Source organism: Netta rufina, assembly GCF_964035555.1.
Source record: "Netta rufina genome assembly, chromosome: 5".
NCBI lineage: Eukaryota > Metazoa > Chordata > Aves > Anseriformes > Anatidae > Netta > Netta rufina.
Genome location: NC_140128.1, coordinates 21,608,836 through 21,753,014, shown reverse-complemented (window position 1 = coordinate 21,753,014; position 144,179 = coordinate 21,608,836). Strand labels below are relative to the sequence as shown.

General features: G+C 36.4%; 2 protein-coding genes across 2 annotated transcripts; both read left to right on the top strand.

The window, feature by feature from the left end:
* The first annotated feature begins 78,851 nt into the window (after nucleotides 1-78,851).
* Nucleotides 78,852-94,801, top strand: G2E3 (G2/M-phase specific E3 ubiquitin protein ligase). The gene is made up of 17 exons (XM_084288591.1): nucleotides 78,852-78,884; nucleotides 79,390-79,515; nucleotides 80,927-80,982; nucleotides 82,530-82,627; nucleotides 84,303-84,404; nucleotides 84,926-85,050; nucleotides 86,099-86,264; nucleotides 87,412-87,518; nucleotides 87,771-87,887; nucleotides 88,806-88,930; nucleotides 89,036-89,165; nucleotides 89,849-89,974; nucleotides 91,171-91,481; nucleotides 92,026-92,207; nucleotides 92,382-92,554; nucleotides 93,398-93,597; nucleotides 94,318-94,801. Exons 3-17 carry the CDS (start codon nucleotides 80,949-80,951, stop codon nucleotides 94,548-94,550), a joined length of 2,229 nt encoding a protein of 742 aa, XP_084144717.1. The 5' UTR covers nucleotides 78,852-78,884; nucleotides 79,390-79,515; nucleotides 80,927-80,948; the 3' UTR covers nucleotides 94,551-94,801.
* A 3,896-nt stretch (nucleotides 94,802-98,697) lies between these two features.
* SCFD1 (sec1 family domain containing 1) lies at nucleotides 98,698-141,925 on the top strand. Its single transcript, XM_084287290.1, has 25 exons — nucleotides 98,698-98,779; nucleotides 101,306-101,376; nucleotides 102,123-102,211; nucleotides 103,156-103,246; nucleotides 103,868-103,990; nucleotides 105,185-105,272; nucleotides 106,435-106,524; nucleotides 107,679-107,734; nucleotides 108,621-108,706; nucleotides 110,532-110,631; nucleotides 113,930-114,069; nucleotides 114,955-115,045; nucleotides 115,372-115,445; nucleotides 116,036-116,117; nucleotides 122,732-122,828; nucleotides 126,482-126,552; nucleotides 127,534-127,613; nucleotides 128,181-128,243; nucleotides 129,206-129,281; nucleotides 130,173-130,226; nucleotides 134,869-134,921; nucleotides 136,071-136,104; nucleotides 137,358-137,423; nucleotides 140,638-140,706; nucleotides 141,723-141,925. Exons 1-25 carry the CDS (start codon nucleotides 98,749-98,751, stop codon nucleotides 141,744-141,746), a joined length of 1,899 nt encoding a protein of 632 aa, XP_084143416.1. The 5' UTR covers nucleotides 98,698-98,748; the 3' UTR covers nucleotides 141,747-141,925.
* The last annotated feature ends 2,254 nt before the right edge of the window (nucleotides 141,926-144,179 follow it).

Sequence of the window (144,179 nt, the reverse complement as noted above, 5' to 3'; positions counted from 1 at the left end):
GGGAGCTGTAGTTCACCACCCCCATCCTTTCTTGCTGACATGCTTGACAGAGAGCAAAGTATTCTGAAGTTCCATCCAAGTTACCTACCATGCTATTTGTTTGATGACTACTGGGAGTAACATCACCACATGTGCATCATGAGACATCTCAACAGACCTGTAACACCTATGTGCAATTATACTGACTTAACTTGAAATGAAGCTTTCTAGGTAGTTTCAAAAAGCTGAATCTCTAGTATTTTTTTAACTGTCTGTAACCAAACTGCTTTGATTTTATATAAAATATCCCAGGAGGATCTACTGATATTTTCAACTAAATAGTTTTTACAGTCTGTGATCCTTGACATGTCATGAAGTTTAGTTCTCCAAGCATATATGTTTCTATGAGGAAGACAAAACTAATGTTATAGTCCACTTGTTAGAAAATGTAATTCAAAACAATATGAACCAAAATATCATTTTCAAAATAGAAAATATGTGTAATTGATGTATTTAGTTGGTAATGATACTGAATCTGCTTATTCCAACCGTAGTTAATTACTGCATTGTATGAAGGCTGCTGTTACAAGTTTTATAAGTTACAAGTTCGTACTGGGCTTTAGTGGCCACGCTTCATAGCAGGGGGCTACAAGGGTGGCCACTGTGAGCAGAGACTAGCAGCTGCCCCATGTCAAATCAGAGCCAGCTCCAGATGGCTCCAAAAAGGACCCACAGCTGGCGAAAGTGATGCCCGTGAGCCGGTGGCCAGTGAGCAACACTGATTGAGCCTCTGGAGGAACAGATTTAAGAAAGAAAAAAAAAAAAAGTGTTCAAGGACAGTTTGGATGGGTCTTTGGGCAACACCTAGTAGAAGGTGTCCCTGCCCATGGAAGAGGGGTTGGAACTAGATCATCTTTAAGGTCCCTTTCAACCCAAACCATTCTATGATTCTATGGAAATGCATGCTTCCCTATATATACTTAGCAGAAGAAATGAGTTAATATTATTAGATATAATTGAAGTCTAATTAACATTTTGAACTTTTCAAAGGGATTTTGTAGGCCAAATGTATGTATCAGGGTTGCAAAGTAGAATGGAATTTGCCACTGCACGCAGAGATCCTTCATCATCCTTTGTGGTACCACGTACAGTCTTACAGCAATGAGACATTACCTTGGTCTTAAAGTATTTCAAAATCTTTCGTTAAAATTTAAACATATCCTTGAACATGGTCTGTCCTATTACTTTTAAATTCTGGTAAGTTATTTACTTATCATGTGTTTGTATCATTATTCATATTTCTCTATTGCATTCAACTTCATAACACCTGTGTAAATAATTATTTATATGCCTGTATAAATAGTCAGCACCTGCACATGTGAAGAGAGTTCTCATCACATATTACTAACAGCATATTTTCACTCTTGTCATTTTGGATGTAGAGCTGCATTTGTTTCTTAACGCTTTTCTTTTTACATAATAAATATTTTATTGATCCAGTTTCAACTGCAATGTAACAATGCAACACTACAGGCTGGTGGAAGAGTGGCTGGAAAGCTGCGTGGTGGAAAGGGACCAGGTATTTCTGGTCAATAGCTGGCTGAATATGAGCCAGCACTCTGCTTAGGTGGCCAAAAAGGCCAACAGCATCCTGGCTTGTATCAGGAACAGTGTGGCCAGCAGGGCCATGGAAGTGACTGTCCCCCTTTACTCAGCTCTGGTGAGGCCACACCTAGAGTACTGTGTTCAGTTTGGGGCCCTCATTACAAGAAGGACATGGAGGTGCTGGAGCACTTCCAAAGAAGGGCAACAAGGCTGGTGAAGGGTCTAGAAAACAGGTATTATGAGGAGTGGTTGAGGAAACTGGGGTTATTTAGCCTAGAGACAAGAAGGCTCAGGGCAGGCCTTATTGCTCTCTACAGCTGCCTCAGAGGAGGTTGTAGTGGGCTGGGGATCAGTCTCTTCTGCCAGGCAACAAGCAATAGGACAAGAGGAAGTGGCCTCATGTTGTACCAGGGGAGGATATATTTAGTTTGGATATTAGGAAAAAATTCTTCACTGAAAGGGTAGTTAAGCATTGGAACAGGATGCCGAGGGAAGGAGTTGGGTCTCCATTCCTGGAGGTATTCAGAAGACGTATAGATGTGCTGCTTAAGGACATGGTTTAGTGGTGGACTTGGCAGTACTAGGTTAGTGGTTGGACATGATGATCTTAGAGGTCTTTTCCAACCTAAAAATTCTATAATTGTGATTGCAAATGAAGATGACAGGAAGGGGCTTGACTCCTCACATGATGTGGTTTCATCAGTTAATATATTATTTAAGTTTTTAGAAAAGTGCTCATATTCATATTTATTTAATATTGATATAATATTAAATATCAATATTAATACTGAGCTTTAATTGAATTAACTGTTCTTTGCAGTAAATTTATTCTTTAAAGAATATGGCTACCTTTAAAATTACTCATTCTGGCAAGCATTTTATATTTGCATGATTATTTTTATGGCATGGGAGATTAGAAATCCCAGTTGAACACAGGGCCTTTGCCTCAGAACTAAAATTTAGTAGGCTCTGGTCCCAAAAAGCTTTCAGCCTAAACAAGCAAGGTAGCCCACATGTGAGAAATCACCAGAGACATGAAGTTGCTCGGGCTCACACAGAGAAGATCAGTGGCAGAGCCAGGAGTAAAATACAGGCTTCCTGAGACTTATGTTTTCTGCTGGGTAACACCCTCGGGTAACAGTACAATGGGATTTAGTAGTAATCGGTATTGATTTAGTTTGGACTATTCATTGTAGGTCAAGCTGTAGTGCTCAGTATTGCTTTCAGTCAAATTGTGTTCAAGAGATCAGCTGTACTCAGTATGTCACTTTTATTTATTACTACACAACAGAACACATGCTTCTGTATCTCAGCTTCAAGTACCCCAAAATAATCCGTTTAAAGATACTTATTCCACTAATGCAATTATTATTTTGATGTTCAGCTATCAAGGCTTTCAGTGGGATTTATTTTAGATTCATAGACCATCATAAGCCTTTAAGTAGGAATCCCCTTTCCATAACTTAAAGGAAATTCATTTATTTTAATTAAGGCAGTCAAAAATGAAGCAAAAGCAAACATTCCTTCATCAGGGAAAAATAAATGAACAAACAAACAAAAAACTAAGCTGAGTAGCATCTGCTGTAGCCTTTCTCCACTATGCAAGCTTAAAGAGACTACAAGCCAGCACAATACAGTGTTTAGGCTTTAGTTTTCTGGAGGCAATCTGATCCAGAACTTTCTCAGAGCAGAGTCTCTGATATCCACCAGGCTACGTATGAAAATATGGATTTAGGAGGAACTTGCTATTTTAACTGCAAGGAAGCATCTAAATACTAAGCACAGTAGCCTCAAGAACATTATGAAATTTCTGGGAAAACTCTAAAGAAAGTGTTGATAGACTAATGTAGGAAATTACGTCAGAGGAAGTGCTTTGCTGTCTATCCTTCACGAGACAGTGGCTATGAAACCAATGAGAAAAAGCTCTTTTATAAAACTAGTATGTTGTTTAAAGGTAGTGTGATTGGGAAAATCCAATTTGAAACCCTATAAAGGAGCTTTATGTGATGGAAAACAAAGGAATCTATCCCTTTCAACATACGTTTTATCAGCATTTTTATTACACCAGAATGAGTGAAGTTTGGTCACCCCCAAAAGTGCAATAATCTAGTTCAACCAAAATCAAAAACATAACAAAATGAAAATAACACTCCTAATTGGAAAGATTTGATGCAAAAGTCCAAGCTGACTGAAGGCATGGAGTAGGGGATTTTAGTCCAGGTAGGGACTGGTGAGAATTAGAATGCCATACAGACGGTTCTAAGAATATCTAAACTTTTTGTTTGTTTGTTTTGTACACATAATAATGAAAATGGAAGTAATGTTAGTATAGGCCTGAACATGACCCTGAGTCACCCAAATTTATGGAGTTTGAGGAAATTACAACTTTCTCCATACCTATTTGCTTTTTAACATATTTTCAACAAATATAACATTTTTTAATGAAACATTTAAGAAAACTTGTTTTTTGAAGAAAACTTAAAAAAAAAAAAAAAAAGCCTAATCAGTATTCTATGTAACCATCATTTTCTAACAAACTGCATGGAAACCATCTTCACAGTCGTTCAGCAAGAAGTGTCTTTTTTATCTGCTGACATAAGATGGATTTAAACCCAAGACTTGCAGTTGCTAATTCTGGAAGAAGCAATTGATGCCTAGGTTTCCTGGATTTTGCTGCCTTAAGAGTGGTTAGGTACCTTTTGCCTTTGGAATAACTGTGGGAGGGGAGACTGTTCTGCTTTTTGTTTTCTTCTGAAAGCAAATCAAAGAAAGAAACTAGATTACTTGCTATACAGGGAGGCAGTTTTGACCTTTATAGTTTAGACTTGACATTTCTATAATGCTTCAAGTTTTTTACTTAAATAAACTTTTTAGTTTTTAATGTTGTTAGAGCATTAACATTTTGGGAGGGAGTCTATAGCACTCATGCAAATTCAACAGCATTTGCTTCAGCAAGTGTTCTTTGTGGTGCTACCCATGTGTGCACTGTTACAATATGTACACAATGATATGCATTGTGAAAGAACCTTTTTAGACTTCTTCACTTCATACTTTTTAGTTATGCAGAAGGAAACCTGGAATGAAAGAGGAAACACTGAAAGGAAATTGGATTAAACTTAATGACTTTGAGATCTGAAGCTGTGAACATTTTAAACACAGAATGAGTCATCTATATGTATGTTTAGTTTATTTATTTTCTTAATTGAATATCGTGCTGAAATAGGCAACACTTTATGGCATAGCTTAATTTATCATATTTGACTCTGATTATCATACTGATACAGTTGACTGTTAATCTAATTTTTGGTTTATAAAAGTACAGTTACCATAGAGATGTTATTTAGAATGAGATTCACTGTGAGGGATTCACAAATAGTTTTAATTTTCCAGCATATTTGAGGTCACATTAATATTTCATCAATGAACAGTCTGCGCATTAGAGAGTCATGATTTAACTGGTCATCAGTGATGAAGTGATAATATTTTCTTCACAATCTGAAAAAAAAAAAAAGTACTACTTAAAAGATAGCGTCAAATGTTAAAGACAGGGAGCAGAGTTAGAAAGAAAAATGTTTTCTTGTTTGTATTTCCTTCATTCCTTTCAGGAAGAAGAAAGCTTTTGTATCAGTAAAAGTGGATAATTGTTATTCAAGAGTATAATTAAAAACATGGACTTCCTACACACAGCTCAGCCAAAGAATTTCAGTTCAGATTCAGATTATTTAATTAGTGCTCAGTGATAGTGGGGTAAAGTTGTGATGCCCTGTATATAGCCTTGCTATCTTACATATTTTGAATAATGAATGCATAATGATGATATGCAAATTTTGACTTTTTAATAACTACTGTGATTGTGTATCACCTAATTTGGACCACTTCTGTGTACCAATTTCTAGTAATGAAAAACTACTCTCTTGTTCCATGTGTGGTCTTATCAGAATATAAAGTAAAAGGCTAGTAGTACAATAGTCCACTGCAGTTCATAGACCTTATGGCTGAGATTCTTACGCATGACTGCCTGGAAATGAACCATAAATAACCATGGCTTGCTGAGCTAAAAACAGCACTATGCAATATCAAGCAAAATCTTATATCTGAATCTCTTGTCTGATCTCTCATTACTACTATAGACAAAGAACTGGACACACAAAGCAGAGGGAAATACTTATTTTTCTGCATGATAAAGTGAGAATGTGATTAATTTACTTAAGAGATGATTTTGAGATATTAACTCAAATCTTGCTTAGAAAGATAAGGGACAGAGCCCAGCAGACTTGAATATTATGGAAGGAATAAGAACATAGATTACCAAGTAGATTTAGCATTTTGTGCTTAAGACTTTGTTTTATGGATTTACTATCCTAAGTTTGTAGCTATTCATAACGAATATACTTTGAGAGGCTGTAATAAATTATTTGTGTACAATTTAACATTTGTGGTTATACGAATTTATAATGCTGTGTAATGTTTTGAATATTTATTGCCTATCTATTTTATGTTGAGCATACCGCTATACTCTCAGGGACACTTTGCAGAAGACACCTTATTTAAAGTGTTATTTCCTGAAGGAACAAGCAGAAGGATAGTTCTACACTATTACATCATTATGTAATAGTACCCATCTCTGGGCAGGTATAATGTAGCCAACCTTTTTTCCAACTAAAATCAAAGTAGAATCAGGCATGAATGTAGTAACTTAAACTACTAACGTTTTAACTAACGTACTTCATACTGTTTCTTTTGACTCACAGTCACCACTGTACAGCCTTAAAATTGCAGGTACTGAATGTATATTGATCAAATGTGAACCTGGACCCAAAAGAATAGACTTCTGGGTCACATTTGCCTCAGAGAGACTGTAAAATGGTACCGTTTCTATTCATTGAGCTTATCATATACAAAACATTCTTGAAAATGGGGAAATACTTAACCTGCCTCTTGGGCAAACTGGAGTCTATTAACTGTCTATCAGTGAATCTTCATTAAATTTACCAAAATATCCTAAAGGACTCAGCCGTCATGGAATGATTGAACAAAGGAAACCAGAAGTTCCAGAAATCTGCCATTCAAATATATATATATATTTTTTATGCTGCCATCTCTAAGTATCTAAGTGCACAGCAGTATGGAAATTTGTAGTAGCAAGCAACCATGTCCAACAAAAAGATCCATCCAAAACTATTCTAGCAAAACAACACAAAAATTATCCTATCAGCCTTACAAAAATGAGGCACCAACTGTATGTGCCTCCTCTTTTGGGTTGATGAAAAAGTAAATGATATGTAACAGATGTTATTCATGTTGTTTAGGACACTGCTGTGAGCTGTTCAGATGAGATTATAAATACTTTGTGTAAATATATACAGAACAGAATAAAAAATATTTATGAAATGTGTCATAGTACCCAGTAAGATGAACAGTATTGTCACCTCAAGAAAATCAAATGTCTGTTTCAATATTTTATTTCCTTTTGTACATTAGTTTTGTCATTTTTATAATGCCACAGAGCATCACATAGAATACAAAAATTAAGTCTCTAATACAACAGTAGGAATTCTTTTTATTTTTTTAGGGTGTGGGAGTAGCAGCAGTAAGCACTGGGAAAGATTTTTTTGTTTTAAACTATAATTAGGCAGCTTGTTCAGGTCTTCAATAGGTTTGAATACATACCCGCCTTCCACTCTGCTCTCAAAAAAAACCCAAAAAAACAAAAAAAACTTTGCTTTCCTGAGTTCCCTTTTGGTGTGAGGAGTACCTTTCAAGTTATGTGACATCCTTAAATCTCTCATCATGGGTCTTCCACAGGGCCAGACACATTCAGTTCCTTTTGAGGTATCAGATGTCCTTGAACTGAATCCTGTGGGCTCAGTACAGCAAGCTGAAGAGCATTCACTTCTGGTAGCTACCAGTGGCAGTTTCACTTTTTTATCCTACAAGGATAAAATAATGGATAAAGTAATTATTTGATCCAGCCTTTGGCTCTCTTCTAACTCTGTAATTGGCATGCTGCCAAGCACGTGAAAGATCCAGAAAGGCAGCCATGGATGTCATTACTGGTTGTTGGTCACTGAGGCCTGGCACTATATTTAAATGAGGCAGTGAGGTTTTTTTGTTTGTTTGTTTGTTTTTTCCCTCTGGATGAAGACACTAGCCTTAGGCTAAAGATTTCTTTGGTCTTAGTAATAGCTTTTAATATGGTTCCATCCTGCTTGCTGACAAAGATTTCATTTATCCTGATAAAATCAGATATGTGTCACAGTTAAGTGCTCAGGGAAGCTGGTAGAATAGACCTTTCTGATATTTTCTTTGCCACAAAGTGTTTTTTTTAGTACTAATATTGTTTCTTCCTCCCCCTGTATTATCTCATAAATGTCGACATCAGCAGAAATAACTAAATAAACATATTCATTTGCAAAGTTGAAAATGTGTATGTCCTCCTATGAGGAGAGATGAGGTGACTTCCTCCATTTATCACCATGGGTTTGGTCTACCACGTTCCTGTTATCATTCCTGCAATCTTTTCTTCTTTAATTCATCTGTTACCCTCAACTATTTGCAACAAAGCTACTCAAAGTTACTTTTAGGTGCCTAGCTCTTCCTAATTTCAGGGCTGGATATTATTGAAATTATGAGTCTTCCTAAGCATTGGAGGGAAGCATCTTCCTTGAAGAAATGTTAAGTAAAAATAGTTGTTGGACACATATGTAAAAATTTGTGTCCATATTGTATTCTAACAAGCCTATTAATTTTCTCTTTCTTCCCTAAATTGTACCAGTAGTCTCATTAGAGATAGTAACCAGTGGGGAATAGCTGGTAACAATATTGTGTGATACAGCAAGCTAATAAATTTTTGTGTGTCATTTTCCCATGCATTAAAAACACATTAGCAGTTTGATCAGAAAAGTCACTGATTATATCACTTAGATTATAATTTTAGCAGAGTTCACTATGCAAAAGAGTTATTTTTTCTACCCTTTTCACTACCTTTTCTGACTAGATGTGCTTGCATATCAGATGTTTTATGTGAATCGAGTCTGTTCTCAAGGTTGGTACAAGGACCACAGAGAGTCATTAGAGCTACAAACTTGTCTACACAAAAACTATGAAATAGCAAGGAACATTTTCAACTCACATAATGGAATTCTGTGATAAGAAGTTGTCTACTCATCATCTTGACTTGCACAACCTTGCACCAAGACTATTCACATTTATTCATCAATAGGTAATGGCTTGGAGAATGTAAAGGAGGAGAAGGGGTATTTTCCAGTAATGAACTCATCCCAGTCTTCCTTTTGCCTTTACTTAAAACCAGCATTACTTTTTTAAGTATCACTCTTGTCATTTTACATGTGGAGGATGGAATCTGGGATTCCGCATGCAAGGAGCTCCACCATTGTTCAAGTCCTTCTTTTGGCTCAATTACCCATACAATTTGTACTTCACACCCATAGTACAACCATTACAATGGCTGACTTTATGTCAGTTTGGATGACTGTAGAATACACACGGGTCTACAGTGAAGAAAGTGGGAATGATACGATCAGGTTACAATTGTGCAGTCAGTCAAATTCTAGCCCAGTGGTTCTTTAGTTCAGTGATACCTGGCTGGTTATTGGTGTGTTGTTGTTTGTTTTTTGTTTTTGTGTGTGTGTGGTTTGTTTTTTTTTTAATCTTAACACTCTTAGGTATAATTTACTGAAAGAGGAAGCTAATACTGTGGCTTGCATAGGTAGCATTTTACCCTTTTAACCTTAAAAGGTTATATGAGTTTGTAACTGAGTGGGTCTTTCCTAATATTTTTTCTTGTTTGTAAGAGTTTGCGTGCTGTTTTTATAATGTTTTCATTGATGTCAAGACCTTAGTATAAAAACAAAACTAGCACTGCACTAATTTACCCCGTGGTCTCCTGTGTCTTCCTTTGCCTCTCTCCTTGAGCAACTGGCATAGCTGCAGGACTGTTTACTCCACGGCTTATTTCCCCTTTATCTTTGATGTCCCAGGATGTCAAAGGCTGTGAATTTAATATTGATTTTATAAAGTACTTTTACTGTAACATGTCAGTTAGGATTAGGCTCAACCTCGAGGAAGCTCAGGCACTGAGCTGGATTTGCACGCAACGTGGCTCTCCAGCTCTCAGACTCTTTTCCCGAGCGAATGCTTTATTTATAAGAGTGACAGTGTGCTGTGAAAGCAGGGACAGCACACAGCCCCCAGCCATCTCTGTGTCTTGTATACACAGCGTCAGTGCCCTGTGTATACATTAGGCTTGAAAATGTAAGTGGATCAGAGAGACGTATCATTTGCTGGTATGTAAACAGACAGATGAGTTTATAGATCGCATTAAACCCCAGTGGCTGTGACTAGTGGAAGGGTCTTCCTGGAGCCCCATCCCCCATCTCACTCCTCCTTATTCCTCCTTATACCATCAACACCAACACCACAAGCTGGACTCACCTCCTTTAGGGAGTAAATAAAGGCATCCTTCCAAAGGAGGCAGCATACCTGAAGAGTATCCTTGCCTTGATGTTGGTCTCTGAGCCTTTTCTTGCTCCTTTGCAATGGCAGGTGCTGCTGACAAAATGTATTTATCCACAGATTAATCTGCAAACTCTTTTCATAACTCAGTGTTGATCCTTCACTCCATTCCAAAAAAAGTGAAAATTTTGTTTTGATTTCTCCCCTTTTGTTCTATTTTTTCTCCTTATTTTACTTTATACATTTGCAAAAGAAGAAAAATGCAGTTGCCATATTTTGTGTCTAAAACAGTGAGGTAAGGTTTCTCCAAAGGCTGATTAAGCTGACGCTTGGAACTACACACTCAGGGGGGCAGTCACCAGTTTCCTTGTGTGTTGAGCAAATCATGCCAACTGATTACACACTGTTAATGAAAGATTAACTATTTAATGCATTAGCTTTTTGAAAGCGCATAGAACAGCTGTGCACTTGGGCTATGTCTCCCCCATTCATAGCATGGTTAATTTTCTTATAGCTCCCTAGTTGCTCTGAGCTTGCTTTCCTCCTCAGCTGGGACTTGAGCTAGGTTAGGTCTTCTGAGCACATTGAAAATATTTCGTGTTTGGTTCATTAATAATTCCGCAAGCCTTGACTTTGAAGCCTATCTACACTTATGGCAAGACATAAATAATGAAAAAGTTATTATTCTTTATGTGCAGCAGATATTGTTGATTATTAAATGTCACTCATGTACCTGCATTATCTTTCCATTCAATGTGTTATGTTTCCTTGCCTAGATATATATGACAGTTAGAAAATGACTTTAAGCCATTTTCACCAAAGATAAACCATGCCAATGTAAAATCTCCAGGAGTTCATAAGAATTTTGCTGAGCTGTAGTTATTCAAGAAGGAAGAAGGAATGTTAAAATTTATCATATTTTTCTCTGTTTCATATAATGTGACAGATAAACTACAGAGCAACATCTGTGATTTCAGTTGTTGCAAGGAACAAACTGGAATCGTGTGCATACAGATAGGTACACATATGCCCTCAAGTGTTCCTTATTTATACTGGAAATAAAACAGCATTTCTGGTAAATTTTGGCAAGCATGACTTAGGTGATAAAATCAAGGTCACATAATTTTCTCATGAATCTGCACAAACTGGTAACAGACTCAAAATGTGCAAATCTAACTCCAAAATGCTATTTCAAAAATTAGTAATATTTTACTTTGATGTCTGCACTCCCATTTCTTGTCCATGAGAAGGGCATTAAGTGGAAACAACCCCAGACAATCTTTTATATATTTCTCCCCAGGAAAAACACAAGAATATTCCCAATGTTATATGTTAAACGAAGATTTCCACCTCCATATCAGAGGATAGAATTCTGTACATATGTCAACTAAATAATCAAATGGATTCTCTGAAGCATTTTGAGAGTAGCCTGCCACTACTGTCAATGTTACTGTAAACCCATAAATATTTGATATACCTGAGAACATCACCTTTTCTGTTTCCTTTGCATTAGGTACACAATGGTGTCTGGTTTTTGTAGAACTTAGAAATGACTTTATGTCTGTCTACACAATATGATGTGATTATTTTTCAGATAAAATAGCTAGATTATTTTTCAGATAATACAGCTGATAGAAAACTTGCCTGCAGAGATTTCTGACTGTATTTAATAAAGTATGTGTGAATAATCAAGGATAATTTGTCAAGCTGTAGCAAAAGTTTCAGCTGGGGAAATTTTCATTCTTTTTTTCTGAAATTCATGCATACAAACTAGATTGAAATATCAGCAAGGGTTTGTTTTAAAACTTAATGAAAAATCAATTATTTTGCAAACTTTTATTTTTGCATTACTAAAAGTAAAGGACGTGATTAATACATGGTAATACAATTTCAGCAAGCTTCAGTTGCCATCTTCCTAACCAGAAAAAAATAAAAATCCAAATGATAAAACTGCTAAAAACATACACTTATATTTTTTCAGTCTTCACACACACAGCATCATATTAAAGATCTGTTTTCCCTGAGCAGTGTGTTAATTGCAACACATCAGAAATGCTGGGCTTTGGAGAGTGCCTCACTCCAGAAAATTATTCATGCATATGTGCAAATCCATGAGTATCATTCATATATATAGAGAGAATACATTTTATTTCACAGAAGTGCACACTGAAAAGATTTTTACCAGGCCTGGATGGTTGTGGATATCTTCATTTCTTTAGTATGCTAAAAAGACACAAAGAAACCAAAAAATCTTTCATACTTTGCAGCCCAAGCTGTAAACTGAAACTATGAGCTGGGGACTCTTCTGTCACAGACCAGCCAAAGACTGACAAAACTGTTAGAGCAGACTTCTAAGGTTTTATGCACCAAGTTTCTCCCCTATCCCATCCAAAAAATAAAAATAAAAAAATTACAAAATTTTTATAAAGTACAGAGATGTTAGTGCTGCTTCTTCATACAGCAGCAGAAGACAGAAAGATTAATGCTTCCTAATATCACCCAAAGATTCAGTGATACCATCAAGAATTATTGAATAGAGCTCTCCTGATTCCCTGCTCACAACAAGCTGATTTGCTTTCATCCAATAATCCCTGACTGCTAGAAGCTATTGCAAGATAGCCTAAATTAAAGGAACCCTGAGGTAGTGTTAATTTGTGTCGTAAGATCAAAGCATTCCCTATTAACCTGAGGGCTTTGTAAGTACAATAGTGGCAGAGTCACTTTTGCATTTCTTCTTGTTGCTCAGCTGAGCAGCCTAGCCACTCCTAAAAACTGGACAATCACACAGTCAAATTTATTTGCCATTAGAAAGTCTTGAATAACAGTTTATGCTAATAAAGTTCAGGCTAAGGTTGTTCATGAATTCTTTATAATATGTGGTGTGTGAAAGGTCATAGCTTGTTTCTACCTATTATTGAATGATTACAGTACTTGCTTTAAAAAAAAAAAAAAAAAGAAAATAGTCAATAGTTTAGTTAACTTAAAAGGGTTTCTTCTCCGAAAAATAGTACTTCCACAGAGCTGGTAGGAATGTGAGTGCTTGTAAACAGCAAAATAATGAGGTATATAAGGACAGTTAATTTGAATAGCTGCTCAAAATTTGAACATATGCTTTTGCATGGTCTTTCAAAATATTTGACCAGCTCCACCTATATACATTGCAGTAACACACAGAGATGCTTTTCAGTGTATATAACATCAACTTTTATATATTTATGCATTTTTCCCGTTAAATCGTGAATTAGCTTTGTCAGGCGTGCCACACTATTGACTTCAGGTCAGAAAAATTTGAACACGACTTCTACCCCAAAAGTACTATTTCTATATAGTTGAGCTGCTATGCTTTCTTCATCCTTTGGGGCCAAATCTTGAGTGTCAGCTCTGACTTCAGCGTTCTTATCATTTAAAAAGGCACGGAGGATGGATGAAAGGAGAGACTAGGATATGGGAGGAAAAAAAGCTCTCTATTTTTCCCCAAAAGAAACCAGACAAGCATTTTTCCTAGTGTTCCAATAACTTTGGAAATACAAGCATTGTTATGTTTTGTAAGTCTAGTGGACTAACAACAAGCTACAAAAAGCAGCATCTTATATGTATCAGCTACATGTCTGCATGTTGGCTGTCTCTCCAGTTCAAGAGTGACTCCTAAGGTAGCATCCCGCTCTCAGATCTGTTAGGACATTGTTGTCAGCTTGTGGAGGTTCTGTTAGTTGTTGCTGTTCTTGCACTCTGAGCATCTATGGGTGTAACTTTGCCCCTCTGCTTCTCAGAGCCACCCACATAAACAGCCACCTCTCTATTTCTTCACTTCTTTCTGTTTCTGTGGGTTTCCAATCTGTTTAGGCTGCAGTTTTCTCTATCCAGTCCTCATTGGGCCTGATTCTTACTTGAACTAAGATAACACTGCATGGATTTGTGAGTTTAAAGAGGACCTAACAACAAAGACCATAACCCACAACTCTGCAGGAAACAATTACAGGAAAAAATGTGAGTGTAGTCTTACTTTTCAGATAAAAGTCGTCAGGGTGAATAAGCATTCGTTCATTTAGTAATTGGATTATTATTTTATTTTTATATTTTTTATATTTTCTGTTTCTAATTGCATGCTTCCATTTTGCAATTCAATGTGTAGATTTGACCTGGTAGGAGTTTGTCTTGCCTCATAGAAAGATGATACAACAATATTTCAATATATTTTAATTGCAGTTCCATTGAAAGTTTTGCACAAAACCTCTTACCAGAACTGACAGCTTAGGACAGAACAAGCAGGACAAGCATCCGTCTCGTGCCACAGTGGAATAAGAATAAGTAGCTGTGTTCTTCACATAATGATTGTTGGTGGAACACAGTCTGGTACAGATAACTCAAAAGTGGGGTCACCTATTTTAATATAGCAATGAATGTTTTGGTAAATTTTTTGGCTACATTCAAAATTCAGCCATAGAAAGCTGTGTGTCCTGTGACAGGGGAGAGACAGCTGTGCTGAATTGCAATGGCAGGCAACAGATTTCAACTTGCCATAACACAATAACTTCAGAAATTCCCCTTTCAGCACAAAACCAGATATCAAAATACAGGTTATATGCACCTAATATTGTCTGCAATTCTGCATTATCAGAATTAACAGGGAATTTCTTAATACCATTTTTTTATAAAAAGTAGAGGACAGAGGAGGTTTTTTGATTTCTTTACCAATCACTCCCTCTCTTTTTGATCCTTCCACCCATTGCCATCATTACATATTCTTACCTTGCCCCACAGACATACTTCCCATACCTTCCTTCTTTCTATATGCAGTAGCAGTAAGAGGCTTTAAGTGTGTGTGTCTCCATTGGGGTCCACTTCAGAAGGATTCTCAGGATGTCTTACCTTCCTGAGGACAGGAAAGAAATGTCATTTGTTTTGTGGAAGACTAAAGTTCAGACTAACATCTGAATAAGGAGACAAGAATTATATCAAAACACCCCTGAAAATATAGATAGGGCATTATTTTCAGATCCCATTGATTCCCTCACATGTCTTCTAGCCAAGTTTCATTTGGCAACTCCAGTTTTCTTGGCTTTGTACACTATGCTAAAATTAGCTGCATCCTTGAAAGCCTTATTAAATGTCATTGGATATATTCAAGCATTTACATGTTTTGGTGTTTTGCCTTGTTTTGAGCAGTATAACTTAATCAGCAGTCATGAAACAACATCCAAGACAAGTACAATAATAGCCTTGTGTTCTATTTTTCATTAATTGAGATGGATCTTGCACTGCCTTCCATTGCATTTGTATTCATTTCTCTTTTTTCTACAAACAAGCACAGAAATATATTTTTAATTAGCAATGAAATTATGTATGTAATAATATCAAGCTGCTTTCATCAAACCCCACATGATGATGATAAATGTTGGTTTTATACTCAATTTGTAGTCTCTCTTATTTATGTCATGTTATATTTTTCAGGACTTGGAAGGCTAACCCCATGATCTAGCTTAAACAGATGCAAATTAGGATTATAGCCAAAATATATTCTGAACCAGGAAATGTATTACTGAGTGTTATGATAATGGCTTCTTTAATACCTTGAAAAATAAATATGCTACTTTCATTTTCAGAAATCAGTTGCAAAATGTTGTAAACTAACCAGTGTTGAGGCCTTTACTTTTTTCCAAGAAAAGTCACCATTTACTGTTAAGAAATACAATGTTTTTTTTCACATTCCCTGTCCAGGCTTCAGTTGAAAGAGTATTTTCAGTAATAACCCTGGGAGTTAACAAGAAATATTTTTCAGCTTTTTCAGATGCATCCATAATTTCTCAAACTCCCTCTATTGTATTAGTCTCTTTTGCTCTAAAGTAAGGCTGAATTATAAAACCTCATTTTGAAAATACTGACTCATTAGATGTGTGACGTGTTTTAGTTACAGCTGCATTTCTTTAAAGATTCTTGAGGATCACTCCGTATTTTTACTGTTTATTCCAATTCCTACAGTAAGAGCATTCCTTCTTGGTAGGTGTGTTTCTTGAGAGCAGAAAAAAATGCTCCTTTTTTACAACCATTGTACCTCACAAGCTCTCAGCAGCAAATTGTTAAGCAATTTTGACTGGGATTGTAACCAGTGAAAGCCCAATAAGCCTTTATGGCAAACAGGATTGGCAAGAATACTGCAATAAAAGCCTTTACAATGGCTCTCTGCCATCTGACAATATTTGGTGTAGCAGTGTGGCAAGTTATGTCAGCCTTCAGAAGCTGTTTCCTGCAGAGTTGTGTTTTTATCTGTCTGTTTTCACAGAGAAGCAACCTCCTTAGTTTGGGAAAATTATGCTTCTATAGGAAATGTTCTATTAAAGACAACAGCAAATCATTTTCAGTGATTTCATTAGCAGCCAGGCCAAAAAACAAAGCGCTGACAGATAAGTCTGTGATGAAGTTTATGCAAGTACTTACCGTTCAGTGCTTAAAAGTAGCTATATGAAGTTTTTTGCACTACTTTTTAAATATCAGATTAACTATGTTATTGACAAAACATTTCATGTAATGCTTCCAAGAAAATGCATGTAGTTGGTGAAAGAACATTGTCTTTGCAAACTATCTGCTTTTCCTTCTCATTTCTTATAAAGTTCATTAAAGAGGATTCTAAATTTCAGTCAGTGATGTACTGAAGACCATTTTCATGAAAAAAAAAATCCTATATAATAATACTATATGGGCTCTCTGCCTCTTTAGAGTAAAAAAAGTGTAAAACTGTAATGCAAGCTTCTGCCTGGCTGTATTAAAAATGTTTCATCACGTTTGAATCAGATTAGTGTAATTTACAGTGAAATTATTTATGGTTCTAGATAGTCATAGCACCTCAGTGGTAATACGCTACGGTAACATAGTTGTGATACTTATATGGACAGACACAGCAGTACACTGCAACAAAGAATTGAATCTTTTTTATAATAATAATAGTAGCATTACCAATTCTCTGCTGTTAATTAAGCTTGATGTCAATAAGATCATATACAGATGCCCTTTCAAGCAATACATTGTAAATACACCAACCTGCAAGTCTGTTTAGGGATGCCCAATATGCCAAAAGTATTTGGCATCAACAAAGATGTTAGCAAAGAAGAAAAATCTCTGTAGTAGTTCTTAGAAATAATTGGAAGAGGCATGTTTTGCTTTTTATTTTTTCTATACAACAGTAATTCTTAGAGTGCTGAAGAATCATGTTTAGTGATAAGAAAGGTGATAATACTGACATACCAAAAAGTAGCTAGAGGGCTGACAGAAGTTGTGTATGCCTTTGTCAAAGTATCGATTCATTATTCCTTTTCTTCCTGACACAAGTCCTTTCTGATATTCAGCAGAGCAAATAAAAATTCTATGTTGTGCCAATTCACCACTTCAAATCTCTGCTGTTAATCTCACTTTAAATACAAATGGCAAAATATTTTTCAGCATTAAGATAATTTGGAGGTGGCAGTACATACATTTCAAATAACCTAAACAGAAGGCCTAAGGATGAAAAGCAGAGAGCTGACTTGAAGTTCATTCCTCCTGCCTGTTTCAGGAAAACTGACTAGTCTGTTTATTGGCTAAAGGACCATAGTATGAGCAGGAAATATGCACAAAGGATGACTTTGAAAAAACTGATTCATGTAGGGAATTAAAGTAAGCATATAACATATATCGATAACAGGCTCAGAGAAGGATTTACGCTAACTTCATGCATGTTTTAAATTCTGTGTTATTTCTTTTCTCAATATTTACACATATATATATTTACATAAAAATTGGACAATAACAAAAGTCTAATGGCTGAACTTTATACAAATAAACAACAAGATAAAATATGAGTTTGGAAAATGCTAGTGCATACAATATGTGTAAGCTGTAGATGTAAATAAAACATTTATTACAGCACTGGTAATTAGTGCAATTCCATGAGCAGAAAGGATGGAGCTGGCATAGAAATGGAGTAAAACAGAAAATGAGTTTACGTTTCTTAGCTATATGTTTCTTATCTTTCTCAGTACCATAACTGCAGAAAATGAGAACCACCATTTTACTTCTGTACAAAACAAAGGCAGTAGAAGGGTTCATGTTGAGCCATCAGAGTGTATAGAGAAATGAGTGCTAGTAGAAAGACTGGCTAGAACTCAAGTCTAATTTAAATTTGTGAATTTTAAATTTGTGAAGTTGAGTTCTAACTCAACTGATATCTATCTTTATAGAGAGTCTGAAATACTGGATAACAGAGTAGCAGTTCAGATAAATTTCAGGTAAATGTGAGTATGAGTCACAATGTCTGGTTTACCAGGTTTACCAGATGGATAATGCATTAATGCATGTTCAAAAAAAAAAAAAAATAAGAAGTACAGGTTGGCTCAGATGGCAGGTTACTTGCTCTGAAAGGTATTAGAATAGGGTTATAATCAGACTTGTTTTATGGCTAAGAAAACTCTATTCTTCCAACACAGGTATTTGATCAGGGACCAGTCACAAATACATCTAAAGCAGCACAGACAACGGTACAGACAGTTTGGTTGAATACATCAATTATCGTATGATATCTCATTATTTCCAGTAGTCATATACAAAGACAACATATATTAGCATATGGAGATAGATGTAGATGATTTTAAACACTGTTTTAGACTTTCAGCTCCCAATGAAAGTCCAACTCTGTTATTTAAAAGGTGCTATCCAAAGATGACAGTTGAAAGACTTACAGTGTAGGCTGGAAGCTTTAAGTTTCATTATGAGATGAAGTAGAGCAGTAGCCTAGGCCTCAAGTTTCCATAGTGGCATTATATTCACAAATGAAGTGGGGTGGGGATATCATAATTTTGCACATCTTTGTTATTGTATTTGTTATTGTATGTTATTCTTTTGCTTCCCAGGGCAGCTGCCTCAAAAAGGAGCAGCTCCAGAAAGAAATTTTGTATCAGACACACTTCTTTCATAATTACTGTCAGATTTTACTGCGCTCTGAAAGTCCATCATCAAACAGGATCTGCTACAATTAGACCAGACTTCTTTAGGATAACTAGCATGGTATGGTGCTGAAAAGATTTTAAACCATTAAATAGCATCAGCTAACATGATACGTCTTCTACATACTATGTGATGTGGTTGTGAACATGTATGTATGACTTCACGGTCTTTCTCAATGCTTAAAACAGGGCTCCATCCCTTTCATCCAACTCACTTAGGTAACATCTGGGGTCAAAGGGTCCAGAATGGCATGCTTTTTAGATTGTTTTATTTATTTTTAAATGTTCTTCCAAGAGAATGAGCTTACATTTCTTCCCTCACTCATGTACATGTAACTTTCCACAGCTTAGTCAGTAAAAATTCCTTCTTGGTTTATACCGTTCTACCCTGTTACTCCTCTATGTAACACATCAAACACTTCTTCTCGAACTAACTGTTATGGCTACTTCTTGTAAAATCAATTTTTCCATGTTAGTCACCTTCTATTTTTTTAATGTCTGATATAGGCCATATCCTACAAGGTTCCGATACTTTCATTCCTTGTAATCCTTCCAGTTTCTCAGTGGTGTCATAGCACTGAGTTTGCACAACTTGAGAGTGTCAAGGTTCTCTTCACCAAATTAAAAAAGAAAAAACAAAAAAAAAACAAAAAAAAAAAAAAGGAAGGGAAAATACAGGAAACTTTCGTTATGTGAAGATTTTTTCAGACTCACCCATTTCTTAATGTCTGTACCTTTTGCACTCTCGGTACAAGAATGTAGGTTTTGTTATATTTGGCATAAAAAGGGTTATCTATGCTCTAAAAACAGAAGCGCGTTCAGTAGCTTTACAATAAAATCCTTATGTGTTTATTTACAGAGTATGACACTGTGCTAATTGTAAGTCATACATAAACCTTTGTTTCTGAGGGGCATTTCTGAAGTGGTTTTAGGGTCTTTTGCTTTAAACTCCTAAGAAGTACTCAGACAAAAAGTAAAAGAGAAAATCTGTGTCAAAAGGAAATAGTATGCATTACAGCACTAAGTAAAAAGGCAAAATGTAAATTAATATTTCGTTTTTTTCATCTGTTTTATGGAGAATTCCCACCATAGGAAAATAGGAAAAACAGACTTTTACTCTGATACTAGAAACTGCTTTTGGATTGAGATGAGTATACTGAATGGGTTAATCAGGAAAAAGAAAAAGAAAAAAAAAAGGACTGCTTTATAATACCTGCCATCTATGATTATTATAATCTTGCAGACAAATATAATTACAGTGTATGATGTCTGTTTATGTCTGTGAAAGCTCTGATTGTGTAGCCTTGTCTGTATTACACTGCAAAACAGCATAAACAATTACATTGTGTAGTAACTAATCCAGTGCTAATGCCCTGAGCTATGGGTGTCACTTCGAATTACAAGGATTTATGTGATACTTATATCTGCCTTTTTCAGGTGAATTTGACCACAATGCACTTAGTGTTATACTGATTTGTACAACCTAGAAGCTGATTAACAGACTGCAGAGATCAGGGGAATTACTTAAATAAGAGCACATACAATAAAGTAATAATTACTCTGGAGTTTCATTATCTGATACAGAAAGGAAAAGAGAGGCTGCAGTATCTTTGTAATCATTAAAATATTAAGTTAGGATCTATAAAATTTTAAAGACAGGGTCAATTTTACTGAATAGGTTACAGAATCAAAGAATCACAGATATGTCTAGGTTGGAAGGGACCTCAAGATCATCGAGTCCAACCTCTGACCTAACACTAACAAGTCCTCCACTAAACCATGTCACTAAGTTCAACATCTAAACGTATTTTAAAGTCCTCCAGGGATGATGACTCCACCACTTCCCTGGGCAGCCCATTCCAATGCTTCACAACCCTCTCAGTAAAGAAGTTCTTCCTAATATCCAACCTAAAACACCCCTGGCGCAATGTTAGCCCATTCCCCCTCGTCCTATCACCAGGCACATGGGAGAACAGATCAACCCCCACCTCGCTACAGCCTCCTTTAATGTACTTATAAAGAGCAATAAGGTTGCCCCTGAGCCTCCTTTTCTCCAGGCTGAACAAACCCAGCTCCCTCAGCCACTCCTCGTATGACTTGTTCTCCAGACCCCTCACCAGCTTCGTTGCCCTTCTCTGGGCTCTTTCAAGCACCTCCATGTCCTTCTTGTAGCGAGGGGCCCAAAACTGAACACAATACTCGAGGTGCGGCCTCACCAGAGCCAAGTACAGGGGGACAATCACCTCCCTAGACCTGCTGGCCACACTGCTTCTTATGCAAGCCAGGATGCCGTCGGCCTTCTTGGCCACCTGAGCACACTGCTGGCTCATATTCAGCTGACTATCCACCAATACTCCCAGGTCCTTCTCCACCTGGCAGCTTTCCAACCCACTCATCTCCCAGCCTGTAGCTCTGCTTGGGGTTATTGCGCCCCAGGTGCAGGACCCGGCACTTGGCCTTGTTGAACTTCATGCAGTTGACCTCAGCCCATTGGTCCAGCCTATCCAGATCCTCCTGCAGAGCCTTCCTACCCTCGAGCAGATCAACACATGCACCTAACTTGGTGTCATCTGCGAACTTACTGAGGGTGCACTCAATCCCCTCATCCAGATCATCGACAAAGATATTAAAGAGGACCGGCCCCAGTACCGAGCCCTGGGGAACGCCACTAGTGACCGGCCTCCAGCTGAATTTGACTCCATTCACCACAACTCTTTGGGCCCAGCTATACAGCCAGTTTTTAACCCGACAAAGTGTACGCCAGTCCAAGCCACAAGCAGACAGTTTCTTGAGGAGAATGCTGTGGAAAACGGTGTCAAAAGCCTTGCTGAAGTTAAGGTAGACCACATCCACAGCTTTTCCCTCATCCACCAAGCGCGTCACTTTGTCATAGAAGGAGATTAGGGTCGTCAAGCAGGACCTGCCTTTCAGAAACCCATGCTGACTGGGCCTGATCACCTGGTTGCCCTGTAAGTGCCGCATGATGACTCTCAAGATAATCTGCTCCATGAGCTTCCCTGGCACTGAGGTTAAACTGACAGGCCGACAGTTTCCTGGGTCTGCCCTCCAGCCCTTCTTGTAGATGGGCGTCACATTTGCTAGCTGCCAGTCGACTAGGACCTCCCCCGATAGCCAGGACTGTTGATAAATGATGGAAAGCAGCTTGGCCAGCTCCTCTGCCAGTTCTCTCAGTATCCTTGGGTGGATCCCATCTGGCCCCATCGACTTGCGTACATCCAAGTGCCATAGCAGGTCGCCAACCATTTCCTCACAGATAGTGAGGGTCACATCCTGCTCCCCATCCCCTTCCGCCAGCTCAGGGTACTGGGTATCCAGAGAGCAACTGGTTTTGCTGCTAAAGACTGAGGCAAAGAAGGCACAAAGCACCTCCACCTTTTCCTCATCTTTCGTAACTAAGTTCCCCCCCGCATCCAGTGAAGGCTGGAGATTCTCCTTAATCCTCCGTTTTGCATTAATGTATTTGTAAAAACATTTTTTGTTGTCTTTGATGGCAGTCACCAGATTGAGCTCCAGATGAGCTTTGGCCTTTCTAATTTTGTCCCTTCACTGCCTCGCAACATCCTTATAGTCCTCCTGAGTGGTCCACCCTCTTTTCCAAAGATTGTAAACCCTCTTTTTTCTGCTAAGCTCAAGCCGCAATTCTCTGTTCAGCCAGACCGGTCTTCTTCCCCGCCGGTTCATCTTTGGGCACGTGGGGACAGACTGCTCTTGTGCCACGAAGAATTCCTTCTTGAAGAGTGCCCAGCCTTCCTGGACTCCTCTGCCCTTCAGAACTGCTTCCCAAGGGACTCTACCAATCAGTGTCCTGAACAGTTCAAAGTTGGCCCTCCGGAAGTCCAATACAGCGGTTTTACTGTTCCCCTTCCTGGCTTCTCCAGGAACGGAGAACTCTACCATTTCGTGGTCACTCTGCCCAAGACGGTTTCCAACCACCACATCTCCCACCAGTCCTTCTCTGTTTGTGAAGAGAAGGTCTAGCGGGGCACCTCCCCTGGTAGGCTCACTAACCAGCTGCGTCAGGAAACTATTTTCCACGCTCTCTAGAAACCTCCTAGACTGCTTTCTCTGGGCTGTGTTGTGCTTCCAGGATATATCTGGGAACTTGAAGTCCCCCACAAGAACAAGCGCTGACGATTTCACACTTTTGTCAGCTGCCTGTAGAACTCCTCCTCAGTCTCCTCATCCTGGTTCGGCAGCCTATAACAGACCCCCACCAGGATGCTTGCCTTGTTGGCCTTCCCGCTGATCCTAACCCACAGGGACTCAACCTTATCATTCCCAGCCCCAAGTTCCACAACATCAAAACTCTCTCTGAGATAGAGAGCCACACCACCACCCCTTCCATGCTGCCTGTCCCTTCTGAAGAGCCTACAGCCAGACATTGCAGCACTCCAGTCATGAGAGTGGTCCCACCACATTTCCATGATGGTAACCAAGTCGTAGCCTGCCTGCCGCACGATGGCTTCCCTCATCCTGTTTGTTACCCATGCTGCATGCATTAGTGTAGATGCACTTCAGTTGGGCCATTGCCTTCTCTCCCAGCCTTGCCATTGTTCCCCCTGGCACAGCTCTAACAAGCCTTGTTTCAGGCCCGGCCCCCTTCTCACCTAGTTTAAAGCCCTCCCAATGAGCCCCGCCAGCTCCTGGCCCAGGATCTGTTTTCCCCTTAGAGATAGGGACCCATCTGCGGCCATCAGGCCGGGTGCCGAGTAAAGCACCCCATGGTCAGAAAAAACAAAATTTCTGTGTTGGCACCAGCCTCTGAGCCACGTGTTTATCAGGTGGGCTTTCTGTGTCCTCTCTGTACCCCTCCCTGCCATCATAGGGATGGACGAAAACACCACCTGTGCTCCCACTCCATCCACTAACTGTCCCATTCCCCTAAAGCCCCGTTTGATGGTCTTCAGGCTTCTCTCTCCAATGTCATCACTGCCAGCCTGGACTATTAAAAGAGGATAATAGTCAGAGGGGCGAACCAGGCTGGGAAGCTTTCTGGCAATGTCCCTGACCCGGGCCCCAGGGAGGCAGCAGACTTCTGTACGGGTAGGGTCAGGCCGACAGATAGGTCCCTCTTCCCCTGAGAAGGGAGTCGCCCACAACAATCACCCTTCTTTGTGTCTTGGTGGAGGCAGTCCTGAGGCGTGGAGTCGACTTCCTCACCCTAGGCATCCTCCTGGGTAGACTTTCTACCTCTTCCTCAGCTACCGGCCTCTCAAGCTCCAGGGCCTCAAACCTGTTGCATAAGAGCACCTGGGAAGGTGGGGCCGGTAGGGGGGACATCACCTGCGATGTCAAGCAGGGACCTGTTTCCATTCCTCCTCAACTCCTAGGTCCCCTCCCTCTGCCCAACGGCAACAAGGCAGGGGGTCCACCCCCATCTGGGGTGTCTCACCCCGACACCAGTCCTTCAGGCCACACAGGGAGTCGCTCCACAAGTCTGTCTCCTGCTCACACTGATATCCCTCAACCTCTCAACCTCCTCCTTGAGTTCTGCCACGAGGCAGACCAGGTCGTCTACTTGCTTGCACCTCACACACACAGTCTCTCTGCCCCCCACAGGTGGTAACAACAGGCTCAGGCACTCCCTGCACCCAGAGACCTGAACTACCGCAATTTTGAGCCAGGCAGTCAGTCTGGGTGTGTACAGACTTCCTGGAGAGCACTGTGCCTGGTGTACAGCATTGCAGCTGAGCTAGCAGCGGTAGACTGCTGTTAGAGGAGGTGTTCGTATGGGCGGGGGGGAATGCTCTGCCCTTCCTGCCTGCGCGACCTGCCGCACTAACTGCCGCGCCACTCCCTTCTGATGCGCCACGCCCTGATTCCCCGTCAAGGTCACCGCGCTCCTGGTCGCTCGTGCTCCTTAGGGGCAGCATATGAACGGCCGGGGAGGGGGCACTGCTGGCTCCGCCTACGCCTCCTTCTCACCTCGTTCACCTCCCTCGCGAGGGCTGCCGGGTCCTGGCAGCTCCTTCGAGTGGACTCGATGCCGGAAAAATTAGCCCTGCCTGTCCGATTCCCCACTCCACTGCAGAACGCATCTGCCCCAGAGCCAATCACCTCGGCAAGTACATTTAAAAAAGTATGTTATATTCAAATTCACCATAACACGTTATCAATGTGCATGTTCCATTCAAAATAAAAGCTCTTAGAGGTTGCATTGACCACATCTTTACCTTATGCTAGAGTTATGAGCGAGAGTTATGAGTGTCTCTGTCAGTAGGACCCAAATTGTAAGATACCTTCGGTTTCCCCCTTCCCAGTAGTAATCAGGTTATGGAAAAGAACAACCTAGAGAAAGCTGGCATTACAAAAAGCATAACCTTGGGGTTTTGGCTGCCTGGGCTCAGGGCCAGAACCAGTTGCTCATGTGCTTTTCCAAAATAGTGCAAGTTCTACACTTTCCAGGTGAGAACAGCAATAAAGTACATGGTTTGCATGTATTTTACCATTTGTACACCTGAATTCCTTCATAGCAAGCAAGGTGGTGCTACAGCATAATAATTGCAACAAGTACTATCCAAATGTTAAAAATGTCTTCCAGCCAAGGTCATTAAGATTCTACTTTTTGTCTCTGCACGTGTATACGTGCCTTGTGTTTGTGTCCCTTACAGTCATAAGAGAGCCTGAATAGTTTAATACCCAGAGGATCGCAGCTGTTTATTTTTGAGTACTGCAGCAGAGATTTAGCCTATAGCTGGAAGGGTGTGCTTTCATGTAGAACCAAGAAACTCAGTCCAGTAGTATGAAATACGAGTCCTCACTTTGCTAAAAAAAGTTTTATTTCAACATATCTGCTAGAGAAATGTTGGTCAAGTCTGTTCTGGTCAGGTCTAAGGTCTAGCTAGTAGTGGACTTCAACAGAAGCACCATTTAAACAATCACAAGCCATGTTGCATTTTCAATGACGTGCAATAGTGTGAGCTTTTGACAATGAAAGGACATTCATGATGCTACTTGAGTGTAAAAATATGTAGCAAATATGGTTATGCTTTTCTCCACAACTGGAATGATCTATTCTTTTCCACTGTTACCTCATGATACTTATGTAAAGATACATATCAACGTTAAGATTGCAGGCACAGGTGTTTTACCATAAAAGCATGCAACACTTCATGTTCTACAAATTTTAAAAAGGACTTGCCTTAGTTTGAATGTGTAAGCTGAAACATTATCTTTTAATTGAAAGAGGAATTAATTTCCTTTGTTATTATATTAGAGTATATAGCAGAACAAGGAATAAAGTTTGAGCATAGATCAATAAGCAAAATTAAAGCTTTGTTCATCATAAAGAAAAAAAACACATTTCAAATAAATGTTCTATCTTTTTACTATGAAGCTGACCTAGCACAATTTATTCCTGAGTCATACACAGAAATGTTGCTGTGCAGTGAACCATAGTAGCATGAAAGTCTGACCATTTTGCAGATTTATGGAATCCCAGCAGGTTTTTCTTTCTAAATTTAAACTATATGTTATACTCACAAGCAGAATCTTAAAACAGCATTAATGCTGTGATATTAGCGTTACCAGAAAAGCATTGATACTTTGAACCATTGCTGTTGCCTGGTGAGTCTGTCATTTCAAAACTTGAATGAAATCTAGGAAGTCTCTCAACATAAGTGTGTATCAAACTTTTAAAATCACCCACTAAAAATGTGGTAAATAAATAAATCATTTTTAAGATATTGGCATGTTATCTGAAAAGATCTGACTCCTTAACAAGCCCTTTTAATCACTTTAATTACCCCCACTCTAAGAATGATTGAATCTGCAGCATGTATAAAGGGGAAAGGTATTTGTTTGGAGACAGCATTGAATGTAAAGGTGATACTGTAATTGGCTACAGTTTTAGCTTTTCCATCATCACCCTCACACATGAAGGTCTTTGGTGTCTGACAAAGTAACAGCCACTATACTGACAGTTCACTGGATCTTCAGTGTGCTGAAACTTTGCAGAAACAGTTGTGAAGAAAAAAAAATATTCTCTGAATTATGAGGCAACTACAGACTATATATAGGAAAAATTTCCACACAGTTTTGCCTATATATAATAAAACATATTCTGTATGTTTTAACATGATTATGATATTTTATTTATGTAAAGCCCCTTTTAAAACTTCCAGATGAGTGTTAACCAGCTAGTACAGTGTTTCACAAGATCTTCCTGGTACAGGAAGAAATGTTTCTTTGCTGCTAGATAAAGCAGTTAATATATATATATATATATATATATATATTATTCCTTAGTGATAGTGTTATGTTCCAAAGGAGCAGCTACCCCAAATATTGCTGATAAATCACAGTCTTGGGGTAAGTTGTATGGTACTATTGAGGTATTTGTAATTCATCACATCCCTTTTATGTTTACTAACTTTGATGTTAATCCATGAGTAGGATGGCCTTTGGTGAATGAAATGTATTTTTACAGCTGTTTTAAAATTGATTAGATTGCAGGCACGCCTACTGAAATCACTCAACCAATTGAAGAAACAGAATGAGATTTGGATTATAGGGTTTCAGATAATACCAAGTCCCTTGTGAAAGGTATGTTATTTCTTCTCTTTGTTCTGCTTTTGGAAAAGTATAGCTGTGGGATGGTTTTTTTTCAACTGTATAGGTCACAGGAATTATAAAGATTTCCAAAGCAAAATCACAGTCTGTGTTCTGAATAAAGCTAATCCAGAGCAGAGTGGTTTGCAGAGGTGTTTAGTGTATTATATATGATCATCATTAGTGTCCTTTCAAGGACATAGAAAAAGCTCCTTTAACTATCTGTTCAAAATAATTCAAATATTTCAGCTTTGGTTATAATATAACTATAGCATTAGATAAATAAAATTCTTACAGTGAATCACACTATATGGCATATTATGCAACCGTTAAGGGTAAAACCCATTTTTTGCAAAGTGACAGAGTTGTTTCTTTACGGTAGAGGTTTAAAGGCTAGTGCTCTGTTAATCACATTCCTTAAGGCCAGTTAGTGCTAGTAAGAGCAACCGAGCCAAAGCGTTTCAGCATGCATGTCTTCATCAGCTCAAGGTATAAAAAATAGTGATGCCATAGAGAAAACAAGATGACTGCAGCTGAAGAGTCTACTGTTGAGCTTGGCATTTTTCTTTCACAAACCTTTAGGCCTACTGCTTTGGTTATCTATGGATGGTTAAGGCACAGAAGTTTATTTCAAGTCAGATTCTTTTTTGTGTTAACATCACAAGGTTTTAACCCTGTCCTCCATTACATTCTCAGAAGCAAGTTAAGATCCAGTGACAAAGTCACTATCAAATAAATTGAAAGCCCTCCCACTAACTAGAATGATATATCATTACAGCTTCCAGAAGGATCTGTCCTGTTTGTTTCAGTATTTATGTTATGGATTTGGATTATAGAATAGAAAACAGTTACCACATTTGAAGGTGACACAACTTGGGAGGAATTGCAAGCATAATGGAAAACATAATTGAATTCAGTCAGTTTTTAATGAACTGAAAAGGTGGTACTGCAAAGAGATTGCTGCTCAACAAGAACAAATGCCAAAGTTTTACATATAGGCAACAACCATCAGCTATACAGAGCATGGGAAGTATCAGGTGAGGGAGGAGTTCTGCAGAATATGATCTGAAACAGCATATCTCATGCAGTATTTAAGGCATGTTGAATTATCCTTTTGGTCTGCTGGAAAACTCCATCCAGTCATGACGAATGATATATCAAGATAGTTATGTGCATCCGAACAGAATACAGAAAAGAAGAACTAGAAGAGAGATCTGGAAAACACAATATATGATGAGAGGTTGGAAGAAGGTAGCTAAAGCAAAGAGAGAATGCAGCAAGGAGGGAATATTTTATTAACCCAGCCTATGTTAGATACAATGAGAAAGAATAGCCTAAAATTTCAGGAAAGAAAATTTAATCTAGACGTTGAAAACCAACATGTAAATGGAAAGTGTAATAACATATGGGTTGAGAACTGGCTGACTGGCCAAGCTCAGAGGGTGGTGATCGGCGGAGCAGAGTCTGGCTGGAGGTCTGTGACTAGCGGTGTTGCCCAGGAGTCGGTGCTGGGTCTGGTCTTGTTCAACATCTTCATCGATGACCTTGATGAGGGAATAGTGTCTGCCCTCAGCAAGTACGCCGATGACACGAAGCTGGAAGGAGTGGCTGACACGCCAGAAGGTTGTGCTGCCATTCAGCGAGACCTGGACCGGCTGGAGAGATGGGCAGGAAGAAACCAAATTGAGATTTAGTAAGAGCAAGTGTAGAGTCCTGCACCTGGGAAGGAACAACCAAAAGTATCAGTACAGGCTGGGGGACGACCTGCTGGAGAGGAGCTCTGAGGAGAAGGACCTGGGGGTCCTGGTGGACAACAGGTTGACCATGAGCCAGCACTGTGCCCTTGTGACCAAGAGGGCTAATGGGATCCTGGCGTGCATTAAAAGGAACGTGGCCAGCAGGTCAAGGGAGGTGATTCTCCCCCTCTACTCTGCCCTGGTCAGGCCTCACCTGGAGTACTGTGTCCAGTTCTGGGCTCGCTGGTACAAGAAAAACAGGGATCTCCTGGAAAGAATCCAGCAGAGGGCCACAAAGATGATACGGGGCCTGGAGCATCTTCCCTGTGAAGAAAGGCTGAGAGACCTGGGTCTGTTCAGCCTGGAGAAGAGAAGACTGAGAGGGGATCTCCTCAGTGTATATAAATAGCTGAGGGGTGGGGGACAGAAGAAGGTAGCCAACCTCTTCTCAGTGGTTTGTGGGGATAGGACAATGGGCAATGGCTGCAAGTCAGAGCACAGGAAGTTGTGCACTGACGTGAAATAACTTCTTCACGGTGAGGGTGATGGAGCATTGGAACAGGCTGCCTGGGGAGGTTGTGGAGTCTCCTTCTCTGGAGATATTCAAGGCCTGTCTGGATGCCTAGCCGGGCAGCCTACTCTGAGGAACCTGCTTTGGCAGGGGGGTTGGACCCAATAATCTTTCGAGGTCCCTTCCAACCCCTACAGTTCTGTGATTCTGTGATATGGATGAAGATAGTTTCAGCAGACTATAGAATCTTCTGTAGAATCATTAGTTTCAATAACTGTAAAGGCAGGATTGGTTGCTTTGTTCATCCCAAGCTCAATATCACCCCAGAGTCAGTTATTTTTACGTGGTTTTAATCAAAGATCAATGAATTGACACGGTGAATTGACAATGAATTGACACAATGAATTTTGATTTTAATCAAAAGCAAGTATTAATCCCATTTGCAGAAGTCTGATTGTCAATTTACACGTTTATATGTAACATAAAGTTCAATTTATCTTCATAAATATGAAGGTGCCAATGACTGAGCATTGCTAGCAGGTGGAAAAGAGCGTTTTCCTTCTTGATTTGGTAGTAATTCACCTCTGAGTATTTGAGCAGGTTATAATGGCATCTAACCATGCCCAGAAGACCCTGGCATTTTCAAAGCTGGGAAAGGAAGGCAATGGAGTGATGAAAGAAAACTTTTCACCGCTGTGTTAAAATTAAGAAAACCAGAAAGAATGGGAGGGAGGGGGATTTTGAACATGAATAGCTCTCAAAGATAATCTGCTGTAAAAATAAGTATGACGGCTCTCTGACAGATTCCTTCTCATTAATACAACGTGAAGATACAGGGCTGCACATCAGCTAGAAGCCCTGAAGTATGTTTTAGCTTGACAGGGTGAGAAAAAATTTGGAACCTACTAAGTACTAGGTACAGGTATAAACATCTTTTCTGTACCTATTGTCTTAATACCTGTGTTATTTTTTGTTTGTTTGTAAATGCATACATTTATTTCACCATTGTCTCAAGCCCAGTGAATTTCACTGTTATTCTACAACGCAAGATTTATTCCATTTCCACTATGTACTGGAACCTGTACACAGGGATAACCAAGCATTCCAGTATTTTCCAGCACATTGTTAGAGGTTTACATTGTCTCTGCTTTAACTGGAGAGTGGATAATGTAGAAGTCTGCAATGGAAAAGTTTTCATCTGTTAACAAAACAAATTGTTTGGAATGTGTCAGACCATCTTTAAATCCTTTGGTGAAGCGTTTTTGGATTGAATTTGATAAAATACAGCAGGAGTAATTCAGATACAGTTCATTCTGTTTTGCAAAAGAAGGGTAGATTGATTTTTCTATGGTCCATTCCTGTTTTCCTAAGGACTATGGGTATGCCTACTGTGCAATCAAAGAAGGTGCTGCAGCATAGATAGTGACACAGATTACCTTTAATCTGGTTAACATGGACACTAAGTGCAGTGATGACAAACTTTACAGAGTTACGTAGGGTTTCTGACATCCCGGATGCATGGTCACAGGCTCCATTATTCTAATATGGCATGCTTCCCTGCTGTTTTTACCTCTGCCATCTTCTCTTTCTCTACACTCAGTGATATTTAATATATGAACCCTACTGTAGACCCAGAGATCATTTTCCATCAAGTATATTGGAAACTCCTTAATACATACCTAATTTAAATGGGACACATCTTGTCCAAAGTGGGTGTCACTTTGTGTATATCAAGCATACAGACCATATCCAACTGAATTATCGCAGATCAGTAAATTTCCATGATTAGCTGTATTGTGATTGCTGTCTCTGTGAATCTTTCCTGTCTGCAGGAAGTGAAAGGAAATATGGCATAGGTTAAACTGAAATGAGAAACTGACTAATTGACTATAATATCAAGATTTACCTAGTTACTTGTAAAGGAGAACAGTTCCTTAAGGATACCCTCCTACCCCAACTAAAAAGTTACAATAAATTTGAAGAAAAATAGATCGTTTGCTAGGCCTGAGCAAATCATAAGTACTGCAGCTTATAATCATTCTTTGAATGTTTTGGTCTATGTTTTTATTTTCTGAACTATTTTAGAAATATAATTGAGAAACTAATTGATATACTTGTAAAAAATTAAAAGTCTGTCCATGTAAGAATATGGGCATTGAAAGAAATTTAAGCAGTCTTTTTATTAATAGCATACTCAATTACCATGGCTCAGCTGACATACACTTACTTCCACTGTGGTCTCTTTATTTTTAGTCCAAGGCTTTAGTTTCTTAAGCCAGACCTTTCAGCACTGAAGGAAACAACTCAATAAAACCAATTTGGATACAATACTCAGAACTGGTACTTACTGCAATATCCAGTGTTGGTGACAGGCTGTCTGGAGCCCTGCCAGTGCTGATTTAGCAGTATATGCCAGCTCAGTGAGTCAGAAACAGTTTTTACATGTGCCAGCTCAATTGTGCAAGGTTGCTCAGAAATCCCTTTCAATTTCCAGGCAGAATAATTGCTGTATTTCCAATCTACTCTCCTTCAGCGAAGGGAACAAAGGAAAGGAGAAGCATCAATAGAATGGCTTTTACTATCAAATTTGTAGCCTGCTCTGGAAGGTCACTGCTTTGAAAATATTTCTCTGTAAGTGAATATTTAGGTCATGTGATAGAGGGTGCAGCTTTCTGTCATTCAAGTATGCAAGAGAAAAAAAAACAGTAATGGAAGAGAATAAGTGCTAGGAAACAATAGCAATAAAGGCTAAAGAGTCACTTGCTTAGGAAAAAAAATAGCAAAAATTTAGGAATGTACATGTGTAGTTCTATGTAAATTTAACCCACGCTTCATATCTCAGAGAAAAGGTGAAAGATGGAAAACTAGTGTGATTTTTTTAACATTTGAAATGAAATGAACTAGTAACAGTGTAGTTGTTGGGATACTGCTTTCTTGTGAGTACAGAATGACTTTGTAGAAAATGCCAGCTTCAGTCCAATTCCCTTACAGTTCTTCTGTTCAGCTCACTATGAAATATGAAAACACCATTTTTATGAAACAAGCCAAAACAGCTATTCATCATTTGCCCAGGACACCATCATTACTGACTGGTTTCATAAAAAGCAAATTGTAATTTAGTTTTTATGGAAACCAGAACCCACCTGGAATAGGTTTATGTTGCTTGACTTAAAAACAGTAATAAAACTGGATATAAGGATAAAATCTACATTATAATAGTCACTGAAATCAGCAGCCGTCTCTTACTGAGTGCCTATGACAAGATTGGTCCAACAAAGAAAAGTTGCCTTCTACTCAAATTTCCACATAAGGAAATTACAACCTCAGTAAGAGGAACAATGTAGTTTGAATGCTCAAACCCATGCTCCCTACCCCGAAACCTAGTTACCATAGCTGGCATAGCTGATGGGAAAAGGAAATTCTTCATTCCTAGGCTTTGAATGAATAACCTACATGCTTAATAACACTTATTTTTTTCCTAGGAGATGAAGCATTTATTGCGCTCCTATATGACTCCTAATTCCAATGGGTTTCAAGAGTCAGATAACTTCCTGCTATCTTTAACCTTTAAAAATCCCTCTCAGCATTTTTGTTTCAATCTTTTTTTGTGGGCTTCCACCACTAGCTCACCTTTACATGATATTACATGATACTTGCTTTTGTTATTACCCTGATCTTTCATTTACACAACGGTTCCTTTCCATGTTGTCTTGGTCTAGTCAAAGCAAATAGTTTTCTTAAAGATGTTACATTTAAAGAGAAAAAAAAAAAAAAGAATTCAGATAAAAGTGACAAGATAAATCAAGAAGGTAACTCTGATAAACTTTCCGTCATCAGCTTCTAACTACCTTTGGTCCAGTTTTGTCATTTGCTGATTATCTGTGCTATGACAGCAGAGGCATCTATTTTAGCTTCCAGGATCTAGTTTGCGTATGGAATTGGGATGACCATATTCACACAGATGTGCACTGTATGGAGATCCAGCTTTCAGAACTCTGCAGTTCTAAAAGAACTGCACTGGGCGTGTCTTTTGTCTTTTTTTCCCCCTTACTATAACTTCAGTCAATGTTTTTGCAGCCTAAATCCCGTAGATTACATTTGCTTGTGATATAACTTAACTCATTCTACTATATTTCACATTAACCTAGCTAGTCTACCCCATCAGTAGTTTAATCTGGTGAGGGATGTCAAAGACAACACAAAGGCCTTCTATAAGTATCCAAGTGACAAAAAGAAGACTGGGAAAATGTGAGCCTGCTGCTGAATATGGTAGGAGCATCCAAATTTCTAAAGACTTAACACCATAACTTGCCATAACTTACAATTACCATAAGGTACTTGTAATCCATATAGTCTATAATCCCTTTAGAAATTCCAGGTCATGATTGTCTGAGTTGTCTTTAGAGCACAGGAGGAAACAGCTACTGTTGTTTATCATCGTGTTTTGAAACTCTATTTGTATCTGCTCATGTTAGCATGCTTAACAATTTTTCCACTGTTTTGCCCTTTAAGTAGATTCATCTGACTACTTTATTAAAAGTAAACCGTCTTCCATACCTTTAGTTCTCAGAAACATCACTTTCTCCCCCATACACACATGTACCAGTACATAGTAAAGAAAAATTAAATGTATGTACCACAATTGAAAAACAAAAAAACAAAAAACAAACAAAAAAAATTTTGCATGAACACCAATTTATTAGTACAGAAACTTTCTTGGGTGGATTGTATATTTACATTCCACCTTCAGCTTTTGTTTTGTGTTTCCTTTTATTATTATTACTCTTGTTTTTTTAAATTTCCTCAATGGTTAGAAAACAAAGGAAATATCGTATTGTTCTGAATATCATGCACTGTAAAGTAGAAGCAACTGTATGTACTTAAACAGTATATGAGTATACTTCTTTATGATGAAAATAAATACAAATACAAGTTAAGAATATGATTGATAAAATAGCAAAGTATGTGACCCCTGGTGGTAATCAGATAATCTTGCAGCTCTTCTTGTCTAGTTTCTGTGGCTCTCAGGCATCTGACTGCAAAATCTGTATAACAGGCTTAGTAAAACAAAATATATCACTGTCTTAAATTCAACGATCAATGAAATTTGCTTTATAAATCCATTCAGAGGGAAAGCTCTTTTACACTGCTTCTCCCAAACTTTTCTAATTCATTGGTATACTATCAATATTCACCTGTGTCCCTCAATCTCATTCCCTTAGTACAGCACAAATACAGTCTAATATTTTCTCCCATTCCTAAGAAAGGCAAATCCATTGATATCCTAGGTAACTTCGCCGCCCTTGAATTTGAGTCATTGAACCAAACACTCAAAAGTTTTGGCAATGTACTTTTGTAAATTAATCTATAATGCTTAACATTGAATTATATCATTTCTGTAGTGTCATTTTATGATATGTACTTTAAAATATGGGTAAATAAAAATAATAATAATACCAAGGATGAATCAGTTTTAGTAAAGAAAACCTGTTAGAACTCAGTAACAGCATAAAAATACACATAGTTCCTAAAACCTTATCCTCGTTATCTGTCTTTATCCAGAAATCATCGGTTGTGGGTGTTCTGATAAGCTAATTATGAGCACTACATAAAATGTATAAAGTCATTTGTTGTATTCCCAATATGAATCCTATATCCAATATCAAGCAGGCTTCTGTAGCTAGGGACTAGCTTATGCTATTCTAATCACTTGAAACACCGAAAAACAGTTTCTTCTATTTGCTTCTAGACATTATTTACCTTCTACAGTCCTCCAAAAGGAAATACTCAAGAGTTCTTAACACCTGATGAGGTGCTTATAATAATCACTTATATGATAAAATTAAAGAGATTTTTTAAATACTGACCCCACTTCCTCCTAAATATGATTCACAATAAAAACTCAAATAAAGAAATTACATTATCTTTGCTAATGGAAACAAGCCATTTTAACGTAATCATCAAGGACTATATAGGTTCGTTTTAAATTTTGGTATATTTTAAAATGTGACAAAGTCAGTGAAAGTAGGAATTGTTAAACCAACACTGGATGGGGGTTTTAACCTGTTCAGTTTGCCCTTTGTATTAAAAAACAACTGCCTGGTAAGATGCTTACAAAAACTGTAAGTCCAAAAAATGTTAGAAAATATAATATCACCTGTACCTTTAAGTAGAAAAACTGGGTAAAAGCTGAATTTGCAGTGTCCATGTAATCTGTTTTCTACAGGTTTGGTTGTTCATATAGTCACATTCTCACATTCCAAAATTTAGTTCATAACAGTAGGCACCTGAGAAAACTAGTAGGTGTCACTGCAAAATACTGCATCATGTAATGATATTGCAAGGAGAATGTCATAGTGACATATTATGCCAGACAAATTTTGATCTTGTTTGTGGTCAGGCAATCTGTACAGATCATCTACTTTGCTATGCAAATACGTAATGGGGACAGTTAGAAGAATGGAAACAAACTCCTCTTGGCAAGGCAAAAATTTTGCACAAAAGAGATCAACAATTTAGACTTCATTTGTAAATAATACATATCTTCACCCAGGCATATTTGCATACTCAAAGGCTATGGGAAGGGAACACCGAACTTGAGCTTTAACAGACATAACCTGAAAGTCAAAGTAACCAGTGTGGTCTTCACCAAAAAGACTGTTAATCAGAGTCTGTCATCTTTTCAGCTACTGAACTAAATCTTATTACTGATGAAATGTCACAACACATTTATGAGTAGGTGCTAAGGAAAGCGAATGTGTTGGTCAAATGACTTTTGACATAAAATATCTATCTTTCTGCAATAGCAGCTTTGAAGTGACTGACATAATAGGGAAGGTTTGAGCAGCCCCAGATAATATGCTGGTTGGCAAATGCCATACCAGGCACAGTGTGTCTATTATGTGGTCTATGTGGGTAGCAGTTCCTTATAATATTTGTCTATGTGTGTGTAATTTTAACAAATTTTAAAAATAAATAAAGAAATAAATAAATAAGTGAGAATGTAGAATTGGTTCTGTGGTTTGATAGTGATGGATCGCTAAATTTCCAAGACAGAATGTATCTGTTTATCTCAAGATCTTGCATTTTACCTGTATATAATGTACAGCTCCTTTTGGTATTTGAAATGGTATATTTCATTAATCTAAAATAATTACTGTAAGTAAGAAGTAACTTAAAGGAAGATCAGGTCCTTCTTCTAGAATTGTTTTGACAGCTGATACAACTCATGCTGAGTTGCTTAGAAATCTAATGCTCAACTCCTGATACTTATTAAAGGTCTTTCATACTAAAGTTAAGAATTTTATTATGCATTTTGCTTTTAGGGCATGTTTACTACTTCGTTCTCTTCATTCTTTGGCAAAAACAACAAAAATTTAATTGTGGCTACTTCTCTATGTCCTTGGAAAGAAAAGTTTCCCTTGCTTATTGCAGAAATCAGAATAGAGAAATTTGATTGACTTAATAATCCTGCTTCATGGAGTAGTAGGTTTTGTTTTTGAAGATTCTTTCATTTTAATAGAAAATATATCATAACACTTAATGAACCTTAAAATATTATTTGGCAGTTAAAACACATCAGTGTATATTTATACTTTTCATCAGACTACTACTTTGTAAATGCTCATCGGTTACATGTCAATAAGGACAGAGAAATGCATTATAATTAATAAAAGACTGATAAACTGTTCACTATATTTAAAGATTTCTTTCATTTATCATTTTCCCTGATCAGATCAAATGGAATGATTAAATCTTTTACTGCACTTGGGAGTAGACAGCATCATGAAACCTACACTGAACAGAAGATCACAGATCTTATCCTATCTTACCCAGATCCTATTCTGGCTTGCAACCGGTTTGATCTATTCTTTTCACATAATCACTCTCTTAATTTGTCTTCTTTATTAATTTCTCTGCTGGGAAGATGCATATTTATGGAAGCTCAGATATTAGTGAATCCTACCATCCCAACCTAAACATGAGATAATCATATAGCTGGAAGAAGTGGCTCAAACAGAATCTTATTAGACCTTCAGTATTCATCTTATTTGAGATTTATCTATTCTTTCTGATCACCCAACACCCCCACAGATCTTTTTGCCTTCAGTTGCTGCCTGGAGTGCCATGCCTAAATCCCTTCTTGAAGTAAAATTAACTGAAGAGTGGAATAAATCCAGTAACTGAACTTGGAGGATACAAAAACATAGTCCAATGAACTTAGTATTATTCCCAAAACTAGGGAGTATGACACAAGGTGGCCTTTGTCCTGTAGAAAGAATAGATACGCAGAGTAGAGATGGGGACAAATAAAAATGAGTTCCAGAGTATGCTTGAGAGAGAGCACTGTGTTTGGAAAGCTTTGGCAATTTCTTTGTCATCTGATATCTTCTTTGAAAGATATGTTTAAAAGACATAACTATGTTATGTCACTCTTCAGAGATAAGAGCACTGAGTTTGTGTAAGTGATTCTTGTATTGTCGCTTTGGGGCAACTCTCAGTAAATCATAGAATCATTCAGGTGGTAAACTATCTCCAAGATCATCTAGTCCAACTTCTATATTTTGGGGTGTATAAATTCAGGTATAGCTTTTTTTCTCATCATTATTTGTTATACTTACATGATGCTCTAGATATCTATATAAACACTCTTTAACTGAAAGCTACTAGAAAAATAAAAAAAGTGTAAATAGCCTTACATAGAATTGCTAGGGTTTGGATATGGAAATGTTCCCAGAAAAGTGAGTTGCTATAAAGTGTCAAACACAATGTTCTTTCCAGATTTTCCAGCAGTAGCAGTTTGGTTCTGTCCTTTCTAATGCATCTGTTTTAAGATGTTGGAGCGTATTCTCTCCCTTTTCCCCTGCTACTCAGAAAGCAAGATCCTGTTCCTACTGATTACACTAACATAGAATATTCCTACAGATCAAAAGGAAAAGAGAATCTGCTTAAAAGATTTTGCAGTCAACAAAAGATCATGAGGCTTTTAGCTATTTGTAGGCTTGCTTTGTCAGTTTGAGTAAGTGAAAGTTCAGCACTGAATATCATCATTCAGATCTCATAGCCATAAATTGGGCAAATTGCTTAGAATTTGTAAATAGACATCCCTCAGATGTTTCTCAGATTTTCTGTAGAGAAACTTCATGCTTCCATTTCAGCACTCCATCCTTTACCATCCAATACTAACGTCACGAAGGTTCATGAAAACAGTTCTCCTGCATCATTCCACAGTATTTTGTGTGTAGTCCACAAGATACCTTTTAATTCAGTCTGCAGTAAATCCAGAGGAAGAGGCCAGATTCTCATCTACAAATCAATAAATCACAGGACTATATGACAGGAGAAGAAAACACGTGTAACCTACTGTTTTCAGGTTGTTTAGATGTTGTGAGACTGGTGCACCAGCACCTCCCTGTTGCTGATTAGATTTTGGTGAAGTAATTTGAGTAAGGTAAAGTAATTATGTCTGTAAGTCCTTGGCTAGGTAAATATGTGATAGATTGTCTGTATGAATGGTAAAATAATGCTGGTATATGACAGTAGAAAATGAGCACTCATTTATCAGTTTACAGTAGACCTAGCTACAGATATGAAAGCAATAGAATAATGTTCCTGACACAGCTGAAATTCAAGGTTTAATTTTCATGATGAAATTTGAAGCTGGTGTAAAGAATATGTTTGAAAAAATATATATTAGAATGAAGAGAATGAACACACAAGGAATTTTCAAGAAAGATGCCACCTTTATTACTCGAAAGGATATATTGCATTACATCATAATTAATGTTTTATCTGTTCAACTGAAATGTGTGAACCTTCAGGGGAAAAAATGTATAAATTTTATATTAAACTTGTATGAAATCTTTCCATATTTACCCTTAATATATTTTTTTCTTTTACAGACATATATCTGTCAAGCTCATGATTACTAAATGTGATTCTGTCACGTTTAAAAAAATGTATATGTGACAAAGATGAGATGACTGTGAACGAGGCCAATGACACTGAGCTACAGCAGGACAGAATAAAGCAGAAGGTTTGATAATGAGAGATTACACTTTCCAGCTATTCTTGAAGACCAGAGGGAGGGAATTATTTGGTTTATGCTGGCAGCAATTTCCCTAAGCCATGTGAGATGGCATACCTCAAGCTGTTGCAAATGTAGGCAGAACAACCACAGGCCATGGCTCTTGGTTGGATCTAGATTCCCTGGGGCATAGAATATATTGAAAAGGCTCCTAAATAGGGGCTGATCACTTAATTTGACTGTTTGAATGGAAGTCCCACATATTCTTCAATCACTAACACTTGTTCACAGCTCCCTTGAAGCTTAATAATCACTTCTGATTTTTTTTAAATTAGATTAGCTGCTCATGGTTACAGTTTTACAACTGTAACATATCAAATGTGTTAAGCAGTACTTACGCACTGTCCCCTTTTCTGGGTTCTGTAAAGCTGCAATGAACAAAGATTATTGAGTTCCTGCTGCGTTTAAGTTTCCTACAGGTCAGTTTTAGTAAACTGTTTGTTTGTTCAGAAATGCACAGTAGCCACATTAATCCTCAACCCTTGAAAACTTAAAAGTTAAACCAAGCTTTCCCCCCAAAAAAAACATTTGAAAACAGAAATATATTAGTATTCATTTGTAGATATTTAAATAGCCCACAATTTATCCCTTTTCTGTAAGGAAATTGTGATTAATTGCAATGGTTAAAGATTGTGTTGCACATTTTTCTGAAGCGACAGTACTTATAGCCTTTTGTCCTTTATAATGTCACTGCAAGAAAAAATCATTCAAGATTTTCAGTCTTAGTGAACAAGAAACACCTTCGTCTTTATCAAAATACAAAAAAACATGTATTCTTATGTAAATTCTATGTCAGACATATAAATGACCCTTTTTGTCATTCCTCTACAGGAGTTGATTGATTCATGCTACTCTAAAATGTACATACAAATCACAGTGCTAAGAAAATTTTCTTTTCATGATGTCAAATAATGTAAACTTTATTATAAAATACTTCACAATTACTTACATTGTATTTCAATTTAAATCCAGCCAGGTATTCTGTAAGGATAATATGCCTTAGACAGAAGAAAGGCACTTATATGGAAAAATGTACTGACTTTATCCAACTAATTATGTTTAGATAGGTAAGAATGTTAATATGTGTATGTGTGTCTGCTTGTGTGTGTATTGTACAAACCATTTGTAATTACCATAAAGATTAGTTACCTAATTAGTTGCTACTGTATATTATTTTTAAAAGATCCAGATAGAAGATACATTGGCAAACATTCAGACCATCTTTATGCTATTACATCTAATTGTAAACATCAACACATTTAATTATCATGTAAGCATGAACAATTATGTCATTACTTTGTAAACATACATGAAAGGTTATGCATCACTGCCATATATTATAAAATATTATTAATATAATGAAAGACAACCATACTAAACTTCTTCCCCAGTCTTTTGTTAACTCATTTCAGAAAGCCACAGTAATGAGGATACTGTGTTTCTGCTTTAGAATATGGAATATCAATTCCATATGAAAAATTGATAGGTTTCTCAATTTTTCCTTTAATATTTTGTTGAAGTTACTTATAAAAGATTGTAAACCCTTGACAATGTGAAGTCACGTACATTCCACACACACACAAAAAAGCACAAACAAACAAACAAAAACCTCACACTTCTTTAAAGGGGAGAAAATAATCTAGGATCATAGAAGCTTCTTTGTGCTCCTACACAGAAAATACACTGATTTTAGAAAATGCTGATTAATGCATTAATATTTTAATATTCAATTTTGATTTGCACTTAAATTTGCTGAATTCTTAAACTCTGGACTGACATTCTCATGTCAGATGTTGGATGATAAATATTGTTTAAAGATTTTCTAGTATTTTAAAACTCTCACAGCATTTCACATGAAATTCTTAGACCATGAATGCTTTGGAGCAGAAACCTGAATTTTGTCCACTGAGTTTTGTCCAGCCAAATACAACCAGGTTATGAACTTGTAGATACTACGGTTCATCTCATGTTAGTGGATATCACGTTCTAGTTCTTAGTAAGAACCCTTTAGAACTGGGCAATATAATTTCCTGAACACGAGGCATGTTTCAACTTAATACTGCACAACACTGAACATTAGGCATGCTTCAATTCTACCTAGCAGCTGGTAGGCCCATACGGTCTGATGAACTCCTGTTTACAAAGACTAAGTCAAATGTAAAAATTGTTAGGCATGTTAGTGTCGAACTGCATCTATTCTAATAAGCCTGCTAAGACCACAGGCTCATTAGCTACAGGGTAGCAATCTACTGACATAACTATACTATTTCCTTCTTAATTACTCCAGAATTTTTCTGTTGTGAAAAAATACCTATGAAACATGCTGTGAAAATGGCTGTAACATCAGCTGAAGGAAATAGTCAACTACTTACCAGCCAACTATTTTTCCATATATATCACCTAAGTTCTGTGCTGGTAGTTACACACAAGACACAACATGGTTACAATGCAGATAATTTTTGCTATATGTCTTCTGAAAAACAAACAAACAAAATAAAACCAAAAAAAAAAAATGTACCAACTGCAAAGCAAGAATGTTAATTTTGTAAGTTAGAAACTCAGAGTTCAGGAAACACAAGAACTGAGGTTAATTCAGTAAAGTCAGTTCAGTACTCATGCATAACTTTTAAGGCATAGTCCTTATTTACCTGTTCTTTGTAGAATTTTTTCACATTTGCCTAATTGAATACATTACACTATGTTCTAGGAGCATATCGAGGATAAACTGTGAAAAAGAATAAATTACCAAAAGAAAACTGATTCATCCATCATATAACTAGGACCAAAAGAAAATTGATTTATCTATCATGTAACTAGGAAAGTCTGTAGGAACAGAATATGTCTGCAAATTGTAGGTGAAGAATGAGGAATTTGAATTGTGACAGTGAGAACTGAATCTACCACAAAGTTGTAATGTGGTGGTAATCGAGACACTTAAACCAAATTTCACATATGGCTCCTAATGGCTGCTAAAAATGGCCACATTTTCTGGGTACCTATTTGAGTCATCCTTGGCAGATACATAGAAGTGCCAAATGATCACAGCTGTGACTGAAATGAGTTGGATCTGTGCTTGTTATTTAAAGCGTTCTGAAAAATGAGGCCCAAACTCTTTCAAATTAGTGAACACATTAGTGTTCACTAACTATTCATGAACACACGATCATTTTAATTTCTTTCAAAACTTTAATTTCTTATATAGACTTCCTTAGTACTGACAAAATTATTTTGCAACTTCTTGTCTTTTTAATCACCTTCGTAGCTTTAGAATGGATTTTTTCATTGTTTTGTTACAGCTTTCATAGGTATAGTTCAAGGCCCAGACTCATGACTTCTGTCCTACCAAAGCATGCCTAGTGTCAAATTCAGAAATGGCATTAATGCTTGCAGTGCCATTTTCAGTTGCAATAAACCAATTTAGCCTCTGAATGAATTTAGCATTGTAATGTTAGACTGACTGTAAACCTTATGTTGTTAAATGAAGTTTCAGATGGGCATAGGAGACACTACTTCCATTGCATCATCTGGGAAGTTCACTTCCTTGACTGTTTCTGCTGTTCCTACACCCACTGGAAATGCAGAGTGTCTTCACCATTTTCAGAAACTTATAAACAGCACCATGCAAGGACATATGTTGAAGATTGAGCATACATCAAAGATTTCAATTTCTGACCTCTGGGCTACTTCCAAGCTAGCTTTCATCTGAGCTGTTTTTTTTTTTATTTTATTTTATTTTTTATTAATTAAATTAACTGACAGTTTATTTCCTGTGGTAACAAGATCATATTTATAGACAGGATATATTGAGATCTATTTCTTTTATGCTTTTGGTTTCTACTTTGCAACAACAGTGTTTTAGTAGGAAAACTTGGCTATTTCTAGCTAGTAGAAGAAATTAGCCTGGGAGGATCACAAAATCACAGAATGGCTGAGGTGGGAAGGGACTTCCTGAAATCATCTAGTCCCACTCCTTCCTCAAGCTGGGTGAGCTAGAGCAGGTTTCCCAGGACTGTATCCAGCCTTGTGTTGATTATGTCCACAAACTGAGACTCCACAACTCTACCATACTTACATGCCTATATTCAAATTAGTTTATATTTATTTCTACATTTTGTTTCCTTCTTGAATTTCCTAAAAATTCTCCCTGCTAAATAATTATACCATTAGAACATAGCTGGGATAAATATTCATCAGCATTCATCAACCTCTAACCTACTTCTAGGACAACTGCTTTCTTAAATTGAATGCAAATTAAATACAGTACCTTCCATATATGATAAACCTAAACTAATATCAAATAATAGAAGGAGCAGATTAAAAATATGTAGGGTGAAAGTCACAATGAATTTGACTGTGAATTCAGTCCTTGTTTTTACAGCTCTTTGTCCACTATGCAGATTTAAACTATAAAGTCTGCATTTTATACTCTGAGGTGTTGATCATGCATAAAGTTAATAGATTTTATCTCTGCTGAATTCAGAAGCATTCAAGTTTTCCATTGTTAATCAGGGAATAGGTTGTTCCACCATTGCAGAAGAGATGGTGTTTATGCTCTGAGAATCAATGTTTTCTGCAATTTTGTTGAATATCATCTGTTCTTCCTGAAAATCTAACTTTTGACCACTTACAATGTGTGACCACTTATAAATTGATAATATTCTTGTTAGCATGATGGGCTTCCAGTTACTATATATTTTCAAGTCTAATATATTTTCCGAGTTGTAACTGGGGAACCTATTTGACCTCTTCTGTTATTGTTCTAGTCAGCTTTCCTGGAGGTTAACTCTTTTGTTACTGTTTACTATCTTTTCCTCCAGAACACATTAAATTTTAGTAATAAAGTATGTGTAATAAAGTATGAGATTAACTCCCTGTAAATCTCAGAATTATGGATTCTACTGAAATATTCTGAAACATATTGCAACAGTTTAGTAGAGAGATGGAGAGAAAGAAAAGATAATAAAGTCTGTAACTCACACAGGTAACCTCCATGCATACAAAATTCATCATTGCCTTTATAACCATATGTTCAAACTTTTCGGTCAGCAAGAGGACAGGGAGTGTGCATGTGTAAAGTGTAGGAGTATGCTGAGGTATGGACTTAATAATAAAGGAAGGTAAGTTTACAAACCAAAGGAAAATCTTTGATCTTGGAAGGGATTGTAGGAAAGGAGAGAGAGAAGAATAGTACCCTGAGTGTCAAGTGATGTTTCAGTGTTGAAATGTTGGTCCTGAGTGCTAAATGATCAAAAAGGAGGAAAAGGAAATCATAGCATGAAAAGAGAGAGTATTTCTGAAGGGAAAGCTTAAGTTCTGTTCTCTCAGCTAGAGGTCTTAAGCTAATGAGCAGAAAATTATGGGAGATTCTGAGTTAAGGATGTTTGAGTTGTGTTGTCAAAACTGAGCACAGAAAAAGCAAAATCATGCACAGAATTGGTGGCATGCATGTTGACATGCACATGTTGAGGACAAGACTTGAGCTAGATTTGAATGAATGAGATTGAGAGTGGAGACAGGGAAGAGGTGACACAGTGATAAAAATTTATCCCAACCTGTCCTTACTACACAGTGTCCCAGTTTTCTATTTTAGCAGTGAAAGTGAGATGAAGACTGCCCTTTTTTTTTTTTTTTTTTTTTCCTTTTTTTCTTCAAATTCCTGGCCAGCTTCCTTTTCCCTGTGCCAGAATGTTTGCCTGAGAACCCCGAACACAACACCCCAGTTTTTCACTTTAAAAATATGATCAGTCTGCCAAGAGATGGAAAGAGTCTGCAGATTGCTACTGACTTACCAGTTATTTTGGCATCATTTTCCACATGACCTATCTTGGGAGATATTTTAACTCACATTATGAGTGATGCTTCCAAATGGAAACCTCTGTTTTTAATGGTTAGTTTTGCAGCACCAAGCACTCTATTGATTTTGATCTGATTTGTAGAACTAACATTTGCTCTAATGCTTTCCATATTTGTTATCTTTGCTTTCAGCTATATCAGTGTAAATATACTAGTATTCAGTTAAGTGCCTGAAGTACAATTTATTCTGAAATTTGATTGACCATATTGTAAGGAACAATAGAGGTTCGAAACATACACCTCCTTTCTAGAAAGTGGTTAGCCTTTCAATAAGCTGAATGAATGTTTAGTGTACCTATCTGAGAAATAATTCCCGAGTTTTGGGCAAAATGATTCCAAATATCTGTCATCACAGCTAGAAATCTAGAATCTCACCAAATGTTTCTGGTTATAAATGTAGATTTTATGTTTTAAGGGTAGAAGAAGTTCATCAGAAAGGGAAATACAACCACTGATCTTTGATAGAAAAGATAAATTAGATTCTGACTTCCCAATCCCTACTTATCTGGGAGTGACTTGGGAATCCATTATATCAGCATAAGTCTAGTGGGGAGGAAACAACACAATCTGCATTCTCTTGGATTCCCAGACCTTTGCCATTCTATTGGGATGGCAGTGATTCTCTCCTTTTTTGCCAACAGAGGAAAAGGAAAAGAACTTTTCCTCATTCGTGTCAGAGAATATGTTCCACTACCATTTAAAATACAGTTTTCCCCCATAATGAGTAAGCCATAGTATTTAGCTTCAGAAAACAGCCTCTGGATGGAATGTGCAATGTGTTCCAATACAGTTTGCTTTCACATGTGCAATTTGTTTGTGACTCATGAATCCCCATCAATATGCCTTCTGTAGAAGACGTTATAAATGCCATCAATCCTTTATTTGTATTTGAATCACATGTAGAAGGCACTGAGATACCAAGCAGATTTTGAGAGGTCAGCAGTTTTCATCTCTAGAACAACAAAAAAAAAATCATTTATGTGCAAGATTTTAGTGAAAAGTCAATGTGAAAGAGCAACAGAAATTCCTGACAAAGCCTCTCCCCCTCCAATCCCTCCCACTGCCTATCCTTTGCATCCTTCCTAAGTATCACCTCTCCTTTCCATCAGGACTGGCACTCAAAGATACCAGATGGCAGCCTCAAGATTGTAGCACCCTTTAATGTCTGCCCTTTACTGTCTGGCAAAAGTGTTGACATTTCTGCCTTGAATGAGAACTGAAAACATTTAAAAATATATTCAACATGAACAGTCAGTGTCTAAGATGTTGTTTACACACTGCTAATGGGCTTTGACTTTAATAGAATGATCTTAGGTCTGCAGAACGCACAGTCAGGTGTGAACTGGATATATTTTCTTCTGTTATTTCTATTACATTAGAGGAATAGCCATCCTTTTTACCCGTAAACTTAAGACCTGTGGATACTATTTCTGTCAGCAAATAAGAAGGCACTGTTGTGAGCTTTCTTGCACGCATCAGCTAAACTATGAGAATACAATTTCTTAGACTAACCCCCAGGAAGCTCTTGCCTCCACCTTTGGGGAGGAGTTGTTGCATTGGTACAATCAAGGAGAGGTCAGCTTCTTAAGTTGAAGGTGCAAAAATAGCAAGTTCATGTTCTATTATACACTTGACTCTTGACCCATTGATGGGTTATATCGCTTACTGTCACAGGTCTTTGTCTTTAGTTGTGCATTGATGTTCAGGAGGTAAATTGTATAAATGTCTCTTCATCACTGAAAGAAAATAATTTATTTGTTTGGCTAAACTGAGCACAGAAATAATGGAATGAAATGTTCATTTCTAAGAGTAAGTTTCAGGAAATCTCTGGAATTTGTTTTTCTGAAGGACTCCATATAGAGACCTGAATCCATAAGAAGATAGGTATTTTCTGTAAAAAGCTAAACGGTCTCAAGTTATAGTAGAGCATAGTTACAAGAAACTCTTGAGTATGTCACAGCTTTTGGGATGAGTGGACTGGCATGTGTAAAGAAAGCACTATACATCTCCTGCATCTAGTTCATAGCACAGTGTTATTTCTGATACCTACTGAAGCAAACTATTTACCTCCTCTTCATCTTAAGTAATTAGGTTGCTGCAAGGGAGTGATGAACATCAACTGATTTTAAGCCAATGTGTATATGTGGAGATTAGGTTTGGATTTATCATTGGTGGAAACCTGGGTGGGGATAGGAGGGAAAAGAGGAAAAAATATGTAGAACACCTATTTATTTCATGGCTGTAGTTCCATGAATCTGAAATCATATGCTAATATAAATACAATGTTACTCTGATACCAGCCTAATATAACACAAGATGATGTGAGCTTTCTTTTAATGTATTTTAAATTTAATATTCAATTTTACTATGCATGATTTTCATCAGATTTAAGATTTTGCCTCAGTATATTGACATTGTGACACTGAACTGTGAGCAGGATGTGTAATACTGATAAATAACATCACAAAGGGTGCATTTCTGTAACCTATTTTTTTAATCTTGATGACATTATCAGTACTCTGAGGAGAAGAAAAAAAAACTTATGGAACGTCAGTGTGCCATTACATAGCCATGTAATAATTTACATTACTAAAATTTTCATGTTATGTTAATGTTATAACTCTTTCTGTAAAGTTTTTGAGACAGCATGTCACATTTCACATCTTTGCAAAGTTTTATTTTTTGTTGTTGTTCATTTGTCCTTAAATTATTCCCAATTGTTAAAAGGCACAAATTTTCCATTAATGATATAGGTGGCCATTTAATTCTCAAATATGTGGAATAGTTCATGATATATGGGTGACAAAATATAGGACATAATTTACCACCTAATCCCTAGGATGAATATATACTGCTTCAAGATTTAGTGCAGAAGGACTATATGTGGCTGCAAAATAAATACTACTTTCTGCTTGTACACCCTGTATTTTGACAGGCCATATTGTCTTGAGATAGAACATCAGAGAAAGAATGAATAATTTAATCAGAAATAGATGAGACAAATAGTTTAAGGGACAGTACATGGATTTCCTGCTTGAAAGCTGAAGTCTGCCTGTGCTTCACATGACCAGCCAACCATTCCACTCTAAAAGCTAAGCTGGTTGCATACAGGTTTCCACACATTCATTTCTAAAGCAAGCAGATAAAACATTCAGATTGCTAGTGGATGGAATGGGTTTTCTGTGGATTTAAGGGACACATACTTTATACTGCCCTTATGAAAAGCCTGTATGGTAATTTTAAAATTAAGATTACCTCATTGATATGAAATTTTAAAAATCTATTTTCTATTCAGCAAAAACCTGAAGACTGTAAGGTTCATTTGCATATATATAAATTGCTATGGATTATCCTTTTGCACCCAAGCTTCTATATGAAATAATATCCCTTATGATTTATATAGAAAAATAAAATAAAGTAATAGTACCATTGTACTTCAGTAGGGATCTCCATTCTCTTCCTTAGCATCATTAAGAACTGTTGGACAGAGTTATTTTTGGATGGAACGAGCAGAATGAGAAAATCTATGTCTTAAATTAGAAAAAATCACATATATTAAGAACTAAATATGAATGGTCTCTTTTGATCACAAGAGGTGGAATAAACATGTGGGATGCAAATGGCTTATGTCAAGACATGCTGTTCCTGCATTTCTGTGCTGTTCTTTCATATTTAAAATGCTGTTTTAATTCATCTTTGCATTTGTACATGCTGAGTGATAGGGTTAAGAGAGCTAGAGTTGTTTGTACATCTAAACCCTTTTTATTGGTATTTTGGTGACATCTAGTGGTGACAAAGCTTTTAGCCAGTTTTATGTTGTATGCTGATGTAGCAGGAACATCGCTTTATGGAGAACGCTTGTAACTAGGGATGCAAAACTGGGATTTTGTAAACTGCGGAAGAAAAGGATCAGCAACAGTTCTCGCTTCTTCTTTTGCTGCCTAATCACAGGGAACAGCAAAGTTCTGGTTCTTTCAAATACAGACAATCTGATATCATGCCAATTATTTTAAGGTTTCAAAGACAGGTTCCACTGATATTGTCAAGAGCAAAACAGAAGACTGGAAGCAGGATTAGGTGATGCCATAGTGAAACCTTGCTATCTGTTCTTCAGTCTCTGCCTGCTGCTGACAAGACTAAAACATTGTGTACCAACTGTAAATGCTTGCATACCATAAAGTAATACCTGGTGCTGACAGAAAGCCACAGAAAATAGCTGTAGATGGTCTTTTAGATGAGTCTAAATGAAAGAGAACTATTCTCAGCTGCCCTGGTTGTGAATACCAAGCCAGTTTTACCTATGTGATGTGGTTGCCTTTGTTAGAATTCACATCCATACCTGTGAAATCAGTCTCCGGCCCAGTGTGTACAATAAAGTAAAAAAAGAACTCATGCTGTGAGAGTTCTCTTTTCTGTCCCCCAAAGAATTAGTGCTGAATGGAGATACTTTGGTTGAACAGCACTATTTTCTACAACACAAACATTATATTTTTGATAAATATTTATGGGGAGTTGGCAAGGGAGGAAGAGGTTATATTTTGTTGATTAGAAAAAAACAGTGATTCAATAAATGACATTAAGCTACTGGCTTTTCTGCTTTTGTTTCAATAATATGAATATGGAGAGAGAGAGAGTGTGTGAGTGTGTTTTTGAAAGAGAGAGAGAAAGAGTGTGTGAGACAGGTGGCAGTGGGGTTGCTATAGCAATTACTTGTCACTAATGATAGGAGGGTAATTACTGCAGCAAATTCCCACGTAGCTATTCAGCACACAAGTTAGACTATTTCCTATCCTAAAATATTCTTTCTGTATTTGTAGGATTACCTTTTTCATCTGATGGCTACAGGCTACATTTCTAAAATTGACAATAGTGTAAATCTAGATTAAGTTAATTATTTATTTATTCTGTCACTGCAATCAGGATTTAGTCACCCCACTGACTTTCAAAGAGCTGGTGAAGTTCTGCCTTTTGGGGTCTACTTTTCTCAATACAAAATTTTGATTTTTCAGAATGCTTTTGGAAGGTTCAATGTCAAAAAACATATTCAGGTCACCTTCAATTTTGCATTAGAGTAATCGAGACTAGTATGTGATTGAGTCTGACTCATCACTTAATTGCACAAGATGTAAATCAGGATTTTCTGCAGTGAACTAATAAAATTAAACTATTAATAACTGTGCAAATAACTACAAATCAGCCTATGTTTGAAGGCATTGAGAGAGTCATTGAGAGAGTTTCATTGCAATGTGTTCATTAGTATATTTTTCATTTCTTCTCTTTCCACTATTTGTAGCTTAACAGTGGCTTATCACCTCATGCAAATGAGAAAAAAAATCTACATTGCATTTCATCTTTAGGCTAGCTTAGTCTGCAGTGCTTAAAACATTTCTAAAGAAATAAATATAGCTGCAACTTCTTTGCTGATATATATCATGAAGATCTATATTTTGTGTAGAGTGGTCATCACTAATAAAATGGTCACAAAAAGTACCACAAATACATGGTGTTACCTTGGCTACAGTATTTCTTGTATTTCTTAATGATTCTCTTTTCCTTAATGATTCTCTTTATCCTTTTACCTGCCTTTTACTAATGAAAACGTGTATTATGGACATTACCTTTTAATTAACTGGTGGCAAATATGCGGAATTACAAACTGCTTTAGAAAATTTATTTTTTCCCCCCAGCTGGCTGGACTGTGATGATTTGAGGGTACACACTATAATTTCTGTCTTTTCAAGAAGTTGAAATAATAGATTTCATAACTACGAGCTGGAAAGATAGCACCTATGCTCCTTAGAAGGATGTACCTGTTGTACCATAATTAACAAACGTTTGATGCACTCCAACTTAAATGTATTTCTTTCTGTCTCTCATTATAAAATTTGAAACTGTGCATCTCTGTGGTTACCGGTATTTAAGTACCTAGGCTTATTTCACTTTCCATCCTTAAGACAACTTACTGAGAAATTCATTTTTCCCTCTTTTTTTTCTCCAACATTCCAGTTTATTAATGTATGATCAAGATAAGCATTATTTGCTGTATTAATATGCCTAAAAGAAATGCTTATAAAATGTAGTTGTTTGGAGTTCTTTTTTAGTACAATTGAGTTATTTCAATTCATAGATAAAACAGGTTAATATGCTGAAAGTTAAAATCCATTTGCCAGCTGGCGACTTTGTACAGCAATTAAAATAATACTTGCTATAACAACATGAATAATTGTATGTTCAAATAAGGATTTTCAAAATTTTCTTTCCTTTGTTTATGCCTCAGGTGAACATTTTATACATAGGAAGGTTGATTTTTAATTTTCTTCTGATGTGTGAATCAGTAAATCTTATGAATCAGTTTCTCATAGAAAGCACTTGAATTCCCAAGGATTTCATAAGAAGCACTTCCCATTTTTCTCACTAAAAATATATAGCTTGATGCCAATTAAAATTCAGTGCACAGTGTACCCAGTAACCCTGATAATCAGTAAAAACATGTCAGAGAGCAAGATGGTTTCTCCAGCTGAATGGAAATCTCAACAAGCAGTTAACCTACAATAGGAAGAAACTCATTACTGGGATAGCTTGCTGCCTTACAGCACTTGAAAAGCTGATTAAAGAAATAATGACGTGAAACTATATATAATCCTGGCAAAAGCGGATGACATATTTCAGCTTGCACCAATGCTTATGTTGGCTCAGAGCAAAAAATATATATTTATTGATTGGTTCCTTACGTTACATTAATGTACAAGATTACAGGAATGTCCATTATTCCTGAAAACCGACATCATTTTTGTTTGTTTCAGCTCTTTGAATCCTGATGACTTGAGTTCAAGTCCCAAACGGACTTCTGATCAGCAGGGTAGCTGATTTCTGAATAAAGAGAGAGAAAAAATGTGTAAACTTGGTGAAGTGCTCCACAAGCTCCAGCTTGCAAACCTCGCAGAGAGTGCAGCCCATCCAGCTCACAGACTCTCACCTAATACAACATGCTGTAAGTTGTGAAGAAATGTGTTTAAGTATAAATAGTCTCTACTGGCTTCAGGAAGTAAAACTGTTCCCTTAGTTTAGTCAACACATTGCTTGCTGGGGAAGCTGAGAGGCCAATGTCCTAGGCTCACCAGTGATTTCTCCCTGTAAAATGAAAGTTAGCAATAATTGTGTGTATAATATTGTCTATTAGGTGGTGCATAAAGGCTTGCATTGTATGTACATACTGTAGTTGTATAGAAAACATTACAGAGTGAGCCTGCTTTTAGCTTGATGCCTCATACAGTGGTAATTAAGGAGAACAGCCTTTTGATTTGCTACTATTTGCAGTTCTGCAGGAAAAACTGAGTTTAGGCTATCTTGTGCTGTGCATTGTTGCCATGTTTAATCTTCTGATTCGCTAGGAACAATTACATGCGACACCTATGGAGAATTTAATTGCTTAGCTCCTGCCTCTACGGCAATTGTAATTATGGTGCAGTACTATTTGAAAAAAAAAAAAAAAAAAGAAAAAAGAAAAAAGTGGTGTTTTTTAGAACATAGCACTGAATAATACCAAGGTTAGATTTATACAACAGCATAGTTCCAAGAATTAGCTTCCAGAATTAACCCTGTGTTTCTTTTGATGAGAGGCCAGGCAAAATAAAGGTTATTGTAAATATCCTCAGTAAAGCTTTCCGTTCAAGTCTATCCAATGCATTTATCCTCCCAATATATGTGGGAGTTAGCACAGCATCTTTTTTTCCCCTCCTTTTCCAGCTGAGGAAACTAAGGGACAGAAATGTGTTGCCTGATTTGTCTTTATGAAAAATCCAAAGGAGAACAAATTAGTATGTGAAAAAATTTGAATTTATAGCATTCCCAAGCTACTTTTACTTTTCACGGGTGTAGCTTTGAAAGAAACATAATAGGCAAAAGGCCTTTTTAAGCTCTAAAACCCAAAAATTTCTGTAAAATGAAACATAATAAATAAATGAATAAATGTTGCTGTGTACTATTCTGCTGATAATTCCTGTTGAGCAGAACCAAAGATGTCATTGTCTGAATCACTGTGCACAATCCCAACCAAAGGAGGTGGTAGGCAGGATTATCCTATTGCATTCTGAAGGAAATTTTAAAGAGCATCCAGAGGGAATTACTGTATTAGAATTTCATTTCCTCCTTATAGAAAAAAAAAAAAATAGAATAATCATTGCTTCATTTGCAGTAAGGCATTTTTATTTCTTTCATCACCTAGATGATTTTCAGAACTGACCTTGATGGCAATTCATTTAAAAATTAAACTCTTGTTGGGAAGTCCTCTGGAAGCTTCACAAATTTAGTGAAGCTAGCAGTCTCTTAGAAGTGGGCACAGATCAAAGTCAGTACCAGTACTCCACAGAATATAGCCTATCCTGGCTGAAATGTTTATGACACTTAATAGTAATGCTGAGCTTTATTTCTCTCAAGTAAAAACTAATTGTATAGCAGTGAAATTCACTCACAATTTTCCACAGGTTACTTGTTCACCTTCAACAGCTGCTATGGTCTCCTTTAAATGATATACAACGTGGCCAAACATGTGACCTATACATAGCAAAAAGGCAACCCACTCCTTTAGTAATTATACTGTACAAGAAATATATGTTTAAGATAACTACTAAGTTTTTCTCCTTGCAACCTATCAAACATAGATTTAGTCATGCCAGAGAAGGTATAATGCTGTAATTGCCTGTAAGAATCTTGCTAGCATTTAGACAGTGTGCTGCAAAAGTAAAGGTGCACAGATCTGCTTCTGTGATTAACCTGAGAAATTTTGTATGAGAAAAAAAAGTTACTAAGAGAAATGTGTTTTCTTCAGATAATTATTAACTTCTTTTGATACTGACATCAACAGAGCTGACAAGATCTCTTTGAAAGTCAAGATTACCTTTCTGGAAGTTTTGCATCTTTTGTCATTAAAAGAAAAAATACCTACGTTGACATTTTAAGTTTTTCTCAGGTTTCATATTAAAAAAGCAAAAGATTTGATGGAAGATCCTTTGAAGGTCACAGGGAACACATGTCATACAAGAGCCACTGTATTTTGTTCCACGCTGTATATCCTTTTTTTTTTTTCTTTTCAGTCAGTAACTCTCTAAATGCATTTAGTTATGACATTAGGCAGTCATTTAACTGAATTAGCAGTTCAACATATGAACTATCCATACATATTCTCTCCACCTTTTATTGTGTTGCAAAAAACTTCATCTGGATTGGGACATCACTGCTCAGATTTTCCACTCAACATGATCTGTGTGTTCAAAGCCAACATGATGATCTCACTTAGAATCTTCTAATATCTTCTGATATCATAAAATAGTATAGGAATTGTTTTCTAAAGACCTGTAGTTTACCACCATCTGACCAAAAAGCAATGGACAAGTTCAAGTCACTTGAAGTCTTTGTTCTTTGAATTTCTCACTTCTTAATTAAAGATATTATTAAACTATATTTGCAAATTGCTTTTTGAATTCAGTTTTAGGTTTAAAGTCACTCTTATCTTTACTGTACCTTGAAACTGTTTTCTGACTTTGTTTTCCTCCAAATTTACATATCTATCCCTCAACCAACTTCAAACTGCATCCCTTGTTTTATAATGTGAACAGTGCAAGCATAGTACAGAAGAGAAGAGACTCCAAACAGTAAATCTGAATGCACTTTTAAACATGCTTTTCCATTGCAGATATTTGCAAATGAAACTGTGATGCAGCATTTAATTCCCACGAGAAGTGCTATTCTCATTATATCTTCTGTCTGTATACAAGCTTCTGCTGTGTTACTTGTATTGCAATTTTCAGCAGGGACTCAGAAGAGAGAAAGGATAGAAACTCAGACAGAATTACTAAACTGTAACACAAAGATAATGAACTCTAATGCAACAGGACAGCAAATTAAAAGACTGGGAAGTTGTTAGCCCATGTAAAAATAGGAAGAAAAAGAGCTTTATTCCATACTTTTGAAGCATTCTTCAAAGCTCAGAGAGCCTACTAAACGAAGCAGTCCAGTTAATCTGCCCACAGCTCCTCAGTTCAGCTCTCTTTACAAAAGAAATCCAACCAGACATTTTTAAGAGCAATTATTTTTTTATGAAAAGGAAATAACTAAGACCTAGAAAGGCACATTAGGGGCTAGAAGACACACCAATCAGGAAATGGTTTAAGATCCCCATTCAGCTCAATTTGTTTTAAAGTATTTCAAACCCCCTGAATACAGCAAATTCTACAAATAGCCAAGTGGCTGGGAGACATAGTGCATATTGCCAAACAGATTTAAATGCAAAACCAAGAGTCTTGTTTCCCAAAGCTGTGGAGGGTGATTATAACACTGTCCAGTCTTAAGGCAAAGCAAGCCCCTGTTGCTTTTATGCATTTCCCTACCAGAGTCCTAATGTTCTCCTTCTGTGCAAATATACCTACAGAAGAACCATGCAGAATCCTGGTGGTTCCAAAAGTGGCATGGATTTGGCAAAACTGATCCCTGCTTTACAGCATTATCAACCACAAGCATTCAAGCATCATACAACATTCCCTGTCCTTGGCCTTTGGATTAAAATTCTAATAATTCTAAATATTTATTTAATAACACATTTTATAGTTGTATTTAATTTTCATTTTAAAAAACTCTTGTGAAAATCTAAATATGTTATTTTTTTTCTAGAAACGTGAAACTTAGGAATTTATATTTCTATTAAAACAAATCCTCAGCCTCTCATCTATGCACATAATACTAATAGCTGAAAGACATAGAAATGCACCTTGTTTCACAGGGCTGTGATAAAATCTGAAAGTTGATCCTGTTGGATTCATAGGCTGCAATTTAGTTTCATTGTTCCAGAAGTTTATTGGAAGTGTCAGGTAAAAGGGTACAAACCAGTTGTAACCACGGCTTTTTAAGTTAACTGGCATTCTGCAGATGTTCCAACACTTCTAATTTATGGGACTGGGGGAATTTTCTTTTTTCTGCCAAATACAAGCCATCTGAATCTCTTAGTCTGGATGGGAGCCTGGCAGAGAATTGAAAGAAATGAAGGCAATATTTCCAGATTTTTGTTGAAAAAAAGCACTACCACTCAGGAAATCAGATACTCAGCTGTGTCTGCAGGGTGTAGGAAGCTACAACATAATCCTTCAGCAGCATCAAAGAGACTTGCACAGTCCTTTGCAATACTTTCAAGACAGAATAATTCAGAATATTTCTATCAAAACTATTGATTGCAAAGCACATTTTCTTTCCACTTAACCATATTTCTGATTTTTAAGGCTTGCACAAAAATGGTGAAGTACATGGAGCTGAATAGCCAGTAAAAGTTACATACAGAATGCCTGATCAAAAACAAGTTATCTGAGACATCTCATAAGTAACTGCAACTCTTTGAAGGGTAAATTAAAACCATTTACTGAGAAATAGTATATGAAATAATATGTGTTAAATAAAAATAATAAAGGAGCATTAAAACAGAATGGGATTATAGTCAAATGGCAAAGATCAGATTGGTTTCCAAGACACAGGGAAACAACTACAATACAGTGAGGAGGTTTTCAGCATAGAAGCACTGTGTCAGATATGCAGTGAAAGCAGTCATTTCCAAGTTTCAGGACAAGTTGCACCATGTATTGCAAAATAAACCGAAGATATATTAATAAGCATGTAGCTTGACAACAAAGCTGTCATGATGACCGTGATCACGCAGAGAAAAAGCTTTCCCTTGGATCTCATAAAAATGGAATAGACAAAAGTTGTTTGCAGATTATATGTTTGTGATATTGAAAACAAATTAGCATTAAAAAAAGACTAATAATAATGATGGCCTGGTTGAAGAAAGTATGAACTATGCCTCTTTTATGTATAGGTGCATGTTGCAAATTCACAGTGGCATATTTATAGAATACTAGCTATCCCTTAGATTGTGAGACAAAAGTGCCCAAAAGCAGAACCTAAAAGTGGCTTTTCATTATCTGAAGAAAAAGGTTGGGAAAAAAAAAAAATGTAGCTAACTCAGTGATCTCAAAACATTACAACACGTCGTATGTATAACACTGAAAACCTTGTGAAACAGTGGGATTACATGTAAGATTTCATAACCATTGAGACTAAGTCAAAGCTGACCATGACTGAATTCTCTACCATGTGAGTGTAATATCCATGTTTACCACAATAAAGCAAAAATATCTAAGTACAGTTATAGAATAAAAGCTTTAAGTAGGTGAATATAATTCATCTCAAAATAAGTGCTACCATTAAAGATAAGAGAATAAACCCTCGACCCCAATAGATATAGCACATTTGCAAGACATGAATGGAAACACTGAACTGTGGCAGAAATTACAGTTGCATGTAGATGAAATGTTGTATTTAATACAAAATATATATATATATTTCAACCTTTGAAAGTAGTGGTTAGATGATTCATTCAAAGGCCATGATACCTATTCTTGCAGATCTGTGTGGTCACACTCATTGCAAGTCCTGCAAGTAGCACTGAAGTTTAACAAAACTAAGGTTAATACAGTTTTTCAGTTCCTTTGGGGTACTCAAAATACTACTGCCTATGTTCTTTCACTGACAAATTCTTACCTAATCAGCAAACAAACACTATGACAGAACGGAATGAATTGTTTAGATAATAAAGCCCTGGGATTCAGTATTTAAACCCTATGAACAAATGCCCAGTGATACACACAATCACTTAGCTGAAATTTTGTCTGCCTCACAGGCTGTGCTGCTAAGTGATTTTATTGGGTAGTTATTGTTATTTTTATTTCCCATTATATTTTGCTTTCATTTGCATTAAATGGTAAGCAAAATGAAGTCTCAACTTCAATATTCAATTAGGTTTATTTAGGCATTAAAATAATTGACTGTTTTATGGAATCTGGCTTCATTTGAGCTACATTCTGTATCCTTTTGTCATTATCTTTTCCTATCCTTCAAAGAATGTTTCAAGAAAAATGTTTATAAAAACCTCTTTTTGTTCTGCTAACCCTGCAAACTAAACATGTTCCATTTATTTTTAAATTAAGTGAAAATTAGCCAGGTGTGATAGATAAGCTTTCTATACACAGGTCTAAATATTGACAAAAGGAGACGTGTCACTGGAAAAATCATCAGTCTAGCAATTATCACGTTAGCATGTTAAGTGGAAAAAGATGTGAAACTTCCAAATGTGTCAATACAGATTATTTCGTTTCCACCAGCTATCAGCTATACTGTGAACATCAGTGCCTTAATGTATACTCAGCAGCAGGTCGGCATTTGCAAGCAAATACTTTAACGTAGCATGCAGAATTGCCAGATCCGTGGAAAAATTGTGTATAACCCCTTCAGAAATGAGCTGCTGAGCAAATTTCTACAGAAATTCCACACATTTCTATAGAGAAACCCAGACAATGCAGGGACAGAGATAGAAGACAGGGTTGGGAACAAAAAGTCAGCAAGGAGTGTCTTTCTCACAGAAATAGCAGGGACTTTCGGGTCCAGATCTGAGTGGACCCAAAAAAAAGAGGAGACGGAGCTGTTCACCATATCCCTGGAGAGGAAGCAGAGGCAAAGAAGAAAATGTGCTAAAAAGCTTTTTGTTAGTAGGTCCAGAAACCAGCTGTGATTTTAACAGCTGGTTCTGCCAGACTAAATCCAGCCTCCTTCTGTGCAGTTCTGGCCCTTTTACAATTTTTGGCCCAAAACTTAAACAGGATTTGTAACAGAAGAAGAAAGACTTTTCCTCACTTTCTTCCAACATCTGCTACTCATTTCTGATCCCTACATATTAAGAATTTCTCAGATAAGGAATGTATTTGTCATTTTCAAAACCCGTAGCGCATTATTTGCAGGTCAGTTTAACCTTTTACATTGCTTCTGTCCATCAAAGAATTTTGCAAGAAGTTAAATTAAGGTGCTTTCATCAATGAGTAGTGGGCAAAGAAGGGAGAAAGACAGAAAGATGTAGTTGAACAGGGTGTATTTAAAAATACGTGTTAGATTTACAATGTAAAAAAATCTAACCCACTCCAAGAGCACTGAATGAACTAGTATCTACACTAGGTTTGAAGTTTAAATTCTTTCTCTGGTGAATAAACAGACTGACAATTTTGTGGCATCTTGTGAGAGAGAAAATCACAATATAGTAGCTCTCAAGATACAGTATTTTGGAGGAGGAACTTACAGAAAGTACTCAACACTCTGTGACCTAATGTCATGAAATAAATCCCCTTGAGACCAATTGAAACTTTATTTCAAGGATCTAATATAATCTAAGTTGTGTTTTGTTTGTTTGTTTGTTTGCTTCTATATAAGTCTTTAAAAAACACATTTATTTTTAAAAAGATGGTGTTACATGATGTGTGCTCAAAACATGAGCCATTTTTGGTAATGATTAATCTGATGTTTGTCAATAAAAGGTCAACAACATGAGCGGTGCCTGAAGCAAAGCCTGATGAAGTCTACAGACAGAATCCATCCAATTTCAGAGAATTTTGGTTAAACCCATTACTGAATGACTCCAGGCCACATTATAGGGATAGTTTTTTTAAGAGTTAGAATACATGACAATTGCATTCTGACTAAATTGCGTTCTACCTTTGCAGACTCCTCTAGGAAACATGGTAAAAGATATGTGGGATAAGGTAAACCTGATGATGCAGCTTGGTCACAGAAACCCAGTTACCATGGTGCTGCATTTATTTGTAACAGCATTCACTGTACCATGGCCTAATAGACCTTAAAGGAAGATAAAATCTTTTCAGTTTTATTTGTATTAGTTTTTTCAGTAGAAACATCCTTATTGCATATTTTGAGCCTCTTTTCCCTCAGAAGTGCATTATGCAGACTGCTGGTGGGATAGTACAAGCATAATTCAAAACTTGAAACTACTTTTTCCAAAGAAACAAAACTGTATATGACAGTTTCTAGTAATCTGGCAGATTATTTAGATGCATTATCTTCCTATCTATTTCCTTCAATAATCTTATTGTCCTTTGACTTTTAGACAAGAACTTCCAAGCACATAAACCAGTGGCAAAATGACAACATCCAGATAAATATCACAGTTTATATACAAAATGCCTTAATGAACAGTTTTTCCTATTTTTCACTGTAAATAGTTTGCACTGTATTAAATTTAATTGCAATCAGCCTCTGGTCAGAAAAAGCCAAGACACCGTACCCATTTATTCTTTTTTCAACATTCTCAGGAGTCCAGGCTGGGAATATTCTGAAAGAAAAAAACAAGAATAAGTATTTTGAGGTAAAATTCCAAAAGTGAACGAGAAAGATATTTTAAGGTTTGCTTTATGTCTTTTTTACTTTTCCTTGGTGCTCAGCATCACACAAAATTTGGCCCCAAGTCATAGAGATTTTAGGCAATAGTTTCCCCATGTTAAATTTTAAAAGTAGTTGCCATAGCAACTGCCAGACAGAGCATATGGTGTGTCTGTTACCTCCAAGATAACAGAGCAATTTCTAAAGAATTTTCTTTACAATATGTTACGAACCTTTGTACTTTTTACAATTTTTTAGAGTGCAGTATAAGGTACTGTTGTTCCCTGACATTCTCTTCAAGTTGAATGCTCATTTTGCAACTCTCTCTTTCATATTAGGCAAATATTTTCCTCTCTTCCTTGTCTTTTTATTCTCCAATATTCAGCAAAACATGGGAAGAGGAGATGTCTATTAAGTTTTATCTGAAGATTTTATCTCATTTTGCTAGAATGTTACCTTTCTTTTTTACAGTGACAATCCAAAAGAAAAAATTATGGAAGAAGACAAAATACAGAAGACAACAGAAATCTTAGTAAAACTTCTTTAATCAATAGGTATTGGGCAGTCAGACATTTTGCAGAGCTATCCACAGTCTTCAATCTGTTGACTCCTGTATTTGCCCAACTAATCATCTCCAATGAAAAATTATTATCTGTTCAAAGTGGCCTCAAACAAGAGGAACTGAAAAATACAACCTGAAACCTGTTGTTTGCTAGTTAGTGCATTCTCCTTGAATAGCAAAGACCTATATCTTCCAAAATGACTTGGTCTTAACATGTGTTGCTCCTGAAAAGAAAAGGACAGTTTGCAAGTGGGATTGCAATACTTGCCTTGCTACACTCAGGTGAGAAGACCCCACTCAGCAGAGCTCTCAACATTTAAGCATTGCAATGCTTACTTTGCTTTGCAGAATTAAAAGCAGCTTCATGAAATAAAGAAAATTCCTTCTTATGCCGTTTTGTAGTTGTATAGGCTGAAACAGGATTAAAAGAATAGTTACTAGGATACGTAATAATGTTCTGCTCTGTAATTCTCTGTCTCTTGAGTCCCTCATTCTGACAACTTTCTGCAGTTAAGGCACATTCTGAATAAATCTTCTAAAAAAATTAAAAAATAAAACTCCACCAAAACAGGATATATGACTCTACATTTAATTCTTCCCCTGAGGAGAAACTAAGAAAGAGAGTGAACCACTCATCATAGCTTAATGCACAACTACAAGGTGCTGACACTACCCTGATGAAGACAGAAGATAGTGCAAGTACAGAATCAAACATTTTAAAGGGCACTTGGCATGTATTTGTTGCCGTTGTTTCTTGGTTTACTTTTTATTTACTGTGGTTATTTCTAAGATAAGGAGAAATCATTCTGTAATTGGAATGACAGTACCCTCAATAAATATTTGGCCAAATGTTTTGCAAAAAAAAAAAAAAAGCTTATATTTAATTAAAAGGTTGCATGGTTCATTGCAGTGATTTACAGTAGAGATACATTTTCTAAAATCCCCATTTGCTGCTGGTGCCAGGGGAGAAAGATACCAAAGAGCATAGCTGAAGGTGCTATTTCTCAGCAAGCATAGCTTGCAGTAAGGGCTGAAATGACTGTGCTGTGGGAAAAAATAGAAAAGTTCTTTGCAGTTAAGAGGAGAAACATCATTTTTATTCCCAATAATAACATTTAAAGTTAACTAATAACCACAGTTACAGGAAAAGCAATTATAGTAGCTTCAGCTTTTAGGTCCTAAATGGCATTTAACAGAAAAAGGAGGGTCATGTGTGAGTTTCAGCTCATTTTAGTCATACATTATCAATTTATTAGTCTAGGGCATTTAGGAGATGAAAATAACTCAGTGTCCTGATTGACTGGAGGATGGTAACAACAAATTACATAAATATTAAATTAATAAAAAATGCATTATTGTATTTAATGTAAAAGTCATAATAAACTGAAAATCCTGTAACATAGGAAGATATAGTTTTCATACACCATTCCTCGTTTATGCTGTAAATTATCCTCTTACACAGATCATAAATTTAGATCAATTTGGTACTCATAAATGTAAAGTTTTTTCTTAAATTGTTGTTTCGTAGGTTCTTATGGCTTAGTTTTCCTTTTAGCCCATATAAAGATAATGATTGTTTTTCTATAAAATAAATAGATCTTCTAGGAAGCACCGTATAAAATGCTCCTAACTCCCGAAAGCGTCAGCATCATAAGACCGTATAGACCGTTTGCAAACACTGCCTATCTCAGCATGTGTATTAACATACTATGGCAAACAGGACACAAAGTATGGTTTGGAGATTAAGTATCATGCAAGCAGTAGACAATCTTACACTGGATTGTTTGTAACACAGTAAATCACAAATGGAACAGCTGTGAACAAATTGTCTGGCTGCATAAAAGGCAATCATCATGTTAGGATGCATAAACAGATGTATAAGCTGTAAGACACATTGAATATTTCTTCCATTCTCCTAAACTTTAGAAATATCTCACCTGGAATGATGTCTGCAATTTTAAGGAGCCTATAAAAAGCCATAGAGAATTTGGGTTTTATCTATAGGAAGTCAGAGAGTCTTAGAACATCAGTCAAGACTAAAAGAACTGAAGTTGTCTAGTTTAAAAAAAATAAAAAAGAAAAATGATCAAAGTCTTGCAATATCAGAAAGTGTGCCCCAGAAGATCTGTGACTATCCTGACCTCATGACTGAAAGGACAGGAAGTAACATGCTTCAGTTGCAGGAAGAAAGACTGAATAAAGATACTGCAGTGTTTGTATATGATGTTCATAAGGTCATCTTATCAATCTTCATTGTTTGCAGTCAGTTTTAGTTGGATGTTGGAAAACATCTGCCAAAATGACAACAATTTATAAAGGCCTTTTCCAGCTCTATTTTTTCTACAGATGCCTGATTTTATTGCCTTACTTTCATTCTAGAGTTCTGCAAAAGTTCTCCAAGAGATGTCATGGTTGCACCTTTCCAGATCAGTTTGTTATTTAAAACACAACAGGATTCTCTACGGGACCGACAACACAATGTCTGGCGCTGAGATCTGTCTGCATAATTGGGTATATGCACACTAACTGGCAGCTCCACTTACCATTTCTCTCAACTGGGAGAGCAGGAAAAGAGGGAGAAGGCATCACATCACCTAGCATTGCACTGGCTTTCTAAGGTTCTGTCTTATTTTCCATAACAGGACAAGGGAGCCTGTTTCTTGTCAGGGGCAAGACGGCAGAACAAATGCTGTTCCGGAAACTCCATGGTGGAGACAAAATTGTTACCATTTCAGGTTGTCAACATTGACCTAGGACATCTCCTCAGCTGCCTCTTTCACTCATTTTCCCAGGGTTGACAGCAGCTTTTGGTTTAGACGTATGGTGTATACTAAAAGGAAGAATAATGGCAAATATATTACTTTCAGATATAGAGTGATCATCAAAGATCTACCCAAGGCTATGATGCATTAGCATCAGATTCCATCTTCAGGAAGTCCATCTGGGTGGAGGAGAGAGTTGTCATTACCTTCTGGCTTTACTACCCCACCTGCTTTTACAGTCCAGCAAGCAACTAGTTTGGGGTCAACAAGGCCACTGTGGGTATGGTTATAGTGGAGAGCTGGCTCTTTATCCACTCCTCAACAGTACAGAAGTTACTGAAAAGATTCCCATCCCATAGAGTAGTATTCTGCACAAGATTCTATTGAGAAATGATCTGCAAGGGCTAACATCCAGCAAAACCTGCCAGCTCATGGATGGCAATATGTACTTGATACTAGGGTCTCTGCAAATCCCAAAGGAACTGATCTCTCTCCTGCTTAGTCACTTCCTTCTTCTGAAACAACCTCTTTCCATTAATCCTGAGTTTTTCCAGTTCTGTTCTTAGCAATCAACCACAATCTCCATGGACACTGGCTGGCTGTACCAGCCAGCACCAGGCCACATGATGTACAACAAGAGGCTTAAAGAAATAGGTTGATTCAGTCTTAAGAAGAATAAGCAAAGGGGAGATCTTGTTGCTGTCTTCAGCTACCTACAAAAATAGGGTAAGAGGTGGTGGGCACAAATTGCAATATGGTAAATTCCAATTAGGTGTTAGGAAAAATATCTGTATCATAGTCAAACAGTGGGACAGGTTTCCCAGAGAAGTTGTAGCACCACCACCACCCAAAACTCAATCAGATAAGGTTCTAAGTAACCTATTTAAGTCAGTGTTACTTTGAGTGGGGCTAGATGATCTCAGGAGGTCTCTTCCAACCTGAATTATTTGGTGATTCTGTGATTTTATTCAACTCCAATAGAGGAAAGTGTCAGCAGGCAGTGTTTACCATTGAAGAAACTAATTGAAAATCTGAGTGAGCCTGAGAGAAAAGGTGAAAGGGTGGGATTTATCAAAAATCAGTTTGTGCCACAGAGAAGTTGGTATTGTTCCCTTTGGGATATATTTTTTCTATGTTGGCATAGAGCACATTGAATTTACTAGAGTTATTCCTCATGAAAACATAAATAACACAGAATCAACTCCTAAACATGAACATACCACAAATAAAATAGCTGTTAAGTTTCTTTTCAGTATGGTTTATTCTATTTCAGAAAACATAGAACCCAATAAGTTATTTTCAAAGCACCTCTATAATTAAGTGTAAGTGAAGTATATCACTACAGCATATTAGTGACTCCATGTAAACATATTTTCCTCCTGAATGGTTATAAACAGGCAAGCCATAACCTCGTTTTTAGCTTTTTTCTACATTATAAATTCATTTTTCTCTTTGCAAAATGTCACTTTCTTTCCAGCAGGTTAATCCCAGGAGGTCTGGTAACTACAATTACTCCATTTAAATATTCCACATATCTGTCAAGACTCAGAAGAATTCTGTAGTGTCAGTTTAAATATAAATATATATAATTCTAGTTAATAATCATCACTTCAAGTCTGTTATGAAAACTGTATTACTCATTCAGAGTATGTGTGATGTTGTGTACGTATGCAGCATTTGTTGCAGCATTTTCATTGATTTATTGGTTAGAAAAACAACCATACTAACTGCAAAACATCAATGACCTCATACAGAAAACAATGCTCTTCAAAGGTAAACTTGTCAATAAGTTTTTATTCTCGTTATTTAAGGAAAAAAAGCATCAGAAATTACCTAGCTTTTTGTATACAGAAAGCTGAAAATTTATATAATAATTTAAAAGCAACTCCTAGCAAAACATCTTTGATGTTTTTCATTTCTGTATTATTTTCAACTAAATCAAACCTTTTCATTTACCAGTGATCAGAACTTTCTTTTTTTCTTGGTAGGAGGTCAGAAAGTTGACAATTTTCTGTCATCTTACAAATAGCCTGAAACACTACACAGTAAAAAATAAACATCTTAATGGTTTGGAAAGTAAAATTGTAATGTTAGTCTCAAACATATCACAAAGTTTGTTTCCCTTAAGTTAGATGTCTTTATTATGTCCCTGCTTACTTAGCCTGCTAGAATAGCCTTTGTAATAAAGATAAAAGTATAACTGTTTTTACAATGAAAGTTTCAAAGTTGTAGAACATATATCCTTATGCCCAGCAAACACAACTAGTACCCATGAATTGCATTTCAAAGCTTTTAATCTCCATGACAACCCACCTCAGATTCTTCAATAAAATGCCACTTTACATGCACACAAACATACTCATTTATGCACACCTACCATGTGTTCATAAATATCACCAGTGCTGTGGATCTTAAAATCATATATAATACCACTGATTTCTTTCTCTTTGAGAACTAGTCAGTCAGCACTCCAGCTAAAAACTTAATTTGTATCATTCTCTTTATATTAACTGTTGAATAAATAAAAGGCAAAGAGATAATATACAAAATGTGTTTCAAACAGATAAGGCCATACCTTGAGTTTTGGGGCAAGCATTAGGAGAAATACCTGACAAATAAATAAATATGAATTATTTCAAAAACCTGTATATCAATCACAAGTTGCATGGCAGAATTACTCACGGTACTTTTTCTATCTCGGAAAGGAAATGGTTGACTTATGTATTATAAGCAGAGCGCTCTATAAGTTGTGTGAGGAAGAATCTAATTATTGATATGAGTCACGTATTGATGTAAATGTGGCTCACACCTAATACTAGAAAAATCACAACAAATGTTTAAAAAACTGTCCCAAGACTAAAGTTCAATTTAAGCCACTCCAGGAAATAGAGATCTGCCTACACAAAGGAAACAGATATTTGCTGCCAGTTGCCCAGTTTGTAATACTGCATTCACAAAATTCACTAATAACGGTCAGTTATCTTGCCTGATCTGTGTTTTCAGGACTAATGCCCTGGACTATCCATGCTTCCAGAGCTGTAAAACACCTGCTAGAGAGAATGTGCCAGTGCAGAATGTTGTATTTTCACTAATGGAAGAAACATCTATGCTCAGAACTAAAAGTGGGTCTGTCAAGCCTTGCCGTTGGATGACCTGAACTGGTTAGCACAGCTGCAACTCATATCCTCCTCCAGCCCATGGCTTCAAAAGGCAGCATGCCCCTCTTACCCATAACTCTTTGAAGCATTTGCTTCAATAAATCTAGCCAACATTTCCAAATAACCTGTTTTAATAATCTCTCACATCTAAATCTACAAGACTCTACCCAATTCAAGAGATTTTATTAGGGTTACATGCACGTGTTTCAAGTACAATTTAAACCTGTTAAGCTACTCTGCAAGGTAATGGCTGATGAACTGAACAGATCTCTTTTTCCCTTCCTTCTCCCATGATATGTCAAAGGGTAGCTTAACCATCAGCATCAAATTTGGGAGAAGCACCTTTCTCCCTACATATAAAAGAAGAAAAATTCTGAAGAAGCTTTCAGTCATGGTAACAGCCTTCCCTGTGGCATCCCAGGTCACCTTCCAATTTCTTGCAAGTCTGCTCATCACAACATATTTTATCCTAATTTGTTATGTCAGTGCAGATCACAGAATCATAGAACACCTCAGGTAGAAAGGGATCTCTAAAGACCATCAGGTCCAACTTTCCTGGGAAAAGTGAGCCTAGATGGGGTTATCTGGCACCCTGTCCAGATCATGTAAGACATGTATGTAGCTGCCTTATTGTCAGTCTGGACGTAGAGGTGAAAAACACAGCAGAGAAAACAGTGGAACACCTCCAAGTATCTATTGTGCTAGGTATCAACAGAAATTCTCATCATTGTCTTTGTTGTCCATTCATTTCTACCATCCCTGCACTGACCTTCTCCAGAGGTCACTCCACTGTACATGTTAGAGGAATGAAGGCCTCTTCAGTGTATCACTTTTTGCGTGCTATGTCAGAGGAGCTTAAGCATTTAGAAGGACTTAAGGGCATGTTGAAAAAGATTGAGTTAGAAGACCTTCTCTGCATACATGAATGACTTGGCCTTTAAAGGAATCTCAAAAGACATTATGGATTCAAGGTGGTTGGCTCACATACTGTCTGCCCCAAAAGCCTCACCCTCTTTCTATGGCTTTATCAATATTGAAGATCTATCGTGCATTCTAAAATGGCATTGCATTATATTCTAAAATAAAAATAACTTGCATAAACTTCACAGATTAATACCAAATTAAGTTGTGTACAAACTTCAGTATATAAAGTCTGCAGTCCATTCCATGCAATTCATAGTAAGAATAAGTATCTTCTTCATACTGAAATAGTTTAAGTGTCAAACAAATGTTTCACTTAAAAAATAAAAAAATAAAAATAATACATCCATTTTATAACTACTACATCATGCAGTTAATTCTCAAGTCAAAAATACCATTTCTCTAGGATCCTAATGACATTTATAGGGTCTATAATTAAATAAACAAAAGATACTTTACCGTGTCTCAGTGTCTTGTTCCTGTAAAAATAACATGCTGTACTTCTGCAGAAATATATCTTTTTTTTTTTTCTGTTTAGTTTATTACCTACGGAGAAAAAGTTTTAGGTATCTTTTTATGTCTTGTAGCTGTAGTCCCTAAACTATATGTAATTACTTTCAATGAAAAAAGAAAACTATAATGGGAATAGCTTTATTGTCATATTTTTACTAGTGGGTGTGAGAAGTGATTTAACTTACAGGTACTGATTATTTAATTGTATTGATATAGAGCATACAGCCTACCATGACTAGTGAATCATTCAGACTGACAAGAGGAGGTGTAAAAACTCTTCTTGCTTCTATTCTGCCACATCCTTCCATTTTACAAAGGAAAAAGCTTTATTCATAGGTGGGGGTTAGTAAGCCATTAAAGTTCTTGGTAACAGCTATGAATGCATAAAGCAAACACATCAAATCCATATGGTAAAGTTCTGAAATTAATTGGATAGTGAAACAAACTATTCTGAGAGATGACTATATCATCAGATACACAATATAGCTAACTCTGAGCCTACTTATGGTTTAAAAATAATCTTTGTAAACTTTAAAAAATTAAGCTTATATACAAATTGCTTATTCCATTTCATTTGTTAGTGTATGACCTTTACTCAACACAATTGTTGCGTAAACCCATTTACTTGTTTAGATGTGAAAAGACACCACAAACTATTAAAGTCTTAGCTACATCATTATGTATGAAAGTAATTGTACTGTGTATTTTTTCAACCTATGGACCTGCAGCAGTAGTTGATTAAAAGAGCATGAATTTAGCCTGCAAAATAATTGTGCTTTGGACAATACTTGACCAAAAGTAATTAGCAGAATTTAGAAAAATTCTCAGTATGGCTTTCAGCAACCTGAATAGAGAAGTTATCTATAGGTAAGCTTGAATATGACTGCTTGAGTTCTACAGTCATATTATACAGGAATAATAGAGTTCAGATATTGGATTCACAACAAAGCACAGACTTTGGGCTCAAAAAAAAATAATCTGTTTCTCTTTTCTTCTTCATCAGGTTTGGTTATATTTTTCACTAAACACAAGATGAAGAAAAGTAAGAGACTAATGGATTCATAAAAATCTCTTCAGTTACTTTCATTATCTCTTCTTCCTGGGGATAATTAAAAATAAAATGCATGTCATCTGGTGTCTAAATAGTTATCATTTTATATAGTTCCAGACAACAACAGATTTTAGAGCTATGCTTTTCTCATCCTTTTTCCTATAATCAAATTATGTGCATCTTTCTGTGTTTTTTTTTTTTTTATTTTTTCACTATGTAGTATGCATATCTGAAATTATCTTGTATTTTCAGCATCATTAATAATTCCTTTATTAGTATCAATTAATATTCTAAGTAGCTGGGCAAAAGTAATAACCTGAAAGCATTAACTAATGTGCCTAGTAACAGAAACATTAAGCTTAAGATTAGATTTTTCTTTCTTGTATCTTTGTTTCTTGAAGAAACAAAAAACAAAACAGCTGACTTAGAAAAGATCTAGTATTGGAAGAGCTGTGAACTAGTGATTATATTCACTAAATAGTGAAAGAGTTCCTCTTTTAAGTACTGTCACATGTTTGTTTTGCCAAAAATAAAGTGGATTTCTTCAACAAATCACTAAAAATCTGTCTGGTATTTGTAGTTCACGAACAGCAATGTCATTGAAGGGAAATATTGTCTCTCTTTTTTGTTTGTTACAAAGGACTATCGTAATGTGTCTGACTGCAAGGCAAAAATCTCAGAAAACGGAGAAGTTGAGAATGGTTGTACATCCTGCACAACTTCGGAAGTGACATGTTAGTAATGGTCTATGGCAAAAAAAAAAAAAAAGCTGCCACATCTAGACAATTCTTTGGTAAGAACAAATTTTATTTAATGGTATAATGGTATAAAAATGGATGGCTAGGAAGAGAATGAGACAGACTATTCTAAGTAATGTATCGTGAAAAAAAAAATAGAATTTAACTTATAATGACACTAGAAATGAAAATAGTCCAAAGATGAAATTTGCAGATACTGAGGCAAGAATCTTTGTGCTTGTATATTTCTCGTAGTTTACTTATAACAACTGGAATTTCATCATTGTTGTTGATTTTCAAGTTGTTTTTCAGAACAATGCATAACACTATTTTTACTTAAATGTGAAATAAATGTAAAAAATATGATAATTCAACTTGTTTATCAATTTATAATTACTAAAAAGGATGAAACCACTAGAATTGAACTCACTCTTTGAAATGACAAAATTGAAGAGAATCATAAAAACAACTTAGAGACCTGAATAGGGAATTTGAGCATTGATACAGGATGTTTCAAGTCTGATAAAGAAATCTATTAAAATATTGTAATTCTGAATCAAATTATAAAAATATTTTTAGATGAAGTGAAAAAAATCAGAGAATTGTAAAGCCTAAAGAAGAACAGATAATGCAATTATAAGAAGATACAGGTGAGCTACTTAAATTATCATATTCCACTTAACAACTCAGTGATCATAATCATTTTACAACTCTATTATATCTAAAGCTGGAAGAATAATTTAGAAAATCATTAACTCCATCTAGTGGTGATTTTCCATAATTTTCACTTACAGCTATGCTTCCATAGGGAACTATATTCCAAGCTTTGATTCTAATTTGTTACACTTCAAGAAACAACAACAGGTAACAACAGCAATCCACTTGATTGGTTTATGAAAATCTTTTAGACTTTTTATAGTATTGAAGCAAATCAGGTTCAAAACCTATGCTGAAGAGTTTAAATTATATTCTAAAGGAACTCAATTAGTAGCAATGCCAACATCTCTTCCAAGAATGGTGCTCAAAATATCTTGAAAAGAAAATCAACAGCATTTTTCATACAGTATAGTTTGGGAAACTGAGGCAAGGGAAAATTTGGCTAGTATTTGGCCACAGCAAGAATGTGGAAAAGAGCATTAGTCTCCGCAGCTGCTCTGGTCAGCCTTCAAACCACAGAGAACCATGATGAGAGAGGCCATCTTTCTCCTTGGATATCTTTGCTCAACCCAAGAACAAACTGATAGTGACTGGCACACCATAAAGCCATATGAAATGAAATGTTACTGGTACTCTCTTTCCCAAGCCATTCCATATGTTCAATTATTTCTTCCCGAAAGAAGAAATTCTTCCCGAAAGAAGATATTCTGCATGCTGTCTTTATCAATACCTGTGGAATGACAGCATTTAAAAATAACTTGGTAGAGAACTGGGAGGGACTTGGTAGCTAAACAGTTAAAAAATGCTGGAATTTCATAGGGTACTTATCAGGCATGATCACCCAAAGAAATCATGGAAGTCCTCTTCCAAATTTTAAAGTAATGGAGATACAGAATTACTTCAGATCTTCATACATGAGCCAACTGCAAAATAGCAAGAGATCAGTCAATTGGGAAATCCTCTCTTGAATAATCATTTGGTAAAAGTAGTTTGATAGTAGTTTGTGTTTTGTTATGAGTTCCAGCTGCACTTCTTTTCTGACTCGTCATAAATAAGATGTAGATCAACACAGTAAATGCAGAATTTCAAAAAAATACTATACTTTTTGTAGCAAGTGATGCAGCAAAGAAATCTGTAAGAAACACAGCTTTATTTAATGTATGAAAAAGACCAGTACTGAACTTTTATATTTTGCTTTCTAAATTACAACCCAGACATAGTCCCCTGTGCACAGTTCTAATACATTGTGCTTACAGCTATACATCAGAACTTTCTTCTCCTATTACAATCCTACCTTAGAAAAAGGAAAAAAGCCCAACAGAAGAACAGACAGAATAGGAATAATTGTCCAAGTTTAAATTTTAAAACTATCAATTTTATAATATTTTTTTATTTGTAAATATTTGCTTATTTGAAAAGAATAACGGCAGTACTCTCTTGATAGAGATACAAGAAAAGAATGGATTCAAGAAAATAAATACTGTCCTGTTATTTTTAATTTTTTGTCAAGCCAATGTTAAGGCCTTAGGCAATTTGCAAAATGTGAAAAGTCTGGACAACCAAGGATTGTGTTAGTGAGTGTCAGCTCTAAATTTCTACAACAAGATAACACTTATAACATCTCAACCAAACTTATTTGTGTTCTTCGAAGAAGGTCTTCCTCTACAGAGTAGGACGACAGCAAATTAAACACAGAATGCTTATCTCAGGGTAGCACAGCTGAACTCAGATATTATAATAATTAAAACAATCAAGAATTCAGGTAATCTAGGCATTTGAGGGCTGAGAATGCAACCTCATCTTAGTGCTTGAGCAGAAATAGTAAAGAGGTTACAGGTCAAATTTACTTTCTCTGTAAATATCAAAGGAATCATCAGTAACAAATATGAAAATCAAGAATCATATTCACATGCCACTAGTGAATAATCATTCCTTGACTAGTATTAGTTCATCTGGTATTTTCCTTACATTCATCCACAACCTTCATGATAGCATTGCATAGGCCTTTCCCTCCCTAATTTTGACAAACCAAAAGAGAGGGGGGGGGGGGGGGGGGGAATCATAATTCCCTGATATCTTCCTGCCTTTTACTTAAGTGAAATACTTAAGAGAGTTCACTGGGGCCATCACCATCTTTCTTTCACTTTTGTCAGACTCCAGAACTAAACTTGCATGCTGAAATTCCTATATTAGCATCTAAATCATTTGAAAAAAGAAAAAGTGTTTCAAAACAACAAAATTGTAACAGCATCTGGATCCTGGAACTGGGATCTTCATTCATATGTAATTCAAAGGCCTTTGTGCAGCACCAGAACAATTATGTACTCCTCCCTAAGGGTACAACACCACTTACATATGGGAATGGAACATTCACCCTGTTTCCATTTTTTCTTGTCTGGGTCTTATGAAAACAAAGGACTTCCAGAGAGCACTGAAGGATGATCTACCATTGTCTGAGAAGCCAAAATTAGCATCTTTATTGTCACAATTAAACCCTAAAGACTTAAAAAAAATGTATTTTTTAAAAAATGACACCAGCTTCCTTTTTGGTGTGTGAAGCTTTGACTCTGTATCTGTAAAAATTTTGAGAGTCTTAGCTGTCTTAGTTCTGAATGATGTTCAGAGCATCAGTATCAAAGAAAAGAAAATATGATAGACTGGTTATTAGGTGAAAGGGATTTAGAGTGAACTGTAAATGATAGTCGATTGTCAATGACAATTCATGGCTGTGTTCCCATTTTTTTTCCAAAATCTGAAGCTCTTTGCCTCATTAAAGATTAGCAAAAGAATAACAAATCCTCTGCTTTTTTTCTTCTTATTATTATTATTACTTTTTAATTAACTTCTCCATGAACTTTTAGCAGAATTAACATGCTACTCAAGTAATATGAGGGGACAGAATGTTTCTTCAAATAAAGCAAACCATCATGTAATGTACTCTTTTTGTTGACTTTAAGGTGCTTGAGAATTTTTTTCCATTGCATCCACTGACTGCTCCCTCATCTGAGTCTTCCTGGATGGCTGATGCAAACCTGATTCATGCTGTACTGAAATGGACAAGGGCACTCCTACAATCAGTTTTCTGACTTGCTTAGTTTTTACTTTATAATCATCTGACTACAGTCTACCTGAGTAAAGCACTTCCATTTTTTTTAATAGATTCAGTTGCTTGCTTACTTCTGTTTAATTATAAAATCTTTAAGATTTTCATAATAAACCAAACAGAAAATATCATTTCTTAAAGGAACACCCCCTGCCCACCTTTAAAATAAGTATTCTATTTCAGAAGTATTTCTCTTTAGAAAAACTATTATATGTGCTTGGATCCTGAATAAGGCACGTAAGATCACTTCTCTGTAAGGCCTGACACTGTTTTGCCCTTTAAAAAACAAGATTCATCTTACTGCTGAAAAGATATTGTGACTGGTTGTTTGCATCTTAATCAAATACTTCACAAAGTGTCATCCAGCATCACCCACAACCTGCAATTAAGGGCTCTACAAAATATTTTCTGCAAGGCAGGTATTACTGACATTTAAATATAACTTTCAAACATAAAACAAAACATAATCTATTCAAGCAAAACAGAGCATTTATAACTACTGGCTAGTGTTTGTTCAGGTGGATTGGGAGATGATAAGTGCATTTGGGAAGGCGCAACCCTGGTTATACATGCAGTCTGGGGGATGAAATGCTGACAATCAGCCCCACAGAAAGGGATCTGGGGGCTCTGGTCGACAGCAAGCAGAACATCAGAGTGCCCTAGCAGCCAGGAGGGCCAAGCGTGCCTGGAGTGCATTGGGCACAGCATTTCCAGCTGGTCAAAGGAGGCGATCATCCTGCTCTGCTATGTGTTGGTGCAGCCTCACCTCAAGTACTGTATGTAGTTTTGGGTGATACAGTATAAGGACATAAAACTGTTAAGAGAGTGTCCAAAGGAGGGCTACAAAGATAGTGAAGGGTCTAGAGGGGCAGGTATATGAGGAGCAGATGAGGTCCCCTGGTTTGTTCAGCCCAGAGCAGAGCAGGCTGAGGGGAGGCCTCATGGTGGCCTGCAGCTCCCTCAAAGGGGGAGCAGAGGGGCAGGCACTGAGCTCTGCTCTCTGGGGGCAGTGACAGAGTGACAGGACCCGAGGGAATGGCTTAGAGCTGGGACAGGGGCAGTTCAGGCCGTATAACAGGAAAATGTTCTTCATCGAGAGAGTGGTTGGGCACAGGAACAAGCTCCCCAGGGCAGTGGTCATGGCACCAAGCCTGGTGGAGTTCAAGAAGCATTTGGACAATGCTTTCAGACACATGGTCTGATTTTTGGGTGGTCCTTTGGGCAACCTAAGAGTTGGACTTGATGATCCCTGTAGGTCCCTTCCAGCTCAGAATATTCTATGATTCTATAAGTAGAAGTTTCCCTGCCTTTTATTTACAAGAAGAAAAAGGAGAATCTTCCTAAGTTTCTTTAATTTGCCACAACATTTCAATGAACAAGCAAGTTAAAAATACTTAGATACATAATCTACAACTTTTTGGTCATCTCATGTATATGTAGCACATCACAAATGCTTTTGCAACTTCAGAAAGGGTAATAGATACAATGCATACAATCACTTTCACTTCAATATTGCAGTTATTCCCCCAGTCCCCCAGGGTTTGCCTCCCAAATGCATTTATCTTGCAGAGTGCTAGTCATGGTTCACAGTGTTCAGATATGTCAAAAGAGAAGTGCCATTTAAACTTTTAGCTCAGGGAGGAAAAATTATAAGCAATTCAGCTTATGTCCTGTTTGAAAGGTCAAGGAATGGAACAGAGTGGTATTGCATTTATATAGACACATTAAACTCCTGACCCAGAATGAACACAGCAATGCAGGCAGTATCTGAGCTCTTCTGGGTGAAACCACATGGTCTCACAGCAGGAGAAATATCACTCCTAACCACTGCAGCTTACATACCTGCTTATTATCTGAGCAACCCAGTACCAGGAGACCTGAAATTGCTGTTTTGTGAGGAAATTCCTGCTGCCAAGAGGTGGTATGTTTGAGTTTAAAAGACACTGAGAACAGTCAGAAGTGATTTTAGATCAAAACATTCAAACAAGAACCAGAAAAGATAATAGAAATAGGAAAAATAAAAAGGGGGGGAGAGAAAAAAAAAAAAACACACACTTGTGTTTGGTAGTAAATAGTGAGCTAATACTAATGGTAATGTGAAAACAAAGGAACTAAGAGAGTCCATGATAAAAAATAAAAATAAAAATAAAACAAAAAAGGTAAGCTGGCCACGTTTCTGTTAACACCAATTTAAAAGAAAAAAAAAATAGTTTACTTTTATTAATATATGATCATACAAATGGAATATAAAATGCTGCCATCATGGTTAGGCCCTAAAAGCTTGAAAAGCTATGCCATGACTGAGCATCTCCACATGTGAGCTGGAGCTCTGGAATATGGAGCCTACCATACTTCAGATGGTTAGAGAAGGATGCTATTATTTGTCAGAGGTTTACATAAATAAAGAAAAATGTTTGAAGCTCCATCTAAAAACAAAACAAGACAAACAAAGCAACATTAAAATGTTGATTCTTTCTTTAGAGTTTTTTCTCCCTTTTGGGTAGGGCTACCTCAATGACTGATAAAGAGTGAAAGATTTTTTTTCTGACCACAATTGAAAAAATAAAAATAAACAGAACAAGTCAGCTGACTCAAAATGGAATATAGTGTATTTGGAAATTATCAGCATACAGAAAAGGAAATGAAGGCATATATTACAAAAGACGGGGGTTGTACAACAATACCACCCCCTCTGTATTCAATAAATCATTAGCTGGAACATTTATCCTGAGTGTGGGAGACTGGGGTTTAACCCCTGACTCTCAAAAGACAACATAAAAGCTCACTTCCATTGGCAGTATGCCACTTGCTTTTATATGTTAGAATAGTCAGTAAGCCAAGGAAAGGACGGGAACAACAATAAAAATTATTGAAAATGTAGATTCAAATCCACATAGGAGGATGAATTTACCCTGGACTTTTCAGGTATAAGGTGGGTGCTAGGTTATTGGACAATATGGGACTATGGGACACCCACCATACTGAGGCGCATTTAGGAAAACCAATGTAATTTGTTATTTTATTTTATTTTTTTAACAAAGTCTCTAGTTTTTGCCCTGTTTCACATCAAGAGATGCCCTTCTTCTTTTTCAGAATTACCCACTGTAAGGACATGTGCAATACTGTTATTCTGAAGATATCTGGTTAAAAGCTATTTAACGTACAAGCTTTGGACAACTAACAGAAGTGTGCTAACCCCCAGGTATGCAAACACTACATACAGAAGAGAAGATAATAGGGATAATACCAAAGACCAGAAATCTTGGGCCACTGAAGAAACCACTCAAAGCCTTGAAGAGTTCCCACTGGAACTTTCTAACTGGTGAGGGAGAAAGAGGATTATCACAAGCCTTGGGAAAGAACAGACTTTTATAGGATATTAGGGTGCTTGTGTGATTCTGCAAAATACATTATAGTATTTAGGGAAAAGGCCAAAACTGGGGGAAGGGTGCAATGGAGGTACATTGAGGAAGACAGCTTCGAGGACGTGGGACAACAGGTAGGGGCCAGCTGTGTGTAAACAGTCATCTTGCCAAGACCTCTACCTGATCACGTCAGCCTTTTCTTATTAAATTCTGCTGGACTGTCCTGAGTAAGCTCTCTCCTCTGCATGTGCAGCTAGCAAACTTCAAACCAGGCAGCTTGCAAACACGGTAAAAGATCTGGTGCCCAGCTACTGGGCGAGCTGATATCTGGGGGCCAGATACTGCAGACTGCAGGTTTGGCAGACGAGTTACCAGGGGCAGTATAGGTCTGCACTAGGTATGGGAGAGACCACTTTGGGTGGCAGGCTAAGGTGGGCGATCTGCTAGCATGCTTTAAGTCTAATTAGCCAACAGTTAAGAACAGAGACAGGACATTTCTATTCACATTTGTGTGGCTGCAGCATGTGTGTATGTCGTGCCTGTAAAGTCCCTGTTTCTTTTGCTGTTTGTTCTACTTGTTGATTTGCTGTGGTCAACAGCGCGCACGCGTCCCATTACAGCAGCGTTCAAACGCCACAAGCGTTTGTGTAAACACCACACACAGAGCTCGAGCTGAGGAACTCCATTTTACTACAGCAAACATTGTTACCACGACTGTGACCTTGACCAGAGGCAAAACTGTTGCCATGCAAGCGAGATAGCTTTAAAAAATAATAATAATAATAAAATAATAATAAAAAAGCTGTTGTAGGGTCCCCACAAGCACCCCAGTTCCTGATGCCCCCAGCCCGGGAGCTCTCCTCAGCCGCGCCCCTCCCGGCCCCAGGGGCGGCGGGCGCGGCGCTGGGCGGAGCAGGGGAAGGCGGTGGCTTCCGCGACGCCGGCGGATGTTGGGGTTTGAATTGCCTGTCAGTTAGCGCGGGCGGCTCCGGCTCGCGGCGGCGGGTGAGTGGCGGCGGCGGCGGGCCCGGGCTCGGCCCCGCCGCCTGCGGAGGGGCGGCCTGAGGGGGGCGGCGGGGCCGTGAGGCCGCCCCGCTGCGGGCGCTTGGCCGCGGGACTGAGGGAGAGGGAGAGGGCTGGGCGAACCGCGGGGAAGCCGGCCCAGCCCGGCCCGGGGGGTGAGGGGAGGCGACCCCCGGCCTGCAAGCGGCACGGGCCGTGGGGCCACAGCCGGCGGGGCCGGGCAGCCCCGGGTTGTGCCCTGGGGAGAAGGGGTACCCGAAATTCTGCCTGTTACCCCGTCCTCCTGATTAAAACAAAAGTTAAAAACACCTGAGGGCCCGGGGCAGTGAATTGCTCTAGAGCGCAACAGAGCTGCTATCGCTGCGAGGACGCTTTAGCCCGTTTAGGCAAAGAAATACATTGTTTACGCCCTGGTTTTACAAGCACCGGGTGATTACGTGTGCCTGTCTTGCAAATAGGCTAACACGGGATCGCTTTGTCCCTACAGAACAGGTGGGTAGGTCCTGTGCATGGAGCCCCAGCGCCTGCCTTGCCGTATCCTTTGACTTGCAAATCTGGGCTCTCGTGAGCGCTTCCCCGAGGGACTGCGAGGAAGCAGGAGCAACCCGCGGGCGTGAGTAGCCAGTTTGTTTCTTTTGCTGGAGCCGGGGGAAGGGAAGGGAGGGGATTCTTTTCTTGTTTTCAGCCAAACCAGTGTTTTCTCCTCTTATGGCTCTTTGCAACATAATAACGTGAAAAACTGGTCTTGGGTGGCTTTATGTGGAATTTCTTTGTTGCACTAGGTTGTGGTAGATCCAGGATTGTGAAACTGGCAGTGGCCGTTCCTGGGAAACCCTAAGAGAAAGGAAAAAGTATATGCTGTGGTTTTTGTCTTTTCTCCCCCTGTCCCTAATTCAGCATCTTTATTTTTTATAGTTTAGAAAGGAGGAAGTTTGTTTTTGGGAAAACTGCACCCGTAATTTCACCTGACTGTTGTGTACACTGCCACAGCTTAGACTGGTTGCAGCTTTGCTTATTTTCATTTTAGATTGCTTTCTGGCAAATGTCTCATGTCACAGTATTCCATTTGCCTGTAACAAAGTACAGTACTATAGAACAGTTGTTTCATACTCAAGAGTTCCTTCGGTTCCCTTTTCATCTTTCTCACTCTGTTACAACCCTACTCCTAAAACTCCAACCGAATAGAGGCTGCAAGACTCTATTCACAAGTGCTCGCTGCAGCCTGAGGATTGTTCTTGGAGCTGTATCTGACGGTCCTCTAAACTGAACCGTAGATAGCAAAGCTCCAATAGCTCAGTCTATCAGGCTTCCCCTTTTTGGAGGTGCAATTGGCTGCCTCCCAGCACACTTGGGCAGGTATCAAGGGAATTGTTCACCTACCTGTGAGGTCAAGCATGGACTTGCAGGCAATGATCCCAGGATGCTTGTCTTCCTGATCTTATGTAAGGTGTCCTTCAGCTCCTGAGAGGAGGCAAATGAAAGATCTACAGGTTTGTACCTAAAAGGGTTGTTGTTCTTTGCACTAGAGAAAAAATAATCATCTTAGGACTGCCTTGATGAAGTGTGTGTTACCTTTTTTTACTTTTTTTTTTTCCTCAAAGTTGTCAAGGAAGTACGGTGCACAGTGAAGGCTAGCTCCCTCCATATCTTATGAGTTTTTTTGATGTTGAAAATAACTACAAATGCTTTATGGATAGGCCCACACATAGAAGTCCGATGTAGCAGCTAATTTTCCAAAGAGAAAATAAAGCATATTGTTACTATTTTGAGGAAATAAATAACCAGCACTTAGTACATTCCATTAGTGCGGGTGTATTTGAATATTTGCATGCTGCTTTTTGAACTCCTATCTCTTCTGATAACAGTTGAATTCTAATATTAGTTCTTTTGTTCTTGTTCCTATTTTAAAAACTTTACTGAGTTAGAGGATTTTTCTGAATTTAAAATGAACAGTAAAAACAGTATGTAGTGGACATTCTTAATGCACTAGATGTATTTAACTCTTCACCTCCTTTTCATGATAGGCTGCTAGAAGAACTCACTAGAATGAGTGAAAGCAATTTTGACATTCAAAGTCCACGTAAGTAAGGTTTTTTTTTTTTAAATCAAAGTAAGTAAGGTTATTTTATCAAATAGCTATGTAAGTCCTAAATCTGCAAATCTAATACCAATTATAAAATGCTTTAATTGGTCTGAAAGAGCAGGTGGATTTTCAGTAATCAAGTTGTGTTGGAACCGCTTGTCTCAGAATGAAAAAGAAATAACTTGTAAACTTCCTTGGGTTTGTGTTTGCTGTAAGCAGAATACTTACGATCTTTTCTGCGGATGTTTTAGGAATGTAACCTTGAAAGTTCAGCTGTCACACCTCATCCAGCTGTTCGAGATGTTCAAGAAACTTTTTTAGGCTGAAGCAGTACCTCTTTCTTCTCTCTACTATGACTGTTCTTGGTGTTATAGTATCAAAAATACGTTTTTGTATATCTATTAAGAATTGAAGGGAAGAAACTCCATGTCTGTGTATGTCCAAGTGTGTTGGTGGGTTAGGAACCCCAGAAATGGGGAAATCCCCCAAGGTTTTAGCTGACAATAATATTAGTCTCAAGTCCTTGAATGTTTTGAAACTAGTATATATTTTTAAAGGTACTGTTAGCATGTGACTTGATAGTCATGATACCAGTAATGTTCTTCATAAATATTATCACATAGGTATACAAATAAACAGTTAAGCTGCTTCATGGATTTCAGGTGGTGACATCTTTGTATATTATACTAAAAAAAATTTAATGTCATATATTTCGCATATTTAGACATTCTTGACTGTTTAATAATTATCTGCAGATATGTTGGGAAGAACTTTTTAGTTGGGAGCAAAATCAGCTTGTGAGTTTGCTTGGGTGATAGCCCTCTTCTGAATCAGAAGGCAGGTGGAACCTGTGAAGTGTTTTCGTGCTAGGGAACTAGAAAATAAACAGTACCCACTCTTACTTCTTTACTTACTGTGGAATTCAACATTTCTCAGAGTTGGGTTATTTTTATTGGATCCCTTGAATTAAAAGTATTTGTGCTTAAAGATATTTAAAAAAAAAAAAAAAAAAAAAAAGAACAATGCATTGGACAAGTCCTAACGCTGTAATCAGTTCTACAAGGAGTCTGCAAAGATGTCACTATATACACTTGTCCCAGCATCAATCATGTGAGCTTCAGTACCAGGTAATTTAGCTGGGTGTTAAGTTCATCTTCCAGCATCAATCCTGCTGCCCTAAGGTGGCCCCTTAGCATTTGCATTCCTGGATTGCCACAAGACAATGCTGTGGATATTCCTTATCTCATCACCAAGGAAAACTTCACTCCCTTACAGGGAGTCATTCTGTCCGACTTTACTGCTCTCAGCCAGTTTAACCCTTTTTGCAGTCAGGTCTTCTTCCCTTCCATGCCAGATCATTCTTTGGGTCATGAATTACCTTTCCTGAAAAGCGACGATTTGAATTTCCCCTTCAGTATCTACAGTCCTTTATGATGTAATCTACTTCAGGATGCATGCAGTTAAAAGAGATAAGAGTTACTGCTTTACAGCTGATCCACAGTAATTCCAGTATGCTCACCGCTCCTAACCATGATGTTTTTTAGCCTGTGTTCTCTGTGGATGGACAGACAACTGTCCTGAAAAGTATGGAGAAAAAAAGACCTATGTGGAACAGAATCTCACTGTTCATTATTACTGTTTGGTAAGTACGTGATACTGATCTTGAAGTTCGTTTGGTTTTACCTGCAAAACAATAAATGCAACCAGTATTAAATAGCTGTAAGTCATCCGAAATATTTTATTGTAAAGTTTGAACTGTCAGCGTAAACTTGTAGCCTTGAAGGCTTGTATACATGTTGGGTGCAGCAGATTAAATAAATCCCAACAAACCTTTAAGGTTTAAGATGAGGGGAAATGGCCACAAGTTGCACCAGTGTGATATTTATCACACTTGTAACTTTCCAAAATGCATGTTCTACTTATACTACCTTCCAAACTCTAAAGCTCAGATTTTTGCAGATGACTTAATAGGTTGGATATTAAATCCTTAAAAGATAAAGCAGAGTGGTGGAGGTTTTCTGGGGCTATGTAAAGATATTTCTTTCTTATATTAGTTTTTAGCAGCTGAAAGGAATTTTAGGTCTGTTTGTGATAATATTGTTAGTCACATGTAAGGCCAAATGAAAAGGTAGAAAACAGCTTTTCTTGATGGAGCAGAACAACTAGGAAAGTGAATGCTTGTAACACTTGAGTATTATGAAGATATTAAATTACTGATTTATAAAATATTTTGAGGTTTTGTTCTAAGAAACTTCCTATGGTTGTCTTTTAGGCTTTGGTTCCTACCTCCTTAAAAACAAATGAACATGATTTTATTAAAACATTGCAAGTAATATATAACAAAAGAATTCTGGAGAAAAACTAGCTGTGCATCTTAATTCATTGCCAAATATCCCACACTTTAAAAAAAAAAAAAAAAAAAAAAATATATCCTTAATCGGTTCTGGTATAAACCAGAATATCATGTGTATTAGACTAAAAGTATTGACAAAATTATGTGGTTAGAAAATGGTACTATATTGCAATTTTGCTTCTGAGAGAACTATAAAATGAGATTGGAGGGAATATAAAAGGTATCAAGTTCTTTAGTTATTTAAATTCTGTGATATAACTGCTTTACTAGGCAATTGTTTACTCTGAGTTATTATCAAGCTCTTGTGACTTGCCAAGTTACTGGAATCTGTTTTTATCCAATTCTCCTCCGAAGTGAATTACTTTTGCTCTTAGGTTGCACTTCAGTACGGATACTTCCTACTGTGCTTCATTATCTCCCCAGCACAATTGTCATTCACATTAACTAAACTAATTTAATTGTATTTCCTCTGAAGCTTTATTTGATGAAAGTAATTGTTTGACAATTACCCAAGTAGTCCCGATATTTTGAAAAGGAAGATAAGATACTCCATCTTGAGCTTTACAGTATTATGTAAAACTTTGATGTTAGGAAACTATTTTCATATTACTGATTACTGTTCCCTGTTGTCCCATATCTGATGAATATCATTTAAGTGCGTAGATGCCTTGGATCATTTTCTAATCATTATGTGCATCTATAAACAGGGTTAGATTACCTGGCCATTTGCCATATCATCAGTCTAGAATACCATCAAGTGCTTGGAAATGTAAATTACTCATGGCAGATTTCAGTGATTTTAATGTCAATGTATTTGGGGCCAGAAAGAGGCAACTCTGCTCTACTTAAAATGTTTATACGAGCTTTTTTAGACTAAATGTCCGTCTTCTATTTAAAAAAATACAGTGTAGGTAATTTTAAATCTTTAGGTAGACGAATCTTTTAATACTTCTTGTTTTCATAGTTGATGTCAAGTGGTATTTGGCAGAGGGGAGAAGAAGACGAAGGTGTGGACGGATTTTTGATCACAGATATTAGAAAAGAAGTTAACAGAGCTGCAAAACTGGTAAGAATGAAGTACTTGGCCTTTGCAAGGAAAAAAGAGTAACTCTTCATTAAGCGCACACAGTGTCATCTGTGGGGTTTGTTTTATTTTCTTGTCCAATTGGCAGTGTGTTAAGCCTATTCAAGCATCTGAATCATTCCATATCAGTATCGAGTACAGTGGGTTCCTGGAAGCCCAAAGCCATAATAAAACTTGTTGAATTTTTCTGTTGTTATTATTTCCTCTGTGTGTTGCAGATTAATTAATGAGAGCAAATCATACATGCATATTGCCTCGTGGTATTATGCAGAGCCTCTAGCTGATGTGCTGTAATTTTAAAGATGCAACTGAACTATAAATACTGATAAAGTAACTTGTATTTCAGCTTACAGGTAACTGTCAACATGCGTATAAAAACAATACATAGTCAAATTCTATAAAATAAATATATATGTCTTTGAAATGTGCATAAAACACAATTAAATAGTCATTTGTACTTTAGATGTTACTATTCTTTTATTTTAAAAACATATTCTTCCCAGAAATGTAACATCTGTAAGAAAAAGGGCGCTTCAATTGGATGCGTAGCTCCCAAATGCAAGCGAAGTTACCATTTTCCTTGTGGGCTACGAAAGGAATGTATTTTCCAGTTCATGGAAGACTTCAGGTAAGTTTGGTGATTTTATTGTGTGTTTTCTCATTTCAGTTCTATTTGTACAGCAGATAGTTGCTTGTTTTTTTTATTGTGGCCACTGGAGAGGCTGTTAGATCAATGACATCTGGATTATCTGAAGGGAAAAAAAAGTGATTTGTGGAAAACATGAAGACAAAATTTACATTGCTGAAAATTCACTTTATATGTACTAGTTATGTACTTTTAAAGAAGGAGAATGGTTGGCATTTGGCTTTATTTTCTTTGTTTGTCTACCTCCTATGTGTTTGTGAAAATGGCAAGTAAAAATCCTTGCCTTCCTTCCCTTGGTTTGTCTTGCTTGTCTGCCAGTAGTCAAAATACACTATGTTATTCCATTGTGTTTCAAAACATAAGACTTCTAGATCTGCTTATTAGAGGTGGACTGCAGGAGAAATGGATTTAGTATCAAATACCTAATAATGGTTTTATGCTCTTTTACAAGAGCATGTTTTGACAGTGTTTTCATTCTGCCTACTGTGAGTTGAGTTTGCAGGGTGGGTGCGTTTAACTTTTAAATTAAAAACTCATGGTTTAACATGAAGTCAAGCACATGTAAAAATAATGCATTTTCAGAAAGATTTGTTCTACAGCTGCACATCCTGTCTTACTTTGAAAATGGGGTAAATTTTAGAATTCACCATGCTACCTGGACTTTGTAGAACCATTGTGCAAACTCAAAATTGATCCATTAATGTCATGGTAACATTGAAATACAGGAAGAAACTGAGGTTCTGATGACAGGAAATGTAATTTGGACCAAAATAAATATTGACAGAAATGGGGATATTATCCCCATAATTTACCAAGTATCAGTTGGCAATGTGCTTTTTCCTTACTGTTGTTTTATTGAACTACCCTGTTAGATACATGATTTGTTTACTTCTGCCTCTTTTAGCTTGTTTCAAAGTGTTTAGTCAAAGGTATCATAGGAAATTCATTTTGCTATCTTCATTTTTTTTTTTTGTGAGGAAGGTTCCTAAAACATTGTTTTCATAAGGGAACCTTGTGTTGTTATTTGTAGATCTTACTGTTGGGAACATAAACCAGTTCAGATCTTTCCAGATAAAGAATCTAGAGGGCCTTCACAGTGTACGATATGCCTGGATTTGGTTGAACATCTTCCACTGTACAGTGTATTGAAAAGTCCTTGTTGTAAAAATGCTTGGTTTCATCGAGAATGCTTGCAGGTAAGACAAGTTCTCCATTTCTTTTTTTTCCATGGAGATCACATTTCCATCTTAAAAAACATGGGACAATTGCTTAAAATTATGTAGAATTACTTAAGGATAATATGACACGGAAATACATTAGATTTCAAGAAAGATATCGAGGCTCTGGAGCATAGAGAAGGGCTGCGAAGCTGGTGAAGGGCCTGGAACACAAGTCCAGTGAGGAGTGGCTGAGGGAACTGGGGTTGTTTAGTCTGGAGAAGTGGAGTCTCAAGTGAGGATCAGGGGAGACCTTATTGCTCTCTACATGAGCGGTGGGGAGCTGGAGATCAGCCTCTTCTTGCACATAACCAGCAATAGGACTAGAGGGAATGGCTTCAAGTTGTGCCAGGGGAGGTTCAGGTTCTTTCTTCTCAGAAGGAGCAGTCAGGCATTGGAATGGGTTGCCCAAAGAGGTGGTGGAGTCATTGTCCCTGGGAGTGTTTATGGAAAGGTTGGGCCTGATGCTTAGAGACATGGTTCAGTGGGTGATAGAGGTGGCTTTGGGGATGGTTGGACTTTTCCAACATTAATGATTCTATGATTTGAAGGACAATATTAAAATTGTGTTTAGGACACTAGTGTGTTACAAGAAGGGTTTTTTAAATGTTATTAATCTTTTTCCCTGCTGTTTCTGCATGTCTGACGCGCTTCCAGGCTTTGGTTCTTTTTAAGAAACGAAGCTCCACCTAGGTAGCTGCCTTCTTGTGTGCTGCCATTGTGTGCAGAATCTGAATGCTAAAAATGTCATTTGTCAATAATCAATTCCCTTTGCCTAAGTCCATAGTTGGAAAAGTTATGAGGTTCTTTTTGTAAAATCATCCTAAAGCTGGAGAATCTGACTAAAAAGAAACATTATTCTGTCACTTATGATCCTGATTCTTGCATTTGAACTGTTCAGAGTGTTAGAGACACTTGTCCCCTAAAGGAAGAAAAAATATCATTTGCATTAAGGTCAAGTGGCATCGTTATTGTCATCAGACTTAACATCCATGCCAGGATGGTGTCCATGAATTTTATGGCTATAGATGTTAAGACCTATATTGTATTCTAAGGATGCTAATAATTCAATAATTGTTTTGGTTTTCTGTTTTTTCTTTTCTCCCCTTTTTTTCCCTTGACGCAGTATCAAGCTTTGAGTGCTGGGATATTTTTCTTTAGGTGCACAGTATGTAATAACAAGGACAAATTTCAGGAAGAAATGTTGAGAATGGGCATACACATTCCAGAAAAGTAAGTAACTTTGTAAATAATCAGTTTTATACAAACCTACTTTGATACCCAGTGTAATACGAATCAAGAGAAACCCTTATGGATTTGCTTAATACCACTTTTGTAGATAGTTATGTTTAATTTCTGTGTTGCAAGATCATTACTTCACCCTAGGTTGTTTTTTTCTTTACCTCCTGGGGATGTTTAGTTGTTGCTAGAATGTTACATGATCAGAAATACAGTTATAGTAACAGACCAGCTGCCTTTTTATAGGGATGCGTCTTGGGAACTTGAAGAGAATGCATATCAAGACCTGCTGCAATGCTATCAACACTGTGACATTAGAAGATGTCTCTGCAAAGAAGGAAGAGACTATAATGAACCTGACAGGTATGACATTTTTTCCAGGAAGATCACTTGGGGATGGAAGGGGTAGTTCTAACCACTTACTGAGGCAAGGCTGTGAGCCATCCCTTTGCATGTGAATGGCAGCTAGAATATTGCTGATAGCTTGGAGAGGCTTGAGCGATCTTATAAAATGCTTTATTCTGCTCTACCATTTGCTTAATTTCTGATCAAGCTCATTTTCTGTATTGCTTTTTATTGCTTTATTTGTGAGTTTCTGAACTGTATGTTTTATTGAAATGAGTACTCAAAGTTGTCAGGCAGAACTTCTACTTTGAAGATCTGTTCGTGTGGTAGGTTTTTCCCTGTAGGTGTTAACTAGGCGTTGTGCAGGCCTAGCATTGCTTGGTTCATTCTTGGTGTATGTACTAATTGACTTATCCTTTAACGGTTATATCTTTTGGCTCGCAGTGTTTTAACTCCTATCAGTCATGTTCTGTTATAGTATATTTAAGCAAATCTGAATAAATATATACAAAATTCTAGCAGATATTTAAACACTATCATTAATGAAGAGAATTATTTAGAATGTGTAAAAACAATCAGATATGCTACTTTCAAAAACTCAACATTTTGGAAAGCTCAACAGTGGTTTCCGCTAAAAAAAAAAAAAAAAATTTGCTGGCTAGCAACATGAGGACAAAATACTTGCTTTAAGCTATTGACGGCAAGGCAAGGGAGCCATACTCACTCATACTCGTTTAATACAAGGTGCTAGAACATGGGTAGTTGTTTTTCTTTGTTATATTGTGAGTACACCTTGTCTGAAGAAAGTTTCCCTTACATAGTCTTAACAAGATCAACAAATTATGCTCTGTTATTTTAGTGTCTGGATTAAATTTACTGTTGTGTTTTAATTAGTTTCATTCTTCTGTGTAATTCTAAATAAGTTTTTAATTTTAGTAAGTGGGAAATAAAGCGTTGTCAATCTTGTGGTTCCCGTGGAACTCACTTGGCCTGTTCGTCTATGAAGTCATGGGAGCAAAACTGGGAGTGCGTGGAATGCAGAAGTATCTTTGCAAAATCAGGTAATGTTAAAAATGTGATGGTGACTTCTTCAGATGGTAAACCTTAAAAAAATATATATTTTACAGATAGCAAATTCATTAAGTTGATATCATTTCACAATGCAGGGAAATACAGCAAACAGAAAAAGCGGTCTTTGGCTACCTCTGAAAAGACAGATGGGACAACTTGTTTGCTGGAAGAGCCATCTCCAAAGTACCCTCGGCAGTCACCTGGATCTCAACACAGCTTTCTCCAGTGTGTAATTTTGTAGAAGAAAACAGATTATAATATAGAATAGTATTTAATTATGAGGAGGTGATGGATTATTGTGTAGGAGAGCCTTTTTGTAGTAAATTGCAAACTGAGTAAAGTTTGACCAAAAAGTTTAGTGACTGCAGTTATCCAAGTAAGATATGAACACTGTAAATTTGCTATAGTTGTTCATATTGAGTGGCATGCAAGCCAGTTTTTAGACTGACAAAATAAGATTCTTGTAAAGGGAATATTTACCATTTAGATGTAATGTTAAGTGTACAAATGGCAAACCTTAAAGCTAAGGTTCCTTATCTGTATTTGTGCATGTTAAGTATGCTCGAAATCTAGTTTACCAACACTTTCATATAAATTGTTTTTTTTTGTGCAGTAATAAAAACTTACCAAGTCTGTAGAAATTAGTATTTTTAATTTAAATATTGTACTATTCAGGACTTCCATCTCATAGATAGGATGCAACAGAAAAAAAAAAGATCCTAAAACCACTTCATAATAAAACACTGACTTTTTTCTGAAATTGTAATTCACACACTGTTGGGCTTAATTTGAATAAATATACAAATGAGTTTTGGTACTGAAACAGTGGGGAAAAGTATATTGCTACCTTCAAAAAAAAAAAAAAAAAAAAAAATTAAGCTGCTCTTAAAATATCTTTTTGCTTATAGATCACCAAAGATAATATGCCAGAACAACTTATCACCCTGCTCACGCCTAGAACTTCCACCATCCAACAGAATGACAATGTCCTTATCTCCACTGATGTCAAACAGGAACTGGTCCATAAGAAAAAAGTATTTTCTTTTTTTTTTTTTTTTTTTTTTTTACATTGAAGAGTGATCTTAGCACATGACTTTGTACCTATTTCCTGCAGAACGTGGTGTGTGTCTGTATGTAGGTGTAGTGGCTGTGTGTGTGTGTGTTTATATATAGTCACTAAGATACTGGAATGAGTACACTGAAGTCATAACATGTCTTCTGATGTTTCTAAATGCTAGGGGGGCATGTTAGGAGAATACAATGATGCCTACTGAGAATTTTTAGGGTGGATGGCAAGGGGATCAAAACCCAGAAACATATATTTGTCCTGGAAGAAGCGTAGCTAGACATTCTTTACAAACAAGATTTTTTTTATTCCCGTAATTCCTTTTTTCAAATTAAACATGTCCTGAATTTTCATTACATTTGCACTATAGAAATAGTTTGTGATTTTGCTAAAATCAGATATAGTACGTTTTAATGTATAATATTCACTCTAAGGATACAAAATTCTTTGTCTTTTAAGTACTTAATTTGTGAATTCTACCTGTGTAATATGTGCTTAAAAACCCTAATGAGGGAATTAATTACCTACAGTGTACAGGGTATTTTAAAATAGTGTTGGTGGCAAAGTTTAAAGAAAAAAAATGAAGAAGGGGCCTTATTTAGGCCAGTGCTGTAATTTTTTAATGGGAATTGAAATATTTTTCCTTTTCAAATATATATTGTTATTATAATGACAAAGATTTTATATATATATATATATATATACATATTAGTGAGTAGTTGTAAGAGTAACTTGGTTACAAAACGTCTCTTCAAATGCAAAAAAAAATTCTGTGCTCTTCAATTTCTCACTTGTCTCACATTGTTCAGACATAGAATGATGTTGTGAGAATTGTTTGGCACCTCGTTGGTGTAACCAGATTGGCAAAAAAAAAAAAAAAAAAAAACAACAACAAAAAAAACCTATTTGCTTTATGCTAAGGTAATTATTTCTACTCTCTTTTTTCCTAGCTATTAGACGTATTTTAACTCTGTAGTAGCAATTTATTTTAAAATTTGAAGAATCTACTCCAAATATTTTCCTGGTATAATTTAGGCAGTACTTCAATATGCTAAAGTGTTTAAGAGTTTTTGTTTCTCTTAAAAGATTTTCGGTTACTGTCTGTATAACTATTGCTCATTAAATCATAGGTTTCATCTGGAAATTCATGCAATTTTCTTTTAGGCAATTAAGAACACAAAGAAGGGAAGTTTCCAGTATACTTAAGGAGTTAAAGCAACAAATTAATACAAAAACTACAAGGCTTAACATCAATACAGAAAATATCTGGAATACTGCTTTAAAAGGATTTAGGCAGCGTAACTTCAGACCTACAAACACCATTGAAGTAAAGTTCACAAACTGCAAAAATAGATTAAAGACAGATACTTCTACTGAATCAAAACACCTTTTCTTCCAACTACTAATGGGACATCTTCAGAATTCATCATTGTTTGAGGGCTCTTCTGCAAAGAACCTGTCCCTAGATTTGCAAGGTACTTAAATACTTTGTTCAAAAATAAAGAACTATGTAACTTTAAAGGTTTTTGTCTTCAGCCAGATTGTCATTTTAAGATCAAAGCCATGAAGGTCACAAATTGTTTTTGTGGATTTTCTTGCATTCCTTTTCTAAACGTGTAACACTAAACATTTAAATTCACTGCTGTTTACTTTTTAGAATAAAGCAATACTTGGTGTAGTTGGAAATCTTTTTAACTAACGAGAAAAATACAGCATGTAATTAGACTTGGGACTCTTATTTTTGTTCCCTGCAAGTGAACAAAATTTCCTTATATTTATAGAACATTTATCTGTGAAAACACGCTCTCTAAAGACCCAAAGCTAACTTCTTTGAGTTCTTGTGCTTCAAAATTAAATGTCTTACTGGTCTTACTATTTCAAGCAACAGGAGATGACAAACCTCACTTGTTGCATCCTCTAAAGTAAGAGTGAATTACATTGAGATTTTTTATAAAAACTAAGAGGATCACAAGATGATTTTTAGGGGTATATAGTAAATACATTTTGCTTCATTTTCAGCTCTAAAAGAGAATCTGTATTTTGAAGCTGGGAAAATGATTGCAGTTTCTCTAGTTCACGGTGGTCCATCTCCTGGTTTCTTTTCCAAAATATTGTTCAATTGTCTTGTCTACGGTCCAGAGAATGTGAAGCCAAACTTGGATGATGTTGCTGATATTGATGTAGCACAAACAATAAAAAAGGTAAATAAAGCTAAACTTATTGGGAAATTCTTCTTCAAGTCTGTATTTAGATATAAGGGCTTATTAAATGTAACCTTAGTTCAAATTAAAATTCTCTCTCTCAACCCCCCGCCCCCCCATGAAACATATGTATGTATGTAGTAAACAAATTCCTAACTTCAATCTTTGTTACAGATAAAATATTCAAGCAGTCTGTCTAGCCTACAGTCAACTATACACGAGTGCTATGATTTCCTTGCTGCTGCTGGATGTTTAAGACCTATAACAGATTTGTGTGATAAGAATATGCTGGTGAATGACTTATTGACCTATCATGTAATCAAGAGAATTATTTCACCCTTGGAAAGGTTTGTTTGGGTTTGTGAATTTTCAACATTCCTCTTTTTTTCCATACTAAAATACAAACAATACAATATGTTGCTGAAACTTAATTTCACATGTTCATGATTATTCTCCATTTAATTGAATGAAACAATCTGTAACTTTTGGTGGATCAAGTAGTGGTTGTTGACTAGTTTGTTAGTTTAACTGGAAGAATGAAATGATTATGTATCTATTTAACTTCAGTATTTGTTGTCTAGTCTGTTCTACTACTTGGTTGTGTTCTTTTTTTTCTTACTGTGAAGAGGGGAGTTTGTCATTCTATAGTTTATAACAGTCAAAGACCTTAGCAGTAGAAAATTTCTATTGTTTTAGTTTTAATTCAGTAAAAAAAAATCAAATTTGAGCCTTAAGTTATCAACACTTCTAAAATTTAAAATGTTTTTTAAAGCTCTAATTAGGGAGTGTGTAGCATTATGATGGTGATGATGCACACAAGTATAAATTGACCTTCTTAAAATGTAAACACTGCATCAGTGTTCCTATGTAGTAGTGACTTCATCTAGGGAAAAGATTTGCAACTGTTGACTATATTTTGATTTGTCTCTGAACTTGTAATCTAAATTCATTTGCTCACTAAAAAGGTATTGGATGGTAGGTTTTTTTAATAGATACGTTTGGATTTATACTGAACATCTATTGTGTTACCTGTGACAAATTTTAATAGACCAAATCTCTGAGACATATGAAACACTAATTTAGAGTATGAGGATTTTTTTTTTTAATTAAAGTAACTGGAGTTCATTTAGTTACCTACTGTGTTTCTGATGCATACTTGGTCCTTTTTTCTTTTTCTTTTCTCCTCCTAGTTTTAGGCAAGGATTGAAAACTCTCGGTGTGCTAGAGAAAATGGAAATGCATCCAGTTGCATTCTCTAGCATATTTTGCCACAAACCTGAAAGACTTTCAGCAGAAACCCTCTGTGACCTATTTACAATCCATTGCTCATCGGGCGTAAAGGAAGTTGGAGGTGCTGATTTTTGGATGGGTTATTTGCAAGATGTGGAAAGTAAGTAATTCCCTCCCCCATTCCCTGTTTAAGGCATTTGAACTAAGGGGAGATTTAGGTTAGATATTAGGAGTTTTTCATTCTGAGGTTTTCACTTAGAGGCACTGGAACAGGTTGCACAGAATGCCCCATCCCTGGAGGCATTCAAGACCAGGCTGGATGCAGCCTGCTCTAGTGGTTGGTAAACCTTCCCAGAGCAGGGAGGTTGAAAATAGATAGATGATCTTTAAGGTCCTTTTCAACCCAGACCATTCAATGATTCTATGATTTAATTGCTGGTATACCTATAGGGTTTGGTTTTCAGAATTCACTGTGATAAATAAAAAATTTTGAGTTAACTGTCAATTCCTAATTGTCCCCATTCCCCACCTCTTTCTTAACTTCTGAAACTGCTCAATAAAACTGCTTAATAAAAACTTGAGAGCAATAATAAAAACTGAAGTGATGTAGAAAAAATATTGTAACCCCTTCTCTTTGGCTATGCTGTGAACATATTAGATTTTAAAAAAAAAAAAAAAAAAAGGAAGATGTGGTATGTGTGGTGTCTCTTCCTGCAGAAGTATGGTCGATTTTTCTTGCTGCAGTCTTTATTCTTTGGTCATGTAACTGCACGTTCATCTATCAGGAGTTCCCTGATTTTACTATTTCCCCTATAACATGCAGTATATGTTTTATGGGTGATAAACAATGAATAATATAAGCTAATTCTTTTTTTTTTAGGTGGTGAGTCTGTAGTGACGTTGGAGGATATTCTGTACTTTGTAACAGGTTCTTTTTCTATACCGCCTATTGGTTTTGATCCTGAACCTACTATTAAATTTCTGCGTATAGGTTATCCCATTGGAAACAGACTCCTGAATTGCTTAGAGCTTCCAATAACAAAGACATATGAGAGTTTTAAAAATAAAATGGAGCTCACTATCAGAAACACGCTCAGAGTCGAAAGAGAATGAATAGTTTTGCTACTAAACTGATTGTTGGAAACTTCAGTTTTCTCGGGGAGTATCTGCTGGCAAGGTGCTATTGGATTTTTGGATTGCGTGTTCTCTGCCTTTTCCCACTTGTCCTCCAAAGGCATGCTGAAAGTAGTAATCTTCTAAAATGAAAAACTGTTTTCAAATTATAATCTCTTTTTTTTCTTGTTGAATCACTTGCGGTTTGAAGTTGGTTTTATGAGCCAGCAATCTCTTGCAGAAGTAATTAAAATAGTGTTTGTTTTTTTTTTCCTGTAGGCTTAAATGAAATGTTACCAAATTGTAACATTCTAGCAGTCTCCTAGAAGTATGTTGACTGTGTTACTTACATACTTCAGCAACTTATTTCTCAAAGTCAAATCAGGTGCTTTTTTTAAGATAGCTGCTATAGAGCTTTGTCTTAAATCACTGTGATGCAGTTCTTCAGTTTGATGTTGTTATTTTCAGTAATTGTGTTTATATTGATGATTCATTTACATTTTGGTTCTTAGGAACCTACGAAATTTAGGAAGCTTGAAGTCTTTAGGTTATTATGTTTAGAGCGTTAAAATGCAATTGAAACTTGGAGAAAACCTAGGCAAAATAATCAGGTGCAAACAAAATCTGGTTCAACTTGAGTTTCTTTTGTTTAAAAAAAAAATCATCTTTGGCATTTGCACACATTTCTGCATTCTACTGCTATATAGTAGTTTTTTACTATTTTGGCTATATGTAAAATTAAAAGCTTGGCGTAAGTCTTAAATATGCAACTATAAGTGATCTTTCAAAGTTAAATATAAAAGAGTAAGACAATGTTATTGTATTGGAAATTGTATATATATATAAAAAAAAAAAAGGAAGTTTCTTTCCTGCATAGAAGTCAGTATTTTCATATGAATAGTCACTAAAACTATGTTAAATTTCAGTCTACCATCAAGCCTCTTGTCAGTGTCTGACAGTTGTCTAGATTTTATTCTAACTACAACTGTTCAATTTTAGGTGCATTTTGAGTAAATCCCAACTGTGTAAAATATTTTAATTCTGCAGTATTTGTATAAATAACGTTAAGCCATAAAAGATCAGTAGTGAAATTCCTACATAGTAACACTATGTACTAGCACTAAAGCTATGATATTGAAAGAAAATTTAAGTACAATTAAGTACAATTTAATTTTAATGTATACAGGTCTCTTTTCTGAATAACTTTTTTCCCCTTAATATCAGCTTGGTCACTTATACTGTGTCCCAAACACAGGTTATTCTGGATATGTATATAGATACATACATGTATATATCTATATTTTTTTTTTTTACATTTTTCAAAATACTGAAAAGTAAACATACACTTCTTTTTTTTAATCAATAAAGCATGTTTTTAATTGAAAATACAGGCAGGATTGCTTTTCTTTCAAATGTCTTGGCAAGAAAGTATAGTTAGTGTCCTGTATAAATGTGGTGGTTTAAAAATAAATCAAAATGAATCCAGGTTCTGGTTTATGGTTCATCACGTTTTCCTTTCATTAACAAATTGTATTACTAGATGCTAATTATGTAGCAGCATACTGCAATGAAGACCTGTGGAAGTGGCAGTCACTATTTGGGACTGTGCTATCAGGTTAAAGACAAAGAAGCTGATGTGTATTTAAGTTACACAGGTCATTTAACAACATGTAGGTATTTTGAAATCTTCCTTAAATTGCTACAGCATCTCTTCATTTCTTCTTGTTATACAGAACTCTATCATTGGATAATAAATGTGCACGCCCACTTGTTTTTGCATTTCAAAGTATTAAGTTAATTATTCAAAAGTTTTGTTCAATTACATCTTTTTATTGGCTACTTTGAAATAATCTCATCATAAATCCTTTGATTTGAGTTTTAAGAGTATTTTAAATTAAGGTAGGAGTAGTGGTGCTCCTCTGATTTTGAGCCAGAATTGTGGTAAAGTCCCTTTCAAAATGAACTTTAAGCTGCTAATGACCTCTTGCACAACATCATTTAGCTTTTTTATATACTAAATATTTTCTCATTCTCTTATGATCTCTTTCTCCAATAGCATGTCATAGTTTTTGAATGCCATATAGCCAATAAAGTTTTTTAGATTCTCAATTGCATTCAGAATAATGTTACCCTTTACAAAGAAGGCAGTCTGTTGTTAATTGATTTGCGTAACAAGGACTCATGTTCATTTTTTTAAAATACAATTAATCTCCTACAGATAGAATATTATGCTTTGAAAATGAGTGGTGTACCCAGTGCACTATTTTTTTTTCATCTCTGATTAGAGGTTAATGTCATCTGTGATAAAATCCATTTGAAAACTTGAAGCAATTTCTTCAGCTGTACTGACTGACCATCAGGTTTTTAATTGATATGATAGGTCACTGAAGTGGAATACTGTTGGGTAATTTCCTTATTTTATATAAATGATAACTAGAGGCACACTGAAAATTAGGCAAGTTGCTTACTTTAAGTATTTCTGCAACGCAAGAACAGTAACTGTGTGTATGCATTAGCTGTTGTATTTTCCTCTATTTTTATAGAAGTTGCATCCTTCATAAGATTTGACAAGACCATATGAGAACTATTACAGTCCTCTTTGTGTTTGACTGGCCAAAGAACTTTCACGTAGTAGTTTCTGCATCAACTCCCCAAGCTTCCCTCAACAACTTATACATAATATAAGCTATTTCCTCAGGTGATCATTTTCTAGTAAGCAATATTAGGTTACTCTTAGTGTTTTTGGCATGGTCTCTTAATATACATATAATTTTCAAAAACATACTCTATTTTATATATATGAAAGCCAAGAGATGGGAACTTTCTAACTTAATTTCATCCATGCTAACTAGAACCAGCTGTTAGCATTTTTGATGAAATATACTCATTTTTTCCTTGTGAGTATGTTTGTACTGGAAGTCTAAAGCATCATGTGCTCAGCCCTGACATTTTTCATTGACATGTTCAGTCTTGGAATTAGAAGACTTGAAAAATTTTGGAGGTATAACCGAGCAGAGCGTTAAAGTCATTAATTCACAATTGCATTCTGCATATGCATTTAAAAATTGTATTAAAAAATAATTCAAGTAGAAGGAAATGAAACTGGAGGATACAAAATATGCTTTAAAGTTCATCTTGATTTGTGGGAATGCATTTTAAAGATCAGATTTTACTGTTTTTACTGTGTTTTTTTGTTTGTTTGTTTGTTTGTTTGTTTTTTGTTTTGTTTTTGTTTTTTTACCTAAGGGACCTGTTAGTTGGATAAAATAAAATTGAGATGTAATAACTTCTGGTATGTCAATCTTAGTGTATACAGCAAATTAATAATTGTCAAAATATTAACGTTTGTAAAAACAACACAACCCTCTAATTTTGTATTGCAATAATTTTTAAAATTTATGGTAATTCGAGTATTAAACAATTATGTATAACTTTGTAAATACTTTCAGCTCTAACTCAGTCGACTGTGCCATTAGTGCCTGTAATACTGCAGCTTCAAGCAATATTATGTGAGAAGTGTAGCATCAGTGTTGAAATACTAAATTGTGGGAGATAACTGTCATGTATATGTTCAAAGTGCAATAAGGGGTTAAATTACTATTGTGTTAAATGTGATGTTCTTTACTATTTCACTTTTGTTTAATGGGTTTTAGCTTTGGAAGTGTTATTACTGTTTTCTCTACTTTTGTTAGCTTCTGTTATACACGTTTTGTATGCATCTATTGCATGTTTACCTCGCTATCTTTGTCAAAGGCTGAGGGGGGCTGTTCCTACTGCGTGTCCAGCCTGTATAGTGTGTCCTATGCCCTGTAAGGCACAGATGTTTGTACTTAAATCCTCTACCTTTTTTTTCACCTCAATAAATTACTGAAAGCTGATGCCTCTATTTGAAACACCTGCCCTTTCCACGTAGTTAATTGATTGCCTCTGTGTCACTTTGTTTCTCCGGCAGTCTTTTAGCTGCTCCTCGTACACGCCCGGTGTGAGTAAAGTCACAGCACCTGCACCCCTTGCCCTTCCAGCGGGGGCTGCAGGCGAGCTGAGGGGGGCAGGCCCCGGGGCCGCGAGGCACCGCCGCCCGCCCGCCCTCGGCACGGGCCCGCTGAGGCCCGGCCCCGCCTGACGGCCCCGCCACGTCGCCCGGCTGCTGCGTGCGCGGCCCTGGGCGGGGCGCGGCGCCCGGCTGGCGGGGAGGAAAATGGCGGCCGGTATCCGGGAGAAGCAGACAGGTGAGCGGCTCCCTGCGGCTCCGGAGCTCGGCGCCGGCCTGCCCGTGGCGGGGAGGGGAGCGGGGGCGGCCTCACGCCGCAGCTGGGGCTCCTCCGGCGGCGTCTTCCTTTCCCTGGCGGGTCCCCGGGGTGGGATGGAGGCTTCTCGGCTCCGCCGCCCCGGCTCTCCCGTGGGCCTCCTTCCCTCCTCGCCCCCCGGAGGAGCGGGGCGCCGGGCGCCCGGCCGGAGGCAGCGGCAGGCCGGCGGGGAGCGCGGGGCCCCGGGACGTGGCTGCAAGCCGCAGGTGTCGGCGCCGTGTGGTGGTGCCCGGGGGGTCTCGCTGGGCGCGGGGGGAGCTGTGGCCGGGAGCCGGGTCGTGCCACCCGTGTGGCGGCTGCCCGACTGGATGGGACAGAGATCCACGGGAAACGGCGCCTAAAGCCGCAAAAATAAATCTTCAGCTGCCGTGGTCCTGCGCGTACGGGGGCCTTGGAGCGCGTGTTGACCCCCAGCAAGTTGGGAATACGAGGCTAACAGCTCCAGCTAGCTGCACAGGTTTGCTGTGTGTGGGTAAAAGGGTTGGTTACTCCGTCTGTCCTCGCACGTTACGGTGAGTTTATAATTGGCTCTTTCATCTCTCTCGATGCTGCGTTGTGGAGCTCTGAGCCATCTGTTTGAATGTATTTCTAAAACATGAAACACGGCGCCTCTGTGTTCATGTTTATTTCCCGTGCTTGCAGAAGTTTCTGTCAGTAGTTTGAGCTGTGGTCTTGTTATCTTGATAACTGACCTGTCCTGGTGGCATAGAGGATGCTGGGTGCATTTATTTAACATGGCATATCTGAAATCAAATGCCTAAAAATTCCAACCTGTGTCTCCGACCTTAAGTTTATACTATTATCTTTCCATCTGTTCTGTACTGTAACTATACTTTTTCTAATCTTCATTCCTGTGACCACTTACTATTGATGGTGCTGTCTGATGTTCCTTTACAATCCTTTCCTTCTTTTATATATCTTTCTCATAAATCCCAATGTCTTTTACCCTTTATCGTATGCAGTTGTACTCTTTTCTTTCATGTCTCACCTTGTTACGTGATTATTTTATTCAGTGTTTATACCTGTGTTGTCTTGCATTGGGGAGGTTACATGAGAGGAGGTAGATCAAACAACTAAAAGGTGTTCACCCAGATGAAAAGATTTCCATCATTTGGTACTTGTGCTACCTTGTGAGTGCACCGTCTGTTGTGCTTTGGTCCTGATCTGTAACCTGTTGGAGTGTGTCATAGTACATCATGGTAAAAACCTGATCCTTGCCCCATAGAGCAGTCGGCCTAAACATAAAGGAAATGCCAAATATGGAAAAGAAACCTAGAGACTTGCTGGATGTTTGTTATGATTGTCACAGCACATCAGTAGTCTGATCGTTGTCTTTTGTAGAGAGCTGATGCCAAGTTTTAATTTAAATGGCAAACTCTACAGGGAAGTTGCTTCAAATCCAGTTGTGCCCAAACGCCTAACTAACTTTATACAGAATTTCTCATACAGCTTAGATGTGGGAGATGTCACTGGCAGTGAGGGAGTGAAGGTTTCAGGAACAGTCTGTAAGCAGTTCCTGGGATTGCTCAATGGTTTAAAAAAGCAAGTATTAAGCAACGTGGAAGGGTTGATTCCAGGGGGACCTCATCTGAATACTGTGCCTAATCTGTTTGTTGCTCACTGGTACAGGAGAGGTGTTCAGCAAAGACTTACCAATGTGGGCAGGCACTGGCGCGTTTACCTCATGAGGAGAGGCTGTGGGATGGGAGCTTGTTCTGCCTGAAGGCAGCTTCTGCAGGGAGCCAAGGGCAGCCTCCTAGCGCCTGATGAGGGTGCTGAGAAGATGGAGCCAGGCTCCTTGCAGCAGGGCATGGCAGGAGGGTGAGGGACAGCAGGCATGAATTGAAATGAGAGGTGTTCAAACTGGGTATAAGGAAAACTTTCCTACCATGAGTCAAACACTGCAAAAGATTGCACAGAGTGGCTATGGCACCTCCATTCTTGGAGGTTTCAAGATCTGACTGGATGATACCCTAAGCAGCCTGGGGTGGCCTCACACAGAACCTACTAGAGGGAGAGGTTGAACATCTGGGGTCCCTTCCAGCTTGAGCTGTCCTGTGATACTGTAAACCTCGTGAAACTGCCCTGCGTACTCTCACAAGCTTCATTTTGCTTAGGAGTTAGAATTTAATCAGAAAGATACTGAAACTATTTTTAAAGCAAAATGTGATAGAATATAGCCCATATAATTAAAGATAGAGATTCTTTCTTCATGCTTTGGGACTTGCTTCTTTTCTTTTTGCAGTGTCTACTGGAGCCCATAAATTCTAGTTAACATGTTATGTGTCTGTAAAAAGGTGCATAAAAACAATGTAAATATGACTTGCTGCACTAATATTTTATGTTTTCCCTCTCAAATGTTATAAAAGTCTGCTGATGTGTTTAATGGAAATGAAATGTATCTTGAAATGTAAAGAGAGCTAAGCAGTATTCTACTTTATTTTCCAGTGGCTTTGAAACGTATGCTGAACTTCAATGTTCCTCCTGTTAAAAACAGCACAGGAGAGCCAGTATGGAAGGTAAGGACTATTTGAACTGGAATGGGAGAATTTTATATACAGAATATACTGAAGTATATTCTCTCTGTCTTTAATTTATAAGGAATATTTTTCCTGTGTGTTATGAGTACAGAATTAAATATCAGAGTTGTTGAGAAAAATACATATTTCATATATTGGCTAATTAAATGCCTGATGACTCATTCATTCTTTAGGCAATATATATATAGGAGGATGTTTTTGAAATATACTTAAGTCTCACATGTTGGCAGAAACATACGTGATACTTTACTCACAAAGTCAGAAGTCCATGAAAAAGGAAGAACTACTGGTAGCATTACATTTAGGACAAGCTGAGCTCAAGTTATTCTCATTACCTTTAAAAAGTAAAGTTGTCTCGTGAAAAATTTTTGCTACTGGAAAGCATGTATTCTGTTTCTTCATCTATTCTATTGTCTTTTTAATTATTTTTTTCCCTGTGTTTCTCCCATTTTTTCCACTCATATATAGTCAGAGAAATTCTGGTTCACAGTAACAAATTTCTGACAGCAGATCGTTGTTTGACTGACATTTTTCAGAAGGAATTGATGAATTTTTGCCAGGTTATCATTGAGTTTTTTGTTTGTTTGTTTTATCTTTGTAAGCACAAATGGAAGTCCATGATAAATTAATGATTATAACTTTTAAAGTTAGGACAGTAGTTCCTTAAGCCTGAATTCCTGTATCCATTGTTTACATCTTCATAAAAAGTTACATATCTGTTTCAGGTTCTCATCTACGACAGATTTGGCCAAGATATAATCTCACCTTTGCTGTCAGTGAAAGAGTTGAGAGATATGGGGATCACTTTGCATCTGTAAGTATTTATTTTATTTTATTTTATTTTTTAGTAATTTTATGAAATATTCCGCTGAAATCATGAACAACACACTGAAAATCATTCAATGAATAACTATTAGAATAAATATTATTCACTGTTAGCAGGATTTCCTACTACATAGATGAGGACCCTGTTCAAAAAAAATCCAGTAAGGGTTTTTGAGGATGTTTATACAGATCCCTCTCTTGTATATTTTTAATTTTTTTTTTTTTTTTTTTTTGGTACAGACTGCTACATGTGACTGTACATGATCTCTGTTTGTCTTTTTACACGTAGACTTCGTCTCATCTAGGCTAAGAAATTTAAAGTATTATTTTAAGAGATTTCCCATTTTTCTCCATATTACATGTAGTTATTTCATCAGTGTTCTTTAGCTGTGGTAAAAGTCATGGAGGAAATTTGGAAGATGAGTTTATTTTTTTCAAAAGTTTATTAACTTTGCTAAGTGAAGGCTAGAAATCAAAACACAGTTGAAGGTGTTGACTTAGCAGCAGAAATGTTAGAGAAACATATAAGCACTTTGCCTTTCTCTGTTTTAGTTAGCAGGAAAGGCAAGTGTAATAGTATGAGTTACACAGGTGTTATGTTAAGTAATAATTGGCATACGAATGTTGTGATGCAGTTGTTTGTTTTTTTTTTTTTACCTTCCCCTGAATGGAATAATATATTGTGAAGCCTTTTCTCAAACATTGAATAAATTTCAGAGACTTCTATTAACTTTTTGAGCTACCAAAAATTATAAAAGTGTGATTTTTGTATTTTTTCGTGTTCTTTCTAAAATCTAAGTTCTAAGACTTAAATTCTGACTAAATTCTGAGAAATTAGAATAAGTCTTTATATAAAAATAACTTCTTTAAAATGTATAGCTTTATATAAATCAGAAGAGGAATGCACTAGAAATGTATTTTTCTTCTTTTCAGGCTTTTGCATTCAGATCGGGATCCTATTCCAGATGTTCCAGCTATTTATTTTGTTATGCCGACAGAGGAAAATATCGATAGAATGTGCCAGGTAACTTGCATGCTAAATGTTTAAAACAGGTGGATACAACAGGCTCCCTGTGGAAAAAAAAAAAAAAGTGTACCGATGGTAGTGTGACTGCTCTGTATCTAGTTTTTGTGTGTGTCTCAACGCTTCTGTTTATATTTCATGGATATTAGCACATCATTGTCATAAAGATACTGCCCAAATTTTTTACATGCGAAACTTCTGTTTCCCAGAAAGTAGAAGTGTAAATACGTCTTCAGAGTTTGGGGAGTGAAAAGGCCTGAGGCAGCGGGCAGAGATTGAGATACAGACAGTTCCATTTAATTGTTTAAAAAAACAAAAACTTCTGTAACAAGGATGGTCAAACACCAGAACAGATTGCCCAGAGGGTTTGTGAAGTCTCCATCATTAGAAATATTCAAAATGACTGGACCCAATCCTGAACCACCTCATCTCTTTGACTACTTTGAGTAGGAGGACTGGACTATACAATCTGTATGAACAGATAGCCAAGTACTTCAAAAAATTTCATTTGACTATAGATAATTGGATCATCACATAGTAAATGTTTGCGTATTCTTTAATAATTAAGGCTTGTAGTAGTACTTAATCAGGAAAAGAGGTTGTGGCTTTGCTTTCTTTTAGGATCTTCGAAACCAGCTTTATGAATCTTATTATTTAAACTTTATTTCTGCCATTTCAAGAAGTAAACTGGAAGATATTGCCAATGCTGCCATAGGTGCTAATGCTGTAACTCAAGTGGCTAAGGTAAGAGAATCCTCCAGTCTCTAATGTTATAGGTGCGACCATTACAGGCATTACTGCAGTCTTATATGACCACATCTGTGCCACACACAGTTTTTCTGACTGAACTGTGAACAAAATAAATGTTCAGCTAGATTCAGTGATTGGCATGGATTTACTGGGGGGGAAAAAGGGTATCTGCAGTCATCTCATTAATCCAGCTTGGTATTATACTTCATCTTAGTCAAAAGTCCAAGTGCTGCAAGTCCTTTGTACTGAATGATAAGAGTGGAAGTACAGTGGTTTCAGAGTATTCCTGATCGCATTAACTCATTGAGCGCATGCAGTGGGAATTTTAGCTACTAGCTAAACAAGAAATGCAGAATGAGTACAGTTTTTATTTTAAATATACAGAGCATTACAGAGGTAGACGTTCCATACATGCACGCTGTTATTCAGTACATTGCTATACCTTTATAATTTAAAGGCTGGTGTCTGGCATGTGTTCTCGTCTTAAGTGCCTGTACCAAAATCTGCATGTTATAAGCTAATGATTTTCATATATACTTAACTACATTCACTTGTTCTCACTCCTCTTACGGAGTACTGCTGGCATGAAAGAAACTGTTGTGAAATGAAATGAAAGCTGCTAGTATTGTTTAAGCTTTAGGTCTTCAGCAGGGGTGAATTGTTGTAGCACTGTGCACTGACTTTTGTAAACCTGTTTTCCCACTGTTCTCAGTTTATGCTATAGAAAGGTCTATTTTTTTTTTCTAAATGTACAAGTATTTTAAAGAAAAAATAGCATTCGTGAGCTATTATCTCCTAATGTGTAGCTATTGCCCTCTTTCATCTCTCCTGTGTGAGAGCTCAGTGCTGTTTATATTGTAGTTCTTCATAAAGAAAATAACCTGTAATATTATAACATCATCCAACATTTTATTTTTTTTCTAGTGATGGTTTGCTGCTAACAATTTGTCCAAAAAAAACCTGGAAGTTGGACTGCTTTCTTTTAGCACTCCTCAGGCGCTCTCATATCCTGTGTTATCACTGGGTCCTTACACAGGCTTTTATAACTCATACATTGTATCTGACATTTGTTTCTTTTCATATGTAGTTCTGTAACATTCACATTTGAAAACATGTGGCAATAAATCACAAATAGGTATTTTTATACCTTACTCTGAACTGTCCTGACCATTGTTCCTTGATTTCTAGGTGTTTGATCAGTATCTCAATTTCATTACTTTAGAAGATGATATGTTTGTATTGTGTAACCAAAACAAAGAGCTCGTTTCATATCGTGGTAAGTAAAAGTTGTTCGTGTAAAAAATTCTAATGAGATGCGTAAAGTTGAAGCTTAATTTTGAAGTTCATTAACATCTGTTAATGATTTTATTTTCCTTTGATCTGCTCAGAGTTCAGGATGATCTGTTAGACATATCATTTAAAGTCATGAAGGAATCATTTCTTAGACTTCTTGGTTATAGCTGCTGATTAAAAACTGCTAATAGAGCCCATCTTTCTCAAGTTCTCAGAGGACAAAAACTAGGGGGGAAAAAGCACCTTTAATGTTAGAGAATGATTATAACTGGCCACATAAATGACCATGATGGGAGGCTTAGTAATGTTCAGAGCATTGGAGTTCCTGTTTGAAGAAAGAGTATTAGGCAAGTAATTATTTAAAATATTTCCTAAATTCAACTAAAACAAAGGAGAGGGCATTTATGGGATGAGTCCTGAGGTAGTGCTTGACTTGAGACCTGTGATAACATTAGGTTTGATGTTTCTTTTTCGCTACTGTGTTCTTGTCAGTATTAATTATTTGATAGAAACATTGCTAAGCATTTCTTGGTTTTACTTAAATATGGGAGGGAAATCTTTTTGTTTATAGTGTGAAATGTTTTGGAAATTGGGCATTATCCTTAATCTGGAGATGTAAGGTAAATTTATCTATTAAGAAAAAAAGGGGGGGGAGTCCATTACAGGAGGTTCTGTAAGGTTTAGAATCTTTAAATATAGATAAGAGAATTATGGTATGCAGTTAAAATTAAACAGGTAATTCTTGATGATTTTACATTTAAGAAGTGGTTTCCAAGTGGATGGCCATTCCTGTTCCATAATGTATGTTTTTCTAGAAGAGATTTTTAGTAATACAATAATTATGAAATCCAGAAGTTAGAGTATGCGTTGTTAGAGATAAAGGGGAAAATCTGTGTAAAGTTTGACCTTATAGTGAGCAATAGTTAATATTTCTCAATTTTTTTTTTTTTTTTAAAGTAAAAGGAAAAAAGGGGAGGAAAAAGTAATGGAAGTGCTAGGGAGGGGCATTTAATAATTTGCTATCTTCAGCAACAAAAGCTGTTGGCAGTTAGCAGCCATTAGGTAAGAAGAGAATCGCTTTCTCAGTATTAATGTCGCATGAACTTCTTTAACCCTGATTTTAACTGTTTTCCACACCATTTTAGCCATTAACAGACCAGATATAACAGACACTGAAATGGAAACGATAATGGACACTATTGTTGACAGTCTCTTCTGTTTTTTTGTTACGCTTGGTAAGTTTTCAAATATTTTCAATCTGTGTTCCTTTTAGAAGAGACCCATATTCAGTATGGTAGCTAGAAGTTTACTGATTTCATATAGCTGAGTTAAGGCAGAAGTAGACATGTGACAGAAATCTTAATAATTTGCTGAGAGCTTTAATGGTCTTGCTAAAATTACTGCTCTGCATCAGTGCAAAAGAAAATAAAGGTTGTCCAACATGGGAGGTGATACGTTTAGTCTTCAATGTCAATGGGTGAGGAATACTGAAATGCAAAGTTCTGGTTTTATTGTAGTTTGCACTGTGGGTCAGTAGTGCTAGGAATTTGGATTTGCAGCTCAAACAAAAAAAGGGAGGGGAAAAAAACATCACACAAACCCTGCAAGGATCTAACTAAAATAACTCACAGAGTAGGCAGATATATTAAAGTTACATGTTGTGAATTTTATTGTTGCTTAGTTCATATGTTTTTCATAGTGGCAACATCTAATCTAAGTTCTCACTGAGATCAGTGAATCTGAGATAATAATCCTTCAAGAGAGTTTGGGGTCTCAGTGGGGCAGTCTGTTCAAGACAGGTTCCCTTGAACCAACTGAGTTCTTCCAAGTATTAACATGATACAAATTAAGGCCCTTCTACACAGACACTTAAACTCATGGTATTTGAATTTTCATATTTGTATAGGTTAGTGGGATACAGCAGCTAAAGATTGTGAAACCTGATCCAGTGTAAAGTGTGCTTTTGAAATTAACATTCCCCTGCAGTGAGATGTAACTGATACATAATTTTTTGTTTTTTGTGGTATTACTTATTATTGTTTTCAAGTGACTTCTAATCTTCTGAAACAAAGTTTTAATGCTCCCATATGAGAGTTCATTTGACCAATTCTCAGTATGTTAGCTGTTGTTCTAGAGTACACTATGCATTTCATAAATTCATGCATGAGGTATTCACTTACTTTTGTACAACTTCATGTACAATATTTCTATGTAGTGTTCTTGGTTTCACAGGTAAAGACTGAAAAAGAAAAAAACTAATATAGAATTGGTATTGTCCACTTGAAAATTTTTATTTCAAAATGTTACTAAAAATTTGTTTTATGAAAAGTACGCTAACTTAAAATCTTAAAATTATAATGCAAGTGGAAGTCAATATATCTTTTATTAGGAGCTATTCCTATAATCAGATGCTCAAGAGGAACTGCAGCTGAAATGGTGGCAGTGGTAAGAAATGATTTTCTGAGAAAATATTGTTATAAAACTTTGCTTTTCTCAATACCACATAGAGATCTAGTAGCATTGTATCTTTTTCGTTCTGAAGGAAATAAAACTGGAAATAGATATACCGTTTTTTCTTTCTGATTTTAGTACCATGGAACTCATCTGTAGAAATTGTAAAATTATGCAATCAGCTGTTAAGAAACTTAAATCAGAATGATTTTTTTCTGTATGTCTAAGAAATTTTTCTCTATGTTACTGAGAAACACATTTTTACTGTATCAAAGTAAATTTGATCATCAAATAGGAAGGAAATTGTCAAACTAAATCACAATTAAAAATCACTACAGCGCTGTCTTCGCTAGGGATCATCACTGTGCTTCATTTCTTCCATCTTCCTCACATCTTTCTTCATTAGTGAAGCCTTAATGTTGATAAAATGTAAGCATTTTGTCTGCATGCATTCATACTGGGGGTAGTCACAGTTTTTGAGATGCTTACTGTGGTAGTGACTGACAGTCCAATTTTCTGCTTCTACCTTGGTACCTCTTTGGTGCCTCCTGAAGGTATTTTTTTTGTTCATGTGTTTAGGGAAAGAGTGGTAATTGACTGAGAGGGATATTAGTGGACATAAAGTATTACCTTCTGTGCAGTCCTGAATCTAGATAAAAATGCAGGAGGGAGAAAAAAGAAGGAAGAGATTTCTTGGGAGTCAGGTCTACTGTGCAGTTGATCTAGACTTAATGCAGCTTATAAACTACACTTACAACACTTATAAACTACAAAATCAGCACAATCATAACATGTTGATCAGGTAAAGAAGTTTAGAAGCCATTGGTTTGTTAAAAGCTGTTTTGTGTTTTTTTGTTGTTTTTTTTTTTTTTCCCCACAGAAATTAGATAAGAAGCTCAGAGAGAATCTAAGAGATGCCAGAAACAGTCTTTTTACAGGTGATACACTTGGAGCTGGCCAGTTCAGGTATGGTGTTAGTAATAACTATGTATTTTTATTTTTCATATTTGAGTTGTCAGAAGGATCTCATTAGGATAAGTCACCGCTGTGTGGTGAGTGAAAACTATTTACAGGGATTAGATTCAAATTCTATATTAACAGAATTAGCTGTACTTCTAAGTAAGATTACCTATCTCCTTAGTATAACTGGGTTGGAAACTTGTGACGAAAAAATGTACAGTCCTAAGACAGTGAATCAAAAATCATTTAATGAAACAGACAATTTTGTTCACACTCTAAACCTAGCCCCTGCTATTATACTCAGTTTGCAGTACCAGGATGTGCAGCTGCATGTTTGAACATACCTGTTATCAATCTTTAGTCCATTAAAAAGGAGGAAATACCCATTTTCTCACTTATGAGCAGTTATAAGTTGTAGTTATGTCAAAAGCAAATGTTTTTCAGCTTATCTCTTTACCTACCTTAGGAGGACTACGTAAGGACTCACAGTTGGATAATTAGACAATTAAGAATGGTTGTCAGTATTTGAATTGTATGAGGGAAAAAACAGGGTTGGGAAAAGACTTTGCAGGTGTTTGTATGCATCTGGAATGTGTTCTCTGTCACCTGCCCTACATCTCTTTGCTGACAGATAGTTGAATACTTGACAGGCTGCCTAAGGAAAGTGTGTTATGGTAGTTCACACTGTACATGAAAAGTAAGGAGACCTACTGGGAAGACTAGCTTAAGGCAATGGTTATGATCTCCTAACTGGATCTAAAACAGTCATTATGTATTTTTATCTTATTCAAAGCAGAATTTTGGTAAAAGACACACAAAGTTTGGCAAAATGAAATGAGATTGAAAACCATTAGGAGAGAGAATAGCTGTGAAATACTAGTTCCCTCATTTCCATGGGAACTGAATTGTAAGCACTGTTCTTCCTTCAGAAGGATGGCTTGTTTTTTTGATAGGATAGCATTATTACCATCAGAAAATCAAGATACAAAGCAAAGGAAGAACCTTTACATTTAAATGTCTTCAGATCTCGAGTTTGCTTTTCAGAATGATACAGGCAGGTGACTAAAGCTCTTGAGATTAAATATCTACATAAAAATACTTTATTGCAAGGAAATCCAGAGCACGGAATTAACATGCTTTTACTCTGTTCAAATACACTGCAATTTAGCTGTCACATTTATTGTAGGATTAATGTGCTTTAGGGAAATGGATACACCAATAGCCTGTAAATTCACAGCCTTCTATCTTCACTATAATTTTTTCATGTAGCTATAAGCCCAGATATTTAGGCATGTCTGGATTTTTTCTACATAAAGTTGAGTATTGATGCAGTTACCATAATGCATCTCATGAGTTCGTAATCTTTTCTTTATGGACTTTAATACAAGCAAAGAGGAAAAATGATATGGAAAACCATTGAGAGAGGGATTTTGTATTTGAGGTATGTAATGAGGATTAAGGTCAAATATGACCCGCTCAAGCAGGTTTAACACTTGTTTAGAACTCATATGTGTATCCACTCAAAAAGGTATTAGTTAATACCTAAGGCTAGTTACTGGTTGATGTTTTGACTTCTGCTTAAAATTACGCATAGTAATCTCACTTAGTACAAAATTAAATAAGCTTTTTATCATTAATAAGACAGTGGTTAATGGAATTTCTGGTACTGAACAACTCCAGATGCTTTGGGAGAAGGATGGAGGAACTCTGCAGTAGGGAATTTGGCTTTTAACTTAAAATACAATGTAGAAGGTGGCTGATCACACTCAGGATGTTATTGGAATGTTCTGAACATGTTAAAAGAAGTACTAATGCAGTGTCATCTTTTCAGCTTCCAAAGGCCCCTATTAGTCCTTGTTGACAGAAACATAGATTTAGCAACTCCTCTACATCATACTTGGACATACCAAGCTTTAGTGCATGATGTTCTGGTAAGAATAAATCTGATTTTGTTACCAAAATTTTTTCACGCAGCATGTTGTTAAACGTAGTACCAAATTTTCTCTAATTTCAAGAACTGTTTTTTGTGTTTTATTTGAAAGTTGTTTAGTTAAAAACAACTTTGAAGGTTTTTTTGAGAAGGTCTATGTAGGAATAACTTCTAAAATTGCTATAAAGTTGAAAGTTTGATATAATCAAAAGATGGGTAATTCAGCAATCCTAGATTATTCTCAAATAGTTCATGATCTTTTATGTTAACACAAAATTCCATAAATTCAATTTCTTTTTTGAAAAATGCTTATAAAGAATTTTAAAAATTATTTTAGTATTATTTTGTATTTCAAAAATATCTGTTTGATTTTCTCCACAAGATGGTGTAGATGTTCAGCATAGAAGTGCCAAGTGATATGACCATACTGTGAGGAATCTAAAATAGATTTATTTTTTCAAATGAAGATAGCCTTAAAACCCTTCCATTTCCTTGTGTTTATGTTACAAAACCACTAGCAGAAATTTACTTGAATGAAAGCCAATACTATTTACCTATTTGCTATTTGTGCATTTCATACCTGGTTACAGTGTAATTAATACAAGATACGAGTAAGAATAATTACTTTCTGGATGTTTTTTTTTATACCCTGGAGTTAGTCATGCAAATCATTTCAAAGCATAACTTTGAGAAATATTTTGGTTTTATTGTCGAGGTTGTTAGAGGAAGATGTCAGATACCAAATGCACCTGTGTTGATATGATTATGTGTTTGTAGTTGGTTGTGAACTAGTCATGTGTACAGTGTTATACATATGTAAATAAAACTTGTATTGTTGCAATGAAGATTTTTTTTTTTAGCAGAAATTGGACTGTTTATGACACTTTAAAATCCTATTTTATGTAATTCATTTGTTGTGAACAGTCCTTTCCTCCTCACCTAAAAGACATTTTTTACAAATAAACATCTTTTGGCCCGTTTTCTTTAGGAAAGGCCTATATGAGAAAAGTATGGTTTGCACTGTTTTTTCCAATAACTGTTGAGCTGTCTGGAGACTGGCAAATGGATATACTACATTTTTTTCTGAAAATCAGTGAAAAAGTAGAGAATGGAGACCCAAATTAGAATTTTACACCTGCAGATGCTATTGCATAAAGTCAACTTTTACTGTCAACACTTGTTTGTTGCCTGTGAGCCATTTAATAAGCAAATGGTTGCTGACTAGCTAGTAAATACATGCCATGCTCTGCCTATGTGCCTCTTCCTCAGCTGCTACATAGATAAAGTACCATTGGGTAGCCTCAGGCATGTGTTGGGTATAGGACTTTGGTACATCAAGATACAAAGGGATCAAAGATGTAGTGGAAACTAAGGATAACTACTGCTGCAAATATGGAGAGGTATTGGAAGAACACTAGGAGAATGATTTGAGGGTTGCTGGAAACTTACCTGTACTGCATCAAGCTTTAGTAGTCTCCCTGGAACAACTTGTTAAATGTTGCTTGTTGCTTCTTGTTTTTGACTGAGTTGATAGGATTATGAATTTGTATAATAAAATTGTAACCAAATGGCCTGTGATTCCATTAAAAGGGCAAAAGTTTAATTTAAAAAAGTCAAGTTACTCACCTTAAAGGCAAGTGTGCCAAGTTCTTTGCAGACTGAGCATAATATTCATGAAGTCAACACAGCAACCTTTGAAAAGGCCATAAATTGTAATTGAAAATGGCAATAATTACATAAAATGTACAGCCAGATAAATTGTTTTACATTTAAGCTCTCAGTTAAGATAACCGTGGAATTCTGGGGAGTGTTAAACTAAATACTAACCAAGCCACAAAATGGTGTGCTGTGTCATTTGAAATGGTGATGATGGCATCTACACATACACAGACTTGTATGCAGAGATCCCCATTTCCAACTAAAATACCCCTTGGGAGTGGTTGCAGAAAGTGGGAGGCACAGATAGAAGGCCTTTAACGGACAAAATGTGGAGGTCGAAGGAGGGGAACTGGAATCAATCATTTTGGTAAAACCTGTCACTGCCAGAACTAACTGGGAAACTCAGGTCACTGTTGAGCTAAATTGAGCCAAAACATAAATCTCACTGTAGTGAAACAAATATACATTAAAAATACCCTATTTTTTTACTGAAACTTTAAGCATGCTGTGTGTAAGATGAGGTTTCTACCCATTGACTGCATGTGCTTCTTTTCAGTAGCTACTTGGTTTTGCTTATATATAGGCATGAATGATTTAGAACGAAATACTAAAAGTGTGAACTTTGCCAAGTGATAACAAGAAACATTTAAAAATTGTTTTTATTTGAAAATTTCACTTAATATGATCTACTGTAATGAACATAATAAAATGGAATTTTATTTCTGGAAAAAAATACATAATATAAGATTCTTGACGGTGTCTGTAAAGTCAACAATATAACTTCTTTTATCGTTATTTGCCAAGCAAAGATCACCTCTGAAATTTTAAACGTTCCTCAAAAGGGTTAGAGTAAATTCAGCAGTAGGATACTTGCTAACCTGTGTTGAAAACCTGAGGGGTTATACTGTCCCTGGCTAAAGTAATGGGGGAAAGGAACAAAAGGCATACAGGAAGCAATGTGGTGACTTGGTATGTGAGCATAACTGTGTCATTTAGCTAAAAGACATAATTTATAGGTTTGTATATCTGTGGAAGAAGAAAAGCTATATGGAGAAATAGCAGATTTGTTGCAATCTGTTGTTTTGTCACACACTATTTCACTAGTGTTTAAAAAAATAAGGAAAGATCTGTGAGGGTTTATCTAAGTAATCCTCATGGCAAACATTCCCAATGCTGATGTCTTGACCTTCTTTGCAAGTTTGATACATTTGCTGTAGTTTTGTAAGTGAAATTCAGCCTTAGAAACTTCTTTTTGTATGCAACACAGAAACTTTCACTTCTGTAATGTTTTGCTATGTGCATTTAGAGTGTTCAGCTATTGCTAAATAATTTATTTTCCATACGGAAAACAGTATGCCTCTTGGTTCAGTTTAAGAAGGTTGCTTACAAGACAAATCAGATGTCTTTGCTTGACATTTGTTGCTTTCTTTGATGGCTTTTCAGTAAGTGCAAGTAATATTTTAGTTCATACATTGCTATTATCTAGTTAAAAACTTGTTTACCATCCTCTTATAAAATGTTCATAAATAGTTGTTGCTATTTTTTCTAGAAAATATTCTGGAAGATAATTGAGTATAAAAGATGGATTAAATGATTAAAAACTACCAAATAGTTAGATAAGATTCTTTCTTTTATTTTAGGATTTCCATTTGAATAGAGTTAACTTGGAAGAATCAACAGGAACAGAAAGTATTCCAGCAGGTGCTAGACCTAAGAAAAAAAATAAGAAATCCTATGATTTAACTGCATCTGATAAATTTTGGCAGAAGCATAAGGGCAGGTAAGCTTTATAGGTACAAAGGTTATATTGATTTAGACAGTTTGTGTGGTAGAACTTCCTTGGGTTGGTTTGGCTGCAAGGGCATATTGATTATATCATAGCACTGCAGATTAGGCTCAGGAATCCGAGTATGTGCCTGGAGAAGTTTTCTGTGGTCTTATGATGTTAGTATGGTGGGTTTTGTTTGTTTTTAATAGGCTCAACTATTTAAATCTAATTTGAAGTGTACAAATTAATAGGTTTGTTAGAACATTTTTGGAGCACAAAGGGCTCTGGGTTAGGAAGTGCAAAAAGAAACAGAAAAGTGTGCTGTGATGAACAAATGAACAAAACTACTCAGATGAACAAATATCTATACAAAGTTCCGTCTGCCTATAAGGCTATTGTACTTAAGGAAAGAAACATTGTGATTTACATGGCCTGTACTATGTGTTTCACTAAGTATTAAATTTTAGGGGGAGAATTTGCTACACGTAAATTCCTGTAGAAAATTTTAAGAAAAATAAAAATAGTGAGGAGGGTATAAATTCAAAGTATCCTTCATATTATGGTAATTCTATTTTAAGCTTTTTTGTAAAGATTTTTGATGATTTATTTTTTTTATGGAATGAGCATCATCCATATTCATTGTATCTGCTTTCGGCTACAGAGCATGAAAATGTTTTTATCAAAATTACATAAAAATGTTGAAAGCAGTGAGTATGTATCTTAGAAAGTTTAAGTAAACATATAGTAAGATGTCACTGCTCATGGACTTGATAATGCAGCATGATGCATGTATTGATATTTCTGTCATTTTCAAGATCATCTTGATCATATAACTTGTCTGGTTCTAGTGTTTCAGTTTGTTGATTTAATTGAGCCTAATGCAAAGTGTTGCATTAGTCCTTTTCCAGAGGTAGCTGAGTCTGTTCAACAGGAACTGGAATCCTACAGAGCCCAAGAAGATGAAGTCAAAAGACTTAAAAGTATCATGGTAAGGTTTATATTTGAGTTTTATCTAAAGCCTAATAGATGCTCAGCATACTACACCAGTTGCAAAAAATAAAAAACATCAGTGCATGCTGAGTCTTAGGCATAATGTAAACACGTAGAGGACTGTAAGTACCATAATTCATGAGAGTTCAATTTCTTGCATGTATTGACATTACGTTCATATAACTTCCATAATAACAGTAAAATACAATCCAGACTTTACTATCACTATGAGAAAACAGGTTCTGAGTGCCCTGACTGTATTTCGATGTAGTATTTTCTTGCTTACAATTATTTTCATTCCTTTTTCCAATTCGTCAAAACCAGGGTATTGAAGGGGAGGATGAAGGAGCAATAAGCATGCTTTCTGACAATACAGCTAAGCTAACATCAGCTGTTAGGTAAGTTAAAGAATAAATAAAATAATACATTATTTTTTAATTAATCGGGAACAATTTATAATTCCTTCTGTCATTTCACTTTCAATACCCTTTGAAATAAATAGTTTTAAAAATAGGCTATTCAGCTCAGTAATAAAAATTAAATGGTGGTAAAGTTAAAGACAGCACCCTTCACAAGTAGTTGTGCATGCAGCTTCCACAGCATGTGCATGTTTGGCCTCTAAACATGGCTTTGGAATGCTTCCTCAGCAATGCTGAATGATCTAAGTACAGCATAGATTTGCTTACAGACTCTGCATGGGAATCGTATTCTCCTGCTTCTGTATTCATAACTGCTTTGAATGACACTAGAAGACTGAGGGTTAGACTAGTTACCCATTGTAAACCTAAATTGTAAATTGTTTTTCATTCCACTACCGCCTTGGAGAAGGGAGGTGTTCAGTTTTCTGCCTTTCACTGAGGCCCAAATCAGAAGGTGAAAGGAAAGATATCTATTCTGATAGTAGATGAGGTGATATGTCCAATGTCCTGTAAGATCCAGCATGTGTCTGCTGCAACTCAGCAGGTTAGTTTGTATTTAATCTTTTCAGCTCTCTTCCAGAACTTCTGGAAAAGAAGAGGCTCATTGATCTTCATACAAATGTTGCAACAGCTGTTTTGGAGCACATAAAGGTAGGATTGCTCTCTGACTTGATTTTCTGTAAGATGCTTCTTGCCTGGAGCAATATATTTGACCAAATGAAGCAAGATAGGAAAGTGAGCCTTCTCAACTGTGCTACCTTTTACAGAAACCGCTGTATAACATTACTTAGTGTTGAAGGGTGAGAGGGAATGAGTTTTGAATGTCTATGCATGAAAAGTAAATACAATTTCTTTGTATTGGAATTTACTACTACACTCTTGTCTTTTTTATGATGGCCACAACCTTTACTGTGAGTTAAATTCTTTCTAAAATAAGTTTACAATGGAAGTGTTTGGTTTATTTTAGACGTGTCGTGGCAAATTATGATTTGAGTCTAAGCATTCATTTTCTCTTCTGTGTCTGCGCTTATCACAAGAGTACTGTTTACTGTTCACCTAATAAAAATGATATCCAGAGGTGTGGCAATGATGCAAGTTACTAAACTGGTCTTTCCAGCAGGGTCTGTGTTAGATGTGCTTTGTGCATAATCTAAACTCTTAAGAAGGATGTTTGTCCTCTTTCCTGCTTAAGTCTGCTGCTCTTGTAATGACAGGAGGGATGGGCCTACACCAGCATTACTTTATATACAATTTGTCAGGCAGAAGACAGGTTTCAGAGTGGGATGTGGAATGGAAATAACATTGTTTTTGAACAACAGTGTTCTCTTGGCAACAGTCAGATGCACTTGTTCCTTCTAGATTAGGTGGTAGCAACACACTTTTCCATTACCTAGAGGTAGAACGAGTTACTTAATGTGTCCCTCTGCTGTAGCCCTTCTGTACTAGCCTTTAGGCTCCCTCCTCTGATAGGAGCCTGCTACTACAGAGCTCCCAGGGAGTGATGATCTATTTCTCCATAGATGATTCTCAATTCTTATCCTGCAAAATGTTCAGGCTCCTTACCTTCTATAGCTGTCAAAAGCTGTCAAAGAAGTTTATGAGACAAATGGGAATGCAGTTCCTTCAGTATGTTGATGATGCATTGTCTTTTATCAGTTTCTTTTGATTTAGAAAGAATCACTTCCTTCTCCAAATACTTAGGAACTATCTAAACTCAGGTTAATGCAGAAACACATCTTTTTTTTCCATTGGAATTTACCAATGGAAAAGCCTTTTCACTAATGATTGTAGAATTTCTTCCATTTCCTTTGTCCTGTCTGTTTTCTCCTCTCTTTTTACTCTTCAGTGTTACAAAAAGAATTTTTCTAATTCAAGCTGTGGAATTTTAAAATGCAGGATGAGATGTTACCTCATGTACTCCTCAGAAATATTTTCACAAAAAAACAGTTTCTCAGCCAGTACTTCGTAAAGAAATTGTGATGGCACCTTGAGGCTGTGGTAAAATATGTTTTATATCTGTTTAAATACAGAAACCAGATTAGGATAAGGTAATTTTTTTGACATGTGCCCAGGTCTCGAGGAGCTAGTGAGGCACCATGATTTTCTACAGGTTATTTTATTTTCACTTTTAAAATGATCTTGAAGTACCTTCAGACTTCAAAATAGATTCTTTGCATTGTCCATTATGTTTTACCTTTTTTATTACAGTAAATATTTGAGCATTTTTTCTTCTTACATGTATGAGAGTCAGTGTAAAGAATGCTATGAGACCCGCTCTAATTAGACTGAGTTTAATTTTTCTTCAGTGCTCAGTTAACACCTGCTTTCCATGCGGTCTTGGATCATTTTCTAAGACACAGCAAGAGGAAACCAGAAATTAATCACATAATCAAAGGTCCTGGCAGTTTTTTGGAAAATCTGCGTTTAGTGAAATGACGGAAAGAATGCATCACTTTCTGCACTAAATGAATCATCAACTACTTATTGTCAACGCTTAGAACAAAGGCGTCCTTGTTTTGCATTGTTTTTTCTCTGAAGAAGCTGGTGGCTGAAGGACTGTACCCAACTGTTAACAATTTTAAGACTAGAACTATGGGCATCTCTCTACCTACTTTAGAGTTTCAAGTAATACATATCTTGGCATGTCTCCTATGAATGCTTAGATTACTGAAGTATGTCAAGGTATGGCATGTACACTTATGCTTTTCTAAAACAATTAAATGCAGAGAGGGGTAGGTTATCATTGCTGGAATTCTATACCTATGAATTTAAGTTGTGGATTTTAAATTATTATGTCTTAGATTACTAACTCTTGTTCAGCTTAGGATTTTGTTGAATACCTACATAACTTTCTTACCATGTTTCTCCAGTTTTATTACTTGATCTCAAGGCCTGATACTTTGAATAACTCAATTATCAGGATGGCCTTCCCAATTATCCATTACATACCTTGTAAAAGAATTCCACTATTTTAACGGTTCTGTTTTGTCTTGCCATGTGAACAGAAAAAGTGTATGTAGTAAAATGTATACGTCACAGTGGTCCAGGCCAGTTCTCTGTAATTCAGAACTGGTAATTAAGTAAATTCCCAGGAAATTAGAGGTTTTTCTGAATTCAGCTGCAGTCACCTTTCCTTCATTGTTCTGTGGGTAGCTCGGTACAGTTCAGTCAAAGGAAAGTGGCTCCGTCTGCCACCTCCAGCCTTCTCCTAGAGCTTGTCTTTGTCCTGATAGAAGCAGGCTATAATTGCCTGACTAGCCACACTATTACTGTTGATTTCTGTGGGCTGTTACTTTTGGCTGTTTTCTGTCAGTATCTTTGAGAAATTCTTTCCAGTAATTAAAAATACGTGTATCTTGTTGTCTTCTGCATGTTCTCACTCTCTTAAAGGAAGTACCTTTGTACGGTAAAGAGGATTGAAGTCTCCTACAAAGCCTTACAAAAATGACCCTATAAGAGATTTCAGTGGATCCTGCTTCCACTTTTCTGCTTAAAAGTGAAGGAATTTTATGCCTCTCTTGGAGTCCAGCACTCAGGTGGAGATTCCCGTGTGTCTCAATATCTTACCCTAAAATAAACTTTGGCTTATTAACAACTTATTTCTAGGGATGCTAAGTTGAAAGTTTTCACCAAAAAAGGGGGGGGGGGGGGGAGCAAAAAAAAGCTAAGCTGTGGAGCTTTAACTACAATAAAGATCTTGTCCCTGAATTGAAACCAGAAAGGTCTACTGAATGGTGTTAGCGTGGAACAAGATGTCACATTAGGAAATGAAAAGCAGGAGGCAGGAAAGGAATAACTGGAAACGTACACACATCTTGATTTTATTAGTAGTTTTTATTATTTTTCTTCACCTTGCTATCTGGCATGGCACCCGTAAGAACCTCTTCCTTGCTGTCTTGTCCTATTGGAATTGATGGTCCTAGAGCTCTTTGCCAACCTAAGTGATTCTGTGATTGGATCTCCAGGATTGTTTAGCTCATTCTCTTAGCTTTTTCTCTTGGCATCTCTGGGAGTCTGTCACTAGGTGAGCAAAATGTCACTTACTTAAATGGAACATCTGGTTCTTACCAGCACTTCTTAGAACAGTGGGCTCTTTGGAAAGTAACTTTCTCCTTGATGTGGCATGTCTGGGAAATACCTCAAAAGCTAACTAGCAGAGTTCAAGGCTATTCAGTACTCCATGTGAAATCTTATTTGTAGTCCACCTAATTCCTAGCATACATGTGTAAGAAAAATACTGCCTTAAGTAGCACCTTTGCTAGCACCCTTGGTGTTAGTTACCTACCGATGAAGGAGCTGAGTAGACTCACCGTATTGATCCATCTCACTAGTTCATGCTTCTGTCATATCAGCCAAAACATTGAAAATTTTATGTTGGTGCTTATCTCTGGTGTCCCTACTTTCAGCTTATAAAAGATAACTATCTCTGACAGTTATATATCTAACAGTTAATGCTGTGAAGTGTGCTCAAGAACTGACCACTCGCTATTTTGAGGGCAGAAGGATGTCTTTTGTTTGTCATAGTGGCTACGATTACATAGAAGGTGAATGAGGTGACAAAAAAGGAGGTGGAGCTTGACAGACATAAATGAACTGAGTTTTTTAGGATTTCCAGTCTGTTTCTTTTTCCCAAACAGTGTTAAGTTCACACCCCAAAAGTATTTGTCCAAAATTTTTAAGATGTACCATTTAAGATGTACAGGTACCATTAATGTTTCTGTTTAGGCTCTAAGCGTAGTGAATATATGCAACCAGTGAGGCTTTTTTGGCTGCAGGCAGTCTGTTTTGTTTGGTAGTCTTAGCCAAACAATCACGAAGTGGCACATAGCTGAGAAGAATTTTAAGCATTTTGTGCTCAAAATAAGTTAACAGCTGTAAATCTGCTCTTAAAGTATCTAATGTTTAAATTATATAATTTTATTTAAAAGTTGATCTGTAAACAAATATATTGAATTAATATATTTTATGTTGTCTAGTTTTAGATGCCATCTGTTTAAGACATATTTGTTCAGAACACCAGCTAAGATAATATAGGCACTGCCAAATTCAACAATATATTTATCTTCCTAAGATGAAGTTTCCAGATTTCATGACAATCCTTTGTTTGTTGGATGCCTTTTGTCTGGGAAAAATATTTTAAGCTTAAAAGCATTGACTTTAACTCTTTATAAGGAGCTACAAATGTATTTAAATCACAGAAAGCAAGGAATGGAAAGACTAGAAAAATTGTGGTGGCTTCTTTGCAATTGTTTCTCTCCAGAAACAGTTAAGGAAACTATAACACAAACAAGAACTGTAGAGTTGTACAGTGCCGTGGAGAGGAGTCACAGAACTCGTCTGACATGCCAGATACCAAATTGCACATGAAGTAGGGACCTGAAAGGAGGCTAGTAGTTCACTTCTATTCACTTTAAACTAGTGCACTGTGACCACTGGTAATCACTTTACCTTTCAGCTAAGTTATTATTAATGGCAGTCTTTACACAGTGTAACTACCAAAATATGGCTGTGACTGCTCTTCTAATAGAGTTCAAGGCAAATACAGATTGAAAGAACCTCCATCTCCTTTTTTGTCACCTCATACACCTTCTATGTAATCGTAGCCACTATGACACACAAAAGACATCCTTCTGCCCCTCAAAGTAGCGAGTGGTCAGTTTTTCAGCACGGTTCATGGTAACTGTTATCCTCAGAGAGAGTTATCTTTTATAAGCTGCAAGTACAATCGCTACAAAGGTTTTAAATTAAGTTGCTCTTCTACAAGTAACTGCTTTTCTTGGTGTGTTCAGTACGTAGTGAATGAGAAATGGAATTGTTATGTATATAATACTGGGAAGCAAGGGGCTGCCTCCAAAAACTTCTGGCAATCAGCTTATGATATTAAAATATTCTTGTGACTTATTTTGTGTTGTCATCTGTAAGTCTTTTTTGCCAAACTGAAAGTACTCAGAATGAGTTTCCTTCTTTTTTTGTGTGTTATTTCCTTCTTTGTTATCTCAGGAAAAGAAAAATGAGTAGGAATCAAAAACAAATGAAAACCAGACTTCTAAAGTTTTTCTGTTGCTGTCATTACACCAACCACTGCACCAGGTTAGAAGGTGCCATAGTAATTTTTCATGCCTCGGCGCTATCAGGCAAAATTTCCTGAATCTGTTAACCTGAGAAAAACCCCAGTGACTCATGCTTCAATGTGGCAATACCATTTCAGTCTCCCAGTGGGTATGATCTGGAGCTGAAATACTTCCAAGGCAATGAGATGGAGATCCACTCTTGCAGTCTCTCTCTTTCGGAGCCAATGCATAGCTGACGGTGTCCAAACACCAGAATTTAGTCAGTTGCCAGACGTTAAGGTTTTGTAAGCTGAGCACTTGTAACATCTGTTGTGATACTACATGGTAATTTTCAAACCTCAATAATCTGTGATGGAACATAAATTTTTTAATACACTTTAAAATGCATTTTTGTATATTCAGATTGAAAGTTCAAGATCAGACGTGCAAAGCTTGGCTGTTTGTGCAGATGTGCTGTAATGCAGTCATTAGTTGAGTAGTCACGTGAGGTCTTCCATAAGCCTTTTCCCCGTTAACTTCATGCAGTACCTGTGACATCCTTCTTAAATAAAAGGGGGTGGTAGGTTCACGTCCTGGTCTGCATGTGATTGATGTGATTGCAAGTGAAAAGTATGTCATAGTGTAATGAGCGGCTTCTTTTCCAGTGTTAGCCAGATAGCCTAAAGATGGAAACTTCATAATTAGTGTGAATGAGATATTTTGTACCAACCCTTTAGATTTGAATGGAAAGCTACCAACTTTTCTCTGGACTGATGCCTTACCATATTCAGGAGTTTCTTGTGTTTAGCTGCATTGAGTTAATTGTCTTGTTGATGGAGAGACTTGATGTTCAGCATAAGTTTGATATAGCATTCACTTATCTTACTACAGCATAATACTATTTATGATGGCATGTAGCTTTCAGCTACAGCAAAAGCATAGTTGAAAACAAAGCTCCTATTCCAGTTGAATATTTGCATGTCAGACCTCTTAACAAGTTGCTTAACTTGCATTTTTGCTTCTGATATGAGAATTACATAAGCATCAAGTTTCTGGAATTGACGAAGGCTAGCATTAGTTATTTTTTCTGGCAATTTACTTAAAAAGAATTTTCTAAAAACAGTCTTGATAACTAAAACTATGTACCTTTTTAAAGAGGAAAGAAATATTCTTCCCAGTGTGAAGATGATAATCCTAACACTTATTCTTAAACAGGCGAGAAAGCTGGACGTGTATTTTGAATATGAGGAGAAAATAATGAGCAAATCCACTTTGGATAAATCTCTCCTGGACATGATTTCTGACCCAGATGGTGAGTACTTTAAATCTGAACTTTGTGTCAACATTGTTAAGAGATGCAATAAGCCTATACACACCATAAAGAACGTATATGCAAGCTGTGCAAGATCTGTGAAGGAAAGAGCTTTTTACTGGTTTTAGTAGCAGTCTAGAGAATTAATTATTAGGTTGAGTAATTTCCAAAATACTGGCAACTTTTGCAGCTCCATTAAAATCCATTCCTAACCCCTTGTTTCTGAAGATCAAAAAATTTTAACTTCTGTGCTTCTCCAGTATTTACTAATATAGCATGGAATTGTGCGCTCTGAACAGTCCTGGTTCTTTAGAATCCCACTGCATGTTTTGGAATGCATCTATTGTAAAACCAGAACGGAACGGGGCATTTCATAGGATTTGGTTAGGTCAGGGAGTAGTGGTGTCGGTAGCTTTTGCTTGTGTGAGGGGGCGAGGGGGGGAAAAGGTGGGTGTGAGAAGGTGTAGAGAAGGGAACCAAGACATAAATTGGCCACTTAGCTGGAAGACTCAGCTGAGGTTTTATATACCTTGACCCACCTGTGGCAGCATGTCCGTTTTCAATGTCTAGGAGCAGAGCGTTACAGCTGCTTCGTATATGGCTCATACATAACAAAGCTTTACAGACTGGGTGATGCTCTGGTTCTCTACCATCAAGAGTCACTAGGGGCCTTTCTGTAAAGAGCTGAGATAGAACGGGTTCTTGGCTTTTTGTGGTATCATGGCATAGAGGCAGTGGCCTCACGTAACCGTCATTGCAGCCTTTTACAACCTGAAGTATGTTACAACACACTGATGGATTCCAGTGGGATCTGATAGCAGTCAGCAGGAACAAAATAACCTGAAGAAGATTGTAAAACCTAGGTTATGAACACAGACCTGTGCGCAATAGGGAATATTGGCAAGTGTATTGGCAAACCTTAAGGTTTTAGAGACCCCAAGTCTCTGCTCTTTTCCCAGTGTGCTCTTTAAGAAAATGTTTTGTTATTGCATGCTTGTATGTATAGTCTTGTAGCTGCATACTGAACATAATATATGCTTGGAGTTTCTGTAATGATTCCGCTGGGAAGGAAGAATACATATAAAACCTGTTGATTTTTAAAAATCTTTTATTAGTGTCTGCGTTATAGAGTCAGAAGGCAGTAGAAGTCATAGATGGTTGGTGGAAGTCTGAGCTAAAGTTTTACAGATCTCATTGGATCAAGACTAGAAACTAACTTTCAGAAAATCTATAATGTCAGATATCAATCTGTAATTCAGTAGAAATCTGTTGTTACCAGGAAGTTAATTAGAATATAGACAATCTTCACTTCTATTAATCAACAATACAAAGTAGTCCTTTTCCATGTTCAGAATTAGCTGTTGGTATAATATTTTGATTTCAACTCCTAATGTTTGCATGAACAGTTGATGATTATATATTAAAACAGAAATCATTATGCTTGCCAGCATATCCTACTGGATCAATTACTTTTTACATGAACTGACATTTCCTATGCATATTCAGATTGCAGTCTGTATCTAATTGTTTTCCAAGCTTGATGTATCATATCAACATTTCTTTTAACAAAGATCTTGGGTTTACAGAAGAGAAAGATTGGACATCCAAGCTACAGTTTCCCTTCATAAGTTAAATATTGAGATGTTCACAGTAACTCCTTAGAATTTCATATGCTTTGCCTAGATTTAAGACATTTATATAACAAAAGGATATAAATGTAGGTAGTGTGATTATTTCAGAGTATGCTATCTTGTAAAACTGACCAGCTTCCAATTGTGTGATTTGCTGTGAGATACCAGCAGCGAACATTTGTTTTGAAGAACTAATGCCTCAAGTCTGCCAACACTTGCAGTGGTGATTTACTTGTTTGTATTATCTGTGGGATACCTGCCTTGTGGACAGTATCTGCAAAGCCCTTCACAATAGCACTTAGAGTTGACCACTTAACAGCTTCAGTCTCCCATTTTTACTGTCGTATAGTAATTTACTACTTGTGACAATTAGCTGCCTTGCAGTGGTGGTAAAACTGAAGTTACTGGTTTTGCTTTGCTCTAATAGTCGAGCAGTAGCCCTAAAGGCTTCCAGCTAATTTTTGAATTTAAGATGAAGTTGTTCTATGTTAGGTTTGTCAAGTTTTCTTCAGCATATTTACCGCTCCCACCTTCCATGCAGTCACAGACCCTGCTGCAGGGAAAGTTAACATTCCAGCCAGACCCAGTACAAGACCATAGCTTAGAAAAAAGCAAATGCTTTACAGGCAGCTGTCCTGAGTCTTATCATTGTTTGTCATAGCTATGGTTTATATCAGCAGTATGCTTAAAGTATTTTTGCCAGAAAGAGTGGTTTTCCTAAGACTTAGTTATTTTTGTAAGAGAAAATATCACCTACTCATGTCTAAGTGAGACCTCTTAGCTTCCATGAGTACAAGCCTTCTAGGAGTTTTGTGGGCATGGGAATGCTGTTAAGTTCTAGAACGTATTGACAAAAGCTATAAACTGGCAAGTTGGCTTTTAGTTCCAATGATGCAAAGTTTTTTTTTTTTCAGTTCTTGATTTTCTAGCTTACTGTTTAAAACTTATTTCCTAGAAAAAGAATTGTACCAAGTCATAAATGTTCATTATGACAGTGCTTACTAAGAAGTGTAATTCTTAACTTCTGTCAAACTAAGTATATGCTCCCTTACAAACAGAAGTTGCATATTAGACTAGGTGATCCCTGCTGTCATTATCTACAGTCCATAGTTAGGAAGAAAAAAATAAATAAATAAACTTTTTCTTCCCTACAAGTACAGAAAAGTGCACTTTTTAAAATATTGAACTATACCTAAAGGTAACATGCTTTTCTAACAAAGTGTTGAATTACAACTTTGAAATGTTTGTTTTGAGAAGTTGTACTTCTGAAATCTTGCATTTAAACTATGCTTTTTACTAATAGTGATCCTGTTCGAGGAAAAAAAGTAGATGCTGTTCAAAACCTGGTATAGTAGGTTATATCTATATAATCTAAGAATGACATGGATGGTCACATCGTCATTTTGATGTGGCAGAGATGAATTTTGATTGCCATTGGTAATGGTTCTCAAGAAACTGGAGCAGTGTTCCCCAAGGAATGGTGTGATGATAAGTGATTCAAGAAGTAAAATCCTTCTTGAAGACAAGTTAAAAGCTCAGCATTTGTTCCTGACCAAAGGTTCACATAAGTGCTTTTGCAGTCCTCAAGTATTTCAATACAGACAACTCTAAAGCTACATAAACAAATCGTAGAGGTAAAAAAAAAAAAAAAAAAAAAAAAAGCCATGGCTTTTACTTTTATGCTTTTCTTCAGTCTTTTTCAAAGATTACTGCCTTTTAATGCTTACAGTCCCCTTATAAAACAAGACATAATGTCAGTAGGTAACTTAGTTGTATGTTACTTGAAGAATAGTATTTGTTACAAGCAAGCTTGGCAAGTGTAACTCAGAAACAGTGAGCCAGTCTAACCCAATTTTTAGTAAAATTGCCAAATATCTTTTACTGCTGTATATGCCAAACAGGGCCATGCTTAGAAGTAACAAGTACCATCTTAACTAAAGGCTTGAATATACAGATGTATTATTACTGAAGGGCAATTAACATAGCATAGTAACGATTTTTTTTTTATTTATTTCACTGCAGCAGGAACTCCAGAAGACAAAATGCGTCTATTTCTTATCTATTACATAAGCTCAGCTCAGGCACCTTCAGAGGTATGTCCTTTATTAAATCTTACCAATCAGGATTTTTCTGTTTTGTCTCAGCATTAAATATAGGTATTTCTCCTTCTCTTTGAAGAGAAGTATGAAATGCCCAGATCAATATTACAACTTTAAGTACATTGGGTAGTGTTACCAGGTAATCTGTTCACAAAGCATTAGCTACTATTGCAAAGGATATGAATGGCTAGTGAGAAGGAAGATAATCTTTGGAAACATTTAGTCAAGAGTCCCTACAAGACCCATCTGGGCACAATTTTCATCATTCTGCTCTACTGCCCAATATAAGTAGATTTAAAAAAAAAAAGTTAATGACTCTTTTCACCCTATCCTTGTATATTCAAAAATAATTTGGTTTGTTGACTAGCAGATACATAATGTAGAACTGTTTTAATGTCAGTATCTGACTAATTCAGGAGGCAATTTCTTAATAGTTCTTTTGAGCTTATGATGAAGTTTTTTATTGTATTGTAGAAATATGTAATAAGGAATTAATATAGATAACGAATCATTTTGTGGTGAACTGCTGTACTGGCTCTATCTGGAAAAAAAATGTTAGATTAGGCAAAGAAACTATTCTTATAAATGTACAAGAACTTCTATGTAAACTTCTCTTCATTGTTATTAGTCACTGTTGTTCCATTTTATGGAAACGAGATTTCTGTCAGGTTTTTGAAAGATGCTGATATAACAGACTGTTCTCTTAGCTCAAAGTGGACTGGTTTAATTCCACAAATACAGTTAAATTTAGTAAAAATGAAAATAGCAAAATAGCATCAAATAAAATAGCAATCATAGCAAATTGCATTTTAAGGTGTATTTTCATATTTGGTAGAGGATGGACTTTGTAATTGTTTTTTAACTTTGGTTGCCAATGCTTTACATGTAATATTTAGGTAAGGATATCTTGTATTCCACATGGAGGGAGTTAAGAATAGTGTAAATCTGTTGCACTTCTCCACTTTGTAATTTCAGATTGATCTGGAGCAGTATAAAAAAGCACTGACAGATGCAGGTTGCAATCTTGCTCCTTTGAATTACATAAAACAGTGGAAGTAAGTAACTTCATTTTTCTCCTATGTAATCGGGTAATTTTACAGAATACAGCGTTGGTATCAAAGAATTATGTATTACTTCTTATACATTGCAAATTATCCTTAAACATTTGTTCTGGCATAATGTTTTGCTGTTGTTGTTATGGTAATACATGCAAAATCTTATTTTACAATTGAACTCTGAATGCCAGAACTCTGCTGAACGTGACACGTATCGGTGTCCTAAATTATCCAACCCAGAAACAATGCACTGAAATCAGTGAAAAGTTGGGCTAGTTCAGACTCCAGATTTAGTGATATGTTACCAGATGGCCATGCTGTCTATCAGTTGCTGTAGTTACAGATGTTATAAAAATAAATTCTCTGTATTTTAAATATAAAATCAAATTCCTTTCAGTTCTTTAACCACTGTAGCTCTAGACAAAAGGGATGCATGTAATAAACAGTTACTTTCTGAAACAGTTTGAGAAGCAAAAGTATTTTCACTTTCAAATGACCAGAGTGGAACATTCTGCAGCAGGATATGCCATGAGACGAAGCATTTGATCTCTACCCCTGCTTTCACAGGGCTTTCACCAAGATGGCTTCGGCTCCAACCAGCTACGGAAACACTACGCCAAAACCTTTGGGGTATGCTTTTGATTAATTTTTTGTAAGTCTTTGGGTTCTTTTAGCTTATTTCAGTAGTACCAAAAGCGTAATTAGTTCTGTACATGGCTCAGAATGAAATATTTCTCTATTTGTAAATAAATAAATATTTAGACACAATTACAGAACTACTTATCTCCTCTTAACAGTGCACAGGATTTATGCACAGGAAAATTGCAAGATATGTGGCTAAATCCAGAAAGTAACTTAACATAGTGATACTTGTATGCCTGCACGTTAAATATACAGGTTCTTATAGGAGAAGAATTCAGCATATTGAAATGAAGCTAAGACAGCCATAATGTTGAGCCTTATTTAATCAATGGCAGAAGATAAGAACAGCCCTGTGCATTCAAAATGAGTTCTCTCCAGGGCTTGAAGACTGGCTGGGATGAAAGAATGTGCTTCTTTTTCTTTAGGATCTCCTGGACGGGTTGTCCGTCAGATCAGTCAAAGGTGCAGTTATTTATTATCCCATACAGAATCCTCATTATTAGCAGTACTTTCAGAAATGCGCTGTGACTGTCATAAGGAGACTGTCACAGCGTGTTTAGAGAGAATGCTGATACTGTCTCACTTGGAAAAATTACTGTTTGGTAGGTCGGAAATACACTGAGCATTTCTGCTAACTCTTGTGATTAAGACACTCACTTGAAAAAAAAACAAACAACACTCAAATCCTTACACTACTGAAGTTTATTTTTAAAACTGTTTAGTGAAGCAGAGTAGAGAACACGACTTCTACTAATAGGTGAGGATCTAGTTATTAGATGACAGGTATATATTCCCATACAGGTGGTTGCCATGTGGTGTGAAAAAATTGAATGAATTAGTACCTAAATTGCATCAGCTTTAATGGAAATTTAATATATAAGCTATATCAAGCTTGAGAATGCAAATTAAAAAAAATAAATCTTACATATCATCTTTATTTTGTTTTTCAGTCTGTTTTCACGTGTTATGAATACAGGATCACAGTTTGTGATGGAAGGTGTGAAGAACTTGGTACTGAAGCAACAAGTAAGTTTAAAGACCAATATAAATAATAACAATAAAATTAGCCTATCAAGTAAGCATTGTGAACATTTAGAAAAACACCTTTCTTTACCTCTGTCATACTAATAAAGTTAGTTGTACAGTAAACAACGCCACCAACCTCTGCTGTTGGATGTGTCTCGCACTTTGTGGTTTTTAGTTTTTTGGTAAGTAATGAATAATGTTTAAATTGTCTTTGAATGCCTCCATTTGTAAGGAGTTAGGTTTTAAGACTCATTTCAGCAATAAAAAAAAAAGCAGCTGTGAAATATTTAAAATAGACTAGACCTTCATGAACATGAAAAGTCCTCTGCACCTTTGCTTAGAACATCATGTATTAAATGCAGCTGTTCCAGGATGATCGAAAGGCTCAAAGCATTCATTCTCCCTTCAGTTACAATTGAAGCATTTCCAATTTTCCACCTAAGTAACAGACAGCAACCTGAAACTTAGCTCCCACTAATAAAGACTTTGGCACTGGGGTTAGGCTTGAAGGTGGATCAGCTTCACTGTGGGAGAACAGAAAATATTTCCTGTGAAGGCTTTCTATTTGCTATAATAAAAAGACTGAAGCAGTAGATGAGTGACTACCATAAAAAGTGCAATTTTCCAAAACTGTAAAAAGAAAAGTAAATTTTCTTAGATTTGGAAGTACTATATTACTATTGAAATAGAATTAAAATGAGCAATAGAAATAATGTTTGCCAACACGATTCAAGGATATTATTTTGCATTACAGTAAGTTAAATCCTTTCTTAGGGCATTCCAGGCAAGTGTAGCTGTCATTTGAGTTTCCTGGTCCATAAATAATGGTGTACCTGTGAATAATTCCTAGTTATCTCCAGCATTATATTAATTTCTCATTTTGTTTAACAGAATCTACCAGTCACACGTATATTGGACAACCTTATGGAGATGAAGTCAAACCCTGTGAGTATAATTGCCTTCACACAGAAAGAGATGGAACAAATGACATCTTTATGCTGTGATACGTAATATGCCAGAGCTATGTTTTGTTTGTGATAATAGAGTTAAATCTAGTCACAGTGTATCTCAGTAATAGAACCATTTTCATAACTATTTCATAAGATTTTTCAGCATAAAGGTAGGTTCTAAGTCATGACAATTTATTGTGTCTCAGTGGAACTTCTGTTTTGTGGGAGCAGTTCTATTCTGAGCTTCTATTACTTTTGTATTATACTGAGTTTCTGTTGCTCCTGAATTTCTAAAAGTTCTATTGTGGTCTGAAGTTTTCTTTGAATCAAAGTAATTATTTAAGAGTACAAATTCAAAAGTCAAGTAGTTGTAAATGGGCTTATTGCAGAAAATTTTGTTTTCCACATCTTTAAAGGTTTGTTATTTAGAAGAAAATTTTTTGTTATTTAGAAGAAAATGTCAGTAGTCTTTCAGTTTGAAATGATGTTTGTTTGTTGTCAGTAAAGTCTTCTTGTTCCTGTGAGAGTGTACTGAGACTTGCCTAAGTTACTGAAGTTTTGAAATGTTTAAGTGCTTGGTGTACAGTCAAGACATTTACTAGAATTTACAAGATTTGGCTAAAAATAGCCCAAAATCTTTTCTACGTAGTTTGCAGTCAAAGCTGTCTTTTTTTTACTACGTATTTAGTTTATATTTACATATTTACTACATATTTAGACATCAGAATTGGAGAGAAAATTGTAGTAGCTCACCCTGGTTTATTTGTATACCTAGAAAGAGGTTAAGGTAAATCCCTTTGTTTTCATCATTAGAACGTTCTGGGTTAGTAACAAAAAATCTGATTTTTGCACTGTTATGCTTCACAAATGTTTTAAAAAAAATATAAAAAATGCATGGATTTTTTTAATTCTAGATGGATTTTCACGATGATGCTTAATGATTTCTGCTAGTTAACTAACACTTTTTGGCTATTCAGAGCTGGTCAGCCATTTACATCCACTGACCCATCTTTACCTCTTTAATATGGAATGCCAATATGTTAGTTAGCAATTCCCTCATCTGTGCATCCTCTTGTGAGTTAGCCAGTGCCAAGAGGTTTAATGGTAGGTTTTAATTCTGTGCTGCAGTGTTTATGACAGAAATATGGGTATGCCTGGTGAGTAACAAAACTCACCAGATTTGAAATACTCTTAGTCTACTTGCAGCTTCAGGTACTAACAATATGTAAAGAGAGATAAACAATAGTAAAACAGGAAAATGATCAATATGCAAGTAATTGTATTTTTTTTTAAACTGTACTTTATAGATAACATGTCAAGATTGTTAGGCAAAAAAATTGTCTTCTGTTAATTAACCAAGAAATTTGTGCCATTTTCAGCAGCAGAGTTGATTGTTGTTCCTTTTTGCAAGACTTGGAAAAGATGTGCAGGGCTAATTTTATCTAGTCAACCAGTAGAGGTCACTCAGAACACTTAATATGGTAATCTGAAATTAAAAACTACTGGTAACTTAGGTTACCAGTAAACTTTTACCAGGAAACCAGTTTATTTTGAGAAACTTCAAAATAAACACTACTTTTCTTGGGTTCCTAATTTAGAAATTGATTTGGAAAAGTTTACAAGTCATTTTTCCTGACTTGATATTGTCACGTTGTATTTACAGAAAACAGCCACATTTCCCCTTGGTAAATTGGAGAAAACATTGATCTTCTCACTTGAAAAAGGAGGGATTGAGATTATCTGCCTGTCTGTGACTTCATGTTACGCTAACATGTCAGTGACTAGAATTTGTGACCCAAAACAGGGAGTCCTACTTTTCAAGTCACAGGGGACCAGGCAAGCCCTAAAGAAAGATTCTCTTAACGTGTAGGAAAAGTGACAGCAACTTTCTCAGTAGGTAGGTTCCCCCTTTCAACTAACACAAGAAAGCCAGGGAGTTACCATGGAATGTTTAGGCTTGCTGTAGGATAAACCAAAATGAAATCGTACCTGTAAAAAGGCTGCATGTAGAAACACAGCATTGTGGCCTCTGCTCATCTTCAGATGTTTGAGGTCCTTTTCCACCCCCAGAATACAAAACTATGGCAAAAAGAAAGGGAGGGGATATGACACAGGAAAAAAAAAAATCTCTTTTTTACATTATCTCCTTTATAGTTCATTGAACCTTACTGGCCAACCACAGCAATCAAGTTAAATGTACACACAGATAAAAGTTTTATGCAAGACAGAATATTCAGAAGTCAAGCAGGCATTACAACAAATGCAAATAATTTAAATTATATTCCCAATATAAAATACAACAAACTATATTCATTAAATGTGCAACTTACACCACTAACATTCACAAATACTGTCAGTTAAAATTTTGAATCTATTCTGAATGGTATGCTCATGCTGTGTAAAAATTGTCTGCAGTTGTCTTTAAATTGATCTTTACGTTGATTGTCCCTAGTGCTTGTTTAATCTCACAAGGCCATTTACTAGGAAGGACAAATGTCTACACCTGTGCTTTCCAAGTTCCTCAGAGCAGGAATGGATAGAGTAGTTCATAGGGGCAGTAATACCATCCTGTGATTTTTGTCTGGACTGTTTAACTACAGCTAGACTTTCTCTTGCAATACTTGTTCTGAAACATGATGACCTTAAAGTAACCAGTGTGGTTTTTGTTACTGTTGTTTTTAAAATAATGACATTGATCAAAGCAGGTTTTTATTAATTGCTTTTGAAATTATGATTCATAAAGGAATGTTCTATTTATAAATCTAATAACATAGTTGTCTGGTTTTTAATCTCTATTTAGTGATACCTAACCTTAAATTTTCTGAACACACATGCAAAACATATAGTCAAATATATACAAATTTTCATCTATAGATAGTAAATTGAACAATTTACATAAAATGGTTTGATTCTTGAGTACAGACAATATTTGATGTACAAACTTTTAATACTATTATCACAAAGTCACAGAAAGAATTTAGTCAATCAATACCATATGTACATTTGTAGTGACTTGCTTATGATATATACGAAAGGAACTGTATTTTCATTAATGTCATCTCTTTCAGTGAATATGGTAACTTCTAGGCTTAGAGATATAGCATATGTTTACTTTTCGTGCATTAGAACAAAGAAGTTCTAAAACTGGGGGACTTCCTTAATTCAAACTGATCATATTAGCTTCAGCAGAAAACCAAATACAGCCTGAGCTGCAAGGATATTTCCATGGGTCTTTCTCCATTTTAATTTGAAAGCTTGAAAATCGATTTAAATAGCCTGAAATTTATTCCTGAATAAAATTCAGCCGTGTAAGGACATCTCTATACAATTGTCTGTGTTGGCAGAATAGACATTGCTTAAAGCAGAAGATTTTTATTTTCCTGCAGCCTCGGATGATAATTATTTTTAAGTAAAAGGTTTCTGTTTACATCTCTGTTTCAGTCTGGTAGTATCTCTGTGTTCCTAGTTCGCTCATTACTTCAGAGTTGCTATACCACCTTTATAAAACAGGCTGCCAAAATCATGAATGCTGGCAGACTGCAAATTCTGCTGAAATTCCCAGTGGAGTGTATAAAAGCATTTTACAGAGATTCAGTGTGAAATTAGATCTAAAGTTTTTTAAAAAGACAAACTTGAGGATAAGAGACTTATTTTATGTATTTGCAGAGGTCCTTAATCTCAAATAGATTTTCTTTGTGTGTACCAAATACCATACTACCACATGTATACTAAATATTTTGTAATATTAGAGATAGTTATGCTGTGTGAGCTCTAGTGAATTCCCCAGATAACTTGTCTACTACTGGAGATTTCTGTTCTATAGAATCATCAAAACACAGGTCTTGCATGTAAGCACCCAAATGAAAACCACTTTAGTCCTGTATGCAATTTATCCATAAATTAAACATCACAGTACCTGGATGAAAAACGTAGTATAGGAACAGATGCAAGCCACACAGTTGTCAGAAGCAGTTATTAAGAAGCTTTGTTTTTCTTATGTTAAGAGTTGGCAAAAATCCTGCTTGTTGCCAATAAAAATATTGGAAGCGTCTCAGTGTTCTGCATGAAGGAAAAAAAAAAAAAATAGTTTAGACAGACTTTTCAAATTCTTGTGGAACTCATTTCTTCACAAGCTTAATTTTGGTTTAATAGTAGTCATAAATCATGAAATGAAACGGTAAGTTTCATAACAGTAGCAGATTTTGATCTATCTTGTACTTAGCATTCATTGCCATAGAAGTGTTTTGGTTTATAGTATTAAATCACTAGCTGTTCTCTGGAAAATTTGAACATTTATAACCGCATGATGGTCCTCTGAAGCTGGTGACACCTTAATATTTTTTTTCTGCATGTTGCCTTTCTGTTTGTTATGCAACTGATGTATTTTTTGGAAAGTGTGTAATAGTCAATTGTAGATGAATCAGATGCAGTTCATAATTCTCTCTTGTTTTTCTGTACTGGTTCAGTTATGTACAAGTATGTAAGTAAAGTATATGTGGATGTCACAATTAATTTTGAATGATGGTATCTGCTAAATTGGGAAATTACATTGGTTTAAATGATACTTAATGTAACGTACAGAAATACATAAGCCAAAATTATTTTTTTTTTTGAAACTAAAATATGCTTTTTAATAGGAGACAGATGACTACCGATATTTTGATCCCAAGATGCTACGAGGCAGTGACAGGTAAGTTTACTGTGAGTTTTGCTTGTTTCCTTCTATGCCATGAAAAGGCTAACTTAAAAAAATCATTCTTATTTTCCTTGCTGACTACATAATACCTCTAATTATTCATTCTAAGACAACACAGTTGATATTGAAGGAATTCACAACCGGAAACTGGATCAACCAGATAAATCTGTGTAACACTGCAAAAAAGACATGGAGATGATTCTTAATTTTAACATAGCTTCAAAAAATAATTTTCATCACAGCTATGAGATAATAAGCTGATTTAATTGTGGGGGTTTATTACTGGATGAATATGGATAAAGTAGATCCGGACCTGGTTTTAGTCATTTGCATTAAATAAGAATTTTATTTGTCCTGACTTCCTCTGTTCTTGAATCATGCAAACTATATTTCCAGTAGAATAAGTAGGAGGAAGCAAATTTCAGAGAATTATCTATGTTTTACTTGAAAATATTATTACAGCCTGTGTAACTTCAAAGGTAAGTAGATTTTGAAGGCATCAAAGAAAAATGTGTATTTTCTTTCATTTTAATTGCAACTTTAATTGTTTCATTCTGCTTTTGTAACATTTTTTGGAGGATTTTCCCTACCACCCTAACCGTAACTTCCTCCGTAAAACCTCTTAATCGTAATGGTGTAGCTGTGACACGTACCTGCTGCCTGTAGTCATTTCTGAGATTTTGAAGCATTAATAAGAGTATCCGCAGGCACCACAAACTGATTGACTTATCAAGTTAACCAGGAGGTTATTCCAGGAGGCAGGGTTTGTGTCATAAACCATGCTAATGAAGATTTTGTTTTTATTCGTATGTCATTATATTTGTGTTTCTGGCTAGCAGCACTAGAATTTGAGCTTAAAAGCTCAAAAAGAAGTGTTGTCATAAAGCTCATGATTCAAACAGCAGCCTTAAAACTGATGAAGGAAAACTCCCATTTATTCGTTTGTTTCTGTAGAATGGATGATGACTTTTCAAAACAAATCGCTTAAATAAAATACTTCAGATGAATGCAGAAAGGCAATTAGTATTCTATTTTAAATTCTTGTCTAATATTTAGTATTTCATAACCTTGTACATGATATAAAATACTTACATTTTGCATATTTCAATCAATATCTAATAAGATATACTTTTTTTTAAATAGCTCAGTTCCAAGAAACAAAAATCCATTCCAGGAGGTAAGTCATGTAGAAATTACTTTTTGGTGTTCAGGTATTAAAAAAAAATAAATTCTAAATTACTAGTCATTTTTGATGATTATGATTAAGAAAATGAGAGGTCCTGTTTGCAAGAAACACTTAGTGCTTACACAGTCCTTTGAAAAGACTTCAGCCTACCATCTAATTGCAATTAATACTAGACGTAATAAGACTAACAGTGGAGGGGAAAAAAAAATAAGAAAATGCTTCTTGAGATAATTAAGAGTAATTTAGTAACACCACAATTGGGTACTCAGTAAATTAACACCCCTATTTTTATATCAGAGCTTTAGCATGTTCTCTGAATTTAAACTTCTACAGTCTTGAACAGTAATGTTGACCACTGAGTTACGTGTCAGTATTTTGAACAGTCCCTGTAATTTAAGGAAAAAAAAAAACAATCAGTGTTAGTGGTTGCTCCATTTTCATTGTACACAAATGCCTGTAACTTTTAGTCTTTTTCAACATAAATGTTTGCAAATAGAAACAGCCTTATCTATTCATTACCAAGGTAACTTATTACCAAGTTTCATTGGCAAAATTTTTGCCTTGGCAATAGACAGACATCTCTGATTTCTCTTGAAATGTCTTAATTATCCTCTTGAGCAGAACTAATGATACCTCATGGTGTCGTATAGATGGTCATAGCAAAAATGACAGTAGTAACATAGAAACTACACAAATTCATATGGTCAAACAGTTTTGCAGAATGAACGTTAACAAAAAACATGCAACTATTAAGTCTCCATATTCTGTTCATTAATTGTTCTGCTTTTAAACACAGCCCAGGAAATACCGATGGCTCTTAATGTTATTATTACTAGTAGCAAGTGGGAAAGGGAAGGACAATGAAAACGTGTTTCTTCATAACAAAAGTATTTTATTCGTTTCCCAAATTAGTTCTTAAGAATCCATGAAAATACTTTAACTGTTTTTATGGACACTAGAGACATCTCCACAGAAAAATGTAGTATCTTGAAACTATGTAAGTTTCAAGTATTTCTTAGAAATAAAATGACATCTTAGAATAAAGTGACATGTTAAAATCATTCTGCTTGCTATTCTGCATCCTAATGAAACTATTATTTCAAGTAGAGAGCTAGTGAAGTTTTATGCAGTTCTTAGTCTAAGTGTGATTGAGATGACTTGCTATATGTTTAATGATTTGGTATATAGTTTACTACTGAAATGTTAAGAATTTGCATATTCTTATTGTGTGTGTTGCATTTTAGGCAATAGTGTTTGTAGTTGGAGGAGGCAACTACATTGAATATCAAAATCTTATTGACTACATAAAGGTACGTACACTTCTTTTGGTTGTGATTAACTTACTTAATCTAACTTACAGATAGAAACCAATTTGAGCAAGCTCTCTAACATTTAATATTTGGAAGATTAAATCTTACAAAATTAGCTTTTACGTTAATATTATATATACCATCTAGAGGAAAAAAATGTATCTGAGAAATTGGTAGAAAATGAGGATTGTTAATTCAGAAGAACAGTTGGTTCTGGTATTTTTGTTAATGCTGCACTTCTGAATGCAGAGGATATGCTGTCAAAGCAAAGATCATGTTGACATCATGGAATGGTTTGGGTTGGAAAGGACCTTAAAGGTCACTTAATTCCAGCCCTCCTGCCATGGGCAGGGGCACCTCCCACCAGACCAAGTTGTTCAAAGCCCCATCCAACCTGACCTTAAACACTTCCAAGGATGGGGCATCCACAACTCCTCTGGACAAAATCTACACATCAGTATCTCAGCATTTACTACTTACCTACATTTAGAGGTTTTTGCCGATGAGTTAAAGGCAACTCATTCTTGAAATGATGGATCATTTGATTGTGTGTAGATAAGATTTGATGGTGTGTAGATATGATAGGAGTTATCATATGCACAAAGAAGAAAATGTGTAACCAGCTATGTAATGGTGGTGTAAGGGATTTAACATCTCTGGTTCAAGGTTGCCAGCCTAACAGAACACACATACCAAAAAACAGTGGAGGGAGAAAAGTAACCAAATCATTAGAATTCTTGCAGGGGCAGGAATTAGATGCAAGTGCTTACCTTGATAAAATTTAGAATTAGGAAATATATTACTTAAGAGCAGCAGCATACCATTCTTCCTGCCTGATTTTACCTTACAGTACCATGCTGGTGAGGTAACTGATTTTACTATCTTCCTGTCCTGTGGTGCATTACATTGAAGGCTTTCCTAGAAAAGAATAAATATGAAATATTAGTAACTGAAAAATACCTCTTTCATGTAACAAGCGCTTCATAATTTTCTGTTCTAGTAAATAACACAAAACAGGGAGTTAGAACTTGTGAGCTAGGCTGTTTTCCTCCTGGAGTAGCCATTTTGGAACATAGCTGGTCTGAATAGGGGAAAGGAGAGGAGAAGGAAAGTTACAGAAATTGTTTAGGTTCACCTTAGCACTTAAAATATCCTTCAAACTATTTAGAACATTCTAACTGTAGCAGAGTGCACTGTCAAACTTTTTGCTTGCTCCTTAGTTTACCCAAAGCTGTTTCAGGTGCCGTACCAATTCAAAAGACGGCCATCAACATGTGTATTTGTTAGTCCTACTAAAATAAACCTGATTTTGTCAGAGACTAATATACTGCTTAGATACCTAGCTGCATACTGACATAGCTGAGGTTAGCTGTGTATGCATATACATATCTATATACAGAACTTTTACAGGATGGCAAGCTAAACACCCACTTTTTCGTATAGAAGAGGCAAGAATCTGAAGTTTCTGAGGAGTAAGAGGGCAAGCAGGAAGTGATAGGGTAAGCAGAGGGAGAGAACAGATGGAACTGAAAGCTTCAGGAATAATAGTAATGTTAGATCTTGTGGAGAATGAGAGATCGGGCATAGGTTTTCTGTTGTTGTTGTTCTGGAATCTGTAGACAGAGATGATCATGATCTTCACGATTAGTTGTTAGAGCTGAAGTGTGCTGGACATTTCCCTGGTCAGACTGTGTACTTGATCAGTGGGATATGACCTCCCAAGGGGGAAGCCTGCCTCACCGTTATTGTCTCGTTAGACTATATGATCTAAGAGGTCTTTTCCAACCTAAATGATTCTGTGATTTTATGTAAGACCGGAATTGTACAGGAATGTGTATTTTAGAGCTGCCTGAAAGGCAACAGTCCTGTTTCACAATTCTTTCTAGTGTTTGAGTTTGTTTTATTTTTATTTTTCCTTAAAGGCTATTCATTCATATTACTGAAAACCGAATCTGTCAAAATATATCTGTCAAAACAGTTTTAGATTAAAACCTTACCTCTTCAGGCCTCGATTAAAGACTGGCCTGAAACATGGGAAGAAGTAAGCTCGAGTTCCTGCTCAGAGACAAGAATAGCTTATTACCACAAACCACTCAAAATTAATAAAGATGAGGACTTGAACCAGGATTACCATCTCCCCTATTAGCATGTGACCACCAGCTACTGACTGTTAGAATCTGCTTCTGTGACTTTCTGCTGAAACAGCACGAGTGGCAACATATACGGAACAAAATTGTTTTGTGAGGGCTTGTATTCCTATTTTGCTCTTTAATAAGTAAGCTTTAACTTCCTGTCAGTAAAAAAATAAGTTTACGCAGATAGGCCTCCTTGTGCTGTTCTTGTCTTGCCCATTCTCCTAACTATATACATATATATAACTTTTACTGTTATATATAACTGTTTATATACTGCTTATTTATATAACTATATATTTATAACCCACATATAGCAGAAAATACCAACATGAAGGTGTTTTCTGTTTTTTAAATTGCAGAAATTTGACTAATAGGGAAAATTTCAAGTTAATTTAGCAGTGAAACAGATTTCTGAAGCCTATACTTGAACTTCAAGGAACCATGGCATTATTAGCCCACCACCGGTAGTAAATCCAGTCTGAAACTGTATTACTTATACAGGTTTTCACTTCTAAAATGATGCATTATCAAACAAATACTATGAAACTGTTCACTGCAAACTAGGATTATTATGTATCCAACAGAGCTCAAAATAAATTTCACAAATAAAAAAAATCTGCCTCAAACATCATCATAGGGAAACAAATGACAGAAGCTTTCTGGCTGTAATACAACAGAAATACGCTGTTACTATTCTTACAGCAATGCCCAGTTGTTCTAGGGGATAGGGGTTGTTCTTTTTTTGTTGGAGGCAGCAGCGAGGGGGACCTTTCAGATAAGGTTATTACTTTCCCCAAGCCATTCGTAGATGCATCAAAGAACTTAACATTCTGATGAGCTGAAAAGTGTATAATGCCACATTTTTCCACGTCTTTAGGCCTCAACTCTTCTTTTCCGCTTCAATTTAATTATTATTTTTTCCTGTGGTGGACCAACTAAACCTTTTTTTTTTTTTTTTTTGACAAAAAGTGTAGGACTTAAAAATTGTCAAGAAATAAGTTTTTGGTATGCACTTAGTTAAAGCCACTTCTGCTGCTCTGTTGAACACACAATTTCTTCCTGACTTTTCTTTTTATTAGGGTAAACAAGGCAAACATGTCCTCTATGGCTGCAGTGAACTTTTTAATGCTACACAATTTATAAAACAGGTAGGTACCTTTGACAGCAACACCATCATAACACTGCTTACAGTAATAAATATTATTTCCATAACTTTTATTTTTATTTTTTAGATTTATAGCTCTCAATGGTTTGTTTGTTTTTTTAAACACAAAAACAAATTGCTGTGACAAATTAATGTACTTATTACTCTGTTTTCACCTGTTTGTAGTGTGGGGGTTGGAGTCATTGCTAATTTTGTTTAACTTCTTGGCCTGTATTGTCCATGTGAGTTCACAAGTAATGCAGTTGAACTCATAATAATTGCCTTAGGAATCCTAACAGGAAAAAATACAAAAAACGAAAAAACCTGTTCTTGATACTTTCCTCAAATAGCATGTCTTCCCAGGCTACTCTAGCAACCCTTACAGCTTAAGATTGCTACTCAACTATGATCTTGAAACTTTTGTCCTAAATTTTGTTATAAATTTATGAGTACTGGCATAAGGGGAACTTCAGGTTGCTCACACCTATATTAAAATCAGTCTTTTTAAAACTGTTAATAAACTTATAATTGCCATTACTTCTCTCACTCTTTCCAATATAAATGAAAAACACATATTCACAGCAATCAGTAATAATAGCCCATCAGTATGCTACCTATAGTACCCAACTGCTACCTATAGTTTTACTTTTTCCCAAAAAGAGAATAAATTGTTATTCAGACCTACATTTTGAAGAAATATATTCATTCTTGTTGCACTCAAAGGAAACGAAACAAACAGTACTATCAGCTTATAGCTCTTCAGTCAGCTTATTAGTTTCTTTGTTCTTTCAAGACCGACTGTATGTACTATTCCTTTAACACTGAAATTTAACCATATCATATGATATGAAACCCAGATCCTCCCCTGTGAAGGTACACATTAAAAATTCTGTTACTAGCATGCTTTTGGATATAAGAAATTACCAGAGGTTATCAGACAAATGTTTACTGTATGAACTGGATATTCGTTGCACTGAAAGAATAAAGTTACCAACCTGTTTTTTGTGTCTTCACATGCAGCTGTCCCAGCTTGGCCAGAAATAAGACTGAAATACTGTGACCTGGATGGCAATGTGACAAGAAGAATTCTTACAGCATTCAGATATCTTCATATCTATAATTTTGTCATTATATTAAAACTCAAAACAACTCCATTAACATAACTTTTAAAAAGAACTGTAATTAATACCGTGTATATCAGCATTTCTGAAATAAACCTTAAAACCTGATACATTTTTGTTGAGGGTAAGTTTCATATCATTACTTTCTAACTGCAATATTAACTATGGTGTATGACAGAGCTGTCTGAAAAGCATAGCATTTTCAAGATCTCATAATTTCAGTTACAGTAAACAAAGCAATAGTTTGAAGAAAAGGTCAAGTCTGTCTTTAGGAGACGTGTTCTTGAAAGCCAGCTATCTTCATTTAACAAAACTGAAAAGGACAAAACTGCCTTTTAGGATCACAGACAAACGGCCTTAGTGCAAGAGAACTCTGGCTTCCACTTGTTATGCTTTTACTTCACTGAAGTTCTTTTAGGTCTGCTTACATTTGTGCAGGCTTTGCTTAATGATCCAAAGATGTACTTGGAAGTTACCTTCAGTACAAGTTTTTGATACAGTAATTTAGCTTTTCTTATCAGGTTACATATTTCCATTCATCTACTTGCCTACACATTCGCAAACTATAAAGCCTTCAATAATTTTCTTCTGCACTGTTGCTTTGACTGTTATGTTTGGGAAGAAACCAAGCCCTAACCACAGGGCAGCTCTTAAATACAGCTCTGTTTTTCTAAGTGCATATTTAAAATACGCTTATTAACAATTGCATTAGGTAGAGCCAGTTTAGGAGTGGGCAGTAGTTCAGAGAATCTCATAACATAATTAACTTCCACCAGTAATGAAAACTCTGGAGAGCATGTGCAGGAACTGAGAGAAGGCAACAACACCTCTTTATAGCTGTAGGTCTCTGCCTTACAGAAATGTCCTTTCTGAAAGCAGCATTGCTGCTTTCAAAAGCAATAATATGTCTTCAAAAAGAGATAAAGACGATTTCAATACTTTAAACATTCCTCTCTTTCCTCTGCAAAGTAGATGTTTGAGTTTTGGTGTATCATCAGTCTTAAAGATCTCAGTGAACATTAAAATCTCTAATTTAATACAACCTGAGGTATTACATGCTGTTTTTTTGTTACACGGTCCTTTTCCCTAAATACCTCTGTGGAACTAGGGAAGTTACAGTAGTTCTTTGTCACTAACCCTCAGTTTTCAAGTCTCAGGACTGGCAGGTCTGCCCTGGAGCCTATATTCTCATTTAAAGAAAAGCAGCGCAATACTGAGTCTTAAGTACACCATACTTGTTCTCAGGAAGATGTTAGGCAGTCTAGTCTGCAGCTGTTGAAAACGAGCACATTTGTAGTCAAATATTAACAATGGCTATTTAAAAAAAGTGATTCACAGCTTGAAACAACAATCCTTCATTTTCTTTCTCAACACTACCATTTAGAATATTTAGCTGGATATTTTGTGAATTAACGTTGTGTTTAGTGCCTCTGTTGTACAGACTTTCTAGAAAAAAATATTAAAAGTAACCAAAAACATAAAAGTAACCAAAAAAAAAAAAACCAACAAAAACAAGCAGAATGAAGAAGAGAAGCCTCTCAAGACCACTACTTGATTTAAATGTCCTTATCAGTGAAATACTCTTGTTACAAAACCAGTACAACTTCCCTATCTTCCCCAGTAAAATTTGCCAAGATCAATGACATTTACATCAAGCTGAACAGAATGCAAGGTATCAGCTTTTTTCTTAAAACACATCAGTACTTCTGAGAATAGAAATGACCCTATCATTCAGAGTTATGAAGGGAACACTGCTATGCATACAAAGCTCGCTGACTATAGAGTTGACCTGCTCATTCAAGTATGTTTTGAATCAGTAATTTACAGGGAAAGATACCTACTTCTAGAAGACAGCCAGACACAGTAAGTAGTGTTTTGTTTTTTTCTTTTTTCTTCCCAGTGAAAAGAAGTTTTAGATAGCTAGCCTCCTGTGGCCATAATCATGCTCAGATAAGGTCTTTGAAAGCAGTAACACGTAGATTCGGAGTACAACAGAAAAAGCATTACTTCCTGTGTATGGTTTTTGTTGTTGTTTTTTAAGTGTCTCCATCAGAACAAGTCACCTTTCCCATAGGAGGGATAACACAGTAGTTTGAAGGAGAAAAGGGAGGAAACACAACAAAAAATCACATAAGCGACAACCAGAAACCCTCTGGGAGCGTCAGAATAAGAATACCGGTTTTGTAGACTCAATATTTGCTATGTGATCGCGTGGCAACTTTTCCTGGGAATTGTACAGCCCTTCGCTAGCCATGTCACTACCTTTCTGATGCTTCTGCAGACCACAAAAAGAATCAGGTCTGTAAACCTAGCCTTGCACAGGGCAAGAAAAAATAGTGGTGTTCCCAGCTCAGTG

Excerpts from the sequence above, each read along its gene's own strand:
- SCFD1 (XM_084287290.1), top strand. The coding sequence starts at position 98,749 with ATGGCGGCCGGTATCCGGGAGAAGCAGACAG. Across the intron at positions 102,212-103,155 it reads ATGGGGATCACTTTGCATCT|GCTTTTGCATTCAGATCGGG; the intron begins GTAAGTATTTAT and ends TCTTCTTTTCAG. Across the intron at positions 140,707-141,722 it reads CTACACAATTTATAAAACAG|CTGTCCCAGCTTGGCCAGAA; the intron begins GTAGGTACCTTT and ends CTTCACATGCAG.
- G2E3 (XM_084288591.1), top strand. The coding sequence starts at position 80,949 with ATGAGTGAAAGCAATTTTGACATTCAAAGTCCAC. Across the intron at positions 89,166-89,848 it reads TCTCAACACAGCTTTCTCCA|ATCACCAAAGATAATATGCC; the intron begins GTGTGTAATTTT and ends TTTTGCTTATAG. Across the intron at positions 91,482-92,025 it reads CCTGTCCCTAGATTTGCAAG|CTCTAAAAGAGAATCTGTAT; the intron begins GTACTTAAATAC and ends CTTCATTTTCAG.